General features: G+C 47.1%; 2 protein-coding genes across 2 annotated transcripts; both read left to right on the forward strand.

The window, feature by feature from the left end:
• The first annotated feature begins 8,234 nt into the window (after positions 1-8,234).
• Positions 8,235-15,671, forward strand: RPL14 (ribosomal protein L14). The gene is made up of 6 exons (XM_036762171.1): positions 8,235-8,313; positions 9,204-9,305; positions 12,779-12,873; positions 14,340-14,439; positions 14,526-14,579; positions 15,355-15,671. The coding sequence occupies exons 1-6, from the start codon at positions 8,311-8,313 to the stop codon at positions 15,631-15,633; spliced, it is 633 nt and encodes a 210-aa protein (XP_036618066.1). The 5' UTR covers positions 8,235-8,310; the 3' UTR covers positions 15,634-15,671.
• Positions 15,672-49,450: 33,779 nt separating this feature from the next.
• GASK1A (golgi associated kinase 1A) lies at positions 49,451-114,423 on the forward strand. Its single transcript, XM_036760475.1, has 6 exons — positions 49,451-49,485; positions 75,362-75,563; positions 93,961-95,292; positions 108,161-108,283; positions 109,704-109,807; positions 114,189-114,423. The coding sequence occupies exons 1-6, from the start codon at positions 49,451-49,453 to the stop codon at positions 114,421-114,423; spliced, it is 2,031 nt and encodes a 676-aa protein (XP_036616370.1).
• Positions 114,424-114,928: the final 505 nt, after the last annotated feature.

The following is a 114,928-nucleotide window of genomic DNA, read 5'->3' on the forward strand; positions in this document are numbered from 1 at the left end:
AGCCTGTTGAGGTAGGTGCTAGAATTATTATCATTTTGCAGATGGAGAAACTGAGGCTGGGATGGTAAGTGACCGTGGAGAGTCTCCAGATAAAGGCAACAGGATGATGGAGTGCTTGGAGTCCATGTGAAGAAAGGCTGAAGGAGCTTTGGATGTTTAGAGAAGAGATGCTGGGGAGTGGGGGTGGGGTAAACGGCAGGGGAGTTAGGCTGGGTATCATCTAAAACTTTCCAATGATCTGAGCTATTCAGAAATGGAACAGGCTCTCTCCAGAAACACCTGGCTCTAGAACTTAGCACAGTACCTGGCATACACTAAGCCCTTAATAAATGCTTGCTGCCTTGACTTCCTCGGATGTCTTCATGTAGAGGCAGATGACTACTTATTGGGAATGTGGCACAGGAAATTATTAACTCTGAGGCACAAGGCTATCTAAATGATTGCTGAGGTCCCACCTAACTAAAATTCTGTTCCTCTGAGTCACAAAAGTAATAAGTGTCAGTCAAGATTCAAATCCAGGTCCATCTGACTTTCTTTCTACAACCCCATGTGGAGCAGGGAGCCCTTTGAAAAGGCTGCTCATAAACAGTGGCCTCAAGCCAGAGTGAACTACAGGGAGCAACCCTGGGGGGCCTGGGATCAAAAGGAGGTATCCATGAATAGTAACTGCAGGCCTTCATGTAGCACTTTAAGGTGTTGCAGATTTTATCTCACATTAATTATATTTACATAGACTTAGGAATCATCTGCCAGTAATCAGTAACTTGTTCGGTCATTGCACTGGTGTCTGATTCTCTGTGACCTCATTTGGTATTTTCTTGGCAAAGATACTGGAGTGGTTTGCCAGTTTGTTCTCCAGCTCATTTTGCAGATGAAGAAACTGAGGCAAATAGGGTGAAGTGACTTGCCCAGGGTCACACAGCTAGTAAGGTTCTGAGGCGGGATTAGAACTCAGGAAGAGGAGTCTTCCAGACTCCAGGCTCAGAGCTCTGTGCACTGTGGCGCTCCCTAGCCCACTACTCTCATAATGACTAGCGTTTTTAGGATGCTTTAAGGTTTGCAAAGTATTTTTCATATATTATCTAATGCGATCCTCACAACAACTCTGGAAGGTAGGTACTAAATATTATCTCCATTTTACAGATGAGGAAACTGAGGCCCAGAGCAATTAAGTGACTTGCCCACAGTCATACAGCTAAGTGAGTATCTGAGGCAGAATTTGAACTCAGAGCATCCCGATTCCACATCCATCACTGCACCAATAAGGCTAGAACCAACCAGGTTCCGGCTTTACAAAAGACTTAGCTGAGGCAAGGAGGGGCCACGAATGGAGAGGCTCCGGTTGTCGATTACTCTGTAGCTTTCTACGGAGTCACATAATTTATTCCAGCTCAGGAGGGGGACGTTCAGTGACAATGAACTAGGACCGAGATAGCAGACTGCCTGGGCAAGTCCCACAGCCCTGGAAGGAGCCAGCGGGGACTCCCTCAGGGGCCCTGGGATGTGACACAAAACCCGCCTGACCACCAAGGTGGAAGAGAAGCAGGGGTCTGTCCTCCGCCCCCTCCCTGTCCTCCGCCCCCTCCTAGCTTCGAGCCTTGGTGCTGGTCTCAGTTTCCTCATCTGTAAAGTGAAGCCCCCTGAGGCCCCTGCCAGCTCTGGAGCTACGGGAGGCGTGTGCCACAGGGAGGACCAGGTCCGCCCAAAGAAAGCAGGGTTGGCATCATGGGAGCATGGCCTGAAGGGAGTGGCCACATGCCTGGTGTGCTCCTCCTCATGCCCAGGGCGGGCATCCTCTGCCACAGGGAGGAGGAAGGGAATAAAAGCAACAGTAATACTGATGATGACTAGCACTTATACAGTCTACTGTGTGCCTGACACTGTGCTGAGCACTTTACAGACAGTTTGTTTAATTCTCAAAACAACGCTGAGAGGTAAGTGTGGTTATCATCCCCATTTTACCATTGAGGAAACTGAGGCAAAAAGATTGTGGGTGACTTGCCCAGGATCACCCAACTCATAAGCTGGATTTGAACTCAGGTCTTCCTGACTCCAGGTTTAGTTCTCTGAGCACTTCGGCCCTCTCCAGCTGCCTCCAGGAGGAGGTGTGGGAGGGGAGGGGGAGAGTTGACACCAGGCGGGTGGGTGTTGCTGCTCTGTGAGGGGACTGATTGAATGAGTAAAAATTAAGGTATTTCATGGCATGGGGCCCTCTGCTGGTAGAGTGGACAGAGAGAACCGAGGCTCAGTGTCTGCAAGTGAATGAGGGGACCCTCTCTCTCTTGGGTCAATCAATCATCACTATCTATTAATTGCTTCCTCTATACAAATGAAAGTGAGACGAAAGTGAAAAGTCTTTGCCCTCAGGGAGCTTACATTCTAATGAGAGAGACAAACACCATGTTCACAAATGAGGAGATATGAAATATATTTTAAAATAGTATCAGATAGTTCGGGGAGGGGTGTCCTCATAGCTTGGTGTAACAACAATCCGGCTAGCAGCTGCTGTGAGGGCGAAAGACCAACACAGGTCCAACAACAAGAACACTGCCGGCACAGGTCCTTTTGATCTGTTTTACTAAGGAATGTAACGTTAAGGGGTTAACAATCTTACTTTAATCCAACATACACATATAAACTCACTTAGTTCAGGAGGAAAAGCCAGCACCCCGAACTTCAGAGCACATACAAACAAGTTACAAACATACACAGTACAAACAGACCAGATCACAATTCATAGTTACCAAGAAACCATCAACATCTGGGTTAACAACGGCTGGCCCAGAGTCACGGGCCACTCCTCCTGTGGCTCAGAGTCCCAAGGGAGAACGCCAACCTCTGGGTTTATACATCTTGTTCAGGGTCAAAGGTGAGTCACACATGCGACTCACCCACGCGACCTAAAAGCGTCACAAAAATGAGACTTAAACCCCTCTAACATCACAAACATGTCACTCAAACCCATGTAAGGGGCTTTCCCTTGATGAGGAGGTCATCAAGCACTCCTAACTTAATCAAGGAAACAAAGGCCAAACTCTTCAGGGGCACTTGGTTAAATAAGTGCTAAAAGAGAAAACAGCAAAAAAGGTCTCACCTTCATTACCAATATACTTGGGAGACCAGGCAGGGAAACTTTCCTGTGTCAGCCCAGCCTGAGGTACCATTCCCGGGATCACCAATGTCCAGACCTGCGAGGTCAGCGTTATCATCAGCCACATTTTACAGGTGAGGAAACTAACGCCCAGGGACTGGCCCAAGGTCACACTCATAGTAACAGGCAGAGGTGGATTCCAATTCGCTTCCTCCCCTCCCCCCTCATCCCCCCCCCCTCCAAGTTCAGGGCCCTTCCACCGTATAACAGTCTTCCTCCTCCTCACGCCCAAATCAGGAAGGTGTACAGGTTAACAGCCTCCTTGGAAGAGGACTGATTAAACTGTGGAGTCTAGATTAGGCGTTCTTAACGTTTTGTGTGTCCTGGACTCCTCTGATTATCTGGGGAGGCCCATGGGCCCCTTCTCAGAATCATGTTTTAAATGTATAAAACACCTAAGTTACCAAGGTGACCCCATGTATTGCAATGGTTACCCAGCTTATCTATACCCACAGATATATATATAGGAGGTGGGTAACACACACACACCCCCATATGCATCGATATAAAACATACACATGACCAACACACGTATATTGGCGTGTATATGCACACAGACACATGGATATCTGTATACGCAGTATATGTATACATTGTTCACGGACCCCAGCGTCATAACCTCTGCCCCGGTCCAGGACAGAGTCAGTTTCCTGGGCCCTGGGCCCCCTCCTGGGACCAGCTAAAGCTTTGTCACTTTCACCTACAATCTGGGTCTATCCCCGTCTGTCCTGAACTACTGCGCACTCCCCGGCCCTAGGTGATGGCAGTCTGCGGCCAGGGAGGCGGAGGACGGCCCGTGAGCCTCATCCTTTTTGTGGGTTGCAGGGGAGGAGGCAATGCGGAGGCCCGGCTGCCCTGGGAGTAGACACGCTCCGGAAGCAGAAACTGAAATGGAAAGGGGTGCGATCTGGACGTGCGGACCGGCTCTTCTCCGCTTCCTTTAAGAAAGCCTTGGGTGCGCCCCTTGGGTGCCGGGGGCACAGAGCTCTAGCGGGAATGAGGATCCCAGCCACCATGCCGGTACGAGCGGTTGGGAGCTTGGGTGTCCGGCTGTCATGACTCACGTCTCTGTCCACGGTGACCCGACTGGCATCAGAAGAGATGAAAACGGGCCGGGCAGTCACAGCAACACCGTGAACGCCCGCCACTTCAGAGCCGCGGAGGCGGGGCGGGGAGACGGCGTTCTCAGGCCACGCCCCCGACCGTCCTTACGTCAGCGGCGCAGCGACGCTTCCCCGGCCACGTTTGTTGTGGGTAACGTCGCTTCCCATTCAATGACCGAAAGGCTCAGACTTAAGGGGAAAGGGGGTGTGTCGACGTCCTTTCACGTCACAGGGGCGTGGTCTGCAAGGAGAGGCCGCGTGGTCTGTAGGGAAAGAAGGCTGAACTCGAAGTAGAAGACGGGCTTTGAATTCGAATGCCGCCTCTGCCACTTCCCTGCTTTGTGACCTTGGGCAAGGTCGGGTGCTTCCTAATTCTGGCTGCACCACGCGGTCCATAGCGCTTAGAGACCACTGAGCCCCGCACCCTCCCTTTCATTTTAAATAGAGGGAAACTGAGGCACGGGGGAGTGACGATCACCAGCGGAGCGCAGCTAGGGAGGTCCGGTGCAGGCTCAGTTCAGTTCATTCACAAACCCTGGTTAAGAGCTGGGTAAGACCCAGTGAGCTCCGCTGCTTCCCTTGCACCCACACGGGGGCATCTGCACATAGTAGGAGCTTAAGCACTTGCTAAATCCAATTGCAATCCGCGCACATGGGGCCTGCTCACAAGGGGAAATGTTATCAGAACCTCGTCCCCGGCAACCACTTGGAGTTGTCGCCAACATGAGGTTTCTAAGCCTCGGGTCTGCCCGCGTCAGTCCAATGGCTCTGACCATCCCTGTCATAGCTAACTGGCGAAAATATAGAATAAATACAAATTCCTCACTCTGCCACTGAGAGCCGTCCACAACCTGGCTCAATCCGGCCTTTCTGGCTGTTCTCTAGGATGGCTCTTTCGGTGTTTCTCTTTATACCCCTGCCGCCCCCATCTCCTGCACACAAGCTGTCCTCCGAGCCTGGATGCCCCTCTCCCCACCTGTGCCTCTTCCAATCCAGACTCATGATGCAGGCAGCCCCTACCACAGAAAGCCTTTCCCAACCCTGGCAGGTTTGAGGCTCTTCCTTCTCAAATTAGGTTTTCTTCCTTCCTTTTTATAGCCAATGTTTCTCCCAGAAGAATTTTAAGCTTGTTGAGAGCAGAGAGTGTTTCAGTCAGTAGATTAATAAGCATTATTAAGGGAGGCAACGAGGGCCCGCACCAGGGAGGGGACAGAGAAGAGGGCACAGGAGAGACATGTATTTGGGGTGTTCAGGGAGCACCAGCATCTCAGGTGTGAGGGCTGCTCATCCGCCTTGGGTGTCTCCCCATCACCCAACCCTGCAGCACGTGCAGCAGCCACACTTGGTAAAACTGCCTTGGCAGATGTACTAAGCCGGCTTGAGGGTAACCGATTATTGGTGAGTTAGGGGGTGTCTACCCCAAGCACGTGACGGTTTCCCCTGGTGGAATGGGCAGATGAGAACAATTTGTTCCCACAGACTCTGAAGGTGGCTGAAACAGGCTGCAGATGATGGAGGTCTGAAGGTCAGTATAGGGTTGAACTGGTTCATGGGGCAGAGAGAAAGGGCAGCCAGCCTGGGAAAGAACTGAGGGGTGCCAGAGCGGAGGCTGCAGTGAGGAGGATGAAGAACAGGATGAGGAGGCACAAGGAAGAGGGAGAAGTGGAATATCACCCCATAATGATCGGATAAAGGAATGTCAGAACTCTTCAATATGAAAGGTGACCATGCGGGTCCAAAATAAGGGAAGGGAGCCCGCCCCACCCAGGCCCTTGTCAGACCACACCTAGAATACTGAGGTCAGCCCTGGGGGCCTTGGCAAGTGCTCTTCATTGGATGAATTCATCACCGAAGTGAGCTGAGCTCCGGTGATGGCCTCAGTACTGGGGTGAGGAGGTGGCCCCAGGGGCAGGGTGATGGGTGAAACGGGATTCTGGCTACTAGTCTTCTTTTCCTATCTGTAGGGGCTCAGGCCAGTGAGGTTTGGGGAAGGAATCCCCCCAAGTTAGGACAATGGGTTTCTCCTCAAGCTACTTCTAACTCCCAAACTGTCCCTGTTGATCTATATGGGTTTCATTCTTTGACCAAGAGTTGGCCTCCTTTACAGCCATAACTAGGAACGTTGTCCCCTGTGGCAATGAGTTGTACTGATGGAGCAAGTGTCGTAGAGACCCAGAAGCCTGGGGACAGTCCGGCTAGTTAATGCTGGTCAGGAGGGACCTAGACCCCTAGACCTTGGAGAGTTGGGCTGGGGGAGGAGGCCCCTCAGGGAGCTGCCAGTCAGTGGCCAGAAGAGCCAAGCACACTCCCCACCATGTCGATGCCCTGTGAACTCCCAATTATCTCCTGGTAGTTATAATTTGCTGCCTGGTTCCCATCTACAGATAACTGTGAAATACATCCAGCTGGAGCTGCTGGATTTCCCTTCCGGGCAGAGGAGAAAACCAAACAGAGGTGGCCTCTGGTAAGGCTCTTTACAGGTCCGGCTCTCTGTACCTCAGGGACTGAACCAGATTTTGGTCTCTGCCCCTCCCTGACTCCTTGAGGAGTCTAAAAAGGACCTTCAGAGTGATGTCAGAAGTATTATTTATATAGCACATCCAGGTTTGCAAAGCACTTCACAAATATTATCTCATTTGGTTCTTGCAACAACCCTGGGAGGTAGGGCCTATTATTTTGATCCCCATTTTACACTTGAAACTGAGGCAGCAGAGGTCAAGTGACTTGCCCAGGGTCACACAACTAGTAAATGTCTGAGGCTGGATGGGTGGACAGAGCACTGGAATCAGCAAGCCTCCTCTTACTGAATTCAAATCTGGCCTCAGACACTTCCAAGCTGTGCGACCCTGGGCAAGCCAAGTCACCCCGTTTGCCTCAGTTTCCCCATCTGTAAGATGAACTGGAGAAGGAAATGGCAAACCACTTCAGTATCTTTGCCAAGAAAACCCCAAACGGGGTCACCGAGAGTCAGATTCATAGAAACAACCAAAAAAAGGTCCTGATTGAAGATTTAGCGCTCCATCCGTATCTCCCATCATCCCAAGTTAGGCCACGGAACGGGCTGCCTAGAGAAGTCACGGGCTCGCTCTTGTTGGACCTCCTTAAGCAAAGGCTGTTAAACGGATTACCTGGGGTGTTACGGTAGGGGACAGACCGGACGAAGTCAATCACTCAACCCGCATTAAGTGCCGCTATCCACCTGCCCACGGGGAGCTTCCTCTCTACGTCTCTTCTGAGCTCCCTTTGGTACGTTTTCCGCGTTTTGTTTTGTTTTGCTTTGTTCTGTGTAATGGGATGAAGGTTCTTCCCCACTCCCTCCCCAACCCCGCCCAAAGGAGGCAATCGTGCACTCCCAGAAAGTGAAGGGAAGGGGCAGGGCTGAGCTTTCTGCGGCACCTAGGCACGGATGTAGCACGGATGTAGCATGGATGTAGCACGGATGTAGCACGGCTGTAGTATGTAGCAGCCCAGGGACCCCTGTACAGAATAATGGTTTTAAATGCACGGAATAAGACACAAGGGATCGCAAAAAAGGCCAACTATGTTGAAATAAAGTTGACAATTTTTTTAAACTTCAGGGGTCCGTTGGATCGTAAGCTCTTTGAGGGCATGGGCTGTTCCACTTTGATGTTTGCTGGGGGACCCGACGTAAGCCCAGATCCAGAACCACCACCCCCCATCCCCGCCGACTGGATGGTCTCTCCCAGCGCTCGATTTTTCCCTAGGAAGGAGCCTAAAATCCACCCTGGTACGCTCCGAACATATCTGAAGTCACGTGTAGTTATCCGCGTAGGGGCAGAAACGTCTGGGGCTAGTTGCGCGCACGCGCAGATGCAATACCACGCCCAGTCATAGCTCTCACAAGTGTCTTAAGGGCAATTTCAGGCTTCCTCACCCCGCCCACTCGAGGCGCGTTCCTACCTGTGCGCGTGCGTTCGCCTAGCCAATCAGAGTCTACTACGACTGCCGTACGCGCCTGCCGGCGTGGGGCGGGAGCTGCGCTTTGCACGTGCGCAGTCTTCTGCAGGCCCTTCCTTCTCGTTCGGCGCCGCCAACATGGTGAGTAGGGTCGGGCTGGGGCTCCGGGCCTCGGGGCCCGGGAGGACCTGCCACAGGGTCACTCGCGGGGTCACCGGGTTCCGAAAGCCCAGCAGGGGCGCGCGGGAAGGGTGCTGGTGGTGGGAGAGAACTCGGAGCCGCGGCAGGACCCACGGGGCCCCGGCTGCCTCACGGTTCCCGGCGCGCGAGGGGAGGCCGGGGCCGCGGCCGGAGCCTGGGGCGCCTGCGCGGGGCCCCGCCGGGACGTGTTGCGCCTGCGCCGGGGTCAGGGTGGCCAAGTCTAGGTCTGGCTCCACTCTCGCGCCATGCGGACCCTGGGGCGGGGAGGAAAGGGCTGGGGAGAGACCCCCAGGCCCGCTAAGTGGCAGTCACGACACCGAGAAAGGCCCACGATAATCGTGATCTCGAGGAGGTCAGTGACCTGGGATCACCTGGGCTCCCACCCTCGGTTTCCGACGGAGAGAACGTAGAGGTTCAGGGCCTTGCCCGAGGGCCCCAGGGTGGGGGATGGGGGGTGGGTCTTCCTCTGGGCCCCAAGCCCAGACCTTCCGAGCCCCCCCCCCTTGCTTCCTGGAGGAAAGTGGCAGGAGTCTGAGGCTTTTTACAAACCCGGAAACTGAGGCCCAAACGAGTCTTTAGCTGAACGAAGAGCTTTAAGTGACTGGCCCTGGGTTTAAAACTCGGTCCTTTGCAGCTCAAACCCCATTAGACCCCCCCCCCCCCCACACACACACACACCCTGCTTGGTTATGACTTTGGGCCGGAGATCTGCAGCACCGTCCTTTCAACACACTTGCCTGGCATTTGCTAGCGGCCCCTGCCCTCGTTTAAATCAGCTTCATTTTTCACTTAGCAGTAGTTCTCATGTTCTTTCTTCTCCCCCCTCACAGGTGTTCAAGCGCTATGTGGAGATCGGCCGGGTGGCCTACATCTCCTTTGGGCCGCACGCCGGCAAGCTGGTAGCTATTGTGGATGTTATTGACCAGAACAGGGTAGGTTCAGTAAACGAGGTTTTCCGCGCTGTTCAATGGGGCCCAGCCTCAGCTGCTCATAACACTTGGTGTCCTTTAAGCCGTCCTCACGCTATTTCGAGTGTCACCACAAGGCTTGCCATCTAGGTTGAGTTACTGCGATTTTTAGTCCACAACTCTTCATCTGTTGACAGCTTCAAGCCGAGTCCTTGTTAATAGTGCCTACTCTGGGCCAGGTTCTGGCTAAACATTGGGGATACAGAAAGGCGAAAGGAGTCTGCCGTCAAGGAGCCCATGCACTAGTGAGGGAGACAACACGCAAACACATACGTACAGACTGCGGAACTTTACATAAACTGGAGACAACAGTCAATAGAAACTACTAGTTTTAAGGGGCATCTGGATCATACGCATCTGTGGTCAAAGGGATTTTATTTGGGACTTAAAGGAAGCTGGGGAAGGCAGAAGGCAGAGATGAGTGAGAATTCTGGGCATGAGGAGTAGCCATGAAAATGCCCAGTCAGGAGATAAGCAAGGAGACCAGTGTCAATGAATGGATCAGAGTATGCAGGGGGCATTGCAATGTAAAAAGACATGGAGGGGATGCAGGGGCGGGGCAAGGTTAAGAAGGATTTTATATTTGTTCCTAAAAGTAATAGGAGGAACTGGAGTTTATGATGGGGAAGAAGGCAGTGGTATGATCAGAACTACTTATGAAGGTCAATTTAACAGCCAGGTGGAGAAACGATTGCAGACTTGATGCAGGCAGGACCCCTCCCTAGCAGCTAGTGTAATAATGCAGGAGTGAGGTGACTTGAGAGCTTGTGCCAGAGGAGTGGCAGTGTCAGGAGAGAAAGGGATGTATTTAAGAGATGTTTCAAAGGTAGAATTGGCAGGACTCGGTAACGTCATCAGATATAAGTGAGGAGGAGTTGGGTGACACTTGGGCCTGGGTACCTTCCACAGTAATAAGAAAGGTAGAAAGAGGGGAGGTTTGGGGTTGGGAAATGATAATGAAGTTTTAGACGCGCTGAGTTCAAGATGACCATAGGACACCAGGGTGGAAATGGCTGATGAGTAGTTAGAGCTTGGAGGTTGAGAGAGGTGTTAGGGCTGGATAAATAGATGTGAGAATTATCAGAATAGGGAGAATTGAATCCTTGGGAGCTGATGACATCAACAAGCGAAATTAAGTATAGAGGAGGGCCCAAGACAGACTGTGTAGGGACACTTGGGCTTAGTGGGCTTGACCCGGATTAAGATGTACCGAATGAGCAGTTAGGGGGAGGACAATCGCGAGGAAAAGAGGGTAATTGACCTGGTCAGAGGCTGCAGAGAGATGAAGAATTAGGATTGAGAAAAAGATCAGGCCAGTTTGGTAATTTTGGTAGGAGTTGGAGGCCAGATTTGAGCCTTTAGAAGAGGAAATAAGGGACAGCGTAGGTGATGTCAGGGTTAGTCACCAAAGAGAAGAGAGACACAGGATGACAGCTACTGGGGGAGACCTGGGAATGTTGGGAGGCAGTAGGGAAGCTGCCAGGAGACAGGAGAGATGGAAGAGAAGGGAGAAAAGGGCTGGTGGGAGCAGTCAGCTGGGGGATCTGGCACGGGAGGGAGTCATGTGTGCACAGAGGAGTTTCATGTCACCCAGGAGTGAAGGAACACTGGTTCGTAGCTTCATTTTAGCATGGCCAGAGGGCTGTGTTCTGTTCATGGTCATACAGCAGACACAACTTTAACTGGAGGTCTGTATTCTGACTCTTACGCCCCTTCTCTGTCCACTTTGACCCTGGAAAGAAACAGGCTGAGAGAGTAAGAGATGTACTCAAAGTCCCCCAGCTTGTGAACCTGAGTTAGGAATGGAATTGGGGTCTATGCCATACTGTGCACTTAGGATTTCTCAACAACTTTCCTAACTACAGTGTTACTTTCCAGAGATGATAATCATTCAGCAGACCTTCCCTGCTTTGTTGTGTTGAGTACTATAGGGAATACACAGAAGGTTGTGTGTTTTTAACACTTGTGTCACACAATTTATCTCATTTCATCCTCTGAGGTAGGCACTATTAATATCTCCAGTTTTTTCCAAGAAACTGAGGCAGATGCAGGATAAGTGACTTACCCAGGGTATTACACAGTGACTGAGGCAAGATCTGAAGGTCCTGACCCCAAATCCAACACCACCTGCTGTACTGTACTAGAGCTGAGGATGCTTCCAGTGCCACAAGGCCCACAATTGAGTCCATTCTTAATCATTCAGTATTTGTATGTCTCCCTGGCACAAGGCAGGCAGGGTACAAAGATAAATGGCACTTAGCCTCTAGTGGAGAAGAGAAATCATCCATAGAATCATACTTTGAAGAAGAGTACAGATTCATAAAAGTGGAAGTGGCAAATCCCATTGTCCAGCCTGATCTAACTACTCAACAAATCTCTGCCCTTGTCTCCTCTCACCTAGGTATTTTATAAAAACAGATCTGACCAGGTCAGTTCACTACTCACAAATGTTCTGTTGCATTTAGGATAAAAACAATCTGGAATTAATGCCTCTGCAATGCCCCCTTTGCAGCTTTATATCATAGTACTTTTATCCACTTCTCAGCGCAGCCTTCTGTTTCCACGTTCCATATGCCTTCAGGCATCTCATCTCTATCAAAATCTCCAAGAACTTCAACTCCCAGGACCACCATCTCCTTGAGCCTCCTTGGATTCTCTGTCTGAAAGGATGCTTTGCTCTTCTCACCCGCATTTCGTATCATACTGCTCTGTCTAGCAGATTAGAAGATCCTTGACAGTGGAGGCTGCCATTTAAAAAATTTGTGTTCTAGCATGTAGTGGAATCATTTTTGTATGAGTACTCATCTGTAAAACGGGGATAATAGAACCTGCATCAAAAGGTGATTGTGAGAACCAAATAAGATAATTGTAAAATGCTTAGCACAGAGCCTGGCACATAATAAGTGCTATGTAAATATTAGCTATTATCATTCAGCAGCGCTTATCTGGGTTTTAAATTTTTGGCTTGTGAAATAATAGAAAGTAAATACGTATTTTGCCTGATCTGGAAAAGGAGATCATAAGAGTAGGATTTCTTTTTCGGTTTATCGTGCTTTGTGATTTGGGGGGTAGTATTAACGTTGTAATTGGCCCGTGCTGTACTTAGTGAGCAAGCATTCCTTGACTACTCTTCAGCTGCCAGTTGGGGAATCATTCACAGCATAATCTGAGGACTGTGCCTAGAAGCCCATTATGGTGCCCCTTGGCCTTTTAAAGTTTGTTTTAGGTTGTTTCTGACTCATTCAGTGAGCGTTGAGTCCCTGCTGTGGAAAATGGTTCTGTGACTGTAACTGTACAATTGGGTTGTATTTCCTGTACTTTGTGCTCATCAGACATGGAGTTTCAGAGCTTGGACCTCTTCATTTTTCCCCTAATGTTCCTGTGCTTTTTACTGCTGGGACTGAATGATGATTGGACCTTGCCCTTGTCTGTTTTAGGCTTTGGTTGATGGCCCGTGCAGTGGTGTGAGGAGGCAGGCCATGCCATTTAAATGTATGCAACTTACAGACTTCGTGCTCAAGTTCCCCCACAGGTAACTTTTTCTTCTGGTTGTTTAAACAATATTTGTCCATTTGTTTAATTCAGAAGAACTTGGGAAAATTTGTTTTTCTCTTCAGCAGTGTCTAATTGCTTTAAACTGTACATACTTAACTTTGTCTTAATGTCTTAGGACATAATGATATAAACGGTAATGTTTGTTTTTAGGTTTTTCTTTGCCATTGTAACACTGCAGTGTATTGAGTTCTTTTTCTTAGCTGCATGCTGGTATTTACTCAGACATCCTGAAAGACCGTAAGACATTAGGAAAGCATATGCTAGAGATCCATGTGATGATTATTGGGGGCTCCAGGAGATTGCAGTCTTGCCTGGAATTCTGCCTGGCCAGATTCCAGAGGGCTGTAAAGACTGAGGGCCAAACCCTTGACCTCCTGTATGGTATTGTCATGATTTCCCACCTTCCCCGTGTGGCAGATAGCTTTATCCAACGGCAGCTGGCCTGGTGCGACAGGTACAGTGCTGCAGGCCCCTAGGAAGGGTCTTTAGACCTTCAGTAGCAAACCCGACTGGATTCCTGCCAGCTAGGCAGTCCACTGATTGGGAGTCTTCACTGCCCCAGCCAGGATTCTTCAGAGGATTCTAGTTGCTAGAATAAGATCATTTTGAGATTGTCCTTTCGTTTTCTAGCTGAGGAAACCAGAGCAGGAAGAGGGAGAGTGACTGGCCTGGGGACCCACAGCTGACAAGCAGCAGTGGCTGAGTAAATCCAAGTGTCCAGACCTGGGCTCTGTTCTGCTAGGCTTGGCCGCCTTCTTTGAAAGGCCATTTTTCTTGAGTTTTGCCTGAGCAACAGCACACCCTTTACCTTTTGCTTATGTGTCTAGGTCAGAAGACAGCATTTCATTTTGTTTTTAGCATTTCACTGACAGCCATTACTCCCGCAGACTTAATGTTCATCTTGGTGTTTCACTGAGAAGACACTTCGATGTAGCCCTGATTTTAGCTTGGTCAGAAGCCCCAGGCCATGTTGTTATTTGTCGGCTGGCTGCTCAAGCCTGTTTAGCATGTGTGTGAAGCTGTAGTAGGCACAGGGGATGCAAAGCTAGTGAAGGTGCTGGTTGAACAGTCAGCAGAGGATTTGGGGCCTCCCGTGTGGGTGAGAGCTCTGTCATGGCCTTCCAGGTCTGGTTCTGGGGAACCTGCTCAGGGGCATTGCTGGAACTTGCATCTCCTTTGAGCACGAAGGTGCTCCCAGAGGACCAGGAGAATATTCTGGGGTTTGTTTTTAAATTGACTCTCATGATTCCTAGCTTCTCTGTATAAAATGATACTTAGTCAATTGTTCAGTGACTAAGCTGGAATGAAGGACAGATTAGCCTGAAGGTAATTTTTAAGAACACCACCTCCAGCTAAAGAGGTTTGCAACATCAAGGCCGGTAATAGTTTAATTTCGATTCAACAAATCTGGAATATTGATTAATTTTGTTTTTATCTTTCTAGTGCTCGTCAGAAGTATGTCCGGGCTGCTTGGGAGAAAGAAAAGATCAATACAAAATGGAAAGCCACAAGATGGGCCAAGAAGATCGAAGCCAGAGAGAGGGTATTGATTGGGTGTCAGTGGGATAGTTAAAGTGCTCTTGTAACATCTTGGAAGTACAGAAAAATTAATTTTTGTTTTCTCAACAGAAAGCTAAGATGACAGATTTTGACCGTTACAAAGTCATGAAGGCTAAGAAAATGGTAAGTGATAAGTTTTTATGTTCTTGAAGTAATAACTTTGTCAGGGATGTCAATGCACGACCTTGTTCAAGGATGGTATAGTTCAGAGGGAGAAGCTCTAGAAACTGCCAGCCTTGTAGTTGCTTCATCTGAAAAGGATGAGGTAGCATATGTTAATAGTTGCCATTTGATGTTTCTGTTTCTAAGTGCTCTGAGGGTCTTCCCCACCATCCTAAATAAAGTTTTTCTAAGGAACCAGATTAAGAGTGCCTTTGGCTGTTTTTAACAACTCATGGAATTTAGATGGGCGAGAGCCTGGGGCTTCCAAAGGAGAACTAACTCTGCCTTTTAAAATGTTGAGTTGAACGTCCAGAAGTCTTTGTGGGCCAGTGACCGTGTGTTATTCTGTAAAAAGACTGCATGCACACGGTATCAGATTTATTCCAAGAGTTCCTTTCCTCACATAGCTATTGTTCACATTTCTTATCATTCAGAAACATATTCCTTCTTGTAATGACCTTGTGGAAGTCAACATTTGCTTGGAATAAGTGCACCCTCAGTTGGGATTTAGACTTTCTCCCCCTTAGTTTTGTTTACATCCTGACTCCAGAATTGATCATCTGGTATAATCTTTGCGGGACTTAACACAGTCAGGACTTACCAGGACCTTTCCTGTCTTTGAGCCTTTCCTGTTCACTTATGGTAAATCAGCCCAAGGACATTTGGGTGTGTAAATAGGGGCTCAACAAATACTGATTAAGCAGGTAATTTCTGTCATGTTGTAAAACTATTTCAGAGAAACAGAATTATCAAGCATGAAGTGAAGAAGCTCCAGAAGGCATCCACCCAGAAGGGCTCTCCTAAGAAGGGAGCTGCCCAGAAGGCACTTGCCGCAAAGGTCTCCGCCAAGAAGATCCCCTCAAAGAAGGCTGAGGGCCAGAAGGCAGCCCCTGCCCAGAAGGGTCAGAAAGCCTCTGGCCAGAAGGCCCCAGCCAAGAAGGGACCTGCCCAAAAAGGACCTGCCCAGAAGGCAGCCCCTGCCCAGAAAGCAGCTGCTCCAAAGGCCAAAAAATAAGAGGCTGCCAGAAATCAAATAAAGATTTTGCTACACACCTGGTGTCTGGATGGTCTTTGTTGAGTTGGGGTTGAATCCCATGTGACGGAGAGGCAACATTAGTCTCACCAGTTCAGTTCACAGCTCTGCCACTTAGCCCCTGTGTGACCTCTTTGGTCCCGTTTCCTCATCCCCAAATCACGACGCTTCCAGCTTTAAAGTTAAGATCTTAGCTTATCCAATTGAGCACAGACACATTCACCCGAGTGTGCGTTTGGATGGGCAGATGGGTGGCGTGGGCTCATGACGCTGCTAGTGACCGCAAAGAAGAGCAGGTTGTGCTGTTTGGTGGTGCAGGTGCCATAAAGTGGTAGCTTTAAATAACATTAAAGCATCATCATTTCAAAGTGTCAGGTTGCAATAGACTGTCTCTTAAAATCCACTTTAGCCAGTCCGATCTTAAATATTAATTACCTAGTGTGTGCTAGTCTGGTGCAGTAAACAGAACGCTGGGTCTGGACTCGACATTTGAGTTCAAATCTGGAATCAGACACTACACCTGGGTGACTCTGGGCAAGTTGCTTCACCCTGTTTGCCTCAGTTTCCTCATATAAAATGAGCTGGAGAAGGAAATGGCAAACCATTCCAGAATCTGCCAAGAAAATCCTGAAAAGGACTCATGAAGAGTGCCGTAACTGAACAAAATGCTAGTAGGACAGAAGCTAGAGTCAGGTATGCAGACAAAAATCCCTACTTTTCAGGGCTTCTGTTCTGATGTGTGCAAATATAAATGAGCAGTCCACTGTTGTACAGAATAATTTGGAGCCAGAGCCAGTTGAAAGATAGCAAATATATATAAGAAGATACATAGAATATACATTAAGAGGATAAATTCAAAATCGCTAGAGGAGGTCACCAGCAGTTGGGGGAAGGGTTCAGGTAGAAGGTGTTGCATCTTAAAGGAAGGTGGGGACAAGAAGTGCGTTCTGGGTAAGGGACACCCTTCTTACCAAGGCCAGCAGACCAAGTAGTAGGGAAGGCTGGTTTGGGTGAATCGCAGTGTGGGAAGGGAAACGGGGACAAGGAGGCTGGAAAGAGTCGGCGAGGTTGCAGAAGGCTTTGAGAGAGGAACGGAAATGTAACTTACTCTGGGGGCAATTCTGGTGTTGATGGTATGGGGGAGTGCCATGGTCAAATTCACTCATTTCATAGCGTGGTGCCATTTCGTTGCATTTGTGGACCCGTTGGTTTAGCCGTTGCCCATCAGTGGGTATCCAGCTCCATTTGTTCCCAGTTCTTTGTGGCTACAAAAAGTGCTGTGTGAATATTTTGGTTTATGCAAAACCTTTCCTTTTGCCGTTATCGTGTGTTATATAACCTTGTCATGTCTCTCAGGTTCTGTTCTGGACCCTGTTCTCCTATACTTGGTGATCTCATCAGCTCCCATGGATTTAATGACCGTCTCTATGCTGACCGCTCCCAAAGATACTTTTCCGCCCCAGCCTCGAAGCTGACCTCCCATCCGGCATCTCCTTGCCACTGCCTTTCAAAGACATTGTAAATTGGATGTCCAGTAGACATCTTAAACTTAACCTGTCAAAACAGAATACATTCCACCTAAACCCTCCCCAGCTTCTACCATCGCTGTAACTGTAGAGGCATCATCGTCCCAGGCTCAACCTGGCAGTCATCCTGGACTTCTCAATTTCTCACACTCCCATATTCAGAGTGATGCCAAGGCCCATTGAGGTCACCTCTGCAACATCTCTAGAATACCCCCCTTCTCTGACATGGCCCCCACTCTAGTGCAGGCCCTCATCACCGGGATTATTACAGTAGCCTTAGTGGGTCTGCCTGCCCCAAGTCTCTCCCCACTCCAGCCACTAAAGTGATTTCCTAAAGCACAGGTCTGATCACATCACCACTGCACTCAATAAACTCCTTACTCCCTGCTTCCCATCTATCTACCTCCTGATTTCTCTGGCTTCCATTAAGTTCCAACTAAACTCCCATGTCCTACAGAAAGCCTTTCTTGACCCCTCTTAATTCTAGTGTCTACCTTTTCTTATTTACTATTTTTTCCGTATGTAGCTTTTTAATACATACTTGTTTGCTTGTTTCCTCCATAAGATTGTGAACCCCTTGAGGGCAGGCCGTCTTGCCTTCTTTGTATTCCTAGCAGTTAGTGCAGTGCCTGGCACATAGTAGGTGCTTAATGTTTATTGACTGACTCATCTTGCCAATTTGCTGGCTGTGATGTGAAACCACAGATTTATTTTGAATAATTCCTCTTATAGGTGATTTCAATAATTGTTCTATGTAGTTGTTAATAGTTTGCAATTCTTTTGAGCATTATTTGTTCGTATCCTTTATTGAAGAATGGCTTTTGATCTTGTAAATTTCTGTTAGTTGTCTATAAATCTTATATATCAGACCCTTATCAGAGATATTTGATACAAAAGTTTTTTCCCAATTGACTGCATCCCTTCTTAGCCTAGCTGTGTTAATTTTCTTTATGTAAGAGCTTTTCAATGTTATGTCATCACAATTATCTGTTTTATCTTGTGTCCCTTGTTTGGTTTAGCATTTAGCCCATAGCCTCAGCTAGGAAAGGTTCTTGCTCTGTCTCTCTAATTTTTTGAATGGTATAACCTTTAATATTTAAGTCATGTATTCATTTTGCATTTATTGTTGTAAGATGTTGGTCTAAATCTAATTTCTGCCAGTTTCCCCAGAAATTATTAGCAATGTAGAGTTCTTTCTTAAGTTATTTATGATTTTGGCTTTATTGTACCCTGGATTATTGTGTTCAGTTATTTCTGATCCATTGTTGTCTATTCCAGTGATCTATTAACAATTTTTTTAACTAGTACCAAATATTTTTGATGATTACTGCTTAAAAATATAGTCTGGGGTCTAGAAGTGCTACTCCTCCATCAATCCTACTTGTAAAAAATTATTTCTCTTGTATTCTAGATATTTTGTTCTTTTCAATATATTTTGTTTTTATTTTATCTAGAATACTACCTCTGTAATTTGTTACAGTACTTAAACTAAATTAGCTTAAATAGTAGTGCCATTTTATTATATTGGCATATTTCGGCCGTGAGCACTGACTATCCCTTCAGTTACTTAAGAGGTTATTTATTTCTTTAACATTTTGTAATTACTTGTATACTGGTATTGAGTGATTTGGTATATTGGTTCCCTGATATTTTATGCATTTTGTATTTATTTTGAATGTGACTTCTCTTTCTCTTCTGGCTTTTGTCATCGCTATACAACAATGTTGATTATAAGGGGTTTATTTTGTCTCCTGCTACTTTGCTGTAGTGATTATTTCAATTAGTTTCTTTGCTAATTCCCTAGAATTTTTCAAGTGCTTCAGTATTTTTGCACCATTATGTCATGAGCAAATAGAGATAGTTTTGTCGCCTATTTGTCTTTTTATCCTTGTATTTTGAATTTTTCTCTTGTGTTATTACTGCAAGTATTTCTAGAATTGTCAGATAATAGTGGGGAAAGGAACATCCTTATTTTATTCTTGTATATACAAGGAAAGCTGATGTTTCCTTGTTGCATATAAATGTTAGTTTTTGTTCTTTTATAGAAACTTTTAAATCATAGTATAAAATGATTCTTTTTATGGCTGGGCTTCATAGGGTTTTAGCATAAATGAGTGTTGTACTTTGTCAAATGCTTTTTTTCTGCACTTATTGATGTTTTTGCTTTTTAGTATAATTGGTAATTGATTTTCAAATGTCAAACGATCCTTGCATCCTAAACATTATTCATTAACAATATTATCTTATAGCTCTTTTTATTCAATTTCTTCCTAGGTTTAGATATTAAGGCTACATTTGTCTCTTTAAAAAGTTTGGTAGAGAGACATCATGGTATAGTGACTATGGAGCCTACACTGGAGCCAGGAAGATCTGGGTTTAAGTCTTGACACACATATGGAATATGTCACCCCGGGCAGGTGACTTAACCTCTCAGTGCTCTGGGAAACCATCTATGACTCTGAGTTACAGAGGTGCCAACCTGCGCTGGTAGAGGAAGTTTTCTTGTCTTGACGTTCCCAAACCAATTACATCACAGGTCCAGTCCCTATCTTCTTTCTCCAAAAGGAATGTGGTAGAACCTGTGTGCTTTGCAATAAATGTTTTCCATTAACTTCTCCATAAAGGATTCATCCATCTTGATGGAAGCATTTCCCTTACAGGTACTGGTGTGCCACTTGGGTTTTTCCCTTGTTGTGTCTCAGTATCATAGGATCTATAGCTTTGTAGAATGTAAGATATCATCCAAGTCAACTGTCAGAGGAAACTGAGGCCCAGAGAGGGGGTAATGACTTACCTAAAGTCACACAGGTAGTTCCTGACCTTTCATTCATCATGCCCAGGAAGAACTAGGCCATTCCCCTTTGAACCCCTGCTCTTCTTCAGCTAAGCCACTTGAGTACAGTTTCCAGCCTGGAAATTGTAATAAAATCAAGTTACCATTTCTTCTGGAAAGGGCATGTCAGCTGGGTCAACCCAGGCCAGTGGGTCCCAACATTTTTTTTCCATGAGCACCTTTCAACAGGAAAAAGCAGTCATGTACAAAAATATTTGTGGCAGCTCTTTCTGTGGTGGCCAAGAATTGGAGATTGAGGGGATGCCCATCAGTTGGGGAATGGCTGAACAAGTTGTGGTATGTGAATGTAATGGAATACTTTTGTTCCATAAGAAATGATGAGCAGGTGGATTTCAGAGAAACCTGGAAAGACTTATATGACCTGATGCTGAGCGAACTGAGCAGAACCAGGAGAACATTGGACACAGTAACAGCAACGTTGTATGATGACTAACTTTGATTCCCTTACCTCTTATTAACAATGCAAGGATCTAAGACAACTCCAAAAGACTCATGATGGAAAATGCTATCCACATCCAGAAAAAGAACCATGGAGTCTGAATGCGGATGGAAGCAGACTATTTGCTTTCTTTTTTTGTTGTTTCTTTCTTCTTTCTCATGGTTCCTCCCATTTGTTCTAATTCTTCTTTACAACATGACTAATGTGAAAATATGTTTAACATGAATGTATATGTAGAGCCTATATCAGATTGCGTGCCCTCTTGGAGTTGGGGGGAAGGAAGGGAGGGGAGAAAATTTGGAACTCAAAAAATCTTATGGAAGTGAATGCTGAAAATGAAAAATAAATTAATTTTAAAAAACAAGAAAAAAAGTGTTATGAGCTCCTAAGGTAATTTAATATACTACTCATAATATTCTTTTATATTAATTCATTAGGTGCTTATAATAATTAAATGATAACTCTTGCCCCAAATCTCCAAATTATAATATATAATTATAATAATAAAACATAACATTTCATTCTAATTTTAATTTTGAAGACAAAAATAAAAAGACTATAAAGCAATTATGAATATTTTAAGTGGGACATTCTCTAAGAATTAAAAGAAGTAATCTAGTAAGACTGAATATGTTTATTTCTTCAAGATTTCAAATTTTCTTTATTTTTTAAATTTCATTGACTGTAAGTAACTTTTAAAATGAAATAAGTACCACTTGGGAGGTGTCTTACATAATGTAATTATCATATATAAACTTAATTGTAATGCTTGACTTTTTTATTTGAACAAAGTTTGGCTCAACACCAGCCAAACATCATCTTAAATTTGGTTCTACACTGAATTTATTTTTGTATTTTTATTTAAAACTAGAGCAAAGTGAAAGTACTCATACAAATATGTATTGGAAAATGGTAGAAGAATTTTACAAGCTTATTTGGATGGAAATTCATTTGAAAAAATATTTGACAACCTGTGTCAAAAAATGAAAAGCTAGTTATTATAATATAAAATATTTACTTTTCCACTAGCTAATGACAATGATAAAAGTACTTCACGTTCAGTTGTGTGTGTTGTTTCATTTTTTAACAATACATAAATCAAGCTTTAAGGGAAAGACTTTCTTCAGATGTGACTTCCTTCTCTTCTATCACTGGCATACTGGCTACCCTCTTGCAGAAATGCTGCTGAATAACTGACCAGTGTTGCCAACCAGTTCACTTGGAAAGCTGCCAGATAGAATACTAACATAAATGCAGAATGTTTGAATTGAGAAAAACAGACTTAATGCTTCAATGAGAGGCAAGATTCCAGTGCTTAGCACAGTGCCTGGCACATAGAAGGTGCTTAACAAATGTTTTTTGATTGATTATAGATAAGACTTGTTTCTGCAGAATTTTCATGATGGTCCATGATGGTTTCAAGATGGCTTGTAATGTGCATGCCCAACAACCATGGTCTTCAAACAGCTTGACATTTGCACTGTAAGAACAAAAATATTCGTAACATCTTGATCACATGATGACGCTACTAATGAGATATGATTACCAAGTAACCAAGGACAAGGGAGCTAATCTTCTGCAATATACAGAACACAACTGATGTGTACGTGTATCTGACTATTGGCAATCAGTTTGCACTCCAATGTTGAGCCCTTGTGTGGAAGATGTTATGCTTAAGTCAGAAGAGGTCAGTTTGATGTAATTACTGCACAAAATCCAAAATCATGGTGGACACGGGCATGAAGGCTTTGAATCCCTGCAGAAACAAACCTATAATGCTTCAAATACATGCATGTGCTGTTACAGAGGAAAAATGTATCAGGAACATAACTGGCAGTAACTTACTGCTTAAGGCACCATTAAGTAATTTTTATTACTTGGACCCCCTTGGACCATTGTCATGAACCCACCACTAAGTGGGAATCTTATTTCACTCTCCATCTCTGTGATTTCCCAGAACCAAAACCCCTTCTTTGATCTCTGCTTTCCCTATATATGTCATCTCCTCCTATGAGAATGTAAGCCCCTAGAGGGCAGCTATTGTCTTGCTTTTGTATTTGGAGCCCTAGAACTAGAACTTGGCCCAGAGCCTAGAACATAGTACACACTGACTAAATGCTTTTTCATTCATTCATTCATTCATGACTCAAGGTCAAGTGCTCTTTCCACTAAACCGACTGCCTTTTGTCTCATTACATGACTTGCCTAACTACTTTTCAGCTCATGCATGACTTTGATTATATCTCTTACCTGACATCTTCCATGAAAGTAGTTAAGATACAACACGGTTGTTTGTTTGTTTTTTAAGAGTTAATAGTTTTTATCCCGGGACCTTCCTGGCTTTGAACCTCTGATTCTGTGCTTTGTAAGCAGCAGGGGAAGGACTAGGGTTTCAGGGTTATCCTTTGCCTTCCTAAGGAGTACAAACACTTCAGCTCCTCCTGGTGTCTTTGTCATCCTGTAACAAGCAGAATTTTAGGTGGAAAAGAATTTCGTATCACTTTCTTTTGCATTGCTAACTACACAGCATCTTGTGTGTTAAGTCCTCTTCTCTCTACTTACATACCCACCACCCTAATTCATACTCTTATCACCTCTTTATTTTTGGCAGGGCGGTTGGGGTTAAGTGACTTGCCCAAGGTCACACAGGTAGTACATGTGTCAAGTGTCTGAGGCCAAATTTGAACTCAGGTCCTCCTGCCTCCAGGGCTGGTGCTTATCACCTCTTGCATAGACTATTGTAGTTGCTTTCTAATATGGCTTTTAAATTTTTGTTATTATTATTTTTTGAGGTAATTGGGGTTAAGTGACTTGCCCAGCTAGTAAATGTCTGAGGTCACATTTGAACTCAGGTCCTCCTGACTCCAGGGCTGGTGCTCTATCCTCTAATATGGATTCTTGCCTCCTCCCCCCACTCCATCCAATCTATCCACCACTCAGCTGCCAAGGTGATTTTTCTTTTTTCTTTTGTCCATCTAATAGTATTTTATTTTTTCAATTACACGTAAAGATAGTTTTCAAAATTCACTTTTATGGGATTTTGTATTTCAAATTTTTTCTCCCTCCCTCCCCTCCCCCTTTCCCAAGATGGCAAGCAATCTTACGATCATATTAAACATATTTCCACATTAGTCATGTTGTGAAAGAAGAATCAGAACAAAAACCACGAGAAAGAAAAAAAGAGAGAAATGGTCTGCTTTGATCTGCATTCAGACTCCATAGTTCTCTCTCTGCCTGTGGATGGCATTTTCCATCATGAGTCTTTTGGAATTGTCTTAGATCATTGTCTTGCTGAGAAGAGCTAAGTCTGTCACAAGTGGTCATCACACAATGTTACCATCACTGTGTACAACTTTCTCTTGGTTCTGCTCACTTCACCCAGCATCAGTTCAGGTTTTTCTGAAGTCTGCCTGCTCCTCATTTCTGATGGCACAATAGTATTCCATTACATTCATATCCCACACCTTGTTCAGCCATTCCCCAGTTGATGGGCATCCCCTCAATTTCCAATTCTTTGCCGACACAAAAAGAGCTGCCATAAATATTCCAAATTATTTTAAAAAACGAAATAGCAGTCTCCTGATAAGACCCTTTATAAGTCTAAGTCTAGTATCCTAGATATTAAAAAAAGTCTCTGTTTACAAACGCCCAAAGCAGAAAAACCCCAGAGCTGACGCAAGGGTTAGAAGAAAATTTGTTTGGGGAGTCCACCACCAGGTGGAGCCCTAAGCCACTGCAAGTCTAGGGACTGTGGAAAATGGCCCGCCTGGTTCATGGAAGCCTGCCCTGGTGCTGCTCGTGGGCGTCTCACCTTCCACCGTGACCCGGATCTCTTGGCCAGCCTGGGAGTGTGCAAAGATGCTTCTCAGTTACCGAGCCGAGTGAGAACGTGAACCGACATTGAGACAGTGCTTTAGTTGACGTTCCACAGGCATGAGCTCTCATTTGCTCCTCCGGGTCCACGTGAAGTAGGTGCCACAGGCATTACGATCTTCAATTTGCTGATGAGGAAAGTGAGGGTCCAAGAGATTTGCCCAAGGTCACACAGCTGGTCAGCTTCAGAGGTGGGATTTACGGAGTCACAGGACAGCAGGATTTATGGCCATTTAATCCAAGCCAGATTCAAAGGTCTTCTTGCCTTTAGGACTAGCTTGACATGGACACCAGCACATTGCCTTCTCCTCAGAGCAGACAGGCTTTCTTGGCTCATGGGGATGACTTTGGAGCCTCATCACTGTGTTCTATCATATTTAACTTTCAGGCCTTAAAACAATTGATTAGCCATGAAAAGTATCCCTCTGAGATAGAGCAGTACAGTGTCCGAGCTAGAGACAGAAAGGGATTGGCCTGGAGCCACAGAGTAGCTGGCCCATCATTCTATGCTCGGCCTCCATGTTGCCACGTAGACAAGAAATGAAAATGATGGGCATCGATCAATAACCATTGCCAACAGGCTGACTGACTGCTCTCTAGGCTCAAAGCAGAGATCTCACCAGGAATTCTGGCACAGGGGCAAATTCAGTGAAGCAGCAGCAGGGGAGCATTGAGGGAAACACTTTCCCATACATGGATGGGCTGGGCTGGTGATAGGGGCCATGGGAGTTGCAGATATTGAGGAACTGGGAAACCAATGTTAGGAGGGAGAAGGGGGAGGCTTGGAGAAGACTGTGAGCCAAGGATATGATTTACTGGGGAGGAGGGAGATGAGCCTGGCCACAGATGACAAGGATCTGGGCAACACAGAGTGGAATTTTTTTTGGGGGGGGGGGAGTTGTTTCTGTTTTTCATGGAGTGGATTTTAAAGGAGGAGAGGTGACTTCTGAGTAACAGTGGCAGAGAAAGCATCTGAAAGTGGTAGTTGGGAGCAAGCAAGGAGGATGCCAATTCCTTCTCCTGGCTGTATACGGCAGGAGATGGTGGATGGGACCATGATAAGGACTAGCAGAGAGAAGGCAGACCTCTCTGTTTTTGCTTCCATTCTCTGTTCCAAGGATGAAAATGACCATTGCGTTGGAAGGAACAGAACAAAAATGACTCACCCTGGGAGGTGGAACCCTAGATAAACAAGCAGATAACAAGAGAGCACCTACCTGCCCTGGGTGAGCTCGATAAAAGACTCAGGCTAATTACTTCTCAGGGGACTGAAAGAGCTGGCCAGCATGGTTACGGTGACATTGTCAGCGATATCTGAAAGATCACAGGGAATGGGAGAGATACTGAGATGCAGAAAAGGGCAAATGTGGTTCTGATTATCAAGAAAGGGAGGAGAAGGATGTCTGCAATCTATAGGCCACTGAGCTTAATGTCAATTCCTTGCAACATTTTAGAGTGTCTGTAGTGGGGAGTTGATCAGGCGACCCCTGATGAACATACAAACACCTTCCTCCCTTCCCCCCACCTCCCAAATTATTAAAGACGTGACTACTTAGCATCTTAGCACGGAGGCATCATCAAGAACAGATCGTGCCTTTTCCTTTTTTTGACAGGATTACTAAACTGGCAAGGCAGGTGGTTTCTGCGGATAGAGTCTAACTTGCTTTGTCATGCCCATAAGAGTTGCCATGGAAACTCAGGACTTGGTAAATTGATTTCCTAGAATTTTGTGGATTTGGGGGCCTCCCGCTTGACCAGGGACTATGTACCCCAGAATCCCAGGTGCTTTTGAAGGGGCCAGAGTTGACATGCAAGATACAGGTTGGGAATTTCAAAATCACAGGCTACTAATCATTGGAAAATATATTGGGAGAGGCACATACGTGGAAAACAGAAAATGAACCCAATGGTTATTTAACTATTTGGATCCCAGGGCATCCCAAATGGCTAATCTAGAGACCAGAAACACTTTGGGATGGCTCAGTGGAGTGGTTATTTGGACCAAGTGGAAATGGCGAGTGTAAGATTCTTGATCCTGGTGTTCACTGCATCTCTATTCACAGCAGATTTTAAAAGGATGAAAGTAACAAGACATAATTCCATCTCTCTGGGAACCGTAATTTGTCACCAAGATGCCCGCTGCTGGGCAATTCCGAGTTTGTTCCGTGCTATTTCTGCCAGAGTCTGAAGTGCAAGCCAAGATATCTCCTTCTGTCCCTGTCACAAGTCCTGTTGGTTATTCAAAACCAAACTGCTGGACAGCTCCAAAAAGAAGGGCAGCCTAGGGGGCAACAGCCACTGAGGGCCACTTTTTCCTGGACCGGCCCCTGGCATAGAAATAGAATGTTTCAGGAAATTCCACCCAGCTGCCTCCTTTCATGAGGATTTTGTCAGACTTTGAGGGAAAGTGGTTTGACCTTGACCTGGGAAGGAGTTTAAAGTGGACAGGATGATCCAGATGTTAATAAAGGAAGCTCACGGGTCTGTCTTCGAGCATAGGACTGTGAGGCTTGAGAGAGATTTTGAGAATTTGAACCCATGCACTGCTACTAACATACCACATGTTTTCAGGCAAGTTCTTTTCCCTATCTAGGTCTCAATATCTCCAACTGCAAGATGGCCGCTCTGGGGATTCATTTTGGGGTAAAGTGTTAATGAGGATTTATGGGCTTTGTTGATTTCTCTCCCTTTGAAACAAGCCTAGTCTATGAACACAAATCCCTTCAAAAATGCCTTTGAACTGGGATTGGCTTCTGTTGGGGTGAACAAGATTTATTGACCCTGTGAAATCAATACATTTAGCAAAATGGACAATAAATCCTGAGGTTCACCTAGAAAAGTAGTCAATAGCTGTCTTGTTGCTGGTACTCAGGGAATGTTTCTATAAATATATGAGGTTAAGGTATATGTCTGTTGACGTATAAGGTGACTGGACTTCCCAGCCGTACCCCAACATTCTACTAATCCCCACATCCGGACCACGTAGCAGGCTCGCCTCACTAGCTCTGCAGGAGTCTCTGTGCCACTCGGGGCCTTGGTTTCTTCACCTGTGAAATGGGAGTATTAATATTTACACCTACCTACCTGTTGATGGGAGAAAAGTGCTTTGTAAGACTTAAAAGCCATAAGAAAACGGGAGTTGTTATGATGGCTGGCCCTGGCCCAGTCCTAGGACCAATCTGACGTACCAGAGATAAGGCGCTCCCTAACCATTCCCTCTTCCTTGTCCTCTCCTAGCATGCGCTCTTCACTTGCTCCCTTCAGTCCTACATGCACAGATCTGACCTGGAAGTTCTCTCCTCCATATGTGAAGCAAATAGAAAAGAGATCATGTTAGAGACAGAAGGGACCTTGGAGATCAACTAATCCATTATTCTACAAGTGGGGAAACTGAGGACTGGAAAGGAAATGTGATTTGTCCAAGGGCACAGAGGTAGTGATAGAATAAGAGGGCATGGCCGATGAGAAAACAATGCAGGACCTTGGACCAGTCACTCATCCTTTATGACTTTCAGTTTCCTCATCTGTGAAACGTGAGGTTTGGATCTGATGACCTCCAATGTCCCTTGTTGTGCTAAATCCATGAGCCTCTGAATTCATTTTTTTTTAATACAGGGCTGAGAAATTGCCACTGGGAAGCGCAGAATCTAGAGAATTTTCCACAATGATCAATGTTCTAATTCCCCAAGCATTTTTGAAAAAAGAAATCCTAAAACATTTTTTTTAACCTTGGCCATGTCTTTCTGAGCCTCACCCCAATTTACAGATGAGATGCTCAAGATTCAGACAATTCCATTGACTTTCCCAGGGGTGCACAGTTAGGAAGTTTCAGGGCTGAGATTAGAACTCGGATCTTGCCTTACTCCACATCCTATACCTTTTGTGACATTATGCTAGCTCCTTAGGGTTCCTTTAAATAGCCTCCAGAGCTGGGGTAGGGGAGGGGGAGGTTAAGTGGGATTCAGTCACTGCACAGAGGAAGCATGTTCTGGAACATCATTTTGGGCACCCTCTAAGTTTTGGAGCCCTGGGACAAAGCCCCAGAGTTGTGACCTTAGTTATGGCTTTGTCCCCAGGTAGCTTACCTCTAAAGGAGTGACCAGATATACACAGCACACAAGGGTGGTATGATAAAAACAGGAGCCTTGGAGGCACATGACCAGAAAAGTATTTGTATCATAATAGAGTTCAGTGTGCAAGGAATGGAGCCCTGGAAATCACAGAGAGGAGACAAGAAGATGCAAAGGCCCAGTTAGCAAGTCAGTCCAGCCAGGAACAAATTGGGGGTGGAGGTGGGAGTGGGGTGGAAAGCTTGGCTCCTTGACTTCCCTGGAGAGCAAAATAGCAGGAGGATCTGAACCAGGAGCACTGATTCCCAGGAGCAAGTAAGCATCACAGGGGCTGGATTTTCTTCAGTGCAGGTCGAGAAAGATGGAATGCCTGTTCTCTTCATCAGTATCAGGGTCTGGGTTTGGAGACCTTCTGGAACAGGAAGACCTAAAAAAGGATGGGGAAGAAAGCAAGGTCAGGCCAAGCTTTAGCTCGTCAGCAAGTGTGGAGTTTTTGTGGACGGCTCCCTTCCAAACCACAAGCCTGGAAGAGAAATGTTGTACTTAATCATGTAGCTTCCTTAGTCGATGTAAATGCTCAGGCAGTGAATGTACACTGCGCTCCTCCCTAGCCCACAGCAGACATATTCCCCCAACCGCATTTGGGGATTTGTCACAATGATTGGCTCGATAACAGGGAGAAGAGAAGTTATAGACTCTTTTCCCCTTGCCTGGTCGTTAAAACTTCCTTCAATAGCGAAGTATTTCTTCTCTCCCCCTTTCTCATCCCAACCCCCCCCCTCCAAAAGCCAGCCCAAACATACTACACACACCTAAGGTTGGAGTATAGAGCTGAAGGGACCCGAGGAAACTGAGGCATGGAGGGGCTTGCCAAGGCTCAATTGGGGCCAAATATTATTACAAGTTCTTTGCAGTCATGCTTAGGATAAACAGTACAGAATCCAGTGGAAAGAGAACCTGATTTAGATTTAGAAGATTTGGGTTCAAATCCTGGCTTTCCTACGTACTAGCTGCTTCATCTTGGGGACATCGCGTAATTTATCTAAGTCAACTTCCTCAGTGGTAAAATGAGGGGATTGATCCCCGTGGTCTGGGAGGGGTCTCTCTCAGCTCCAAACCTATAGTCCCAGGATCTTCCTTCCTCTGAGACTACAGGCAGTGTAGTCAGTCCAGAGTCTAGAAGCTGGGTAAGTACCCCCAGCCAACCCTCTCCACAGGTCTCTATTCTATGTGGTCTCCCCAACTGTATCCTTCTCCTTAGGACAGTATCTTGCTGACCCCAGCCTGACCAGGGGAGCCATTTGTGCTGCCTCAGGTGTGGAATGTGTTATTGACCTTGACACTAGTCACTAGTCTCCTAGCCCAGAACAGTATCGCAGCAGGATCCCAGGGCCCATTCCCTTCCTCTGGGTGATCTTGTATTTTTTTTTTCCAGTCCTTTCCCTGTTTTCCCCAATGGACTTCCTTCCAGAGGTCTCCAATAGTCTGATGTGCAATGTCACTCAGATTAAGTCTCTCTTTAAATTTGTTAGCTCAGTTTTCCTCCAGACTGAAAAACAGCTGAAAATAAAAGCCAGATGTATACATCCTTCCCAGGAGCCAGCTGAGTACAGTACTGAGGCATGTGGGATGAGGCCTTGGGAAGGAATGAGAGGATAAACTCCAAATGTTATTTGGATCCAAAGCACATGTAGGAGAATGTGGAAATTCCTAGCTGCAAAGTCTGAGCTGAGCACTGTGAAGCCCAAAAGGAAGTCCACTGCCCATGGCCGCAATTACCCTGGGGCACCTAGGTCTGTGCCTCTATGCTGGCATCCTGGGAGGAGCTCCCATTATGAGTTCTCTCCCTTCCAGCCTCCTTCCTTTCCTCAGTAACAGATACCAGACTGTCTGCTTCCTTACCCTGGCCCTGGCTGCCATACTTATTAGGACATGCCTTCCACTTTCCAATATTTACCTTTCTCCTGAAGAAACTATCTCCAAGACCGGCTCCTCCTTCTCCCACACCCCCTGATATACAGGCATCATAGGATCGTATATTTAGTTCTGGAAAGGATCTTAGAAATCATTTAGTACAATCTCTTCATTTTACAGGTACAGAGACTGAAGACCAGAAAGAGGTAGTGACTTCCCAAAACGATACTTATAGGGGATAGCAGAGTTGAAATTTGAATCCAGGCCCTCTGATTCCAAATCCAGTGATTTCCCCCTCTGAATGGTTTGGTCTTTCAAACTCTAATCCTACCCTTAGCAGGGAGAGGCTTCTAGTCATCGCATTCTAAGATTGGAATGGAATAGACTGGCTGAAGGATGAAGCTCAGAATTTGGTAGCAGGAAATCTCGCTCAGGGGAGGCCAAGACAGCCACGGGGTGATGTGTCCGGTAGAGAAGCCCAGGATAGAATGAGGCAGGACGTGATAAGCCTAGGGAACAACACGGGCACAATGCCTGGGTAGAGTCCCAGAAGAAAGCAGCGCTTTGAAGGCCTAGGATGAGTAACAGAGGACATTGACAACCCTGTAGTGCTTTAGATCTTTATGTGTGATTCCAAGGCATGTCTCTTCTTCCCATTGGTGGTGTGTGTATTTGTGGGAGAGAGAGCCCCAGGTTCATGGAAGAAATGTTCTATTGCTACTTTTCTCACTTTGCTATTTTTTATTAGATACCTCTGCTTGGAACTAATTGGGTCCTCTGGATCACTAGAAAAAAAAAGCAAACACACTGGTGGGGGCTCATGAGGTAAATTATTGAGTGGACAAAACCCTCAGGATATCTTCAGCCCGGGGCAGCTATTCTGGGGGTCCCAGGTGTGAGAGGGAAGTGTCCTGGATAATACAAGTAAAAAAGATGTTAAAAGCCTTGAAAGACCCAGGATCACCCCTAGGAAAAATAGGCAAAACGAGTCTTGGCTATTTCCCCATTGTGTGCCCCTCACTGGACTTAGGAAACTTTTCTGTATCACTCCTGGGGGACCGGTGTTCTCATGCCTGCTGCTGGTCATAAAAGGGATTTGAAAGAAAGCATTTGATAAAGCTGGGACCTTAAGCTATTCAGGACATTTTTTCTTGGCTCATTACTAGTATCTGAGACTGGGACAATTTAATGCTGAAATCTGGATAAAAGAACCTTGGGGCAATATTTTTATAGTTGAAAAAAAAATTTCCACATAATAAAAATGAGAAAAATCTAAGCCCAAAAGGCACCCTTAAAATCCTCAGAGCAGGGGGAAAGTAGTAAAATACTAAGAGGCTGGAACAGAAGTGCTAGTACTCTTAAACAGTTCACAGGCCTGGGGTCTACACTGAAATAATCCCCAAAACACCAATAAGGAGTAATAGACTAATAAAATCTTAATAAATCTTAACGCTAAACAGCAGTTTTCACACACCAGGAGCAGAACAATTGAAAACAACCGTGGGCTAGAGTGGAGAGTATTGGATCTGGAAGGGGAAGGGCTGGGTTTGCTTAGACAAGATACTCTCCCTGGGCCTGTTTCCTTTTCTGCAAAATGGAGCCCGATGCCTTAGATAATCTTTCAAGTTATCTACCTCCAGCTGTTCTAGCTTTAAATTGTGATTTAGTGGGTTGGCTTCTGGGAGGTATTTACATTGTAAAACAGGACTATGGGATGAGGGAAGGAAGAACCAATTCCACCCATCTTTGAGGTCTTATACCATTTGACTCCCTTTCTCACACTTTCCATTTTAGTCAATCTTCTTACTTATTCCTCTTGGAATTCCCTAGGGCCCAGGTGGGCCATGGGCACTCATTTCTTTCCCAGTTCTGTTCCTGATTCTCTAGACTTTTCTACCTCCCCAGCAATCTTCGTCCCCTGAAGGGCCTCTATCCCTGTGGCTTCCTCTTTCCATTGGTGAGCTCCAGATTGGAAACTCCACTGGAGGGAGTGCCTAGGCCCGCCATGCTCATTTTTCTCCCAGCTCTGCTCCTCGCTCTTCCCAGCAGCCTTCTCACTTGGAATTGAATGAAATTCTACAGGTGGAATTTTTATTAGTAGTATTCTATCTCTCTGTTTCACTCTAATCATGCTAATTAGATAATTGTTATCTACAGGTAGTAAGTCTGACCTAGTCCTTTCTACCTTATCTTCTCCCTGCGTCTTTCCCTACCTTCCCTGCATGGTCTCTTACCATCCCACCCCTTTCCTCCAGCCCAACGCACAAAGTAATTACTAGGCCTCCCTACCTCGTGTGAGACAAAGAGAAAGCCAGTGGGTAGAGGTCGGATTTAGGAAGATCTCAAAGGTCTTGTCTAACTCCCTCTCTGTGATATCTGAAGTAACAGCCTTGGGGAAGCGGTCTTCAGCTCCCTCATTTTACACATGAGGAAACTGAGGACTAGTTTAAATGACTTGTCCAAGTAAGTGACAGTGCTGTAATTAGGATTCAGGTCTCATTACTCCAATCCCAGCATGCTCTCCGCTATGTCAAGCTACCTCCTCTCAGGTATATCAGCCCAGAAAAACAAATGCATGTTGAGATGCGATGGCTCTCTCAATATCACTGGTTCACCCTGAGCTATCTGCAGCCAGCCTTCTGCACGTGCCCTGAATGACAGCTTTTAGCCTTTCCAAATGCCACCCCAGAACAAAGACAGACTTCAGAGGAGACTGACGCAATTGGGCTCTGACCAGAACAGGTTTAAGGTGGTCTTGCCACCTCAAATGTCACTCCTCCACATGAAGGATTTTGTCATTGGCCTCTGGGGTCCCATCACGTATAATTGCTGGGGTTTTCCAGCTGTCAAATGGCCACAGCTTGAATGTGTTCTTTTGTGCCGTAGGGCCTCAGAATTTCTGCTCAGCAGAAGCCAGAGGCTGTGGCTGATCTCCTTGAGAACAGAAAACCTACGGTTCAACCTTAATAATTGTGCTTCTCTCATGTTTGCCTTGGAATCCTAAGCAGGGACAAAGGCAAGCTGAGGATGCTGGAAATCAGCACATTCTGGGGATTTGTGGGTCTTTGGGCAGATTTGATTTTTTCCTCTGCAATGTTAGCTTTTATTTTAAAAAGAAAAAAAATAAAAAGGAAAAGAAAATCAGCCTCCTGATTGGGAAGATTTTACAAGAATGTAAACGTAGCAAGTGCCTTCAGATGAGAGCGTGTCATTCATCTAGAGCCCAATTGCCTGAAAACAAACCATCTAGGAGAAGGGTGCTGTCTTCATTTATATCAGTGAAGGATTAACTCTGCCTTCTTACTAACTCAACAAGGTCATTTTCATTTAAATAATCTCAACTCTTTGATTTTTGGAGGCTTATCAGAATGGCCTGGGAAGGTCATTGTAACTTATGTGGTAAATAAAGTCTTTTTGGTTTTGCCCAGGATGAGACATAATTCACCAATTGGGTGGGTGTGGTTACAAATATCACTCCTATAACCCCAGGAAAGTATAAAACCTACACAGGGCATTTGCACCTGGATGGTTTGCTTAGAGGCTGTATCAGGTTCCCAGAGATTTAGGGGATGGGGCTACAGAGCCCTAACTAGCAGTTTTTGTGTCTGGGGACAGCACAAATGTCCAGAGATATCCCTTAAAGCTGGGACACCAGACTTGGGTAGACAGAGGCCATGGGACATCCAGAGGATGCCAGGCAGGGGGCTTGAGGGTGGGAGAGTTCGGCAGCTCAATGGGCTGAGAAAAGCCTTAAGGGAGTGGGGAGACTAGGGAGAGGGGTAAGTACCTTATGGAAGCTTTCTATCTTTTATAGCCAGCCAGTAGCTGAGCTCTAGTATTTCTTCTGCTGAAAAGCCTGCAAGTTACTTTTAGCCCCTGGGACAAACCCTCCCACCCCCGCCACCCCCATTGCCCTGCCCTGTTACAAATTGGCAGCCATGTGAGAAGTAAAAAAAGAAAAGAAATACTCGGTCCAGTTCTTCAAAAAATGTGCCATCTGGTTGAGGGTATACCACGAGTTTGTCTGAAAAGAAAGACTTCTAAGAACCTTAATTAAGCAACATACAAATAACACTGATGTTTCTATGCCAATTGGCCAATCAACGAGTGTTTACGAAGGGTCTCCCATGTACCAGGGGCTGGTCATACAAAGACAAAAGTGAAAGATTCCCTGCCCTCGAGGAGTTTACATTCCCTCTGAGCTTCCCCCATACATCGTCTATTTTATAGATGAGAAAGCCAAGGCGCAGAGGGGTTAAACCACTTGCCCATGGTCACACAGCAGCTAAGTGGCAAGGACCAGATTTCAACACAAGGCTGGCATGGGTTCCATTGCACCTTGCTAACCCCCAGTGAATACGATGATTAAACAGTAATGATAGCTAACATTTATGTAGCCCTTTGTGCTGGGCACTCTACAACCATCATCTCATTTGATTCTCACAACAACCCCAGGAGGTAGGTGCTATAATCATCCCCCTTTTTACAGATGAGGAAACTGAGGCAGACAGTGGTGGAGTGAGTTGGCCAGGATCACACAGCTAGTAAATGTCTGAGAGTGGATTTGAACTCAGGTCTTCCTGTTTCTGGGCACTGTGCCACCTAGCTGCCTCCTGGGAGGCCAGTTTACTTTCCTGTTTGGATTTTCTGCTACCCTTGGAGAAATCTCTTCCTGATGCAGTTTGTAATCAGACAAGTAAGTAGAAACAGCATTGAATGAACATCAATCTACACCCAGCAACCATTAAAGAAGTGGAATAAGGGAGGGGAGGATGTCTACATGGGGTTGTTTGAGAGATAACTGGCAGAGTCGATAGGATGCTGAACTCAAGTCAAGAAGACCTGAACTCCAATCCTACCTCTGATGCCATCAATGCTGAGCTATAAAACCAGGATACCAGCTCTTCCAATCTCTTCTAGAACAAAATGAGCAAATTCAGAGGCCAAGGACTGAGGCCGACTTTTCATGGGCTATGTACTGGCCTTGATGAGGAGGGCCCAAGGCCTCTCTCTTTATGTCACTGGGTCTCACCAGATGCCGTTGCTGAAAGAGTCCAATCACAAGCGAAGCAACCAAGAAAATGGCCAAGTCTGACAAAGGCTTTTTTGAAGATGCCTCCAGTTCCGGCTATGAAGCCAGTCGAAACGGTTCCTCCTAACAGTGTAGTTAGTGGGCCAGAACCATTTTGACAATGCCTGCACATGCTCCATAGTCTCTCCAAGGACACAGGTTTCAAAATCTTCTCAAGGTACTTCCATTACATGTAATCATGACTCTCCCAAAAGCAGGCTCCCGACCTAGCCTCTCTCCATGGGGATAAACTATCAGGGGGCTCTTTGTGGATATGCCAGAACCCCATCAATCATATATACAAATTCACTTTGATTTCAGAATATAAATTAAACTCCCAACAAAACAAAAGGCATCTGTATACTAGAGAAAGGTTTTTTTAAACCTTTATTTCAAATTCCAGGTTTGTTCAGCCTAGTTAGGTGATAAAGAATGAATTGGATGTAAGCAGTAAGTGAGAAGAGCTGAAATGTCTGAACAGCTTAAAAATATTAGAGATTGAACTTTTCAGATTTGTAAACATAACAACAATAAAGCAGACAGGCCCATGATGTGCAAAACGGCGGCCCCTAATTATTTCAAGTTTTAACTTCCACAAGTTGATATTCAATTCCATTTGACTCATTCTTAGAAGTCTCATCAAAATTCTCAATGATATGTGGAACTTCATCCTTCTAAAGGAGACCAATCACAGGGCAAAGCTTCTGCTTGCAGCCGTAAGCTAGTCAGGCTGGAATAAGATACTCATTAGTAATTTCTGCTAGCCTCTTTGTCTCATCATGCTCTCCTAGGTTTTCAAGCAATAAGAATATCTCGGCCCCTTTCCTTTAGTAGTAAGAATTTAAATGGACAAATGTATAATCTTTTAGGACATGAGTAATTTTGGTAAATTATCCACAGTTTCCAAACTAACAATTTAATGAGTTTTTTTTTCTAATTAAAGTAAGGGATTTCTCAACACAGAGCCAAGATTGGTAAACTCTGGCCATTAATCTGGGATTTTTTTTTGTTATAATTTCTTGTTGTATGTTTTTATTTGGCTTCTGTTCCAACCATTTCAGCCAAAAAGTTCAAGAATGGAGAGAAATGACTGTCCTACAACCCGGACTCCCTATCCTTCGGAGTTAAATACCTTATTATACATGATATACTTGTCTCTCTTTCTAAAATTACCTGGGATAAAAATAAATATGCATGTACGTTATGCAGGTATATGCACACACGCATACGTACATATATTTTAGGTACATATGTATGTGTTTATAAATACACGTATATATCCGTATTCACACATATGTGTATAAGGAAACGAATTGTGATTTTGTAAACAAAAGGTTTGGGCCATATTAGACTCTACAAATCAAGCCTGGAAGCGGCTGACTTCAGGCCCAGCACTCTATCCACTGTGCCACCTTACTGCCCAACACAACATTAATATAGGGGCTTGGATGTTTCTACAGCTTCTTTGCGGTTACTCAGCAAGCCTTGATTAAGCACTTGCTGTGTGGGTACTCCTTCCCTACCCCTGGGCACCTCTTCACCCACCCACCCCTGCTCATTGGGAGTGATTTTTGTCTCTGTCTGTGGGTAGCAGCTCGTCATGCAGTCAGACTCACTGCCTGTCATCTCTCATATTCACTCCATAACCCACCTCTTTCCCTCAGCACACGCTTCCTTTATGATGTCTATTACACCCTGCCTCGCACACAAATCATTGCTGGCAACGTGCCGCAGCCTGCTTCCACCCACCCTGCGTCTCTCCATTGTCCTTCGGGTCTCCTGCAATTTTGATTCTTCAGAGATCCTGATGTTCCATAATTCACAGCCCTGTAGCATCACCAGGAGAATTTGAGTGTTAAAGAAGATGAAGGCACCGAGCAATTTCCCAAATGCAACATGGCCCGCTCTCCTCTCCTATTCGATTCTGGGTCCGGCTCATTGTCCGGCTGTAGTGACCATCCAAGATATATATGACAAGGGGCAAGCTCAACGGCCTGCCCGGCCCCCTGCAGGCCATCAGTGGGGCAATAAACATTCCTCAGCATCTTGACTTTTCCTGGGCAGATTTCTAAGCTGATCTCCTTTGAGTGACCGTGTCACTAAGAGGCACTGAAGGTCCCCGAAGGCTTAAGGAAGCCAACTCAAAGTCACACACCAACAGGAACAGCCTGGCTGCTCTGGAGGTAGTGACGTTGCCCTCATTGGAAGTCCTCAGTAAAAGGCAGGTGGACATCTTGCGAGGCGTGTTGTGGAAGGGAACCTTGCCCAGGTGTGGGTTGGGCTGGATGGCCTCTGAGGCTCTTTCCTACTCTACCCTTTATTGCTTGGTGTTATTCTGGAGAATCAAGTAAAGATGGAGTGCTTTATAAATGCTGTACCCAGAGCTGGAAGGACTGGTTGTTGTTCATTTGTTTCAGATGTGTCTGACTATGACCCCGGTAGGGTTTTCTTGCTAGAGATAGAGTCATTTGTCATTTTCTTCTCCAGTTCATTTTACAGATGAAGAAACTGAGGCAAACAAGGTTAGTGACTGGTCCAGGGTCACACAGTTAGTAAGTATCCAAGGTCAGATTTAAACTCAGGAAGATGAGTCTTCCCTCAGCACCCCCATCTTGGACTCTAAATGCTGATCTGGTGCTACATGTGAGTTTGGTGCAGTCCTGTGGGACCCAAGAGCTCATTCAGGCTCACAGACATAGATTGAGTACAAGAATCTGAATTAAAAGAATTGAAGGGGCTAGCTATGCCTTGAAATGGCTCCACTCCTAGGATCTGGTTCCTGTGCATTACTCCCCCCACCCCTTCATTTGTATTGGTGGGCAAAAGAATCTCAAGATAAAAGCAAACACAAACAAACAAACAAGGCAGGGCTGAGAAGGCTCAGACTCCGACAGCCCTTGGAAGTTTGCCCGAAGACCAGCCCTTAAAATTAAATTGAATGGAACAGGTTAGTAATTGTAGACTGAACAAGGAATTATAAGTACTTTCTAACCTTAGGTCAGATAATGACTTAAGACCTAGATACTGTCATTGATAAAAAAGAAGTCGAAATAAAAAGAAACTTAATGCCTGAGTTCAGTTACTTAACTGTTGCCTACTTGGTGTTTCAAAGAACTTGGCTCATTGAGTTGATTCCTTTTTTGGAGAAGAAAAGTATATCATAATCAATGCTTACTAGCTGCCCATCATTGTGTTAAATATCGAGGATACAAAGAAAAACAAACATACGATAACATTCCCTGCCCTCAAAGAATTTGCAAACTAACAGGGGAGAACTACAAATAAATATGCACATACAAGATACAGAGTAGAAGGAAAGGAAGCTTGATGTTGTGGGGGCTTGTGAGCTATGTTTTAAAAAATTTTTAATAATATCTTTTTAGTGGATTGGACCCAGAATACTTTGAACCTGGGATAGTTTGTCTTAGAGGACCCATGGTACAAGTTAGAGAATGACCTCAGGGGCTACAGATAAAACAGCACCACCGCCTATCACCACAAAATTCTGGAAGGTCATGTCTCTGAACAACTGTTACCTATTTATTCCTAACTAATCTTTACCTCTTGACCAATTGGTCCCAATGTCTCAGAATCACTATTCTCCCTTTCTCAAGAAGTCACATATCTGACTTTTCATATTTCTCTCTGCCTTTACATACTCCGCCTCCCCAGTTTATCAACCCCCTCAACTTCTATGATCCAGAACCCTGACATTCCCCTATTTGATTTACACTTCTTGATCTTCTCTTTCCCTCTGACCTACTTGTCCTACACTTGTTTATCCTAACCACAACCTTCAGGCCCTCCCTGTTCTTGTAAAACCCTGCTTGAAACGTAAAGCCTTCCCCATTTGGGTTCCCACCTACCTTTGCAGACTTGCTTCATACTCTTTCCATTCCTGGACTCTCTGTTCTAGCCAAACTGTCCAGTAGCTGTTTCCCATGCATGACATCTTCACTTTTGCACACACTCTCCCCCTGTGTCTCGGATGTGCTCTTCCTTCTTCTTTTCCACCTAAGAGAAGCTCAGGTTGGGTGCTGCTTCCTACAGGGCACTTTTCCTGATCTCCTCTGTTGTGAACATTCTCTCCTTTTTGAAATTACTTTGCATTTCCTTATCTGTGTGCTTGTCCTACCCAGCCACCTCCACCCAGTAGAACACAAACTCCTTGAGGGCAGGGACTGTTTGAGTTTTGTATTTCCATTTTTGTCTCTGTATCCCCATTACCTAGTGAAGTGTCTAACACATAGTAGGGGGCTTAATAAATGTGTTAATAAGTATAAAATAATAATAATTATTATCATCAGGTGGGACTATTGAATGTCTTTGGTCCACCTACAGAGGCACTGGACCCAGAATTAAAAAAGCTTGGGTTCAAATCCCTCCTCAGAGTTTTTCTAGGTGTGTGGATCTGGGCAAACCACTTCTCTAGTCCTCGTAAAATGAGGAGACTGGACTCTGTCAGCTCTAAGGACACTTTCCACTCAAGACATGGGATCAGGTGGGAGATCAGGAAAGGCTTCCAGTAGGAGGCGGCAGCTGAGCTGGGCTTTGAAGAGAGCTAGGGGTTCCAAGGAGTAGAAATGGGACAGGCAGATGTTCCAGGCGTGGGCTTGGTTGCCTGGTCTAGGATTTATGTGTTCCTCTCTTCTCCTCCAACAAAGAACGAAAGTTGTTGCGACATCTCTGAAAATGGACAATTTCCAGGCCCCAAGCTCCTTCCTCCCTCACTAGCATGGGGAATTCAAAACTCTGAAAAATAAATACAAGTCCTAAGACCATGTGGGGAAATGCTGACACCATTCAGGCACACGGTCCAGGGGAAAACGCCCATCGAGCTTGGCATCCTAGGCTTTGGTGTTGGAAGGGACCTTAGAGAGAACTCCTAGTCCAGTCCTCTCATTTTACAGCTGGGGAAATTGAGGCAAGCAGAAAGGGAGTGGCTTATCCAAGGTCATCTAGGTAGTAAACTACAGAGCCAAGATTTGAACCAGGTGTTCTGACCCCAAATCCAATGTTCTTTCCACTCCATCACTGTGCAGGAGTAGGGGTAAGGGACCAGGGACATATAGTGACTCCTTTATCACATAGCTGATGACCTTTGAAAGTGGCCATAGCCTCAGAATTGAGCACCTCGTGGCCAACATGATGATGAGCCACTCTCAGCCTGAGTTGGTCTTCAGTCAAGAGTTGTGCAATCTGGGGACAGCTAGGTGGTGCAGTGAGTAGAGCCCCAGCCCTGGAGTCAGGAGGACCTGAGTTCAAATTTGGCCTCAGACACTTGACACACTGGCTGTGTGACCTTGGGCAAGTCACTTAACCCCATTTGCCCTGCCTTCCCCCCTCAAAAAAAAAAAAGAGTTGTGCAATCTGTCACTGGATCCATTTACAAAATCATAGACTATTGAATTGGGAGGAGAAGCCAGCTGCCTTCCCTGTCCGCTCTCCATTCCCTTGTGGACCAACCACCTCCAGAGTCTTATGTTGACTTCCCATGGTATTGCTCATTCACAAATATTCCATGTAACTTTTATGTTGAATGTTAAGTTCCTCAGTGTTTACATATTGGCTTTCTTGAAGAGTATCTAATGTGTCAGGCTGAACCGCCTCCTTAGCTTCCATTGCCCCTGGGCTCTCTGGAGGGAGTCCTTTGGGAGGGCATTAAGAAGGCTTCTCTTGGGAGAGGCATTTTTTTTCCCAAGATAGGGTCTGAAGACCATTGGCAGCCCAGAAGACAGGTGGATGCCAACAACAATACGAATGAACAAGCATTTGTTAAGTGTTTACTATGTGCTTACGCTGATTATTATGCTTGTTTATTTATTACAGCTTCCAAAGTACAGAGGTTATTTCAAAGACACATTTCAATGGGAGTAAAGATGGGAGGGATGCAATACATGGACATTTCTGGGACTCACGTGAGGCCACCCTACAAATGGGCTATCTCCCGTGGTCTCAGATGCTAAGCTGAGTCAGGTGTGATTAATATGTGGATGGGAGGTGACTTGGGAAAACCTGTGGTGTCAAATTCAAATAGAAATGAATCCCTGCCAGCCGTGGGGACTTAGAAAACGACAGGTGAACATTATCTATGTTGTATTGTATTTTGATTTATTTTGCTAAACATTTCCCAATTACATTTTAATCTGGTTAAAGGGACTGTCTCCTGAGTTCTCCTCACTGTGAGCTGTCATTAAGTTCTGATGCCATCCACAAACCCAACACACTCTCCTCTCCCAAGAGAAAAGGCCTAGAGATTTGGTCTCTCGGACTGGGAGGAGAATCTAGCAGGCTGGGATTTTGACACCTGTGCTGAAGGCTTTTTCTTGGCTCAGGAATCAGAGGAAGGGCCTGGTTTCAAATCCTGCCTCTGAGGCTTATTAGATGGTTCTTGCAGGGTCTCTTATTCCTCTTCGGTAAAATGAAGGGGCTGGATAGGCTTTGAGGTCTGGCCCCTGAGCTATGATCCAACAAGCCCAAGTACATAGATTCGCAGAATGTTAGAGCTGGAGAGGACTTGCAATATGAAAGGACTATGGATGTAGATCCGGGAGGGACCTGAGAGGTCAGCAGAAACAATCCCCTCAGTCTACAGATGGGGAACCTCAGGAACAAGTTTTGGGGAAATGACTTACCCAAGGTCACACAGTCTCTACGTTTAAGCATCTTCCCCTGTACTATCCTGTTCATTCCAGCCCAACCCCTCTTTAGGTTTGAGGGAGTGAAGGAGGGTGTGGTCCAAGGGCATGGAGAGCTATTTAAATGGTGGAAAGAGCGTGGGAGCCTGGCCTCCTGATTCTGGGCAGTGCTTTGTGCGCTGCATGGAATGGCCTCTTACCTTAGAGCAGCAGCTCCTTGAGGGCAGGGACGAGTTCAGTCTTGTCTTTGTATCCCCAGCTCCCTGGCATTGAGCCTGGCACATAGTAGGTGCTTAATAGGTGTTTGTCAATTGATCGGTTTTACTTCTCAAATGGGCGGCTAGTTGGTGCAGGGTCAGGCTTGAAGTCAAGAAGATCTGAGCTCAGATCTGACCTTAGATATTAGCTGTGTGACCCTTGGCCTGTCTGCCTCAGTTTCCTCATCTGTAAAATGAGCTGGAGAAGGAAATGGCAAACCGCTTCAGCATCTGTGCCAAGAAACCCCACGTGGGGCCACAAAGTGCTGTACATGACTGGAACAGAAGAAAACCCCTTAAACACTGAGACTTGATATTTTGATGGATCCCACAGTGTCTGATGCATAACTGGTAGTTAATAAATGCTTACTGAATGAATGACTGACCTCGAATAGCGCCCAACGCATAAATTGGGGCTTAATAAATGCTTATTAAATGAATGAATGACCTCAAATAGTGCCCAACACATAAATTGGGGCTTAACAAATGCTTATTAAATGAATGAATGACCTCAAATAGTGCCCAACACATAAATTGGGGCTTAATAAATGCTTATTAAATGAACGAATCCCAGATTTCTCAATGTCGCCTCTCCCTCCACTAGCAATCACGTCCCAATCACGGCTTATTATCCTGGGTGATTGTCATCCCTCTCTTCCTCTCCTCAAATATTCCATGAAAAATCCACCCAGTTTGCTGATACGTCCAACACTGCGCATCTACCGAGGAGCCCGAGGCCTGTCCATCGACTCTCTTCTCTCCCTGGCTCCTGCTTTATGCTCTCCTCTCCCCCTGTTTTGAGCATACCATCCCAGACGATATCTTTACGGCGCATTTCAAACACAAGTCCTCATTGGTAACGGCTGCAGCACACTCGCACCCACACAACCCTCTCCTCATTGACCACTGGGCTCACTCACAAATTTTCCCATTAAACAGCTACACAAATCTAAAAAGCCTGAAAGGAGGAAAGTTGGATATAGGTTCTGGGGTCCCAGACAGTAGGCACTCAAAGCTAAGGCCTGATATTTAGAAAGCTCACGGTCCTACCTAAATCGTGCTGTTTGCCACAAGCCAAGTGCAACATGGCATCCCTCAAGGATTTAAATTTGGAGGAGAAAACTGGAGTAACCAACTATTTACTAATTAGCATTTGGGTGGCAATGACTATATGCTTTTGTTCTGGTACAGGTTGGAGCGGACGGCCTCAGAGGTCCCTGCCACACTGACAATGACAAGTAACCTAAATGATCAATTTTTCTCGGATGGTTTCATTCTTTGGTCTTTGCAGCCTGTGGGCCTATTACCAACACCCAATAAATGCATATTGCCTTGATTAAGCCTTATCATTATTATTACTAATAAATTATTTATATAGTATCTTATGTTTCAATTCACTCCACAAAGCATTTATTATGTGCCTACTATGTGCTAGGCCTGGGGACGTAAAGGCAAAAACAAGTTTCTGTCTTCAAGAAGTTTGTACTCCATGGTGGGGGGGCAGGTATAATTTATACCCACATAAGTCAGTACAAGGTAACTTCAGAAGGTGGGAAAACTCCATTAAAGGGGTCAGTAGATGGTGAGGGAGTCAGGAAGGCTTCCTGTAGGCGGCACACCTGAGCTGAGCCTTGAAGGAAGCTAAGGGTGTCTAAGACCTGTAGGTGGGGAAGGGTCACATTCCAGGCATTGGTAAAGAGGACAATGGGGCAGAGATGGGAGATGAGATGGGAATCTAGAGGAGTAGCCAGCTGGTCTGTACAAGAGTTTATGAAGAAGAATATGAAAATAAGTCAGATTGTGGAAGGCTTTAAATGCCAGGCTGAGGAGTGTGTGTGTGTGTGTGTGTGCATATGCATGTGTGTGAGTGTGCACACATGTGCGTGTGCGTGTGTGTGTGCGCGCGCGCGCGCGTGCGTGTGTATGTGTGTGTGTGTGTGTGTGTGTAGGGGACCAGAGTGGGGGGGGAGAGGGCACTGTTTAACGATGATCCAGGTAAGGAGACTGAGGCAGGAATGGTCAGATAGCCAGGAGAAGCAAGGAGCAGGATGAATGTCATCTCCGTTTTACAGATGAGGAAACAGAGAGGTGAGTGAATATTGTTGAATGTTTCAGTCGTGTCCGATGGTTTTCTTAGCAAAGATACTATAGTGTTTTGCCATTTCTTTCTCCACCTCATTTTAAGGAGGAGGAAACTGAGACAAACAGGGTTAGGTGACTTGCCCAGGGTCACACAGCTAGGGAGTGACTGAGGCCACATTTGAACTCAGGTCCTCCTGACTCCAGGGCCTGTGCTCTATCCACTGCACCACCCAGATGCCTGAGTGATATATTACCAACTGATATAATTTCTCATGTAGTTGGTGAGCCAGAGGCAATGGACATTAGGGAGGTGATAAAGGCCAGTGAACCCAGTGCCTGCCAGTGAGAGCCAGGGTCCATTCCCACCCCTAGCCTTCTGCCATGTCCCAATGTGCCTTCCTGCTCCTCTCTAGGACTGGCTGGAAATTCCTAGACAAGTGTCTGTTAATTTGGGCCATTAACTTGTCCAGCCCTAACCCTATTACTGAACTTCTTGGGCCTTGCACAGGCTGACCCTTATGGTCTAATGGAACTGAGCCAAGAGCAAAGTTTAATCCATTGTTTTGTTTTTTAAAATCAACATACTTTCCCAATTTCCACTAAGGTTCATTTTCAGTCCTTGCTGTTGTGTTGAGGTGACCCAGGTCCTTGAAGGCCGTTCCAATGGAACACAAACTCTGTTGGCCCTGCCAAGCTAGGGTGCCTTCAACTATGGGCCTGGCAAATGGCTGTATATCTGGCACCTCCAGATCAGCTAGCTAAGTTCAGAGCAGTCCATCACCAGACTGGCTTCAAGCTAATGAATTTTTCAGTCACACTCTGTGAACCCATCTACTATTAAATCGAAGAAGGATTGTAAACTTCAGAGCTGGAACTTGGACGAACCCATCAGGGCTTAGCCCTGGGGTGGAAAATTTAGAAAGTGCTGACGGCATCACCCAGTGATACCCTTCTTCTCCCTGGTGCAGCCTCAGCCCCGAGGGAGACTCTTCCACTGTCCAGGCTTGTCCTTTGCAGTGGGCAACAACCACACCCTAGCACCGCTCCAGCCAAGTATCTTAACATCCCAGGCCATGTCTCCTCCCCTCACAGCATCCTGGAAGGATAAAACGATAATGCTCAAAGCTCATTTAGCTGATTTTATTTCTTCCTTTTCACTGAGTTGGTTGGCATTTGGTAGACTCAGTCTGAGTTCTGCGAACTCTACAATGAGAATGGCGGAAGGGCGGCCCAGGGTGGCACTGCTAGAACCATTGTAGACTGTAGAGCCCCATGGTAGACTGGAGATAATGGGGATGAGTAGGGGAGGGGACAATGAAAGTTCCAGTGGATCCGGAGGGAAAGACTGAGGTTGGAACCCTGTCTTTGACACCAACTAGCTATGACTGCCAGGCTCATAAGATGGACAGGCTTCCAAGATCCTCCCAGTCCTATGACCCCTTGAGCTGGCCCTTCAGACAAGGAGAGGCAAAGCTTGTTTTTGACCACAGAATATGAAGACTATAGATTTAGGGCTGCCGGGAACCTATGAGCCCACAAAGCCCAGTCCTTTCACTTTACAGATGGGGACCCTGAGGCCTATAAGGATTAAGTGACTGGTCCAAGGTCATACATTTAGCATGTAAAACAGAACCAGGATAAGGAGCCTAGGAATCTGACTCCAAGTCCAGTGCTCTTCCCCCCAGGATCCCCTGTGGAGGCTGTGTATTCGAATTTTCCATTTTTGTGCTGAATATTCTCCTTCGCCTGTCCTTGCCTTGGCTTCCCTACCTGCATAATTCTAAGAGGTAATTTGGAATAGTAAAATGTGTTTCTGGGACCTGGCTGGAGGTGGCTCGGTGGATAGGACACCAGGCCTAGAGTCAGGAAGACCTGAGTTCAAATCCAGCCTCAGACACTTACTTTATGTGACCCTGGTCAAGTCACTTATAACCCTATTTGCCTCAGTTTCCTCATCTGTAAAATGAGCTGGAGAGGGAAATGGCAAACCACTCCAGTATCTCTGGGATCACAGAGAGTCAGACATGACTGAACAACAACAAAGACCCTTATACTCTCTGACCCTCAGTTTCTTCCTCTGTATAGGTGGAGGTAATGATGCTTAGCCAGCCTCACAGGATTGCTGCAAAGAAAGCATCAGAACTCTGTAACTGTGAACCACGACTTTGGGCCAGTCCCTCAGGGGCCCAGGCCTGGAGCAGTGAGCTAATGTCTGTGAAGGACCATGACGGGACTTCTGAGGAATGACCTGGGCTGAGGCTTTTCAATTCAATTAACACCAGAAAAGGAAAACTCCCAGCCACCGCCCTGGATTATTTTATTTAAAAGAGAAAAATGACCGTCATTGATGGGCTCCCTCACCTAAAACAGTCAAAGAGATTTTTCTTCCCTGGAGCTCCAGGCTCGCTACGCTTTGCTCCCTTCCTTCGCTCGCTGGTCCAGCCACACGGGCCTCCTTCGGACCATGGATTTAGAACTGGAAGGGACGTCCCTTTGAGATCCTCTAGCCCAACTACCTCATTTGACGGGTGAGGAAACTGAAGCCCAGGACAGGTAAAGTAACTTTTCTAGGTGACAGGTAGTAAAGTAGCAGGAAAAAGATTTGAACTCAGCCCCTCTGGCTCCAGATCCAGAGCTCTTTCTCACACATGACATTCTATCTTACTTGTCTAGCTGTGTGACCTTAGGCAAGTCACACAACTTTCTTGTAAAGTAATGGAACAGGGCTCGGAGACCTCTTCTAACACTATACCTATGACCCCATCACCTGGAACCATACCATCCCTGTCACTGACTAGCTGTGTGACCTTCGACAAGTCACTCCCCCCTCAAGGACTCAGTTTCCTTATCTGTAAAGTGAAGAGGTTGACTTTTAAAGTCTCTTCCACATTAAATCTGTAAAGAAATAGGTATTTACCCAAGGTCACACAGCTAGTTACTGTCAAATGCAGGATTCGAACCCAGCTTCCCTGACTGAAAGCTTGGCACTCTTCCCCCTCTACCCCGTTACATGGAAAACACGTCTGCTAATGCTCCACAAATGACATCTTTCCTCCTCCAACACTCTCTAGGACCATGTATCGAGAGGCAGCTGGGCAGCACAACGGAGTCCATCAGTCTGGCCTCAGATACAGCGTGCTTGTGCAATTCCAGGCCATTCACTTGACTTGTCTGCCTCAGTTTCCTCCCCTGTAAAATGGGGATAGCAACAGCACCTCCCTCCCAGAGTTTTTCGGAAGATCAAAGCAGATATTTGTGAAATGCCTACTTAGTAGTCACCTGGCACACAGTAGGCGCCCTATCGAAGTTATCTAGTGCACCCCCTCCTCATTTACAGATGAGGAAACTGAGGCCCAGAGAAGGTGAGTGGCATGTCCAAGGTCCCAGACCCCTGACATCAGAGCCGGCAGGGGTGGGCGGATGGAGGGATGCCGGCATTGGCTTCTCCTCTGCTTTGTGGTGAGACCCGGAGTCAGCCTTCGGGCTCTTACCTGGACCGGGAGACTCTTGGGGTCTGGTAGGACGGGCGAGGCTTTTATTGTGAAAGGAGCCCGAGTCAATGGCAGAGGCTGCTCCTCCCCCCCCCCCACCCCTTTCCCCTTGTCCCCTCCCTCCCCTCCGCTGCCAAGTGTGGGGCTGCGCTGGCTCTTTCAGGACTTTGAAAAGCAGTCGGCTCAGCGGGAAACTCCTCGGCTGCTCCCTCGGCTCCCGCTGCGCTGCCTGCCCCAGCGCTGCCCAGCCTAGAGCTGCCCAGCCCAGCACAGAGCTGCCTAGCCCTGAACTGCCCTACCCAGCTCTGCCAGCCCTGCCCAGCCCAGAGCCGCCCAGCTCACTACAGCCCAGCCTGCAGTGGACAGATCAAGCGACGCCCAGTGATGCTCATTCTCCAAGCGTGGTGGGGGCAGGGACACATACCTGTGTGCCCTGGCACGTGTAGGCACACTCCGACTCCACCCTGAGAGGCACACACATCTTTGGACACACAGCGGGTCAGGTGCACACACTCACGCCCCCCCCCCCACATGCTAAGACATACTTACTAAGGGGTTCACACTGGGGCGCACACTCACTCTCAGGTGTACTTAGAACTTATTGCACCAACATTCAGGCACACACCAAGGTGTGTGCACTTGGGCACACTCAGACATTCTCCCACACTCTCAGAAGCACACGCACTCAGACACACTCACAAACCTCTCGCTCAGGCGCACACACGGGACCTGGAGCAGACGCCTTGGGGAGCCAGCTGGCTGCAGAGGGCTCTGGGAGGACTTCCAGGCACCTCGGGACCATCTGGAGAACCAGCAAGATTCACGTTGATCGGTCGCCCGAGCTCCAGGCTGCCACAGGTCCTTGGGAGCCTCTGGGGTAAAAGTCGTTGGCGGTAAATGGGAAGGAAGAGATTTTTTATTTAAAAGGCAAACTTCTTGAAGAGACATGTTCAGGGGCTGCCCCGACGGACTGAAGCCGACCCTCAGGGCCGGGGCAGGCTCTCTGGCTCCTAGGGCCCCTTAAGCCCAGCATCCTCTGGAGATGAGCCCGAGCAGCTGCGAAGAGAGTGAAGAGGAATCGCCCGCCAGGCAGCTGCCCCGCTGAAGCATGGTATGATTTTGGGGTCTCATTCTTCAAGTTTAGGTAAAGGGGGGCGCTGCTGGGGTGCCTGGGGGACCATCCAACAGGGCGTTGTGCACAGAGCCTGAATGGAGGCTCACAAGTGTTGCTGTTCAAAACCAGGCTTGGCACTTAGTGACAAAAGGGATTTTAACTCACCCTGTGGCTGTGGGCAAGTCATTCGCTTCTCTGGACCTCAGGTCTGTAAAATCAGCCTGGGGAGTGCTAAACCAGGCAGCCCGGCCCTGGGTGCAGGACTCTGAGCACAGCCAAGGCAGAGCTGGTTAGGAGGAGGCAAACCGACCATGGATGTTCCCGAGGGGCACCACAGAATGCGGGGCAGTTTCTGGCCTGAGATGTAGGTCTCTTCTGACTCTAAATCCAGTAGGATCCCATAGGAGCAAGTGGGAATGCTGTGGCCTGTCACAAGGACACTCAGACCCCGCCGCCCGCAGTTGCTCGTCATGAACCCCCAGATCAATCAGGCGTGGGATGAATGGTTAGCATTTTGTCTGGCTAGGGGGCATTGTGGACCTGAGTTTAAATTCTGCCTTAGCTTCATTCAATAACTGTGTGATCCTGGATAAGTCACTTAAGTTCTCTGCCTCAGTTTCTTCATCTATAAAATGAGGTTAGACTCAGTGGCTTGCTTCTGAGGTTTCTTCTAGCTCTAATGCAATGATCCTATGAAATGCAAAGATCTGGGGATCTTAATGGACCACAAGGCAGTGTGATGAAGCAGTCAAAAATGGAGAATGGGAACGTCTTGGACCTAGCTTCAGGAGCGCGGAGGTGATAGTCTCTCTGTACTCCTTATCCGAGCTCACACGGGGTACGATGTTCAGTTTTGGGGGCCATCTTTTAGGAAGGATGCTGATAAGCTGCAGACTGTCCAGATAAGATGGTGACCAGGGCCGTGAAGCGCCTTGCGTCCATGACACAGACTGAAGATCAGTTGAAGAGATTGGGGAGATCTGGCCTGGAGAAGGGATGGATGACTTAGGGCAGGGCATGCATCAGAGGACCCTCCTCTTCTCTCCCCCAACAGCAACTCTGACTCATCTCCAGAAGATGAGGATTTGAAGGACTGTCTGATGGAGGGGAGGCCAGAGAGGTTCTTTGTGGCTCCCAAGAGGAGCCCTAAGGATAGTGGGGGGAAGTTACAGGGTCAGAGTCAGGCTTGAGTAAGCACTTATTGAGCACCTAGGGTGTTCCTTCCTAACAATTAGAGTTTTCTAAAGTAGAATGAGCAGCAGCTTGGTATATTGGATAGAGCTAGTCTATAGGTTGGGATGGGGTGGGTTCAAGTCCTGCTTCTGACACCTCCCAGTTGTGTGACTCTGGTCTTGTCCCTCTCTGTGCTCCAGGCAAATCTTTAAGACTGAAAGCTGCATAGCAGGTGCTCACCTGCATTGGTAGTGAGGATTTTCTATGCCAATGAAAGTCCCTCTTCAAATATAGGTCTCCAGCTACCCTACAATTTATAGCTTATGTGAAAGAAAAAAAGGAGCCTATTTTTCACTCTAATGCTGTTGTGAGACTTTCCCTTTTCCCTGCTCAGAACTGTGTGCAAGGTGCCCCATCCAGAGGGACTCAGCCTTGTCCTGGGAGAAGCAAGAGCCCCCACCAACTTCCCCTCCCCACCCACGGCTGGTGGACCACTTCCCTGCCCCATGTGTGTGCTCAGGGCTGGCTCGGGGCTTGGGGGGTAGGGCAGGGCTGCCTCCCTGGGTGGACCACGGTCTGCAATGTCCACTTTTGTTATCTGAGTTTTCACCTTTGAGCTGGCTTTCTAAGAATTGATTTTGTCCTTACAGCCTGGAATGATGTATATGGTACATCAAGATGAATCTGATGGTCCAGGTGGACTATGGCATGGACCAGGGCTAGGACAAGTTTAAGAGAAGCTTGGGGAGTGTGCACAGCATGCATGATATTACAGAAAGGCCTCCTCGAGGCGTTCTCTCCAGCCCTCCACCTGGGGCTGCTGCTAAGGAGGAGGAGAGGGGAGCGGAGGGGCACAGACAGGAGAGAGGCCAACCCACTTTTACTGCCTATTTCCTACTGTAGGAGCCTGAGAGGCAGCCAAGAAAAAGCTGGTGCAGGGCCAGCCAGCCCAGGCACGTTCGCCTCTGAGGTGCGACCTTAAAGATGCAGGGCTGCTTTCCCAAGCAGGTCTATTTGGCCTGGGTAGGATTTCTGGGGCCTCCTGAAGGCACAGCAGCGGCTTGTAGGTGTGAGGATGGAGTCTCCATCCGGCTCCAAGCGCCTCAGACCCATGAGCAGAATGGCCAAAGAAAGCACCATATTCTCAGCAGCCAAGCCCTGAAACGCTGAGGGCTCCCAGGTTCCACCAGGATGGGGAGGGGAGGGAGGTACTTCTTTGACTAGGTGGGGCCTGGCTTTCCAGGGCCTATGGCGCTGTTGGCCGACATTGACTTAGGGACCGGCCAGGAATGGCCCTTGTGAATCTGAGTGTCCTGTCTCTGCTTCATCTGTGGGATATTCAGAAGTCAGGGAGCCAGAAGACGCACTGGGTGTGGGGGGGGGTGGCTAAATGGAAAGAACAGAGACACAGGGGATTCAGGGACCCAGATTCTAGGCCCAGCTGTGCCAAAAGTTAGCTGTATGACCATGGGCAAGTAACACTCTTGGCCTCTATCCCTATAGCCATAAAGTCAGGAGGTAGTCTAGAGTTCAGGGAGTCTTAACCTGGGATCAATAAACTTTGGAGGGATTTCAAGGGGGCTCACGCACCTGGATGGGAAAGATTGTATCTTTATTTTGTTGGGTTTTGGTTTTTTTGCAGGAGGGAAGGCAGGGCAATTGGGGTTAAGTGACGTGCCAAAGGTCACACAGCTAGTAAGTGTGTCAAGTGTCTGAGGCCGGATTTGAACTCAGGTCCTCCTGACTCCAGGGCCGGTGCTCTACTCACTGTGCCACCTAGCTGCCCCTCTATCTTTATTTCAACCCAATAGGTTTCCTTGTAATGCTATGCATTTTATTTTATGCATTCAAAACCATTATTCTGAGAAAGGGGCCCATAGGCTTCGTCAGCTGGTGGTGCAATGGATAGATTTTTGGATCTAGAGTCAGGAGGACCTGAGCTTAAATACAGCCTCAGACATGTCCTAGCTGTGTGACCCTGGTCTAGTCACCTTATTTCTGTCTGCCTTGGTTTTCTCATCTGTAAAATGGAGACAGTAACAGCACCTACCTCCCAGAATTGTTGTGAAGATAATCAATGAAGGTTTATTAAATGCCTACTATGTGCTCCACCCAGGGCTAAGCAAAAGACAATCCCTGTCTTCAAGGAGCTTAGGATCTAATGATAAAGTGAGATTTGTAAAGCCCTTCGCACACCTGAGGGGCTATAGAAATGCCAGCTCTTCTTGTTCTCCTCCTCCTTCTCCTTCTCCTCCTCCCCCTCCCCCTCCTCCTCCTCTTCCTCCTGCTCCTCCTCCTCCTCTTCCTCCTGCTCCTCCTCCTCCTCTTTCACTTCCTCCTCTTTCTCCCCCTGCTCCTTCCTGGTCCCTCAACAAAGATTAAGACGTATTTCCTTCAAAATGGGATATTTCTAACTATTCCAAACTGTTTTTTTCTCCTGTTACCACTCTTAAAACACTACTAATAATGCAAGCCATAATTATAATTCTTCTTATAATATATTTGAATAATCAATATATAATACAATGTATTATTAATAATACCAGTTCTGATTATCAGCATTTTGATAGCCTTTATAGGGTGTGACAGGCTTTCTTCCTGCTACTGTCTTGATTTGCACATTTTAAAAGCCTGGCTCACATTCCCAGGCACCTCCTTTCCTTGGAAGAGGCATGGTGGGAGGCACGATGTCTCCAGAGAGTCCTGAGCCCCCTGGATGACGGGCACTAACAGGAGGGAATCGGGATTATTCCTGATTAGCCCCGGTAACAGGAACCTCTGAATTCATGGGCCCTTGAGATCCAGTGATAACAAAATAACTCGCAATGGTGAATGGTTTCCATCTCATTTTCTTCCTATAATAATTTTTTAAGGCTAATGCCTGTCAGCTTCTTACTTCCCTTCCACGATGGTGAGGTGATAGCGGCAGTAATAGTTAACATTTATGTTGCATTAAAGCCAAAGGTCTGCAGAGCATTTTGCAAATATTATCTCATTTATCCTTGCCACCACCCTAGAGGGAGGTGCTGAGGGCTGTGATTTGTCCAGAGTCACAGAGCTAACAAGGGTCAGGGGCTGGACGTGAACTCAGGTCCGACTCGAGGTAGGTTCAGCACCCGAGTTGTCTCAGTTCTGACGAGCCACGCAACAACCAAATGGAAAAACCAAGGAAAGTTCATAAACTAGGCAAACTGCTCCACAGGTGGTTTTTTGAACAGGAAGAGGCCTTATAGATAATATGAAATACTGACAGATTTTTATAGATGAAGAAATTCAATCCCAGAGATTCTGAGTGGCTTGCCCAGTGTCACACAGCTGAAACCCACACTTCTGGTCGAGTAATCTTTCCATGATCAGACCTGGCAGAACTCTTCATTGGACTCGTAGAAAGAGGAGCTTGGCCACCATGGTAAGGACATGCATCCCTTAGGTTATGACTTGTATCTGAATGGGCGGTATGTTGATTTAGTCTCTCTGTATGTGGCAGCTGGAAGGCACAGTGGACAGAGCGCTGAGCTTGGAGTCAGGAAGCCAGCCTCAGATACTAGACATGTCACTTGACCTCTGTTTGCCTTGGTTTCCTCATCTGTAAAGTGGAGAAAATAAGGTTCTTGGGAAGATCCGATGACAACATAGTTCAGTGCTTTATAAATACCAGAAAGTGTAATTTTTAGATGGTCAATGCCTTTCTAGGTTTGTTTCCTTATCCATAAACATGTAACAACAAACACCTTATATAATCGACAAGGTCCCATTTCATTCTTAATTCCTCTTCCATGGTGGATTACCTAGTTTCTGCCTTATTTTCGTTTTCCTCTTTGGCAGTTTTAATGCTCATTGGAGTCTCTTCCAGTCAGGGAAGAGAAAGGAAGGAAAACTCAATGCAGATGGCAATGAGCTGAGCTCAGATTCGATTAGTCGGAAGGGAGCTGGCTGGACTCCGTTTGGGAAATTACAGTGGTCACGGTTGTTGTGCCAAAGCCCATCTCTCATCTCTCTCTCTCTGGGTCTCTCTCTCTCTCTCTCTCTCTCTCTCTCTCTCTCTCTCTGTCTCTCCCTTCCTTCCTTCCTTTCTTTTTCTCTCTTTTTTCTTTCTTCTCTCTCTCCTTTCCTTCCTTGCTTCCTTGCTTCCTTCCTTCCTTCCTTTCCCATTCTCCCAGTTATATGGGCAATGAGTCACGAGATGCCATAATGTCAGAAGAATCAATATTGCACATGACCACCCAGTGTTGGAGGATGGATAGATGGGAGGGGGAGGGATAAGCAGGCTGCAACATGTCACCAATGACACCTAGTATTTATTAAGCGCCTGTTGTGTGCTAGGCATTGTATTAGGCACTAGGCAGGGAGAGAGGGGCATAAGCATTTATTAAGTGCCTGCTGTGTGCAGGCCCCGTGCTAGGCACTTTACAAATAGTGTCTCATTTGATCCTCACAACAACTCCGGGAGGTGGGTGTTATTGCTATCCTTATTTTATGTTTGGGGAAACTGAGGCAGGCAGAGCCTTAGTGATTTGCCCAGCATCACCCAACTGGGTCAGATGTGAACTTCTTGACTCCAGGCCCAGTGCTCTACCCACTGGACCATCCAGTTGCCTCTGATATAAATATGAAGAATGAAACAATCTCTCCTTTCAAAGATCTTTCATTCTAGTAGAGGAGAAAATAAAGATTATATACGCATGTATATACATATGCATATATACAAATAGATACAGCATAAATGTAAAGTGAATCAGTATTTAATAAAGGCAAAGTAGTTAAAGAGTTGATAGTTTGGGAAGGAGAGCAGGCACAGTTGGGCTTCCATGGCCAACATGGTACCTGAACTGCATCTTCAGTGAAGAGAGGGACTCCCTGAGGTGGAGGGGAAAAGAGAGAGGACCCCAGGCCCAGAAGATGCCCAGGGTCAAGGTCCCAGGATTGGAGATGGAGGGTCACGTGTGAAGAACAGAGAGAAAGACAGCCTGGCTGGATTAATGAATGGAGAAGGAGAGAGTCTCCCTGGGACCAGGTCGTGTCGGGCTTTCAAAGTTAAACAGGATTTATATTTTATGCTTTGGGCTGGAGCTGATCGAGTAGGAGAATGAAACAGTCAGAACTGCCCTTTAGCAGCAATGTGGAAGATGGACTGGGCGGTGAGAGCCTTGAAGCAATGAGACCAAGCAGGAAGCTGTTGTGATATTCTAGGAGAGGAGTAATAAGGGTCCAGACTGGGGGAGTGGAGAGAAGACATTGAATGTGAGAGATGCTGGGGAGGAGATTGAATATGTGGAACAAGATGTGGGAGAGGCAGTCAGATAATGCTGAGATTACAAACAAGATGCTGGGAGGAAGAACGGTGGCGTCTTCAATAGAAATGGGGAATTTAGAAGAGGGGAGGGTTATGGGGGCAGTGATGAGTTTTGTTTTGGAAATGCTGACTTTGAGTTGTCTCTGAGACATCCAGTTTGAAATGTCCAAGAGGCAACTGGTGATGCAGGGCTGGAGCTCAGGAAAAACACTGGGGTTGTGTGTATTAAGTGTGTAAGTAAGGAACTTCCAAAGGGTGTTCTGACCAGATCATTCCCCTACTCAATCAACTCTAACCTGAAGAATAAAATATAAATTCCTGCTTAGCTTGTAGAGCCTCATACAATGTGACTCAAGGTGTGCGGTGTATGTATGTATGTGTGTGTATGTATATAGGTCAACTGTATAAGGTGATAAAGCTAATGAGGAGAGAGAGCAAGACAGAGAGACGGGGTGGGGGAGGAGAGAGAGAGAGAGAGAGAGAGAGAGAGAGAGAGAGAGAGAGAGAGAAGAGGGGAGCGGAGGGGAGGGCTAAGGACAGAACTAGGGAGAATAATATAGATGATAATCTAGCTAGGAAAGCTGAGATAGAACAACCAGACAGGAAGGAGAATGCCACCTGTGCAATGGGTGAATCCTCTCTAGAAGATTCATAGAAAGACATGGTTGATAACTGAATAAGATGAGAAGGGCTAGATTGGGTATGTTCCGCATTGGTAGAGTGGGTACCCAGGTGGATAAAATCAGGAGCCTATTGAAGTATTGAGATATTGAAATAAGGAAGATGGATAAAAATAGTTTCTCTTTTTGTCAGGAATTTAAAGGTAAAGGAGCCTAATGGTATAATGGGAACTGAACTGAATTTGAAGTCCAAGGATTCTGATTCTGTCACTTACTGGTTGTGTGACTTTTGTCATCTGATCTTATGTTTCCTCATTTGTAAAATAAAGGCATTGGATCAGATGACCTTCAAGGTCCCTTCCAGACCTAAATCCATGTTCCTATGATCCTACATTTAACTTTTCTGAACCTCAGTTTCCACACCTGTAAAATGAAACGGTGGAACTCGATGACCTCTTGGACCTCTTCCAGCTCTTATATCTATGCTCCCATGATACCAAGAGCCAGATAGCACTTCTTTCTATACCTGATACATGCATTTCTCAGGCTTCTTTCTTAGTGCCCATCCAGCTGAATAGATGTAAATACAAGCTCTGTCTTAAAAGCAGGTCTCTTAGCTCCTTTCAGTCCTATTTCTTTCTGGCCAGGAAAAAAAAAACAGCCAGATCTTTTAGCAAAAGTTTGTATTAAAGTATGCTCAGAGAATTCACCATCTTCTGCATCTGGGGCTTCATTATAGAGTACTGGCCTGGAAACCAGCCCCCGAACTGCTGGCCAGGGGTGGGGGATTGCCTGGGAGGGACCCCAGGGATTTCTGAAGAAATCCCAGCCAAACCTGATTCCTGAAAGTGCAGCCAGGAAACAAATTTATAAAGCAAGAAAATCCAGAGACTGATGTGGGAGGTCAGGATGCCTCTGGGTAGGTCAGCTTAGGTGATGTCTCCTGCTGCCCAAGGGGCCACGTGGACAGCCTGAGATCCTCCTATCAGACATTTTCCCAGTGCCTCTTCTCAATCTTTAAGGAAAAAAGGTTAGTCATTTGTGAATCAGAGCCAAGAAAGGTGAATGCTATAAGCATCAGGTGCCTGGCTGAGAATGATAGCATCCCTCCCCACGGATTTAAGAGGGGCGCATACTTCTGCTCGTCCTTTTCTCTCCCTTGTCCTTTTCTTCTCTATCTCCTTGATTTCACAAATGTACCCATTCACCAGGCAGATTGCTTAATAAATCTGTTGGCTGGAAACTGAAACCCAAAAATGTCTGGGCAAAGACAAAAAGCTCTGGGGCTCAGAAAACCAAATGAGATCTTTAGCTCAGTGTCTGCAGTGCCAAAGGGGAGAGAGAGAGAGAGACTTCAGAGAATTTGGGGCACATGTCAGCTATGGCTCATAATCACTATTATAATCATAATTGTGGCTCATAATAAAAATGGAAAGTGGGATGTCTAGGTGGGAGGCATTGCTTGGCCCATCCTGGGTACCCCAAAGTCAATCCAGAGGTTCCAAATGGCTCTAAGCCTAAAGGCTTGGAAACATTGTTTTTCATGGTAGATTTTTTGATTGAGTCTTTGTGGTGTTCCTGACCAAGCGGGTTCAGGGTCAGATATCCACATGGGTGGGATATGGGTATGAGAACAGAGAGTCTGAAAGCAGAACACCTTCGAGAGACTAGTAGCGAATGGAATATAAACCATGCTGACTGCTTCATGGGAGGAAGGACTTACAGCTAACTGACATTTCTCCAACTTCTCCAAAGGGGCAGGGAGAAAGGACTTGGGATTACTGGAAATTCTGTCTGCCTAACATTCTCAAGCTATGTGTAGCTTATAGGGTGGGGGAAGGTTGTTTTTTTGGGAAGGGAGGACTGAGCGGTTTAGGGCAGAAGTGGAGAGCCTCTGGCCCATGAGTCACTGCAGGCATTCCATTTCAGTTCATTTGGCCTGTAGTACTTGAGGAGGTGCCTAGTGATGCAAAAACACAACTTGGTTTTAGAACTAAGGCACATTCTAAAAGTCCATGATGTGGAAACTTTGGGGTGTGTGTGTGTGTGTGTTTCTCTCTCCCCCCCCCCCCCCCCCGTTATATCTTTAGCCACCATCTTTACTTTCATCTTTCTCTCTCTCTTCTGATTTATTCTGATAACTAGTCATGGTATAGAACTAAAATTAGCAGTGTGTTGGTAAATGTTTAACAACCAGCTCTCCAGGTGGGTAATATGTACATATAATACACTTTTAAGTTTAATATGCTTTATTAACATTTTTATTACTTTTTAAAAGCTAGAAAATAACTAATATTTATAGTTATATTAATATAATATTTATATATTAATATAATATTTATAAAGAACTTATTATTGTCAGGCAAGACAATGAACAAAGTCATATGTCAAGCCCTGATTTTGTCCATTTTTAAGGTATAAATACACACACTGTAAATTTAACAACCAGCTCTTGGGAGCTGGTTCGAGCTGGTTCCAGCATACCTTTGATCGAAATACTTCAAAATTGTTGTATTTGTTATATTTTCCTAACTTAAAGAGTAGAGGAATAGGACACTTTATATTACTCAAATTCTAAAAAAAAAGAATCACAACCTAAATTAAAAAATTTATTTTTGAATTTATCTGCCCCTGAGTTGATGTGTGTGTGTGTGTGTGTGTGCTCGCGTGCCCATTGTGTGGAGGCTTCCCACAGGAACTGGCACCTCCCCTGCTATTGTAAATATTATTTGGAGGTATTAGGAAGGATCCTGAGCCAGTGCTGAGAATTGCCAGCTTCGTTGGAGGTAATACCCAGCAGAAAGGAGAAGAGAGCATTGGGCTGAGAATAAGGAAGGCCTTCTCTGTCTTTTGTGGCTGTCTGGCCGTGGGAGAGACGGCAAACCCTTTCTCCCAACACTAGCAGGCCCTGTCAACACTTGCCTTCTCTGGTGGAGCTGCTGGGGTAGCCAGACCTGAGCAGAGGGAGACAGTGCCCATTCACCCAGGCCATGGGAAGCCCCCTGGATTCTGCGCTGGCCTCACAGGTTTGTGGGATTCTCAGACTCTGTACACACAGGCTTTGAATGGCCCTTTGTAACTTCCTCAGCATTTGGCACAGTTCCATACACACACACACACACACACACACACACACACACACACGCACACACACAAACATATACTATACCATGTACATGTATATAATACACATCTATACATATACGTGTATATATACATATTTAGGGCACAGCATATATGGTATGGTTGTTGTCTTTCATTCTCAGAGACCCAAAAGACATCACTATGCTAGAGTCAAGTTTCAGTGCATCCGACTGTGGCTGATCAGACCCATACAAGCTCGGAATGCTCTCCCACAGGTCGGGCACGAGTAGTCCGTGTGAACAGTTGGGGTGATTCTCTCCATTTGCACACCCTGCATTTCCTTTGAGCTGTTTCCATTTCGATTCGGTCATAGAGCACAGCACCTTCTCTGATGTGGGCACACCATGCTGAGCTGTCCTGTGCCAGTGTTTCCCATGTCACGCAATCAATTCCAAAGTTCTTAAGTGAGACCCTGAGAGTGTCCTTATATTGCTTCTTCTGACCACCACGTGAATATATGTATGTGTATATACATATATGGTTTTGTGTGTATATATATATTTTTAAAAACTTCTAAAATATTACATATAATAGATATGTGTATATCTCTATAAATAATATGTACATGGATGTACATGTATACACAATATATAGATCTAGGTATATCTATAGATCCACATAGAATATATGTACAACTATACATCGATACAGAATATATTTTTAGAGTTAAAAAAGAGATTTTACTGATGTTGGTTTTCTATAGCAAAGTCATTTTCCACTATTTTATTCCCCACCCCCCATAACAAGGTATGATCCAGGCTTTGGTCTCCCTCGGCCAAACCCTTCTGGCATTGGTGGGATGGGCCCCCAGAGGGCAGCTGGCTACTTCTCTCCTCAAGGTTCAAGAGACAACTTTAAATTTCCCAAGACCTCAGTGGCATGGTTCTGGCCTGAATTATTAGTTGGCATCAAATTGCCAGCCATACTTAATTAGCTTTTAGAAATGTGTCTTTACTAAGGTGATATAATAAGGACAGATGCTATGAAATGTCCCCCCAAACTTGGAATACAATCTCCCACAGATACAACCAGAGTCCAGGGGAAAGTGGGTTCCAGGTTAGAGCATGTGTGGCTGAGGGGGTCATAGCTTCTAGACGTCCTTTTTCTCTTCTCTCCTTGACATTCACGTTAGGGATAATGCATCTTTCTTTTGAATGCCTTGTAAAGTCCTAAAATTGCTTTTTCTCTGTGCATCTGAGTTTATTCTGGTCTCCTGATACACACACACTACTGTTGGTTTTTCCCAGGGCACTGCAATGATTACTTCAAAATTTTCTGACCCTGCAAAGTCCCCACAATTATCCTCTGGTCAAGGGGAAGGATGAGACAACAGCTCTCCCCTCCATGCCGGTGGATTCTCTTTTGGGAGACTGGCTGAGAGACTCTCTCCTCTCTAGGCTATCCTGCCACTGGAATCCTGGAATCTGAACCGCTTGTCCTTTTCCCTACGTCTCACAGGGCGTGGCTGGTGTTTCAACAATCCGACTAGCAGCTTCCGTGAGGGTGTAAGATCCACCCACAGCCAGCACCCAGAAAGCTGCCGGCATGCTGGGAAAGCACATGTTCTTTTGATCTGCTTTAATAAGGAAAGCAAGGTGAAGGAGTTGACAAGCTTACTTTAATTCAGCATACAGACAGCATTCACTTAGTTCAGGGGAAAAAACCAGTACCCTGAACTTCAGAACAAAATACAAACAAATTACAAACATCAACAGACAGACCCAACACAGATTCATAGTTAACAACATCTAGGTTCAGCTGGGAGCTCAGAACAAGGGCTGGCCCAGAGTCAAACTCGCCACCACTGCTGTGCCAAAGAGCTCCAAGGAACAGACAGCCAACCCCTGGTTTTTATATCTTTTTCAGCGTCAGGGGTGAGTCACACATGCGGCTCACCCACATGACCTAGAATTGTCACAAAGAAGCGGACTTAAACCCAGGTGGTCTAAAAGCCTCTGCTCTCCCAGACATGTAAACTAGGCCCTCCCTGGAGTTAGCCCCACCTTGGGCCCCACCTTAGTTGCCAATCCACGCCCACTAAGGTTTTACACCTTATAGGGGTTTGGGCCTGGGGCTTAGCACCTAGTAAGACTCAATCAAAGACACTGAATTAATCAAAGGAAACAAAGGCCAAACTCTTCAAGGGCACTTGTTGAACTAAGTGCTAAGGAACCCATTTTGATTATCAACACAGCTGGGTCTCCTCAACCAATCTCAATTCACTTCTGGTATAGCATCTTCTCATTTTATTCAATGGCTAGAAGCACTCGGATCCTGCCCGATGTGTTTAACCAGCTTCTTGGCACTTAGTTCAATGTTTGATTGATTGATAGAAATGTTCTCACCTGATGAGGTATCAAAATCAAACATGGTTGGACCAATTCACAGCTCCACCAACAGTGTCAAAACCAAGCCTTAAACCCAACTCACTCTGGGGCTCATAGATAGGTCCCTGCCCTCCTAGCACAGAATGAATGTAAATACCAAATAGTAACTGTTTCTCTTTTGGGCAGGAACCCTGAGGGTCTTCCCCTCCTAGCTTGATGTGGTTTGTTTTGAGTTTTTGATTAAAGGGGCCATCCCTTGATTAACTTCTTAAAGAGGCCTATTCAATGAGTGGGCTTTACCTCACTCTAAGTGAGAACCTGAAAAAGCCTTAGCCTGAAAGGGCCAGAGTCTCCTAAGGCATCCTGGGCCACCTCTAGTCCTCCTGGTGAATATCAGGACGCTGGACCCAGATGGTTCTGTAGGAGAAAGTGAGCCTGGTGACCTTGCACAGCCCTCCCCCACTCATATCCAAGTCAACTGAAAGTCATATCATTTCCCTGATGTCACAGTCCTCTTTGAGAACAAAGGACAAACACAAGTATTTTTGTCTTCTGTGCCTCCTTCCCCCCCAACGCTATTTTTTAAATGATCTTTGCCAATTGATCCTTTAGTCCAACAAGCATTTCCTATTTTCAGAGTATAGTGTTAGTCTCTTTACTGCTCCTACATCTCCCTGTCCGTCTTGTCTCTCTTTGACTCTTCTGTATCCCTCTGTAGCACTTTGTCCATCTGTCTGTCTGTCTTAGTTTCTTTTCTATTTCCTTTCAGTTTGTTTTGTTCCTGGAGAAGTCTTACCCCAATGTGGTTACTGAAAGTGTAGCCACAAGTCAGTTGCCCAGGTAGGAGCTGAAGGTGGGAATATTCTTTGATTTATTTTGTTTGTGTGTGTGGTCCTGGAAAGGACATGTTTGCTCATTGTAAGCAATCTGCCTCAGAAGGAAAACAGAAACAACCCACAAGCAAACAACATCCGCTTTAGGACCTTTCCTCCTCCACTTAGGAGAAACCAAGGTCCCCACAGTGCCCACAGGATGCTGGCACTCTGAGTGCCCAGTACTCTGCAGCTCACACACACACTTAGTGGGTGACTGTTGCTTGAACTTGAACCCAGGGCTTCTGCCCCCTGCTCTTTTTCTTTTTTAAAATTTGATTGGTGACTTCATGTATTCTAACATCACAAACGTGTCCTGAATAACGTTCTCTGAACAACTGCGTCCTTTGTCTCTGTCTACAGGAAGGGGCATTGTCAATCCTTGACACACACTATGCCTCATCTCGGTGTCCACAGGAAACAGAACTCAGAATCAGAGAGTCACAGTGTTGCAGGGGACCTCGGAAAGCAAGGAGTCCAATAGGAACCAGGAAAGGGCTCCCACTCTTCTCTATAAGATATGTGACAGAGAAGGGCTCATCCAGACTCCACCTGAGGACTCCAGCCCTGGGGGCCCATTTCATTGGGGGACAGCTCTGGTTCTTTGGTGTTGAGCTGAAATTGGCTTCTTTGCCTCTTGCCTACCTTAGGGGGAGAAAAAACCCACTCAATGTCTCTTCCATGTGGCAGCCTTTTGAATACTTGAAGAGGACCGCCATGTTGCCTCTGAGTCTTCTCCTCTGGACCGAAGGTCTCTGGTTTCCTCAGCTGTCGCAGCATGAACTTGAAGCCTTCCACCATCCATCATACTTCCCAATTATATCTGTGTCATCGAGTCTTAAAATAATCTCAGGCTTCTGTGTATCTTATCCCAGAGGCTATCGGTGTCTGCAGGAAATTAATCATCAGATCATGGATTTAGGGCAGTTAGAGATCATCTGGCCCAAGTTCAGATAAGACCTAACTTACTGGCTGTGTGACCCTGGTCAAGTCACTTAACCTGGGTTTGTCTCAGTTTCCTCATTTATAAAATAGGAATAAGAAAAGCCCCTACCTCCCCGGCTTGTTGTGCAGACCAAATGAGGTAATGATTGTAATCTTAGCACAATGCTAGCACACAGTAGGTGCCTTTTCTCTTTTGTCTTTATCACTCTTCCATCTTGGGATTTTTTTTTCTCCTCTTTTCCCTATGTAACTTCCCCCACAAAAATCCACCTCACTTTGTGTTTTCTTTAGCTTTCCTCACCAGCCTCAAGTCATGTTGACCTGCCCTAACCATGTTACAGCTGTATGTTTCCCTTCTGTTAACTGCCCTTGCTTCCATTTACTGGACATTCCTATCAAAAGATAGTCCCATGTGTCTCTCTAGGGAACTTTTCCTATTCCTACTCATCATAATTATTTCTCTTTGTGTCTTCAGAATTTCACTTCTGAGAGCTTACTATTCCTTCTTAGAAGGAATTCCCTTGTGGAATTTTAGTCCATGGGAACCTCTCTACCCTTCCTCTGAACCCTTTGAAATCTGCTCTTCCAAAATGTAGCATCACTTATCAATCTGTGCCTGGCTTTCCTTTTCCTCTATTCCAAACTCTAAGATGGAGCGACAGCTTTTCCCGCAGGGTTCCCATGATTTCACCCAGCAGGTGGTGAGAATCAGATCTAGAATAACACTTGCCTTCACAGGTTCCCCCATGTTTTGAAGAATGAAGTTATATTAAGGCAAGCCGAGAGATTTTTAACTGCTTCACTTTTGGCAGAAAGTGAGCTCCTGCAGATTTTCTGCTAATTGAGGCCCCTTCTCTATATCTTGTGACAGGCGTGTGATCTGTTTCCCGAACTCAGAGTATCTGTTTTCTCTCTCTGGCCAAGTGGTCCGATGTTGATCTGCACTCAAATGTTCTCCACCATGCTTCCCCACCTATGGTTCCTAGATTCTCTCATATGAATATACCTTCTTGATACAGACTGTTGTGAAGCAGTTAATGCTGGGTTGAAGAAATCTCTGAAATATAGGTTTTATATATATAGGGGATGTGGAGAAATTGGGACACTAATTCATTGTTGGTGGAATTGTGAACTGATCCAACCATTTTGGAGAGCAATGTGGAATTATGTACAAAGACTTATTAAACTGCCTTTGGTCCATCAATAAATATCACCAGTAGGTCTATCTCCAAAGATGGTTAGGGGAAAAGGGAAAAGAATATACACGTTCTAAAATGTTTATAGCAGTTCTCTTTGTGGTGGCAAAGAACTGGAAATTGCAGGGATGCCTATCAATTGGGGAATGGTTGAACAAGTTGTTGTATATAATTGCGATGAATACTACTGTGCTATAAACAATGATGAGCTCAGTGATCCTAGAAAAACATGGAAAGGCTTGCAGGAAATGATGAAGTGTTAAATGAGCAGAACCAGGAGAACCCTGTATACAGTAACAGCTAGATATGTTGTTTTAAGAATGACTTTGAGTGGAAAAAGTCATTTTGACTATTACAAATACCCAAATTAACTATAAAGAACATATGAAGAAACATACTATTTGCATCCAGAGAAAGAATTGATAGATAGAGGCATGTATAGAACAAATTTTACATACATACATACATACACACACACACACACACACACATATACTTATTTGCACCTAATGGTAGCCATCTCTAGGGTGGGGGGATGGGGGAGGGAAGAAAAAAAGGGAAAAGAAAAAAGGAAGAAATTGACATGATAACTTTATTGTATATTTAAAAGGAATAGCAAGTCGGACATAATAGATTTGCAGTTTCATGCGCAATAATCTTTTTTGTTATACTATGTTATGGAATTGCTTGTTTTATTCCATAAATTAAAAATAAGATAAATAATTTTCAATTTAAAAATCTATAGGCTATTCTCAAGTTCTTGAGTATCAGGAAGTTCCTATTCTGCCCCCCTCCCCAGGTTATTTCTTCTGTTTTTAACCTGGGGTGGGGGGCTAATCAGTGCCATGGTGGTTCCTCACACCACTCCTGCCACCAGGCATGTGATACTGCCTTCAAGGAGAGCAAAAAGCATCTGTCTTTGCAAGGAAAACAAGAACCAAAAAAATTCACAGCAAGCAAAAAATGAGAATTAGGCAGTGGTAAGTGGGGGTGGGTAAGAAGAGGGCATGTGTCTGTGTAGGCAGCAGGAGAGTGCAAAAGACCGTTTGTTAGGGTGAGGATGTGCACCAGACTGGACTGGGGTTTCAGGCTCCAGGCTCTGGATAAAATGTACCCCAACCATGAATGAATCACCCGTTTTAATATTCACTCTCAGCAAGTTCCAAAGATTTATGTGATCTCAAGAGGTGAGGAGGGGCAGATACACAAGTCTCTTTCACTAGGAGAAAGTTACTCAGTTTTCTGGTCCACAAAGACACAAAAGTGGAGTCTCTCCAGAGACATGGACCACCCGGTCAGAGTAACCTGTGGTTGGCCGGCTGGACAGCCCTCCAAGACAAGGTCAGAGCGTCGTTGATCTTGAGTTTTAGACCCAGCGTTTTCTTTTTCTGTTTCTTGACTGAAGTATGACTCCCTATGCATTTCAAATCAGCTTTCCTCTTCAGGGTTTTCCCCGATGCCGCAGTGGTTTTGTGGGAACTTACTAAGCTGCTATTTGAGACTTTTCTTTCATAACGCAGATTCTTGAAAGTTAAAAAAAAAACCCGAAACTCTGGAGGACAAAGGTCCAAATCCTGGTTCTGCTTGTTGTCCCCATAGCCGTATAACCCTTCTCCTCTCTGTAAAATGAGGGAGATGGAATGGATGGTCTTTAAGGTTCCTCCCAATTCTAGGTCTATGACTGGGAGCTTCTCTGCTCCAGCACATTCCTGGAGAAGTCCCTGATGGCTCAGTTTCCCCATGTCTGGGATATTTAGACGGCAGCTGTCCTTTGTGATCATGGCCTGCATTCTATTCAAGAAGCATAAATTGAGCACCTGCTGTATGCCGGGCACTGTGCCAGGTCCTGTGCCACGACCCCCCCCCCCATGACCAGTCTATGCCGGGGGCACTGGTGTCTTCTTGGCCGTATCTCACTGTAGTACTACTGTGAGGTTTGGGGAGTGTTGTACACATACAACCGCCTTTCATTCTGTGATTGATCCTATGAGGTGAAGACTATAGGGACTGTCATCTCCATTTTGCAGAGAAGGAGCCTGAGGCAGAGAGAGGTCAAGGCACTTGCCTAAGGTCACCTTCTCCTGTCAAGAGTGGAATTTGAACCCAAGTCCTTGATTCCAAGTCCAATACTCTAACCACTGCACCTCACTGCGTATGAGCCTTATGTGGCCAAAGTCCGATGTGCATGTTGGGTAGATTTCAGGAAATAGTCATATTAGTGAACATTTACGTGGCATGAGGCACTTGACATATCTCAGACCCATTCCTTGGCCTTATTCTCCAGTTCTCAGCACTCACTATGCACAGGGGTCTATGAACACAAGTGGATGCCAATCAAGGAGGGGAGGGGGTGTCCAGGAAAGTCTAAGAGGGTTGTGAAGGAGGGCTCTGCAGGAGCCGCAGGCCGCCGTCCGTGGAACTGGATTTTCAAGTACATAATAAATTCAACCAGTAGCTTTCAAGGCTGCTTGAGCTCAGCTGTGCTTCTTCCTGGCCTTCCTTCTGTTCTCTGCATTAAAAAAAAATGACCTCTCCTTCCTCTCTCCCTCTCTTCTTTCCTCCCTTGCTCTCTCCCTTCCTTCCTTCCTTCCTTCCTTTCTCCCTCCCGTCCTTCCTCCCTTCCTCCTTTTCCCCTTCCCTTCCTTTCTTCCTCCCTCCCTTCCTTCTTTCCTTTCTCCCTCTCTCCCTCCCTTCCCTTCTTCCTTCTTTCCTCCCTCATTTCCTCCCTCCTTTCTTTCCTTCTCTTTTTCTCCTTTCTTATTCTGTCGCTAGTCTCCATTCACTCTTCTCCTCCCACTGCAGAAGAAAAGAATATCAAAGCCCTTGCGCCCAATATAGAAGCAGCAGATTCTTCTTTTTTTAAAAAGAGAAATGAATGACAAAAAAGCATTTATGTGCTTACTATGTGCAAAGCACTGAGGATGTAAGTATAAAAATAAAAGTATACTAGCATAGGAATATTTCCTTTGTTTGTTTCCTCTGTCTACTCCCTCTAAGTTTATTCTTTTTCTGTTAAATTTTATTTTATCAGAACATCAGTAGGAAATAGAGAAAAGAAACAAAAACATATCATGAGCTTAAATATTGAAACTTAAATATATAGTAAGAAAAAAAGCATGTCATGTGCATAGCAGAACATACTGAGAACATTCGAATATGTAACAATAAATTTTCATTTCAAGAAAGCCTGTATAATAAATAATACACCTTGTGTTGAGAAAGAGCAGCAGATTCTAGAGAGCCATTGAGTCCTGGCGGTGGCTGTCCTCAGAGAGGTGGATGAGAAAACACCGACCAAACGGCCGGGCAAGCTGACCTACTGGGGGCCAAGCTGACCTCCTGGGGGCCTCCTAAGTGCTTCCCCCAAGTTGGCCTAAGGGACCCCGGGATCCATCAGGCTCAGCACCTGGCTCCGTGCTGACCAGGTACCAGATGCAGCACAAACAAGGCTCCCCCAAGCTGTTTGCTGAAGGTCCCCCATCCTGAAGTGGGCGTCGGCAGCCCGGTGGGCAGGTCCATTGCTACCAGTCCCAAAGTGGTCACCCCCAAGGCAGGGCTGGTCCAAGCCTCCTGCCCGGCTCCTGTAGGTGTGCTGTGGGTCCACTTGATATCATATTGTGTTGGCAGCTTACAGGCATGACCACATTACTACCCTGTCCATTTTAGCCTCAGAGAAGGATTCAATGGAAAAATCCTGGTAGTACCCCAGGGCACCTGATACCTCTCCTGGCTGAGTCTTGTATCAAGCACCTTAGGGGGAGGCAGGGACCTGGGAGAAACTTGTAGCTTGAAGGATGGGACCTCTTCTCTCTGGGAGGAGTCTGCAGAAGCTGAAGGGGAAGGGTATATCCCTGCTGCCCTAGGTTCACATCTTGCCTCTGACACTCCCTGGGTGTCCCTGGGCAATTTGTGAAACCTCCCTGGGCCTGCTTCCCAATCTATAAAGTAAGGGCATTGGATTTGGTGGCCTCTGAGGAGGGCCTTCCCATGGGCTGCTAAGCTTCTTTAGATTAAAAAATCTCCTTGGTTGGGGGGTGGGGGGGCATTGGGGAGAAAGAAGCAAGCTGCCAACTTCCAAAGTCTGGTGTCAGCACTGTCCATTATCCATGAGGTGACTCAAGTGTTATTGTGGGGTTTCTATTTTTGATGGTGGGATAAGGCAACTGGAGCTGGGAGATCATGGGAGGAAGGAGGTAAGGAGGAGAGCCGGAGGTAGAGGAAGGAAAGGAGGGAGAGGGGAGGGAGAGAGGGAGGAAGGAAGAAAAGGAAGGTAGGCAGGAAGGGAGGGAGGAAGGAAAGAAGGAAAGGAAAGTAGGATGGGAGGAAGGAAGGAAGGAAAAGGAAGGTAGGAAGGAAGGGTGGGAGGAAGGAAGGAAGGAAGGAAGGAAGGAAGGAAGGAAGGAAGGAAAGAAGGAAGGAAGGAAGGAAGGAAGGGAGGGAGGGAGGGAGAGCAGGAAGAAAGACAGTCCTCCATAGGAGTCTTGAAGAGTCAAAGGTTCCTCAGCCAATGAGCCACAGCTGGGCCTCTGGATCCACTTCCCAGCGTCCAAGGATCAGAGGGGAGGGTGGAGCGCGCTCTCCTCTTTCCTGGTGGACTCTGGCTCATGGCTTGTCTTGGCAGTTCCCACTCCTCGGGGAGAGGGGCTGCTAATAAACGTGGAGGCAGGCCAGGAGGCAACGTAAATGAGGACCGCCACCCTCATAGAGGCAAAGGCTCTTAGGGCTGGGAAGGACCTTCAGCCTCTGGAGTGAGAGGACCCCGGACCTAGTCCAGGAGGAAGCCAGGGCGAGGGGAAGGTGGGTGAACCAGCCAATTTTGACTGTAAACTTTGAATTTCCTTAATAGTAAAACCAAACTGAGCGGCCATCCTTATCGGGAGGGGAGTTCGGACCAGAAGTAGGGCGGGCTATCTCGGCTCGGTTCGGTTCAGTTCAATTCCATTCAGGAAAGCTAGGTGGCAGTAGTGTCTAGAGGGGTAGGGTTTGGAGTAGAGGAGCCCTGAGTTCGAATTCCCCCTTGGACACTTGCTTGCTGTGTGATTCTGGGCAGGTGACTTCACTACTTAGCCTGGGTTTCTTCATCTGTAAAGGGGGAATCACAGCAGCCCCCACCTCCCAGGGCTGTCGGGCGGGCCGAAAGAGAGGGCATCTACAAAGTAAAAGTCTGCGTGCCTGCTCTTGAGGAGGCGAGGAGGCCGGGGAATGAATATCATACAACCATTACTGGGCGCCGGGTGCTGAGCTTGGTGCTTTTTACACGCAGCTTAACGCACCAGTTGGGCTGCGTGTGAGCCTAGGGCGCGGGGACTCCAGAGCGTGCCGGCGGTCTTGTTCTCAAGGAGGGAGCTCGCAGGCTGGTGGCAGGGAGCGCACGGGTTGTCACTGAATCGTTTGTCACTTGCGGCTCACTCTGACCCCATTGGGGTCTTCTTGGCACAGATACTGGAGGGGTTCACCATTTCCTTCTCCAGCTCATTTTACAGATGAGGAAACTGAGGCAGACAGGGTTCAGTGACTGGCCCAAGGTCACACAGCTACTAAGTGTCAGAGACTGGATTTGAACTCGGAAAGAGGAGTCCTCCTGACTCCAGGCCCTGCACTCTATCCCCCGTGTGCCACCTAGCTGCCCGGGAACACATCTACAAATGACTTAATCCAAGGGAAGTTGAGGTATGTGCAAAGGACAGATCTAGGCAAAATCGACCCCAAGTTTTTATTAAGCACCTACTCTGTGTGAGACACTCAGGGGTACAAAGACAAAGAAGGAAATGATCCCTCCTCTCAAGGAAGTTATTTTGGAATAGGGAGGCCCCAAGTCTCTGAAAAGAAACTTGAGGAGGGAGAATGAGCTAATCTATCTGGCAGGAGGTAGCAAGGTGGGTGGGAGTGTTAGGGAAGGCTTCTGGGAGGAAGGTCTGAAGGCAGAGGGACGAGGGGTCAGGGTGGGGAGTGCAGCAATGGGAGAGGACAGAAGGACACCCAGGACAGACTTTGTCGGTTGGTTTGAGCTGAGTGTATGAGAGGCAGTAGGGTCAGGAGAGAGAGATCTCAAGCTGGAGGGGCCCTGGAAGCTGGGAAGGGGCCTAGATCCAGGGAGCAGAGGGAGCCCGAAAAGCAGTGGAGGTTGTTTTTAAAAAAAGGGCACATCTCGTTCCTGGAAGGCAGGTCACATTAAGCACACAGACTTTCTTTTGTAAAAGGACCCTGCGATATAGATCCTGAGAAGGATCCCTTGCTAAGCATACCCAGATTTTCTGTTGTGTAAATTGGTATTTTCCCATACTGGGTTTTTCTCAAATGGTATAGACATGTATCAGGTGACGGGTCCTTTGGAAATGCACTATTACAGTCAGCTCAGTTGGCTCTGATAAAGCAGGAAGAAATAGCTAATTTAGTATGCCTTTGGGGGATGGTCTTTTTCTTTTACCTTAAAGAGACAAATTCTCTAATATGATTAGATAGTTCTTGAAAATAAATATCCATGTGAGACTGGTGTGGTAGGTAGTATGCTAGGCTTGGACTCAGGAAGACCTTGGTTCAATCCTACCTCTGACACTTAGTGGCTGTGTGACCCTGGGCAAATTGCTTAACCTATCTGAGCCTCATTTCCTCATCTGTAAAATGAAGGAGCTAGACCAGACGGTCCCTTCCAGCTCTAAATCTATGAACCATGAGATACATTCAGCTATAATAATTGCCAGCACTCATATAACACTTTCAGGCTTACAAAACACTTTACCTGTTATTTCATTTGATCCTTACAATAATACTGTGAGATCAGTGGTATCATCTTCATTTTACAGATGAGAAAACAGGCTGAGGGAGGGTAGGACTTGCCCAGATTCATCCAGCCAGGGAGGGTCTGAGGTAGGATTCAAACTCAGGGCTTCCTGACTCTAAGCCCAACATTCTAAGCTCTTTGCCACCTATGTATGAAGCAAAATACTAGGTGCTGTGGGAGATTCTATAGGAGACATCTACGCAGGCACCCACAGAACCCCAGAGTTGGGAAGGATCTCAAAGCCCACCTAGTCTAATGGGGACTGGAATACCCTCTCCATTCAACATCTGTGAACACCTGTCACCTCACTACCTCCTGAAGCAGCCGGCTCCTCTTTTCAATTCTTGAGGACGTTTTCTATACATGAAGTTTCAAACTACCTCTCCATGATTTCCACCCACTAATTTCATCGCCTGGGGACAAGCAGAACCCTTTTCTACTTGACAGACCTTCAAATTCTTCCCTTAAGTCTTTTCTTCTTTAGGCTAAAGATTCAGTTTGGGGATGAAATGCAGTAATTAGGAAAACACAATGGAGTCCATTTATGAGTAATCAATCAAACTTTCTTTTCTAATGCATAGAGAATACTGGGCATCCCTCTTCTGGAGGCTCTCCACATTGTCAATATCCTTCCTAAAATGTGGATCCAGAACTGAACATGGTGCTGACAATGTGGACTGATCCAGAGAGAGCACACAAGCAAGACCGTTGCTGATAGCGTTCTGCCAACGCAGCCTCTTCTTGAGTTGCCAAAGAGCCCATTGGCTCTTTGACTGGATGACCGCTTGTTGGAGATGCTATAGAAGGACTCTGGCTCAGGTGGAGGTTGAACTAACTGGCCTCTGATTCCTTCTCACTCTTGGATTCTGGGACTCATGTTTCCAATTTATTAAAAAACTCCAGGCCTTTTTCACATGAGCTGTTACATAGTTGTGCCTTCCTCATTGGGGGCTTTTTGAGCCTTAGAATAGGACTTAAAATTTCTCTCTACTAAGCAATCTTATTAGATTAGCCCAACTGTAACCCAGAATCTGAGGGAGAGTAGAGACATACAGAAAGAAGGCTTCAATTAAAGTACTCTGTGAGCTCCCCGCTTCCAGGGGGAGAAGCGAGAGGAAGACTTTTTAGAGGAGTCACTGGAGTTGGATCCTATGGCCTGGGCAAGAATTAAGCAAGGGGAGGACAAGCTAGAGAGTACTGAATAAAGGCACGAAGTCAGGGAAGCACAGGGACTCTTTAGGGAGATGGCAGAATCCTAGTAGAATCATGGTATCATAGATTTAGAGCTTGGGGAGACTTCAGAGGTCGTCTAGTCCAACCCCTTTATTTTACAGATAGGGAAACTGAGGCCTCAGTGAGGTGATTTGTCCAAGGTCACATAGCTAGTTAGGAGCAGAGCCAAGATTTGAACCCAGGACTCTTGACTCCAAACTTAATGCCCTTTTCACTGTGCCACACTTTTCGGATGAACTATGGGGTTCATGAAAGGGAGTAGTATATGTATGAGGATAAGAATGGAAGGGTAGTTGGAGTCAAAGCATGGAAGGCCTTGAATGCCGGTAAAAAGAACCAATAGGAATTCATTGAAGGCTTGGGGTTTGAAGTAGGAGTGGAATGGTGCCACACTCAGAGCCTGTGCCATGAGATGAATTGGCAGCAGTGAGTAAGAGGCATTGGAGGTGGGGGTGGGGGAAGAGACTTGGGGCAGGATGATCCCACTGGCCTGAATTCTCCAAGGGCCATCATACAGAGGGACACATTGGGCCAGTGGGGCCCTTTATGTTCTCTAACTTAACCATCCTCCCCAACCCGCAACCGATCTCCTGAGTTTGAAAAGCCAGACCAGGATGAATAGCCCTTCTGTTGTTCGAGGGAGCCCTACCTGTCATGTGTAACCCTCCCTAATCAAAGGTGCTCTGTGCAGGTAACAGGCTCAGAATTCAGTCCCCACCACTGCCTCCAACCACATGCCATTTGTAATGTCCCCTCACACTGAGTAAGCCTTGTACCACCAAGCTCGGTGAGGGCACGCGGTGTTGTGTGTGCTGGCGATTTGGAAATGATCTTGGATTCCCGGAAAAGAATCGCGCCATTGTACCCAAGCTAGGTTCTGTTGGGCTTCAGGGCTCTGAGAGAGAATTTAGACTCTGATGCTAGTCTCCCCTCTGAAGTATCAGAAATGAAATTATGTGTGAGAGAGAGCTCGAGTTTTAGAGAAACAAGAGTCAGGGGAATGTTTGTAAATGTTCTAAAAATGGCGCCGTTCTTAGTGCTCTCTGCCGCCTTTCCCCCCTAGTCTGCCTCCTTCACTGCAGATGGGGAAGGGAGCCACACCAGTCTAAGGGTGTGTGTGTGTGTGTGTGTGTGTGTGTGTGTGTGTGTGTGTTTAGATTGCCGTGGCCAAAAGATTCATCACCTGGGGCTTGCCTGCTGAGGGGATCAGTGTATTCGGAGCCTTCCCAGAAGGCCACAACTTGTGTTCCACTTGTATAACATTTCAAGAGCCCAACGTAAACTGAGGCATCAGAGTAAGCCTTCCTTCCTCCCTCCCTTCCTCCCTCCCTCCCTCCCTCTCTCTCTTCCTCCCTCCCTTCCTCCTCCCTTCCTTCCTCCCTTTCTTCCTCCCTCCTTCCTCCCTCCCTCCCTTCCTCCCTCCCTCCATTCCTTCCTCCCTTTCTTCCTTCCTCCCTCCCTTCCTCCCTCCCTTCCTCCCTCCCTCCCTTCCCCCTCCCTCCATTCCTTCCTCCCTTTCTTCCTTCCTCCCTCCCTTCCTTCCTCCCTCTCTCTCTTCCTCCCTCCCTTCCTCCTCCCTTTCTTCCTCCCTCCCTCCCTCCCTCTCTCTCTTCCTCCCTCCTTCCCTCCCTTTCTTCCTCCCTCCCTTCCTCCCTCCCTCCCTTCCTCCCTCCCTCCATTCCTTCCTCCCTCCCTTCCTCCCTCCCTTCCTCCCTCCCTCCCTTCCTCCCTCCCTCCATTCCTTCCTCCCTTCCTCCCTCCCTCCCTCCATTCCTTCCTCCCTCCCTTTCTTCCTCCCTCCCTTCCTCCCTCCTTTTTCCTCCCTCTCTTTCCTTGCTTTCCCTCCTTCCTGTCTGACTTTTTTTTTTTTAACCAACAGAGGATTGAGCCTCACAGGGCAAGAGTGGAGCTAAAGCTACGGCCGTCACCCCCAGAAGTGGCCTGGGGATCTCAGGGTCATACTCTAGGCTTCCAAAGGCCTGATCCCACATGTGCTCCATGACATTCAACCCCCTACATCTATATCATGGTTATTTTCATATATGCCCCTTCCCCCACAATCAGGCTCCCTTGTAACGGAAGAAAACACAATTAAGAAAAATCAACGAACGCATCCACCACGGCTGACATCCTGGGCATCTCCCGTCGTCCTGATCCATATCTGGCCACTGGACCCAGATGGCTCCGGAGGAGAAGGTGAGGCTGGTGACTTTGCACAGCCCTGCCTCACTTAAATCCAACTCACTTGCATGTCCTGACATCATCTCCTGGATGTCACAGCCCTCTTCAGAAATGAAGGACAAACAACAACATGCAACATTCCATACCCCTAGGCCCCCACCTTTCTACTGAAAGGAGGGAAGAACATTTCCAGACTAAGAAGTGGATGGAATTACGTATACAATAATTACATGCATATAGCACATTAAGGTTTGCAAAGTGCTAAACACTGCACATGTTATCCTCATAACCACCATGGGAGGAAGGTGTTATTATTATCCTGATTTTACAGTTGGGGAAACTGAGGCAGTGGCTAAACAACATGCCAGGGGTCATGCAGGAATTTGACCTCTTCTTCCTGACTCCAGGCCCAGCACGCTATCCACTGAACTGCCTTGGATGCATCAAGATATTTGTTCTCTGTAGCAGTTTGGGTATATAGAAGCGTAGCCAGCTTCCTCTCCGATTTTGCCTTTTAGTTATCCTGGGAGGATTCCAGACCTCAGTCCTTTCTCCATCCTTCCAGTTTGTGATTCCACCCTAGAATCTCAGACTCTCCCACCAGATGCATTCTCAGCCTGGAGGCCCCTCCCCCTGTGGAAGTGGCTGAGTCCTGGGTCTCGGAGCAGGTACACGGGAAGCAGGTTCCATTAGGACCGCCAGAGTTCAAGGTCACGCAGCCCTTGAAAGAGCTCTGGCTGCTGGTGGATGAAACACCGCCCTGCCCCAGACCCGACGGTCGCCCATCTTTTCTTAAATCAGAGCACCACCACCTGATTGTGCGGCCGCATCCTTCCAGACACATCGCTTGCCTCTGAGGAAGGCGGGGAGCAAGGCCAGAGGACGAAGGAAAAAGGACCCTTTGTTTGGGAGATCCGCGCAGTGTCCTCTGGCTTTGCTCATCCCTCAGTGAGCACGAGCAAATGGGGAGAGAGATCCTAGGCATAGCTTATTATTCATGAACACAGAGCTAGGAGGCAGAGCTGCGGGGGGAAAGTGAGATTGATCGGCAGACCTTCGGAGCCTGGCACTCGGCCCTCGAGGCAGGAGAGCAGGAGCCGACTTCCAGGCCCATCGAATCGGGCCAGTAATTTTGGACCGAGATTAGAGGGGGCTTTACGGTCTTGTGGGAGATGAGGGGGCCTTCCCCCCACGGCGAATTGGCCTGTTTGCATTTGTGCAGTGCCCTGAGACCCACAGGACCGGGTCATACCAGTTATAGCTCAGTGATCACCAGGAATGCATACATACATAATACATAAACACACACATTATATATATATATAATATAGACAGATTGATAGACAGATAGATGGACAGACACATGGATGGACAGGTAGATGTGTAGATGGACGGATTGATGGATAGATAGATGGACAGACAGACGGATGGACAGGTAGATGTGTAGATGGACGGACTGATGGATAGATAGATGGACAGACAGACGGATGGACAGGTAGATGTGTAGATGGACGGATTGATGGATAGATAGATGGACAGACAGACGGATGGACAGGTAGATGTGTAGATGGACGGATTGATGGATAGAGAGATAATCATTTTTACGTTTGTGAAGCGCTCCACACACGTTATTATCTTACTTGATTCTTATTGTAACCCTTGGAGGCTGTTGCTATCACTCTTTCACAGACGAGGAAACAGCCCCAGAGCAGTTGAGTGACAGGCCAGGATCTGAACCCGGGTTCTTCTGTTTCCGAGGCCCCATCTACCCAGCAGGCTGCGCTCTGAGACGCGTGCCTTTTAACTCTCCCGAGGAAGTCTTCTGACTTAGGAAACATGGCCTTGCACCGTGGGGATTTCCTAGACTTTCCATGTGGTCACTGTTCCATCCCTGTGTGAGGATGCGTATAGAGTCAGGAAGGCCCGAGTTCAAATCTGGCCAAATCACTGAGCCCCTCTCAGCCTCAGTTCACTTGTCTGTAACACGCGGGTAATGATAACACCGTTCTCCCAGGGTTACTGTGAAGACCTTATGAGATAACCTAAGTGAAATTATGATATGATTTGTATTATTATCCTGTCTCAGTATCCTTATTTTCTGAATTAGCCACTATCCAGCACATGTAAACAGCATAGAATCCTAGAAAGTTACCGTTGAAAAAACCTTAGGGAGATGGATTTAGGGTCAGATGACCTGGGTTCAAATCCTGACCCTGCTACTTTCTACTCGTCTCATTTTTTTTCAAGTCACTTTTTCCCCCTCTGGGCCTCAGTTTCCTCATGTGTAAAAGGAGGGGATTGGACTAGATGATCTTTATAGTCCCTTCCCCCTCTAAATTCTATAATCCTGCGAATACCCAGGAAATAGGAAACCAAGAACCAAGAGTTGCAAGGGGACCTCGTATAAGTCAAGTTCAATTCAGAGCTGATTAACGACCCTGACTCCCGCAGACCCAGCCATGGCTGATGAGGCCCTTCTTTGAAGCCCCCCAGGAGGGGGCCCCCATCTGCTCCTGAGCCAGCCCGGTACACTTTGGGACAGTTCTCATGCTTAGGAAGCTTAGAAGCCAATTCTGCCTCTTTGTAATTGTCATCGATGGTTCCTAGTCCTTCCCTAGGCCAAACAGGGCAATGGAATCCTTCCAGACAGCCGGCGTGTTCTCCCTGCATCCTCCCTCCTCCACAGCAGACATCCCCAGGTCCCCTCACCGACCCTGACATGTGATGGACTCAGGGCCCGCTCTTGAGTGCATCTCAGCTTATGGATGACCTCCCTAAGACAAAGCCTCTGGAACCGAGCGTGATATTCCAGGCGTGGTCGTCCTGGGACTGCCGCCTCCGGGCCTCTGGGAACCACGCCTCACATAATGATAATAACTAACTAGCATTGTAGAGAGCTGGTTTATGAAATGCTTTATATATGTAACCTCATTTTAGCCTCGTTTGACCCGGGAGGCAGGTGCTTATTATCATCCATATTTTATAGGTGGGTAAACTGAGGCATGGAATGGTTAAGTGATTTGTTCCGGTAAACGTCTGAAAGAGGATCCCAGACTCCCAATGGGCCACTCTTGTCTACTGTGCCCGTGATGCCTTTTGACGATTCTCTCAGCAATAAATATTCTACGATCCTCAGAAAAAAGATAGTGAATCTGCTGCGCCACCCCCGCCCTCCCCTGCTTTCTCCTCATATATGAATATTCTAGGGCGCTGTAGGTGGTCATTACTTCTCCCTCCCCTGACATTTCCATGTCATTCTCTTACTTGCTTTAAAACTGGGTCTTTTTATTACCCATGTGACCTTAGACAAGTCACTTCTCCCCTTGACTCAGTTCGCTTGTCTGTAAAAAGAGGATGAAGTAGCATTCACCTCATATGGCCTCTGAGATCCCTTCCAGCCTTAGGGCTATGGTCCTCTGACTTCCCTGTGCCTCAGTTTCTCCAACTGTAAACAGAGGGGGTTGGGCCAAACAGCCCCTGAGGTCTCTTACAGCTGTAGATCCGGGGTCCTAGGATGCTGTGCTTAAGTTTCATTCTCTCTTGGTTTCTGACTTGCTTGTTTCTAGGTCATATTTTCTGTAAGAATGTGACTCATTTCCCCTCTGTTCCCCTTCTCCTCGAGTTATTTATAGGTTGTGGTCCTACCTGTCTCCTGAGGCCCTTTGTTCCCACCTCAGGTATTTTTAGTTCCACTATCAAAATCCAAGTTCCCCCTCCCCCCCAGCATCCAACCAGCCCCTACTGGGGGATCAGACCTGGTCCAAACCCAGCCTAGAGATTGGAGACAGTGCCATCTTTCCTTGCATATCACAGAAGGCCTGTTGGGCCTCGAGTGGAGTCCACACAGTCAGTCCCTGGATGGCCAGTCTGGACTTAAGTCATTCTTGGACAAAAGGAGCCCTTGAGCTGGGGCAGAGTGGGGTGGGTCAGGTGTATCCTCCTGACTCTTTCCCAGATCTCAGCAGGTACAAGAGATTGATCAGGGGTGGCCTAGAATCTCCTATTGTGCCCGATCCAGTGGGTGAAAGATTTAGTTCAAGATCCTCTCCCTCCCCGACCTCAAGTTACAGTTCACAGAACCCTTCCCCGCCCCCACCTCACTCCCCTGCCAGCCACCCTGGCTTCCTATCTTTGGAGGGCTCCCCAGCATTTCCTGAGGCCTGTTGGATAGCAGGTATGCCTTTGGTCATGGCTCTGGGGTCTTCCGCTATCTTCATGCCCTATTCCTACATTATAACCTCCACCTCCTCCCTGGTATTCCAGGTATTCCAGCTCCTGCCCTGGGGCCCTGGGCTTCTGCCCTGAGAGAGCTCCCCAAACCAAGACCCATCAGACCCACCTCACTGCCTCCTGTACATCTTCTCCCCCTGCCACTGCCCTCAATCCCTCCCCTCCCCAACCCTGTGATTTTCCTGAAGAACAAACCCCTCCCCCATCACCATTGCCTTAGATGTGTTCTTCCGCAATTAGAATGGCATTTCCTTGAGGGCAGGAGGGCCCATCTTGCTGTCCCTCTGCATCTCCAGGGCCAAGGACAGGCTGCCCGCATGCCCATCCTAAGGGCTTGGTGGTTGATGGAGTGATTGAGGACCGCCTCATTCTCTGCACTGTATCTCCATGGCTTGGCACTGTACCTGGCACCTCCGAGGGGCTTATTAACGAGTACTTGTTCGCTAACTAGTCAGTCAGCTTTTTTCATGGCACAAAGGCTCACAACGAGCCCCCTGAATGCCCAGGCTGCTATTTTGGTCTTCTTGCTCGAGCCTGGGCCCCACCACCACGGTTTCTGTTCCATTATTCTGTCTCTGGTCACCTGACAGGGACAGGCTATTTGCCCAATTGTTTCCATTAAACATGGAGCTTTCAGGCTGTCTACCGCAGTCATTTCGCATTACAGTACCCAGACAGCCAGCAGGAGAAAACTCACTTAGAGCAGCATTGGCAATCTCCTTTCTCCATCTTGAGCTTCCAGGGCAGGCTTTGTTTGAAAAATCCCAAGGGCCGTTTTCAAGGCACTTTTTGGATCAGACACTACCTGGCTTGGCTTGGGGAGCTCACTGCACCGCCCCCCCCCCACCCCAACACTCCCTCTGTAACTCAAGCTCTGCCCTGGCCTGGGGGGAGGGGTCTCTGTGGGAGCAGGATGAGAAGTCTGCTCGCCATTGTGTCTGCTGAGTGGAAACACTGGGCCGGTGGGTGTGTGGGCTCTGGAGAGGTACTTTTAAGAACGTGTCACCCAAGGAGACTTGCTGGCATCCCTTGCTGTAGCGTACTAGTCCTCTGAGGTGACAGGGCCAGAGATGTCTTCACCTGATCCATTTGCAGAGAGCCCCAGGTTGTCCAGCTGTGAAATGTCTTTTCTCCTCATCTCTGTTTCTCTCAGAATCCTTGTTAACCTTCAGGCCCATAGAAGTCATAGGATCCTAGACCAAGAGTGGGAAGGGACCCTAAGGACATCTAGCCCAACCCTCTAATTTTACAGATAAGAAAATCAAGGGGCAGCTAGGTGGCACAGTGAATAGAGTACCAGCTCTGGAGTCAGGGGGACCTGAGTTCAAATCCGGCTTCAGATACTTGACACACTTACTAGCCGTGTGACCTTGGGCAAGTCACTTAACCCCAATTGCCCTGCCTTCCCCCCTGCAAAAAAAAAAAATCAAGGTAGTTCAGTGACTTGCTTGATGTCATGTACACAGTCAATGATAGAGTCAGAATTTGAACCCTGGGCCCCCATTCCAAAGCTGGGGCCCCTTCCAGTGAACCATCTGGTCTCTCAATGCACCCATGGTTTCACCAGTATGTACGTCTCTCCCTGTGGAAATCTCAACTCCCACATGCCTTACGCTTTGCAATTTATGTCCATACCTTTCTGTAATTCTCTCCAAGGGCCTTCCTCTGGGTCTCTGGACATTTTACGGGCTCCGGAACATCACTCAGACTGTCCACTTGTTGCCCCTTGCCCTAGAGGACTGGTCAACCTCCTCTTCCAACCTACCGTGCCCTCAGTGATCTTGTTTATGCCACTTATTATGTATACCACTGATGATATCCTTTGGCCTACTGATGTTTTCCATGGGGCACCCACCGGGTGCCCTGATGGAGTTGGAGTATTCCATGATTCATGGCCAAAGTGTACAACTTGAAGAATTCTTCAGTGCTTCGAGGATGGGTCTAAAACACATTTTGGATGCATTTAGCAAACTGGCAAAGTAGAGAATATATTATTCCCATTTGTGTTAAAGCTGAAACTGTGCCTTAGGATGGTACTATAAATCTGGGGAGCAATATAGGTCTCTGGGGTTCTGGAGGAGCTCATTGGAGAGTGGTAGGTTGTTTCTATCGCATCCTCAAGGTTATTTCCCTTTCAAGGTGAATATAATCTACAGGGCATTCCCAGGCATGTGCTGGTGAATATTTAATAACCAACTCTCCTAAAAAAAGTACAGCAAATACATTGACAATTAATCTGTGTTAGTAACATGTTTTCCATCTCTTTATTAAGTCTAGACTCTAGACAATCAGCAAATCAATAAATCAAGCCAACTTCTGAGGTGTAGATACTCACACTGAAAGTATAAGAATCAGCTCAGCTGGTTCAAATTGGCTCCCAGGCTATTGCTACGTAGCTAGAGGAACTACATTACAACCTTGGGAGGTCGATGGTAATCACTGGAGGGAGAAGAATTGTCTTTTATTGTGCTTTGGCTGCTCTGAGTTCTTTATGTTGTTCTGCATCCTTTTCATGTAGTGAAAGGCTGTCCTATATCCAATATGTTCTGTTAGCTTGAATGCTTGCGTAGGAGCTAAAGACCCTTCTTACCTACATCTTTAAGGTTTTGTACTCAAGCTGCGTATTCTGATATTCCTAGGGGAAACCTGGGTGAAGACAAAATGGGTCAAATTCTGAGGTTTCCAAGGGAAACTGGGTGGGAGTGGGGGAGGGAGGTGCCAGCCAAAGAAATAACTTATGAGACTAGTCTTTGTAAACCTTCAGTGAGTCTCCGGCTTCTTCCACCAATTTACTATGTGACAGTAGATAAATACTGAAGTCCTGGGCCATGAGTTGTACTAGAAGGGTTGGTGTCCAGTCCCAGCTCAGCTCCTTGCTAGAACTATGACCATGGTCGAGTTGTTGAACCTTGTTATTTTCCTCATCTATAAAATAGAAATAATGGTAGTTGGGTTCCTCCTCTTCCTCCTCCTCTTCCTCCTCTTCCTCCTCCTCCTCCTCTTCCTCCTCCTCTTTCTCCTCCTCTTCTTCCTCCTCCTCCATCTTCTTCTCTTCCTCCTCCTCCTTCTCCTCCTCCTCTTCCTGCTCCTCCTGCTAATAATAACACCACCACCAACAGCTAGCTAGCATTCACACAGCACTTTCAGGTTTGCAAAGCACTTTACAAATATTATCTCATTTGATCCTCATAGAACCCTGTGAGGCAGGTGCTGTTATCCCCATTTTACAGAGAAGGAAACTGAGGCAGAGGGGGTTAAGTGACTTGCCCAGAGTCACACAGCTAGTAAGTGTCTGTGGCTGGATTTGAATCCAGACTTTCCTGATTCCAAGTTTAACATCTATCCATTGCACCTCCTTGCTGCATTACCCTCTTCTTTTGGTTAAATATTTTCCTCCTTTCTCATTGATGTTATGAAAATGAATGGCAGCCTGGCCAGAGTTACTGAGAGGGAAGTTCTTTCTTACCCTTGAAATGGATGACGATGGTGGCAAAGGGAGGGAATGCCTGGCTCCCTGCAAAGAGAGAGATGAGGAAGAGATCCGAGCCTCGAGGTTGTTTTGGTGACAAGCCACCTGGATTGCCTGCCCAAGTGGGAGGGAGATGAGCCCAGCCTTACTGGGGCCCAACAAGACGTGGCAGCAAAGACGTCCTTGCTCTGGGGATCTCTTTCCACAGACTTTCTCTGCTTAGAAGCTCCCGCAGGTTCTGGGGTGCTGTCTGTCTGTGTTCTCTTGTGTGATTTCACTAGTCCTGACATTAGCTCCTTACTCCCCAGAATTAAACACAGCGAGCCCTTGGGTCATTAACGAGGCCACACAGGGAATGGTGACAGGTGGTTTTTATCTAGCCCTTTAGAAGGCTCCTTATTTGTTCTAATTTGTCCAAACCTTGAATGGTTAGAAAGTGGGATAGAAAAGCATCAAATTCCTAGGGCCTTGCAGACCTCTGAGCCAGCTGTGTCTGTACAGGCTACACCAAGCCGTCATTTAAAAGGAAGCTGGCAAAGGGTGAGGAAAACCACAGAAGGCATGACCATATAAGAGAAATAGGAATAATATTGAAGATGATGGGCAGTGGGTGGGGGTGAAGCCAATAGAAAGCTGGCCTTGGAACCAGGAAGACCTGGGTTCCACAAGCCTTCCTGGTTCCCCCATCTGCTAGATCCTTCCCCACTAAGGTGTTTATACATACATATATGTATATGCATAGATACACATGTTACAACATATTCTATATACGTATATGCATACACGTATATACATACGCACACACATATATATGGTATGTATGTATATGTATGTATGTGTGTATATATATGTATAGTGTGTGTGTGCGTGTGTGTGTGTGTGTGTGTGTGTGTGTGTGTATCAACCAGGCTCTCACTGCACAACATTAGTCTTCCCTGATTGGCTCCCAATGAGTCATCCAAGCATCTATTCCAAACTTTCCTCTCTCTCCTCTCCCAGATTATTCTGTCAGCAGGTGACTTTGTCTCCTCCTCGATTAGAAAAGAACTGAGATTATTCAGCCTGAGCTGCCTGACCTCCCCTACTGCCCTCCTCCACCCCCCTCCCCATCTGCGCCTGTCTTTGCTTCTTCCTCACTCTAGTCTCTAAGGAAGAGATGACCATTCTCCCATCAAGGCTAATATTCTTCCTGGGTCCTCCATTTTTATCTTCTTCCTTCTCTTCCACAAGAAGGTCCCAACATTTGTCCCTTCCCTTTCTTTCATCTTTGATCTCTCTGTTTCTACTGTAAAGCTCAGGTCTGATCATATTACCCCCGACCTCCTCGGTAACTTTAGTGGCTCAGCGTTGCCCCAAGAGTCAAGTTTAAACTCATCTGTTCAGCATTTACACCCTTTCACAATCTTCCCCCTTCCCATCTTTTCAGTCTTCTTGAACTTGTATGTTATAGATCCTTTAGAAATTTGGCGAAGCCTACAAACCTCTTCCCAAAATAATGTTCTCGAATGCATAGGACATGGAAATAAATTATATTGAAAGATAGTTACCAAAATATTTAAATAAAACCAAGTTCAGGACACCTTTTTTAGCCTTCACTCCCCTCCTTGAGGACAGGGACTATGTCTGTGAGGAGAAAATGAGATCACACTCCTTGATCCAGCCACACCATCCTGGTTTCTGCTCCTCCTACAGGATCCTCTATCTCCCACCTCCACACTTGCATTTGCTGGCTCTCCGCCATACCTAAAATGCTCACTTCTACCTCCTAGCTTCCATAGCTTCTTTTAAGACTTAACTCAAGTATCGCCTTCTGCAGGAAGCCTTTCCTGAGCTTTGTAACCTCAGGATGAGGAGGACTCTTTTCCTTTTCTCATCCTCAACTTTCAATCAGTTGACAAATCTAGTTTCTTCTGCCTCCATGTTCCACCTAGTTTAGGGCTCATTGCTTCTTGGCTGGCCTATTACCTTAGCCTCCCTGTTGGTCTTTCTGATCCCAGCATCTCCCCTGTCCAATCCTTCTTACATGTGGCTGCAAAAATAATCTTCCTAAGGCACAGGTTCAGCTATGACCCTCTCCTCCTCCAAAACCTTCATGGGCTCCCTATTACTTTTAAGATGAAATATAAGTTCCTCAGCCTGGTGTTTAAGAGCCTCCATAATCCGAGGCCACCGTACTATTCTAGTCACATCACGTGACTCCCCTCTGAGTGCTTTCTATTTCAACCCAAATGGTACTAGCTATTCTCCTAATTTGGTATTTTAGCTACATCCTCTGTAAATATGCAGACACCATTCCCCCCCCCCCCCCTCCTCACCCTGCCTTTTAGAATCCAGCTCAATCCAGCTAGCTTTCTGTGCACTGTCCCAGTTGTTTATGCTTGCTCCTTCCTTGAAATGCCTGGGATTTACTCATCCAGATACACGGTCTATGTATCCCCTAGCAGAATGGAACCTCCTTGAGGGCAGGGTTTGTTTCTGAAAGGATAACGTAAGGTAATGTTTCCAAAGACCTTTACAAGCCTTACAACGTTATACACTTAGGATTATTTTCTTTTTAGTAAGTGTCTGGTAGGTTGAATTTAGCACTGAGCTGTGTAGAGCACAGCAGAAAAGACTAGATGGCATGCAATGTTGGAAGGGGTGGCTCTGGGGGCTCCTGCTCAGTAGGAATGCGCATTCTCTGCAGAAACAATAGACTTTGCTCTATCTGTCGCGCTTGCCTAGACTGGCCAATGTCACCTTCCCGTTCTTCCTTTTCCTTCGTTTCCCATGCCTCGTTTCAAGAAGAGATTCCATTAACTACTTCTATTCAGAGGGTATTTTGCCAATCTGATCTAGCAGCGCGTTCTTTTCCAACAACGTCCCTAGGGAAACTCTGCAAAGCAGGTCAGCGAGTCTCTTCACTGCCATTTTGAAACCTTTCTCTACATGTGGCTCACGGAGCTGCCAACATTCTGTGCGTCGTTGGAAACCAAGCATAGCTGCAAAGATGAGCAGAGAAGTTTGTTCTTTTAAAAAACAGTTGATTTATTTTTCCCCAGTGGGATACAAGCCTTTGAGAATCCAGGATGTGGATCCAACTTGGAACTGTATTTTCCTTTTTTTATTCTTTTTGGAAAAAAAGAAACAAGCTTTTCTGCCTGGGCTCATTCCTTCATTAGTTTTAGATTTTAACATCTCATTTCTGGAGGGTGAGGAGAGGGAAGGATCTTGTTGAAGAGAAAAGAGATGATCCACTGGATAGAAAGAAATGCAGCTGAATGGTTATGAGGTCAAGAGCAAAGCACATTAAAAAAAAAAGATTAACATTAACATTTTACCAAAAACACAGGGTCCATCAAGATGGTAAAATGTATTTCCTGAAGGCTTTAGGTGGAGATGTTCTAAATGGAATTTTCTTTATAATCTAAAGGTCTCATGAAGATGAGTTATGATAAATTTCTGAGAAAACTGAGGACCAGAGAACTGAACAAATTTCTGTGACCCATTTGGAGCTGAAAGTGCATACTATGATCTACAGAGAGTGGCCCCTTCATATGGAATATCAGCAGACTGTCACTAGGGGCCACTTGTAAGAGTAGGAGCTGATGAAGTCAAACAACCAAATCTCCCCCATCCCCATTTAAAGTAAATATTAAGATGCTACGCTTTGATATTTTAAGCAAGGGAGACAACTTCTCTGTGGAATAAAAGACTCCAAGGCTTTAGACTAAGTGTGGGGAAAGTCCTCAACTAATTTAGATGTTCTTGAAAACCATTGGCTGAAGGGGAGTGAGGTTACACAGGAAGGATGTTCAGGTTGGTTGATGAAATTTGGTTGCCCCCTGTGGGTCATCTATAAAATAGCAAACCATGTGGAAACAAGGGATTCAGGTATCCAGAGTGGAGGAAGCCTCCAGCTTAAATTGACCTCATTGTAACTTTATTCTGTCCCCTCAGAATTCATTAGAAGGAATTGCCTTATGGGGGGAAATAAATGCCTCAGCCTCTGTCTCTCACATTCCCTGGTGTGTCCAACCTGTTGGCTAGAGGAGGACCTTTCAAACTTCAGAAGGATTTACACATTTTCATCAATATATTTGCATTGTCTTCAGGATGGCAATGGTTGATGGCAGTGTCTGCAGGGGAGCCAGAGATAAGATGAAAAAAATCAGATTCAAGGAAGGAACCAAGCAAAAAGCTATCCCATCCCTGGGAGGAGCATCTTGAGGACTTGAGCAGAAGAATTGTTATGTTATCGTATGAAATATGATAATGATATGAAAAGATATGAGTTACCCCTTTGCAATGAATGCTTTCTAAGCTTGAGTCCATTCCCCCCTGGACTGTGTGGTTGTTGTCCATTGTTCTCCAAGAGGACCAAGATGACATCACTATGTTGGAGTCAAGGTACAGTGTGTTCCACTGTGGCTGATCAGACCAATGTGAGCTTGAAAGGCTCTGCCCCAGCTCAGGCACAAATAGTCCATATGAACATTTGGACCCTGGACTCTGTATGTACTGGTAGGGGAGAATGTGTAACACTTTTGGGTGAAAGATGTTTTGTATCAATTATACAATTGTGATAAATACCCAAATTAAATTTAAAACCTAATTCAGCCTGGCTGACTAATCAACATCAATTGATTATCATGGAGGGAAGTACACCAGAGGGGGCTTTTAAGCTGTAGTACTAGAAAACCACAACCACCTGTCTGGAATACCCCCCAAACCCTGAGCTGACAGAAGGAAGTCACAGCGCGGTCAATATAAGCTTGAGATCAGGAGGAACTTCCTAACCCATCAGAGCTGTTTCAGAGTGGAATGCCTTGTTTGGTAGGGGATACCTTCCTCCTTCAGATCACCTTCCATTTACACTGCATGGATCCCGTCTATACCTAGTTACTGACATATAGTCTCTTCCATTAGAATGCATGCTTCTTGAGGGCAGGGGCCAAGTTTTTGCCTATCTTTGTATCCCTAGCACTTAGCACGGTGCTTGGCACATGGGTTCCCCTTCTGTGGAGGCTTGATGATCTATCCTCAGGGATGCAATAGTGAGGGTGCCTTTTGTTTATTTATTGGACTAGATGGCAGCTAGTTTGCTTCCGACTCTCAGACGTTATGTTCCTATGATTTTATCTTCCCTGCAGTGCCTGATCCGTGGTAGGCATTTCATAATTATTTGTTGAGAATGAATAAAATACTCAGCAGGTCAGAGCTTGCCACACAGCCCTCCCCCACTCCCCACCCCACCTTGGACTTCTAATAAACGAGCTGTTGCATTTGGTCGGATCTAGTTGGAAACATATATAGGCTTCAAGGACAGCCTCTGGGACAGCTCCATGAAGCCATCCATCTGGAGGATGCATTCCACTGCCCAAAGCTGGGCATGGTTTCCTGCGTCCTGCGAAACATCATCTCTTAGAAACCTGGTAAAGGCAAGGAGGAGTTTTTCTAAGAGGGATGTTGGAGCTGATGGCAAAGAGACAGATCCAGGCTTTGGGAGTTGTGGGGGGAAGGGAGCAGAGATCATGACACAGCAGGAAGAGCCAGGGCTACAAATCCTGCTCTCATTCTTACTAGCTGTGTGGCCCTGGGAAAGTAATTTGGTTTCTCTGATTTCCTCCTCTATAAAATGATGATAATGATGCTTGCACCACCTAGTCCACAGGGTAATTATAAGGAAAGCATAAAGAACTAAAGAATTAGGAGGGTTTTTAACAATCCTGGGTGGGTCTTGTGTTTCTAAGGAAAAGAAGCTTTTTGTTTAAAAATGTTTAGGGCTGGGCTGGGCTGCCAGGGCCTCCAAGAACGAAAGCATGCCAAGGAGGACAGGAATTCCTGGCATGCCCTGATGCCTTTGTACGTCTGAATACCACTGCTAGGGAGAGTGGCCCCAGCTCAGGCCTGCTGTACTCAGCCACGTGGACCTTGGCAGCTCTGGCTCACTTGTTGGGGAGCCAGATGGCTGTTTTCCCTAAAAAGTCCTTTTTCCTTAAAAAAAAAAGGCAATTTGAGGAATTGTCCTCAGAGTTGGAAAGAAAGATCTAGGTTCAAGTGTGGCCTCTGACGCATGCTGGCTGTGTGACCCTGGGCAAGTCACTTAACCCCTCATCGTCCCCAGGCTGCTTTCTAAGACTATTAGTTATATCTGCTTTGGTGGATTTACATAGGACTGGTCCAAAACACATGCACATGCACGTGTGTGCCTGTGTGTCTGTGTGTGTCTGTGTGTGTGCCCATGTACGTGCACATGTGTGGCCTTCTTGAGGGCAGGGCATGTTTCATTGGAGTCTTTGTACTCCCAGCTTCTACACAGTGTCTAACACATAGTAGGTGTCTAACACCTAGCAGGGAATGTTTGCTGATTCATTGGCCGGAGTGCGGTATCTTAGTAAGGGAGCCACACAGAAGCTAGTCCAGTGACGTTAGCACTGGGGCTGCCTCTTTTCCATGTTGGGGCCCCTCAGCACTAACCACTTTGCCTTTATCATGTTTCTCAGGTCACAGAGTCATAGCTTGAGATCTAGAAGGAACTTCAAGACCTCGAGTCCAGGAGTTCCCAACTGTGCAGTGCTATGGGCCCCCTTGGCAGTCTGGAGAAACCTTGGACTCCTCAGGATAATTTTTTTTAAGTATATAAAATACAGTTCACAGAATACAAAGGAAATCAGTTACATCAAATTGCAGTCATCAAGATATTTGTAAAACCCCTGGTCTAGTCCAGTCCACTTATCTTATAGAAGAGAAAAGCAGTTCAGGAACATTCAGTGGCTTGCCCACACAGAGAGCATCAGGGGTGGATTTGAACGCAGGGCCTTGTACTAAGAATCTGTTCTTGTCATCATCAGAAACAGGTAATGATTTCCATTTCTGGATGAGGAGCACTATTCCAGACTGGAATGACTGATTCTGAAGCTAGTGAGTTCCCCATCATTGGAGGTATTCAAGCTGAGGCCTTGCGACCACTTGTTAGGGAAGGGTTGGGTTCCGCGGTTGCCGACACTCTTTCCAGCTCTCAAACCCAGTAATCGTCTGTAGTTCTCAGAAAGGAGGAGATGATGCTTCTGCTGGCCTCTGACCTAGCCAGGCCACAGGTGGGCACTGAGTCCAGTTCTAGGCCCCACATTTTAGGAAGGACATGGGCAGACAGGGAGATTTCAGAAGAGAACAGAGCCCTTATCACAGGAGGATTGGCCATAGGGCCTGGGATGAGTGGCCTGAGAAGGCAACCTGAGAAGGAGGCATCTTTGAGAGTTTGAAAGGTTATGTGGAAGGGGCACGAGGCTTGTGTCCCGTGGCCCAAGGCAGCAGAATAAGGAGCAGTGACTACAATTGAAGGGAGAAGACAGGATTGATGCAAGGATGAGCTTCTTCATTGTCAGAGCCATCTAAGACGGGACGGGCTGCCTCGGGGGAGTGAGCTTCCTGTCACTGAGGGTCTTCAGTCTGAGGCTAGATGACCACTGGTCAGGAATATGGCAGAGAGGGTGCTCAATGGCCCCAGAGGCCCCTGCCAATTCCAAAGGCTGTGATTTGGGTCTTTTAGAGACTTTCCCCGAGAGAGAAAGAGAGGCGGGGGGAGGGAGGGAGAGAGAGAGAGAGAGAGAGAGAGAGAGAGAGAGAGAGAGAGAGAGAGAGAGAGAAGAGATAGAGAAGAAGAAGGGGGGGGAGGGAGGGAGGGAGGAGACAGAGGGAGAGGGAGAGAGAAGAGAAGAGATAGAGAAGAAGAAGGGGGGGGAGGGAGGGAGGGAGGAGACAGAGGGAGAGGGAGAGAGAAGAGAAGAGAGAAGGGTGAGGGAGGCAGGAGAGTGTGTGAATGCACCAGCAGAGAGACATCTGAAACCTGAAATGGGCTTTTTTATTCTCTTCTGTTTCGCGACTCTCGCATCTCCCGCTTCAGTTCAATGGCTGGAGCAGGGGACTGAGGGACTGGCCGGGCTGGTTCTGTCTCAGGCCAAGATATACTGCTGGGCTTTGCCGGGCCGGGCCGGGCCAGGCTGTGGAATGACTGAGCAGATTTCTCTTTGTAATAAAGAAGGCTTGTTTTTGTTTAACGGGGTGCATGTGTGCACGTGTGCATGCGTGTGCATGTGTGTGTGCGTGCGTGTGCGCCTGTGCATGTGTAACAAAGGTGGTTCAGCCTCAGACGGTTACCATGGAGACCTGTCCGGCTGCTGCTGGCTGAGAGATGCAGTGATCCTCTTTGCGGGTCCTCCCCTCCCCCCGTCATGCTCAGAATGGCCTCCTGTGATTCTGGAGACTTCATGAGACCCTGGCTCTGAAGTCAGAGGATCTGAGTTCAAATCCCCTCCCAGATATGCTTACTAATGCAACCTCAGTTTTCTCATCCCTAAAGTGATGGGGTCGGACTGGACGGCCTTTGAGGTTCCTTCTAGCTTTCCATCGAAGGATCCTAAGATGAAGTCACTCCTTCTCTGTGGGCCTTGGTTTCCTCATCTGTAAAATAGGGGGGATTGGACTGGCTGCCTAGATCTTGTGGCACCTTTAAAGCCCCTTTGACATTTCACCTCCTCCTCCAAGAAGCCTTCCCTGATCTCCGAGCACCAATGACTCACCCCCCCCCCCAGCCAGACCTCAAGCATTACACCCTACAACCTTCTGCTGAGCATTTCCCATTTTATTTTGTGTTAAAGAGTTTTGCTGTGTGTCACATCCTCCACTGGACCCTGAGCTCTGTGACCACAGGTAAACTGTCTTTTAGAAACTTTTATGGGGGAAAGTATTCACACAGATGTGTGTAATAGAATATGGGGCATAACAAAACGCTGCAGGGAATTTTGAGGAGAAAGAGATTGTTTTCCGCTATGGGGGATGGGCAGGAATCCAGAAAGGCCTCACGGAGGAGGTGGCAACTTGGTACTGATGCTCAGTAAACTGAGGTCCAGACCCATATGACCCAAGAGGCCCCTTCTCTGCCTCTTTGCCAATCATAGGTGTGGAGGACCTTAGGGGCCAGAAGGCTCGGGGTCTGGATGGGGCTGAGAAGGGGCTGGGCAGAGAAGAAAAGGGCAGGCAGGGAACAGGATGCATTTTTCAGGGAAATGCTGACAGACGGTGCTTTCGGCTTCACTTTCAATCTCCTCTGACTTGTGGTTTGTTTAACCAAGAAAGGAGAATGCGCCTGGGCTTCTCCAGAAGCCACAAATGATGCTGAGTGGGCCCCGCTATGCGGGCTCTGTGGACACTCTTCCGGGAAGTGACGAGGAGACCCTTTAGTCTTGGACAGCCACAGAATGTAGAGTGGTGAGGCCGAGGTCCAAAAGGCGGGGGAAGACAATGCAGACTTGAGAGGGGGCACCCATCAACCATGCTGCCTTTGCCTTCAGAAGGAATCGTAAGTAAATCATGATAATAGCTAACATTTATAAGGCGCTTTAAGGTGGGCCAAACACTCCACATTATATCTCCTCTGAACCTCACAATAGCCCTGGAAATTAGGGGATTGCCGTTCCCGCTTTACTGATTACAAAACTGAGGCTGGCTGAGATTCTTGCCTAGGGTTGCTCAGCTAGTGTCTGAGGTCCACTTGGAACTCAGTTCTTCCTGACTCCAGCTCCATTGTACCATCCAACTGCTCACGGAGACAAGACAAAACATGCCTACCTATGCTGCTAGGAGATCCTTATTCAAAAATTTAATTCAACAGACATTTATGAAGGGCCTGCTATGTGGCTGGCCCTGTACTAGGCGCTGGGGGCAAAAGACCCAGCCTCAAGGAGTTTCTGTTCTCTTGGAGGTGGGGAACAACCAAGATATTAATACACATGGTACAAGTTAAGAAAGGCGTAGCAGAGAAAGTGGCCCCTGACCTTAGACTTGAGGGATTCTGGGAGGGAAGGGTGAGGAGGGATTGCCTTTCTAGGTATGGGATGGGGAACAGCCAGTTTGAACACAGTGAGACGGGTAATGGAGTGAGGAGTTGGAGCACCAGGTCGTAAGTCGACTGTCTGGGCTGTAATGTGTGGTTGGCGTGTAAAGCTGGAGAGGTAGGGGGAGGCCTTAAGTGTCCCGTGAGAAGGCTCCATCCTCTTACTGGCCATAGGGAACCACAGAGATTTTTTGAGTAGGGACCAGTGAGGAAGCTGTTAGAAGAAGAGTCCGGTGGGAGGTTTGAGCCAGGGCAGAATAGGGAGAAGGGGTTGGATGGGAGAGAATCTGGAGAGGGAGAATGGACAGGACTCGGCAGCTGTCGGGAGAGCGCATTTGTGGGTGGGGGAGGATAATGGAGGAGGAAGAGTCTGGATGACTGAAGTCACAGACCTGGTTTCTAGCCTTGTTTCCCAGAGATAAGCTCCTTGGCTGCCCAACCCATCTGTCTGCCCCACTCTTCAGGCCATTTAAGGGTTAAAGTTGTTTCCTGAAATCTGTGTGACCTGTGCTGGTCATGAGCTGACTGTTTCCCTTGTTCCCTCTTCCAATTGGAGTCAGAGAGACCCCAGTTCAAATCCCATCTCAGACACATGCTAGTATGACTGAGCAAATGATTTAATGTCTTTCAGCCTCAGTTTTCTTGTCTGTAAGATGGGGATAATCATGCCCCTAGCTCCCAGGGCTGCTTCGAGGCTCGGATGAGAGGACATATGCCAAAGGCTTTGCAAACCTTGAATTGCTATATAAATTCTAGCTATCATCGGCATTACCATCATCACCATCGTCCCACAGTCACAGAGGGAGTGTGCAGCAGGCCCAGAATTTGGACCCAGAAACTCAGGCTCATAAGAAGGAAAAAAGTATATGTATATATAAAATATATATTATTTCATTAAACATTTCCCAATTACATGTAAGAATTTTTAATATTCATTTTTAAAAATTTTGAGTTCTAGATTCTCTTCCTCCCTCCAGCCCCTCTCCTGCCCCTTGAGAAGGCCAGCAGCATCTCAGCTATCCCTGTGAAGTCAGGCCAAAGTCACTTCCATATTAACTGTGTTGCAAAAGAAAACACAAAAAACCCCGAGGAAAATAAAGTAAAACAAGTTTGCTTCAATCCATACTTGGAGCCCAACAGTAGAACCTCAGATTTTAACCCCAGCTTTGGGCCTGCTCTGTCATGCCGTCCTCCCACTGGCTAAGATCTGTCTAACTAACTCAGGTGAAGGATATGGGACACAAGGATCCAGATGTTAGTGCTCTGTGACTGGTCTCTTAAGGGAATCAGAAACTAGGGAGACCATAAGCTGCTTGAGGGCAGAGCCTAGTTCATTTCTGCCTTTTAGTTCCAAGCACCAAGCATAGTTCGTGATACAATGGGTGCTTAATAAATGCTGATTGTTAAAAATCCCAACTCTACCAGGTGGGACCTTAAAGAGGTCACTTTCCCCCGGGCCTCAGTTTCTCCATCTGTAAAATGAGAGGGTTGGACTGGATGACTCTAAGCTCCCCTCCGGCCCAAGATCTTGGATTCCTCCTGGAGCCTGGTGCCAGTCAGGCCTCCAGGGTCTGCTTGGCTTGGGCTCCAAGATTCAGGTTGTGTTTCTGAAGACTTCCTCTCTCTGCCTTTGCCTTCCCAGGCTTCCTGGCTCTGGAGAAGGCTACGTGGGAAAAGACTACCCATCACTGGTTTTTGCTTCTTCCTGGCCCTGTCCATGGCCACCCTCACCGGCTTCTCCCCAGGCCTCCCAGCCTACCACCCTGGTAGACCTGCTGAGTCTCCTCACTGGGCCAGCCAACCACTCAGGGCCGTGGAGGCCATTCCTCCAGGCAGCCCACGGGCTCTGAGCTCCAATCAGGGCCAAAAGATGGCCCAGGTGGGAGCCTGGGAAGGATGGGCCTCCCTGAAGAACTCCAGCTTAGCCTGCAAGGACAATCGTGGCTCCAGAGGCAGAGTAGGCCATGGCCGGCCCCATCCTGGAAAGTCCAGCAGATACCAGGGCCGGGCCAAGAGGGACACTGCCGCTGCCACTGTCACCACCACTCTGAGAGACTCCAGTGCCCCAAGTCACCTGGGCATGACCAGAAACATTATTCTCAGGAGGAAGGATGCCAGGGGCCAGAAAGCCAAGGGCCCTTTGGCTTTGAAACATGACTGGCATGATGACCACCTCCCAGGGTCGCCAGTCAAGGTCTCCCCTGGTGCCCACATGGAAGGACCTGCCCTCCCTTCCTTCCTTGAGGACTTCAGAGCTGGTCAGGGTCAGCCCACCCTGCAGAATCCAGATGTTCAGGCTGTTGGGGCTGGGAAGGAGGCCTGGGGTCCAGGGGACCAGGGCCAGATACCTAGCTTGTGGCCAGGCTCTGCTGAAGAGTTTCAGGGCTCCATCTGGTGCGATGCTGAGGCAACTGGGGGCCACTCGGAGCTGGGTGAAATCCCACCGTGGTTTACAGCAGACGATGTGTGGAAAATGAGGCTGCTAGCCCATGGAGAGGTGACTGGCAGAGCAAGGGTCCCTGGGCACGGGCAGGTCCTCCGAGTTGGCCTCTCTATGGAGGGCATCCAGAATGCCCTTCCCCCAGACCTCGGCCAGCTGTGCTCTGAAGGGCTTTGTGGGTTGATCAAACGGCCCGAGGACCTCTATGAAGTCCTTGCCTTCCACCTGGACCGGGTACTGGGCTTGTACCGCAGCTTGCCCGTGGTAGCACGACATTTTCACAGCCCCCTGCTGCCCTACCGCTTCACAAGGGGAGAGCCCCGTCCTGTGGTCTGGTGGGCCCCGGACATCTGGCACCTGAACGACAGTGACCATGATCAGAATTCCTTTGCCCTGGGATGGCTGCAGTACCAGGCCCTGCTCCAGCTCCGGTGTGGCGTGGCCGGCTCTGGGGCTCCACTGGGGGAGGCCCCCTGCCTGGGCATCCGCCATACCGAGTGGGCCCGGCTGGCCCTCTTTGACTTCCTCCTACAGGTAGGTGGGATGTTTGCGGGCCAGGAGAGACAGAAGAAGGACCGGCCTTGACTGCTTGTTTATTGCTGGCAGGTGTTCATGGGCCTCTGCTTCTCCAGGAGCCTCTGCTAAGAAAGGGGGTCTGCATGGGGGGAGCTGCGACCAGTCTGCCTTTCACTAAGATCCATTCAGGGCACGGGGTGGGAGGAGGAAGCTGGGAATGGAGCCGGGAAGGCAGCAGAGATCATGGGATGTGTTGTTGGGTCTCCAGCCATCCACCCTGGCCATTTGGCCCATTCTCCTGCTGCCGCCCCATCCCTTCACATCTGGTGAAGCAGACCTCCCTCAGGCAGGAAATCCTCTCAGTTCTGGAACTCTGCCCTGGGGCTAGGATATCCTGATTGGTGAACTGTAGCCCAGGACCTACGGTCAACTGCCCTTCAGGCCACCCTCTCCCTTCCCAAACAAACACTTCCCATCTCAGGCTCTAGGACAAATCAATTTCACCTTTGCTTCTGGAAATGCAGGTAATGGGCTGACCCCGCGGTTCTAGTCCCCATCTCTGACTCCATGGACAAAGCTCCTTCCCCTATATGTGTGGTCTGTCCCATAGAGGATAAGCTCCTCGAGGGAAGCCAATTCAAGTCCACAAGCCTTTATTAAGCACCTACTGTGTGCCCCACATTGTGTTAAGCACTGGGAATAAACAGAAAGACCCCCCCAAAAAAAGTTGCTGCCCCGCTGGGAGGAGACAACTGGGAGCAGCTTTTCCCAGGAATGGGATCTCCAGAGCAAGGGAGAACGGCAAGGGCAGGATGGATGACGCCCATGGCCTCCGGAGTCTTCCTTCTCACAGTCTCTCAGCCCCGGGCCCAGTCGCAGGTGAACATACACACTGCAGCTCTCTGTTCTGAACAAAACCCCCGTGTCCCCTTCCTCCCGCCGTGGTGGCAGACTCCCTACACCCCCGAGACCTGTCTGCTTGCAGAATGCGCAGCTCTCCAAACAGGGCTCTGCAAGCAGAGTCTGTGCCAGGGCCTCAGACCTCCTGGGCTCCTGCCACCTCCCTCCTGCTTCTCTCCCTACCCATCAGGAGGAATGTTCTTGCATTGGACAGCTCCATCCTTCCTCGAAAACCCAGGGGCAAGGCTGGCACAGGGTTAGGTTTCCCTGGAGAGGAAATCAAAGGTAGGGTTTTGGCAAGGGGCAGGATAACCATACGCATCCTGTGGAAGCCTCTCAGAGCACGCCCGAAGCGTTTTCGTATAAAAAGCCTTTTGTCTGTTGAGGGAGTCTGAGTTCTCTCTGGGTAACATTGCTTGCCTACCTCATGGATTTGTTCTGGGCAGCACCCCCTCTCCCTAGGTCCCCACTGTCAGCCCGACTGTAGCATTTCCCCCTCTCTCTACAGCTGAATGTGAGATGTCTGTTCTGTGTGTTAACTTCGTAGTGGAAGAGCACAAGGGGCATGAAGGCCCAGAAGGACCCAACATGAGCTGCCATATTGATCCAGTATAAGTGAAGGCCTCATAAATCACCTGTGTGACATGGCGGCCCCAGCACCAGCACTATCCTGCACTGTGTCGCTGGCGTCCTCAAGCAGGGGAGCTGATAGCCTCCATGCCCTTTTCCCAGGCTTGCTGGCATGCCTCCGAGGCAGCCCATCCTCTCTCCTCCCCATCTAGACCCAAAGCAGCTGGAATATCCTCAGCTATTTGTGTGACTCTCTGAAGTCTGCAAACCTCACAGCCACCCTGGGGGTATTTCCTTATATCTGGATACCTTATCCAACAATGGTTGAGTCATTTACTCAGTAGGCATTTATGAAGCACCTGCTTCCGTGCTGAAGATACGGAGCTAAAAAGAAAACAGTCCCTGCCTTCGTGAAGCTTGGACAGGGTATCCCATAAATCTGATTGCAGTTTTCAGCTTGGAGAGTTTGGGGATATTCTATATTTCCTGGAAGGGATTCAATGTATATATAACTAAGTTAATACAAAGGAATTTTTAGGAGGGAGGGAGTATTAGCAACCAGGGGAATCAAGAAGGGTCTCGTCCAGGAGGGTGGCACCTGAGCCATGACAGAAGGCAGGGATTCCCAGAGGGGTGGATGGTGAGGGGGATTGTATTCCAGACATGTGGGGACTGACTCCCAGGAGGTGTGAATGCAGAAGAGCTAGCCGGGAGAGTTTTCAGGAAGGGGAATGATTTGAAGTAAGACCAAAAAGGTGGATGGGAGCCAGATTATGGAGGGGTGAGGAAGGCCCTGGGTGAGCTGGAATACATCATAATATGGTGGCCAGGGTGGTGAGAGAACCATCAGAGGATGGTTAAAGGGGAGGAGCCAGAAGGCTTGGGTTCAAATCCTCCCTCTGTCATTTAGTACCTGTGTGACCTTAGGCAAGTCACAACCCCTCTGGGCTTCAGTTTCCTCATCTCCTAAATGGAAGGGCTGGACCAGCTGGCCTCTGAGATCCCTTTCAACTCTCGAGCTGTGAAGTGGGGACCTTTAGCCTGGTGAGAAGAAAATTTGGCAGGGCTAGGGGTGGGGCCTGGGCTGGGGGCAGGGCAGCTGTCTTAAAGTTACTCAAAAGGCTGTCATATGAAGACATCAGCCTGTTCCGCCGGGCTCCAGATTGCCCGAATAAAGAAGCAATGGGTGGGCACTGCTGAGGCAGATTTAGGCACAAGTAAGGGAAAAATTCTTAACGATTAGCGCTCCCAAAGTGGGCTGGGCTGCCTTGGGAGGCGTCGAGTTTTGCCTTATCAAAGGTACAGGTCAGTCTCTATCAGTGCTTTAATGCTTTTTGTGTTATGCCAAGTGCGTCATGGACCTCTTTGGCAATCTGAAAAGTCCTATGGACACCTCAGAATCATGGTTTTAAATTAATGAAGTAAATTATATATAATTACAAAGGAAACCAATAATAAGGAAATAGTTACAATTTTTTTTAAGTTCACAGACACCAGTTTAAGAATCCTGGGACTTAGGGGCAGCTGGGTGGTGCAGTGGTTAGAGCACTGGGCCTGAAGTCAGGAGGACCTGAGTTCAAATCCAGCCTTAGACACTTATGAGTTGTGTGACCCTGGGCAAGTCGCTTAACCCTGATTGCCTTCCCTCCACTTCTCAAAAAAGACTCTGTGGCTAGACTGAACTCTAGGGGATCATAGGATCCTAGATTTGGGCTAGAAGAGACCATAGAGGGCATGGAATTCAAACTCCAAGGCCCAGGGGAGTTAATTTCCCCAGGATCACACACACAGCTAGTGAGTGTCTGAGTTGGGACGGCTTGAACTCGGGTCTTCTGACTCCATGTCCAGCGCTCCGCCCCGTCCAAGTCCTAGATGCCGTGATCTAGCAGCAGGTCAGGAAACGTGCAGCGTCTTCAGGGAACAAGACGTGTCATCATCATTATTTATCACATCTGACAGTACCGGCCTAGCCCCCACAAGTGAGAAGGCAGCAGGCTGGCGGGTCCAGTTTGGTCAATGAGGACTTGACCTCCTTGGGTGACTTTCCGGGATGGAAGCTGGTCTGGGGCCCGGGCTAATGCTGGAGTCTTTGCTCACTGTCTCATGGAGAGCTCCTCCCTCCTTCGCATGCCTCAGGGAACCCCCCTTCTCTCTCATTCCCCTTTCGAGCTGCTTGAGACAGGCTGACACTCCTGTAGCAATGGGAAGTCTGCAAACGGGCCTAGTGCATGATTTCATTTGGACCCTGGCTGGCAGGTGTGATGCTATGGACCCATTTTAGGGGTAAGCAGACTGAGGCCTGGAGGTGTTAGGTGGCTCACACGTAGCCGGAGGCAGGATTTGAGTCCAATATTCTGTTCATTATTCCCTCAGGATGCTGTTTTAGAGATTCTGGCCTGGCAATTCGGTCAGCTAATCCCGAGAACTCTCAGTGGGGTTTAGTGGAAGGGTCATCAGGGTAGGGCCTGGAAAGCCTGGAGCTCCACAGCTGGCTATGTGACCACTGGCGTATGAGTAAGCCTCAGTTTCCTCGTCTGTCCAATGAGGTTAATAATACACACTATGTTTCCCTCTCAAGGTTTTTGTGAGGGTCAAATGAGAAGGTGTGTGTGTGTGCGTGCGTGTGTGTGTGCATGTGTGTGTGTGCGTGTGTGCGTGTGTATGTGTGCATGTGTGTGCACGTGTGTGTATGTGCATATGTGCGTGCATGCTTATGTGTGTACGTGTGTGCGTGTGTGTGCGTGTGTGTGCGTGTGCATGCGTGTGTGTACGTGTGTGCGCACGCGTGTATGTAGTGCTCTGAAGACTGTCAAGTACCACATGAGTATAGGGATAGGTCCTGGACCTGGGATTCCATTGGTATATGGTACACCTGGAGGAGGAAAGTCTTTTTGCCCATGCAGGTCAGAGGCTTCTCTGCCACTCCTCATTTTAAAGAGTTACCTGAGGGCACTGAGAACTTAGGTAACTTGTCTAGAGCCACACACCAACAAGTGTCAGAGCCGGCACTGGAACTCAGGTCTTCCTGGGACTAAGGCCAGCTTCCCACCACTCCCTGCTGCTGCTCACATAACTAGACACCTAAGTTATTCCGCTTTGTTAGGCTGAGCCTGGCAATATAAGAAAAGAAGGGAGAGCACTTGCAGAAGCAGCCTCTCTTGGTCATCAGAGGGCATTATGGGACGCAGCCTAGTGTGGGGGAAAGTATTAAAATTGGAGATTGAGCCAATTTCATGCTAGGTTGCCCATGGACAGAGTTTGTGGTCTCAGCTGCGAAGAAAGGAGAGCCACCTCGGGAGACCTGTGATGCCTCCATTCAGAGTTAGAAAAGCGGAATCTTTCTGTGACTTGCCTGTTTGGCTCTCGTTCAGCGAATGGAAATCAGCTTCTTCTAAATAGGATTCATCTTCTCTGTTCTTCCTCATTCGGATTAAGGATGCTTAATCCTCTTTCTAGAAAATCATAGCCTGCTGTTTGGGAGATTATGACCGTGTTACCCACTGAGACAGATGATTTGTTATCGGAGCCTGTCGAGAAAAGGAGATGCTTTACAAGGCAGCTATAGCCATGTTTACCCACCCAGGGATATCGGAGACAGGAACTGGAAAAAACTAGCCAGCATATAAAAATGAAAGGTGCTCTATTAAAATGTATGTTCTCATTATGGCCTGGGACAGAGGATTACTATTAATCTTTATTAGCAGCAGCAGGAGAAGCTGGTGGACCCGGAGTCTGGAAACCTTTTGAGGAAATAACCGCAGCCAAAAAAAAAAAAAAAAAAGGAATATGGAATTTCAAAAGGAAGCCTGTGAGTCTAGTCCCATAGTCCTTCAGGGCTCCATGGGGCTGACCAATCAAAAGAAGGAAAATTTTACAGTTTGGGTAGAGAGGCAAATGAGTCTTCATCAGGGGATGGGCTCATCTCTCCCTTGGCTGCTGCCGCAGAGGAAGAGGCCCTGCGTATATCCCAATGTCAGAAGGATTTAGCTGTTTCCAGTGAGTGGGAGCCACAGATCATAGTTTTCCTCTTGGAGATTTTCCTCCTGGGAGATTTCCTGCCTTCCACCATCTATTCTCAGAAAAGCCGTTTGTATACATAAAAGTGTAACCGTATAAATGCTTAATTGTCCTAATAACCAAGAGAAAAGAGGGAAAAAGTCTCAGCTCTTCTTAATCTCTCCCCAGCTCCCCAAGGCAGGGCATAGCCTCGCTCATGCATAGACATACACATACACACACGTGCACACATACATGCACACACACACACACACAATTTTGCTTCTATAGTTAAGAGGTCATGGAGTAACAGGACCTGCGTGTGAATGCCAGCTCTGCCACCCATGTGACCTTGGGTAAATCAGCCTCTGTGCCTCAGTTTCCTTATCTAAAAATGAGAGGGTTAGGCTAAGTCGGGATTGTTGAATCCGCAGCCTGGGCTAAGTGATCCTTCTAGCTCTAAATTTCTGATCCTATAAGCTTAAACAGCTGACATTTATACTGTATTTTGTTTTTGTTTGTTGTTGTTGGGTCTTTTCAGTAATGTCCGACTCTCTGTGACCCCATTTGGGGTTTTCTTGGCAAAGATACTGGAGCGGTCTGCCATTTCCTTCTCCTATTGAGGAAACTGAGGCAAACAGGGTGAAGCGACTTGCCCAGGGTCACACAGCTAGTAAGTGTCTGAGGCTGGATTTGAACTCGGGAAGATGAGTCTTTCTAACTCCAAGCCCCGCACTCTATCCACTGCATTATCTCGTTTGTCCCTTAGCAGCTTGTTGACGTAGATGCCATTTATCATTTCTGTTTTACAGATTGGGAACACTGAGGCTAAGAGTGGTTAATGGACACTTGCCCAAGGTCACATGGCTACTAAGGGACAGAATGAACCCAGATCCTCTGACTTCATATCCAGTGTTTAGCATAGTACCTGGTTCATAGCAGGAGCTTTATAAATGTTGATTGAGTGATCTTTTCTCCAGTCTGTGCTGCCTTTTCCCTCTTTTTCAAGCAACTTCCTTGGTCCTGGCTAAGCAAATTTTCCTCTCATTATCTCCTAGAGCAGAGACTTAAAAGGGTGGAATCAGTCCACACTGACTCCAGGTCAGGGTGACTTTTTCTTCCTCAGTCTTGCCTGCTCCCAATGCCAATAGCTGGTTCAGGATTTTTCTAGGGAGAACAATAGTTCTCCAGGGTCAGCCTGCCACTAAGTGTAGATTCCTTCCTCCTTTCAGTGGGAAAGAAAGGCAAGAGATGGAGAGTCTTTGGCTCCCTCCCAATACTCCCTGCTGCCCCAAGACTTTCTCTCTCTCTCTTCACAGCCAAAAATAACTTTGGAAGAATGGAAGATCACAGGGGGCTCCCTGCTAGGGGTGAGTCAGGAAGGGAAGAGATGGGGTGGGAGGAAAACTTGATGCTTTGGGCATCTGTCTGCCCAGCAGGGGCTATGAGTCTCCGAGTCTGAGATAGGGAGAAAGTTTACATTCGGAAAAACTCAGCACAGCTGCAGCAGGGAAAGGCTCCAAGAGAGGAAAGAGTCCCATCACTGGATGGGAACCCTGGGTCTCTCCCGATTCCCTCAAGTTAATGATTTTCTCCCCTTACCCCTTCCAGTTTGCCTCAGTTTCCTTGTCTGTCAAATGGCAAAGTATCTTTGGCTCCAGTATCTTTGGCTCCAGAAATGGCTCCAGTATCTTTGCTAAGAAAACCCCAAATGGTACCACAAAGGGTCAGAAATGAGTGGACAACAGCAACAATTTTTTTCTATTTTACTGATCTGAGTATATTTTGCCTCCTTACCAATCCCAAGAGAATGTAAGTCCCTCTAAGGGCAGAAACTATTTCTGGTTCATCTTGTCTTTGTATCCCCAGCTCCAAGCATGGGGGGATGGCACATGGTATGCTTGTGGAATTGAACTGAATTGGGATCATAGATTTAGAATTTGGGGATAAGTCAGTCAACAAACATTCATAAAATGCCTACTATGTGCCAGGCCCTACTCGAAGCTCTGGAGATACAAAGAAAGGCAAAAACAAAACAAACGAGCAAAGTTTCTGCTCTCTAGGAGCTCACAGTCTAACAGAGGAGACAGCATGCAAACAGCTGTGCGCCAGCAAGGTATTTGTGGGATGCCACTGTGGCTGCCACTGTTTGTCCTTTGTTTTCAAAGAGGACCGTGATGTCAGGAAGGTGATACCATGACATGCGAGTGAGTTGGATTTAAGTGAGGCAGTGCTGTGCAAAGTCACCAGCCTCACCATCTCCTCCAGAGCCATCTGGGTCCAACGACCAGAGACAGATCAGGACGGCTGGAGATGGCCCAGGATGCAGTGGGGGACCTTGGCCTTTTCAAGCTAAGGTCTTTAACGAGTCTCAGTTTGACTGAGGCAGTGCCCATTCAGTGATTAAGGCTCAATAAAAAATGAGGCAAAGAATGGGCTCTTAAAAAAAATAGATCTGGGAGGAGAAGACCCTCAGGGTTTCTGGCCGAAACCAAAACAACTTTTATTTGCATTCATTCTGTGCCAATCGGGCCCGAACAATGACTGAGTAGGGCTTGATCTGGGACCAGAGTGATTTGGGGTTAAGACTGGTCTTTAAGAGAAAAAAACAAAACAACAACAAAATTTCAAAGATTAAAATTTACGTTCCCTTTGGGCAGAGCATCGGCAGGCAAGGGTATGATACCCCATGTGGAGAGAAAAGAAAGAGGTGAGAGAGGGAGAGAGACAGACAGACAGACAGACACAGAGACAGAGAGAGAATTTGGAGATAATCACCAGAGGGATGAGGAGAGGCTTCTTGCAGAGGGGGATTTACCTGGGATTTAAAGGAAGTGTGGGGGAGGTGGAGATAAGGAGAGAGAGCAGTCCAGGCATGGGGGAGCCAGGGAAAGGCCATAGAGGTCATTTCATCCAACATTTTACGCATAGGAAACTAAGGCTCAAAAAAGATAGAGAGATTTGCCTGAGGTCATGCAAATGGTGAGGATAACTTGGTGTTTGAGCCGAGGCCCCTGGGCAGTGGGAATGCCAGGGCTGAAATCCTGCCTGTGATGCTCACAACACAGGTGACCTCCGTCAAATCACTTCATCTCTCTCTGGCCTCAGTGCCCTCATCTGTAAAATGAGTGTGTTAATAGCACCCATCTCCCAGTGTCGTAAGGATTAAATGAGAAAATATTTGTAAAGCACTTTGTAGATTGTTCTACAGGGTCCTGTGGTTCTTTGCCAGGCTGCAGTGCCTTATATAATTAAGACCTCATAGGAGTTGGAGTGGACATAACCTTAGAGAATCATCCAGTCTGCTTCCCTCATATATATGTATGTATGTATGTATGTATACACACATGTATGTATATGTATTCATTTATTTCTCTATTTTGCAGAGGAGGAAATTAAGATTTAGAAGCATGAAGTGACTTCTTCATGGTGAATAAATGAAAAAAAACCATTTATTGTGCCTAGCATTGGGGATGCAATAGGAAAAGTGAGACTCCCTGTTCTTAATAAACTCATAACTTATTTTGGGAGATAGTGCTTAAATCATAGACATAAACATGGACATGGACATGGACATAGATATAGACACAGACGCAGACACAGACATAGACAACATCAGAGGCAGGGCAGATGGCAAGGCCCAGGTTCCTGAAGGTGCATCAGTAGGGCAGGTGGCAGTGTTGGGAGTCTGGAGGGCAATGGTAGGTCCTCCATCTTATCGGAAGGATCGTGCTTGATGACTCATAGCTGTGTGTAGCCATGTCGCTCTTCCTGCCTGGTAGTCCCAGACGGATCTGAATAGCTCAAGGTTGGAGGAGAGCAGAAGGGGAAAGGAGGAAGAGTGGTCTGTGCTGGTGGCTCTTCTCTCTTAGTTGGCCCAGATCTTTGCAAACTCTCCCAAATCATAGGATTTAGAACTCAAAAGGTCCAACCTCCTATATTCTACAATTGTATAATTATACAATTGAGGAAACCGAGGCTTGGATGACCCAGGCCACTTCCTATTTGCACAGAGCCTTGCTTATTCTCTCAGGAATTCATCATCCAAGGAAGTGGAAACTCAAGCAAACCTGGAAGGAATGGATATTAAGCTGGAAAATAAATCATTAGGAAAATAGTTGGACTGGGTCCTTTTTGGCAGCTCAAATGTGCTGGTGAAATGGAACTCTTTTCACAGGGAAGGGTGGAGGAGGGCAGAGCAAAGAAAGAGCCAGACAGCGATGAGAAGAAGTTGTTGGGTGACTGCTTCTTGTGGATGCTCGGACTTCCAGAATAAACCTGGCTTTCAAAAAGTGAGGTGTCACATGCCACTTGTGGGACAAAAATCCCTTTCTTCCCCCTCTATAAATAAGTGGCCTGTGGCCCACATGTACGTATAATAGTAGAGAGTAGAGAAATATCAGTAAATATTGGTGGAAAAGGAAGAGGGAGGGAAGGAGAGAGGAGAAGAGAGAGGAGGGAGAGAGATGGAAAGTAATATGAGAAAGTCACAGATAGCAATAATATAAGAAAGAGAAAGAAAGGAAGTGGAGGGAGAGAGGGAGGGAGAGAGGGAGAGAGAGGAAGAGAGAGGAAGGGAGAGGAGAAAGGAAAGAGATAAGAGAAGGAGGAGGAGAGACAGAGAGTGAAGAGAGACAGAGTCACAGAAACAGCAAGAATAAAAGAAAGAGAAAAAGAGAAAAAGAAAGGAGGAAGGAGGGAAGGAAGGAAGAAGAGAAAGAAGAAAGGAGGGAAGAAATGGAGAAGAGGGAAGAAATGAAGGAAGGAGGGAAGGAAAGAAGGAAGCAAACGAGAGAAGGAGGAAGGGAGAGGAACTCTATGAGACAAATAGAAGAGTGGGTCTGCTACATATCAGGGAAATAAAGAAAGCTTGTATGATGAAGGATGAGTGGGCGTTTGTCCTGGACCAAACATCTAAGGCTCCCACCAAAGCAAGACAGGGAATATGGTGGAGGAACAACAGACCCAGTCAGGGGCTGTTGGTGTCTGTGGCGGCAAGACCAAAGGAGGAGGGAGGGTGGTGGCCTGCCAGGAAGGGGAGGCTTTCAGCTGCAGCCAGTGTCCAAGGAGCCTTGTCTTGCCTGCAGACCGCCATGTCGTTGGGAGGGGGCTTCTGTGTCTTAACTGTTTGCCAGCTGGTGATGAATCGCACTCACCACCTGCTTCCTGGGAACAACTTGGCAGTTTCACTTCTAACAGAGAAGACTTGCAAATGCTCACCTCTCTAGGGCTCGCAGAGAATTTTCCAAGTTATGAAGCTTTAACATAATTCTTCATCCCCTCATATTTGCATAAGCTCGAGCCAAGTTCAGATTGCTGTTCCCTGCTGTCCTCTTCCCAGCTGTTCAAGCCTCGCTTATTTCCTCCCCATGCCACCAGGCAAAGAGAACACAAGTATTTGTCCATAGGAAATACACTCATTATTCCCCCTTTACAGAAAGTCCTAGAAAATGAAATTAAGAGGCAAGGAGGAAGGGCGGAGTATGAATATTTTAGACCTGCTGACTGATTTCTGTTGGCTCTGAGCACTCAAAGCAGGGTGTACTTTCTGAGCTATAGGAAAGAACATTTTTCTCATTCCACCGAAGTCAATGTCTCCAGCTTCATTGTGGTGACCCTGGACTCTTGAGGGCTATATCCTATTGGGCTGGAAAGGTTTTGAGTCTAGGCTTATCAATGGGATCGATGATGTGTGTTGTCTTGGGCCCATGGATATGCACAAGCCTGAGGGCAAAGAAGGTGACCGTGCCTTTATTCCCTCACCTGGTCAGACCACATTTAGAATATAGCGGTCAGTTGAGTGCCCAGAGGAGTGTGGCCAAGCTGATAAAGAACCTAGACACCACTCCTCATGAAGACTGGTCAAAGGAGTGAAGGGTGTTCAGGCAAGAGAGAAATTTTTTTTTTTTGAGAAGAGAAGATTTAAGAGTAACATGACAGCTACATGTGTCGTACATATGTACAAGTGTTCCAAGGGCTGTGCTCTGGAAGTGATCGGATGGAGGATTATAAATCCAGGGCCAGGAGAGCCTCTAGAAGCCATATGGTTCAACTCCTCCACCCTCACTTTGCAGATGTCGTGGGGAGCACGTCATGGTCTAGACAATAGATGCTTTTCACCTGTTTAATTTTGCTTGTGAATGTTAGGTTTCTCTTTGGAGAAATCATCATCAATTTGGTATTGTAATGTAATAAAATAATAATAATGATGATGATGATGATGACAATGGTGCTCCCTTCATAGCAAGCCTGGGAGGGTAAAGCTGTTATCATCCCATTTTAAGGATAAGGAAACAGGCTGATCAATGGAAGGACTTCCCAAGGGCCACACTAGCAAGGGTCTGAGGCAGGATTAGAACTCAGCTCTTGAGACCTCCATGTTCAGCTTTCAGTCCACACGGCTCTGTCACTGCTCAGACATAGCAATCCATAAACCTCATTTTTGGAGCTCTGGGCTGGTGCGCTCAGTTGGTTTTAGATGCCAATGAGACTACAGTGGCAAGTTTCATTCCCCTATAGGTCAGTTAGCTTTGCCTAGAGAAAGCTTTCTTCCGTGCCTATGGCATAGAAGTCAGTGAAAGTGCCTGCCCTGTGATGACTCACTTTACTGCCAGACAGTGGTGAGTGCTCAGTCCTTCTCAGTGGCACCCCAGCTTTGTAATTTGACCAGCAGGGGTTCTGCCTCCTCATTTCACTAGCTTCACCCAGCTGCACACAGACTGTCAGAGGGAACATCACTCTCTAGGTTTCCTTGCAGTTTAGGGAGCAAGGATGCCAGCTGGGGAAGAAATACACAGGCTCCCAGGGAAGGTAATGAGGGACTGGCCACCAGATTCTGTAGCAATGGAATTCTTCAGTAAAACCACATGAGCTCTCTCTGGCTTTCTCCCTTTAAGATCTGGCTCTGAAATGAGCATCCGGTCAACAGGAGAACAGTTTTTCTAACCAATAGAGAAGGCATTTTGTGATGGATTTTATAGCATTGTCATGTAGCCATGTCTGGGTATGAAGGGTAGTTGCCTGTGGGCTATATACAGGTATGATGTGGGGTAGTCCTGGTGTGAAGAGCAGCAGCTTCCCCTAAGATGGGGGTTTCTAGGTTTGTGAGGTTCCTACAGTGGCAGATGTGACCACTTCAACTTGACTGCCTCAGCCCTGGTCTGGCAAGCGTGTGTACCGTTGGTCGTCAGGGTAAACCAGCGTTCAGATCTCTGTCTCCTTTGACTAGCCCCAGGTCTAGCTCAGTTGTGTGAAGAGTATCTTTCAATGACCCTTGGTTGCCACTGCAAGAAACAATCTGTAGGAAGAGAGGAACGCATAGATGGGAATGCCCGCTGGGCAGCACCAAAAAATAGAGTAGCTGTTCTCTGGACTATGGGGAGTGCGGTTAGGCTTCAAAGGGCGCTGCTGTCTCCTGTAGGTCCATGACCGCTTAGATCGCTATTGTTGTGGCTTTCAACCTGAGCCCTCGGACCCATGCCTAGAAGAAAGACTCCGAGAGAAATGCCGAAATCCAGGCGAGCTGCTACTCGTCCACATCCTGGTAAGTCTCTCCTGCCTGCTCAGCCTTGTCCCTTCCTTTGCTTGCTTAGGAGACAGACTAAAGGATCAGAAGGTGTTAGAGCAGGAGAGGACGCAGGAGGTTCCCTGGTCCCAGGATCACAGCACTTTTGAGTTGGAAGGGGCTTCAGTAGACAGTTATTCCAAGCCAAATATAAAATATCTACCATGTTGTTGTCTACCTCATCCCACCATGCCTGACTACAGGAATCTCCGAGGCCCTCCTCTCTGCTTCTAGAACAAAATGCTATTTCTAATGTACTTTGGAAGAAAATCTCAACGAGCACCTTGGTAACCCCATAATAGCATAGCTCACCTACCTGAGGACAATAATCCACATTAAGAAAATTCCATTCTGCTGCGTCCTCCAAGGTTCCTCCGTGCTAGGCTCAAGGTCAGGAAGACCGAGGGTCGGGTCCCCCTTTGACACTGACTGTTCGTGTGACAGAACACGTAGGCTCTCTGAGCTTATTCTGTAAAATGGGGATAACAGCACATGCAGACCCTGCCTTGCAGGCTTGTTTGATGAGGCGGCCATGTGGTGCAGCAGATAGAATGCTGTGTTTGGAATCAGCACGACCTGAGTTCAAATCCCACAGCAGAGACGTACGAGTTGTATGACCCTGGTCAAGTCATTTAACTTCTCCTAAACTCAGTTTCCTCCTCTGCAAAATGAAGATAACAGCAGCACCCACCTCCCAGAGTTGTTGTGAGGATCAGATGAGATCACCTGCGTAGAGTGCTCTGCAAACCTTAAAATGCTGCATAAATCCTAGCTATTATGACGAGGAGGAGGACCTACTGATTATTAACATCAAGGGAGGCGTTTGTAAGGAATGAGTGAAATCATGTCTGTAAGATGCTTTTGCAAACTTTATAGTGTTACATAAATGTGGGCTGTCACTGATGGTATCATCACCATCATTGCCACCATCACCATCATCACCACCATCACCATCACCACCATCATCACCACCATCACCACCATCACCATCATCACCACCATCACCATCACCACCATCACCGTCATCACCACCATCACCATCACCACCATCACCATCATCACCACCATCACCATCACCACCATCACCACCATCACCACCATCACCATCACCACCATCACCACCATCACCATCATCACCACCATCACCACCATCACCACCATCACCATCACCACCACCACCATCATCACCACCATCACCATCATCACCACCATTACCATCACCACCATCACCATCATCACCACCATCACCACCATCACCATCACCACCACCACCATCATCACCACCATCACCATCATCACCACCATCACCATCACCACCATCACCATCATCACCACCATCATTGCCACCATCACCACCATCACCACCATCAGCATCATCATTCTTCTTCTTCTCCTCCAGGTCCGGGAGAGTGACCCGTCTCGCCTGGTGTACATCGACAATGCTGGCAAACCTTGGCACCCAGAAACCAAACTGAACTTCAGGCTTCTCGAGGGCGTAGACGGGTATGTTCAGGGATGTTGCTGGCCTTGTGCAATAGCACCAGGGTAGAGAAAGTGTGCAGAAAAAGCATTAGGCTTGTTCTGTTTGCCTGAGAGGACACGATGAGGGGAATGGGTAGAAGTTACACAGGGGCCAATTTCTGTTCGATGTCAGGAAAACCTTACTAATAATGAATGCTGTGTTGAAGTGGCATGAGATGCCTGAGGACGTGGTGAACTGCCCCTACAGACCTGCAAGCAGAGGAAGGAAGGAGGTAAACAAGCATTTATTAAGCACTTACTACCCACCAGGCAATGCTAAGCCCCAGGGGCTACAAATGCCAACAAAAAGAAAGACAGTCCCAGGGGCAGCTAGGTGGCACAGTGGATTCAGTGCCAGCCCTGGATTCAGGAGGACCTGAGTTCAAATCCAGCCTCAGACACTTGACACTTACTAGCTATGTGACCCTGGGCAAATCACTTAACCCCAATTGCCTCACAAAAAAGAATTATATATAAAAAAGAAAGACAGTCCCTGCCATCAGGGATCTTACAAGCAGACACTACGTGACCCCTTGTTGGATACATCATGGCAGGGATCCCTGTTGGGTGTGGCTTGGGCTTGGTGGTCATTGAGGTCCATTTTAGCTCTGACATCCTGTCATTCTGAGGACTTATCTGAAAGGCTGGTAGCACCATTTGGCTGGGTGCCATGTCCCCCATGTCCATAGAGCTGGACAAGACTTTAGAGATAGGCCAGATGAGTAAACAGAGGCCTTCTACAGTAATAACTCCCACAATAGACACAGGCATTTCAACAAAATTCCATTGTTCTTGATTTTCTCTTTCATTGGCCACATTGCCTCAGAGTATGGGGCCCTCCTTAAAGTCTCCTGCTGCCCATTCACTGAAAAAGAGGTTTGTAATTCCTTAGATCATAGGATTTAGAACTGGAAAGGACCAAAGATACCTTCTAGCCCTTTAAGAAGTGATCCAGAAAAGTCCTTGCCTTAATAAGTGATGTAGTCAGATGTACATTCGATACTCCTAAAGAGAAGGTCTTCTTTGGATATTCCCCAGTCTAGGTACTAGAAGCTCAGGATTTAGAGCTAGAGGGGCCCCTGAGATGGGAGAGTCCAACCCCTTCATTTTATAGGTAATGAAACTGAGACTCAGAGATGATGTGAGCTGAAGGGTTGTGTTCCATTATGGGTACCATGTTGGAAAGGACATTGATAAGCTGAAGAACATCCAGAGGAAGGAGCCCAGGATGGTGGAGGGTCTTGTCAGATGATCGTGTCTAAAGATCAGATGAATAAACAACGTATCTGAAAGGTTGTCCTGTGGAGGGGTGGGGTTAGAACTGTTCAGGACCAAATTAGCAATGACAAATGGAAGTTGCAGAGAAGGAGATTTAGGTTTGATGTGAACCTCCTTAACCATTAGAGCTTCCAAAAGTAAGTTGGCTTCATTGAGAAAAAGTGTCCTTTCCCAGGAGATTTTCAAGCAAAGGCTAGATGACGTAGAGGTAATTTTTGTTCAGGTATGGCTTAGACTAGATGGTTTCTGAGGTCTGAGATTCTGTGATTTCGTGCCTTCCCCAAGGTCACACAGGTAAATAAGTGTCAGAGACAACATTTGAAACCAGGACCTCCAACCCCAACTCCAAACCCAGCCCTCTCTCCACTATATTCCCAGCACTGCTTTTACGCCTCAGGGCTCCCTCCAGAGCCCTGTGCCTGCCACGGAGGAGGGGTTGGTTGCTTTCCTATTTTCCTGCCTCTTTGTTCTACATAAGTATTTGCTCGAAGACATCTGTTCCCTCCCAGGCACCCAAGGAGAACAGTTGGCTACCCCCAAATCCAGTCCTCCCTATACCCTGGTCAGAGAAACAGACCACCCTTCTCTTTTGAGCATTTCCCACCTGGAAAAGAGTGAATTTGCCTCCCAATGAAGCGCACACTTTGCTGAGAGAAGGCCAAGCTCCTCTCCATGGCTCCTCCCTTAGACCAGACTCATTAAAAGGCACTAATTATGCCATCTTAATACTAACAGAGGCCACAGAGAATTACCATTGCAGCTTTCACCATAGAGAGTGATGAGGCTGGCTTCCTCTGGGGACCCAGGGAGTGGAGTTTGTTCCTGATTAGGATATACTAACTGTCCAGCATCTCCTGGGAGGCAGTCTGGTTATTGGGAAGATAGGTGGACCTGAGGTCATGGGAGGTCTGGGTTTGGATCCCACCTCTGATCTTCACCTCATGCCCCACTGCTACACGTAGGTTCCCAGACCTGTTTGGGGGTTCACTGTGTATTCAAAACCACTGCTCATGAGCCCCTGCTTTCCCCCTGAATGCCCCACCCCAATCAGCTAGAACTAGATGCATGACATCATAGGACATTTAATTAAAATGAAAAACAAACAAATTAAATATTAAATTCATCAGGCACTCTGTCACACCCATCTCCCAAGCTACGTCCTTCCAGACTTTTGGTCCTGGAGGCAAGTGAACACCTCTCCACTCAGTAAGCTGCCTGAGGACTGACCAGCATGGGACTGTAAGACAGAGAACAGAATTAGAGGACAGCAGATAGATCGATAGACAGATAGATCGATAGATAGATCAATCAATCGATTGATCGATAGATAAATAGGCAGGCAGACAGACAGGCAGGCAGACAGACAGGCAGGCAGACAGACAGATAGATAGACAAATAGAGATGGGTCGAGAGATAGAGGGATAGAGACAGATTTTTAGCTAAAGATAGAGAGATGGAGAGATAGAAATAAAGATGGATGAAGGATATTTAGATAAAGCAATAGAGGGATGGATAGATAAAGAGAGATGAAAGACAGATGGATGGAGATAAATATTCAGATAAAGAGATAGAGCCAGATAAAGAGAGATGAATAGGGAGATGGACAGAAATATATATTTAGATAGAGACAGAGAGACAGGTAGAGAGAGCTAGCTTGATTGATAGACAGATAAACCATTTATTAAAGTGCTTAATAAAAGCCAGGCACTGTGCTGCCTGCTAGGCACGAATAGAAGCAAGCAAGACAGTCCCTACCTGTAAGATGCTCACAACTGACCAGATGCTGGCCCTAAAACACACAGAGGTGTGTGGGAAATGGGGTGGGAGGAGGAAGGGAGGGAACGCAGGCCAGGACGTGGTAAATAGACTGCAGGGAGGTGTAAGAATACAAAAGTCCCCCCCCCCAAAAGAGGTGGGGGCCCCAGAGGTGGAATCCAAGGTTCTGGAGGTGGCGATGAGGATGGTGGCTGAGGAGCAGGGGGCAGGTGAGGAGGGAGCAGCCAAGGGCCATGGAGGCTTCAGCCCCAGCACAAAGGGGTTGAAGCTCACCCCCAGCGCAGGGGGAACCAACACTGTAGTTTTAGTTTTTAGTGGGGGAGAGATGATGGCCTGAAGACATGAGTCCTCAGGATTAGAGCATTCTAGATCAAGCTGGAAGTGACCTCAGAGAGCACGGAGTCCAACCCTCTCAGTTTGCCGATGAGGAAACGGAGACCTAGAGAGGTTCAGTTCAATCCAATAAACATTTATTAGGTGCCTACTATTTGCAAGGTGCTGTGCTAAGCTCTGGGGATACAAGTAATAAAAACAAAATCAGCCCCTGCCCTCAAGGGGCTTACGGTCTAATTGAGGGAGACATCCCACAGACAGATGCAGGAAAAATAAGGAGGTGTCTTGTTCCATGGAGCTGAAACCAGGTAAAGCAGCAAATTCGAAGCAGTAGTGTAATGACTTGCCCAAGGTCACGCAGGGCCCCTGTAAACCCAGGGCCACTGAGTCCAAATCCAGGGCTCTGACCACTGCACCACACTGTGTTTTTTAATGACTTGCCTAATGGATGAACTGGGGAGCTGCCAGGTCTAGTGGGCATTGTAGACTCAGGGTCTGGGAGGCTTAGCCCCGCAAGATCAAGGGAACCTCCCATCGGTAGCAGCTGGAGCATGAAGAGTGAGAGCCAAGGGCAGCCTCTGGGATCCTCGGATCTTTCCTTCTCTCTTTCTCCCTGGCTTTCTCTTCCACCTCTTACTGCACAAGCTTCCCACATTTTACTTCTCTGCTTCCTCATGTGGCCCCATGGATCCCCAGGCCACTAGTCCAGTAAAGGTAGGGACCATATGGGAGGGTGATCTCCACCCTCCATTACACTTACTGACTGTGTGACCCTGGGCAAGTCAATTGACCACTCTGAGGCTGAGTTTTCCCACAGGTAAGATGGGGGTCACAATATCCCCTTCTGAGGGTAGTTGGGTAACAGTGCTTTGTAGACCTCAAAGAAGGAAAGGAATACCGGTTCTTAGGATACTCACACTCCCTGAAACTGTTTTTGCTTCCTTTCTGTCCTGGGTGCTGGGGTCGTTTCCTCCAGATTTCCCGAATCGGTGGTGAGGATTATTGCTTCTGGATGCTTAGAGAATATGCTGCTGAAGTCACTGCGGATGGACCCAGAGTTCTGGGAGAGCCAAGGTGGGCACCAGGGCCTAAAGCCTTTGCTTCACACCATCAAGAGGAGAGGACAGATCCTGCTAGAATACATCCGGGGGCGCAACTTAACCCTCTTCAGGGAGGGGACCCAAGGAGGGGACCAGGTGCTACTTACCTGATTAGCACCAGGGCTCATGGTGGAAAACCAGGACGGTGGGCCAACAGTCAGGGAGTCTTCAGGGCTCCCCACGTTGAAAATGGTGCAAATGAAATGTGTAGAAAACCATATGGACTTCCAGCTTTCTGCAGCACCTCCAACTGAGGGGGACAAAGCCAGCTGCTGACTCATGGCTTTCATGGACAACTGTCCCCACAGCCACCTTGGGGGTGGGGTCTTTGTCACCTGCCCCAGCTGTCTCTCCTGTCACTCCTGCAGGGATGAGCTTCTCCCCTTCTGATATTTGCAGGGGTGATGTGTCCCTGGAGGGACAGCTTTTGACGTCTTAAAGGAATTTCCTTTCCACTCAACAAGCATTGACTTAGCACCTTCTTCATGCCAGGCAGGCACTGGGCTAGGCACCGGAGGATACCAAGACAAAAAATCAGAATATTGCCTGCCCTCAAGGATCTTATATTTACTGTGTGAAAGCACAAGGGATTTCTGACTCTCCTAGCCTGGATGCT

The sequence above is a fragment of the Trichosurus vulpecula genome, chromosome 5, assembly GCF_011100635.1.
Source record: "Trichosurus vulpecula isolate mTriVul1 chromosome 5, mTriVul1.pri, whole genome shotgun sequence".
Taxonomy (NCBI): domain Eukaryota; kingdom Metazoa; phylum Chordata; class Mammalia; order Diprotodontia; family Phalangeridae; genus Trichosurus; species Trichosurus vulpecula.

What these genes read in the sequence shown, in the direction of transcription:
- RPL14 (XM_036762171.1), top strand. An exon ending in GTGCTCAAGTTCCCCCACAG is followed by an intron (nt 12,874 to 14,339) that starts GTAACTTTTTCT and finishes TTATCTTTCTAG; the next exon opens with TGCTCGTCAGAAGTATGTCC. An exon ending in AGATCGAAGCCAGAGAGAGG is followed by an intron (nt 14,440 to 14,525) that starts GTATTGATTGGG and finishes TTTTCTCAACAG; the next exon opens with AAAGCTAAGATGACAGATTT.
- GASK1A (XM_036760475.1), top strand. Translation starts at nt 49,451, where the DNA reads ATGAACCCCCAGATCAATCAGGCGTGGGATGAATG. An exon ending in TCTTTGACTTCCTCCTACAG is followed by an intron (nt 95,293 to 108,160) that starts GTAGGTGGGATG and finishes TGTCTCCTGTAG; the next exon opens with GTCCATGACCGCTTAGATCG. An exon ending in TGCTACTCGTCCACATCCTG is followed by an intron (nt 108,284 to 109,703) that starts GTAAGTCTCTCC and finishes CTTCTCCTCCAG; the next exon opens with GTCCGGGAGAGTGACCCGTC.